Here is a 144,179-nt window from a genome sequence, read left to right on the forward strand (position 1 = left end):
CTTCACCACGGCCAAACCACTTGAGATAGGATGATGAAATTTTGACAGGTATTAGTTTGAAATCTTAGCTTTGCAGTGCCACAAACCGCGATTCCATATCTGCCCTACTTTGGAAGCACTGAGCGTTTTAGTTTTGTCCATGAAAAACCGGATTTTTTGGCACTTTTCCGCAAAAAAAAAAAGTGCTCAGAATTCACTTTTATGCACATTGGGGGAGAGCTAGAGAAGCACCGAGTCCAAAAAACCGGGTTACATCGATTTCCGAGACCCAAAAAATTCGACCCAAATATGGATTTTGGTACCACAGGTAGCTACCTGTTGAAATTTGCCAATTTTGCCTTTTTGAAAATCGAAACTTTGCAGTTTCACCACGGCCAAACCACTTGAGATAGGATGATGAAATTTTGACAGGTATTAGTTTGAAATCTTAGCTTTGCAGTGCCACAAACCGCGATTCCATATCTGCCCTACTTTGGAAGCACTGAGCGTTTTAGTTTTGTCCATGAAAAACCGGATTTTTTGGCACTTTTCCGCAAAAAAAAAAAGTGCTCAGAATTCACTTTTATGCACATTGGGGGAGAGCTAGAGAAGCACCGAGTCCAAAAAACCGGGTTACATCGATTTCCGAGACCAAAAAAATTCGACCCAAAAATGGATTTTGGTACCACAGGTAGCTACCTGTTGAAATTTGCCAATTTTGCCTTTTTTGAAAATCGAAACTTTGCAGCTTCACCACGGCCAAACCACTTGAGATAGGATGATGAAATTTTGACAGGTATTAGTTTGAAAACTTAGCTTTGCAGCGCCACAAACCGCGATTCCATATCTGCCCTACTTTGGAAGCACTGAGCGTTTTAGTTTTGTCCATGAAAAACCGGATTTTTTGGCACTTTTCCGCAAAAAAAAAAGTGCTCAGAATTCACTTTTATGCACATTGGGGGAGAGCTAGAGAAGCACCGAGTCCAAAAAACCGGGTTACATCGATTTCCGAGACCAAAAAAATTCGACCCAAAAATGGATTTTGGTACCACAGGTAGCTACCTGTTGAAATTTGCCAATTTTGCCTTTTTTGAAAATCGAAACTTTGCAGCTTCACCACGGCCAAACCACTTGAGATAGGATGATGAAATTTTGACAGGTATTAGTTTGAAATCTTACCTTTAATGCACATTGGTTGGGGATATTCTCCTTTTGAGTTATTGTTTGGAAGGAAGCCAAACCTTGCTATTGATATCATCCTTGGTATCATCACTCCAGATGAAAGGAAATTATATGTTAAGTACGTAAGCGATTTAAGAAAGAAACTAGAAAGTGTTTACCATGCTGCTTTAGAAGAAATCTCTAGATCCCAAGACCAACAGAAGAAAACATACGACCAGAAAGCCAGAAACTCTGTTTTAGAGTCAGGTGGCCGAGTTCTTGTCAAACGCTAAGTTTTTAGGGATGGACGGCATAAGATTGCTGATCGTTGGGAAAACAACGTCTTTGTTATTGTAGACAAGCCGAATCCAGATGTCCCAGTTTGCGATCTGAAGTTGGAGAATGGTAAGGGAACCACTAGAAGATTACATCGTAATCATCTTTTGCCCATAGGAACTGTCCCCACAGCTCCTGTACCTAAACCAAGACGAAAAAGAAGACCTGAACCGGAACCAGAGATTCATGATAATGTCGAGGATATTAGTGATGATGATTTTGCAATTGCCTATGTGGAGAGGGATAGGTCTTTCGATCCTTCAGCTAGCCCCACAGTAGAGCTATCAGCAGATGAGGAATCACAGCAGGAGTTGGATCCAGTGGAGCCGCAGCTCCAAGAACCTGTTAGTGATAATAGTGAGGAATCATCCCCTGTGCCTCGAATATCAGGAAGACGACGTAAATTATCTTCAAAGTTTTCAAATTTTGTCATGCAACAATCAGCTACACCTTCAGTTAGTTTTAGTATTGTTGAGGTTTTTGATTATTTACAGATTGAAGAGTTTCATGGTTTGTCACGTAAGAATAGGAAATTAGTTAGTGAGGCTTTAAAGCTTGCTCATAGTTTTTAATTTGGTTTGTTTCATATATTTTTTTTTAGTTTAGTTTCATGTCGAGACGACATTTTTTCCCGTAGGGAGGGAGTATGTGGCAGGGTGCATTTTTAAAGAAACTTGGTTGTTTTATTTAATTGTTGTCTTATCTTAATGCACCACTACGGTTTTAATAAGCACATAATTACTTTACACTGACCTAATACTAATGTTCTTATTATTGCCATCTCTTATTTTCTTAACTGAACTGACCTCACTGGACTTTGTCACCTTCTGTCATTGGTCAGCTTAGTGAGTTGTCAGTGAGTTTCATCACCTATCCAGTCAGAAACTTTACTTTTATCTTGGTCTTTGAAGTAGAAGGAAACTTTATTTCAACCTTTGTGAAATAACTAATCTGGCTAATTCATCATAGTTATTTCCTTCAAATAACTTCACAGGTATGTGTGTTTTGGGTATTTTATAGGGTAATTGTCTTTCTGGTTAACTATATTTTGTAAGAGAGTTGTGCAAAAGTAACTATGGTATTTTGATGTCTAGAAACGGCAGTGCTGCAACTGGGACTTAAGTTTTTTTTTCGAGATGAATCCTTGCTCTTGTGTAACCATAATAATTATGAATGTTTAAAGAGATTGAAACGAGGTTTTCTAAAACTAATAAGTGTACCGCGGACACTGATAGCATCAACTTGCACCATTCCAATTTTTAGTCAGACGTCTGTTTTTCTTGCAATTCCACTTAAACTATGCGTTTTATGACGTTACTGTTGCCAATGTCCTTATAATTATATCAATAACAGCTTTTCCTATAGTAATCGCAAGAACCACGGACCTCTGATTAAAAATTGGAATGTGGCAAATTGATGACACATAAAACCTCTTTACAATCCCTTTAAGGACCATTGTTTTAATTTTTGAACAATTTTGAAAAAAGTCAAGCTATGACGACGAGGTTTTCAAAATGATGCTGACGATACTTGTTGTGTAAATTGATTGCGCAAAATATTCAGTTTAATTCCGTCTGTTATTTCATCAACACGAAGACATTACTCCGCCACCTCCCCCAAAGGCCATCAAATCCCTCTGTTGGAGTTTTTTGTAGCTAGATTCATAGGAGCAGCAGCCCATACTTTAAGGGTGATCTAGGAATCATGCAAATGCAGATCTATCCATGCAAAAAATGGTGAAAGAGTGCTCAGGCAAATGCAGAACTGTGCGGACGGTCACAAATTCAGAAATAGTGATATTTACTTGATACCTATGTATCCTCCTTTATTTATGACAAAATTAAACAAACAGATAATTGCAACATGAATATATAATTTATTGGAATGTTGATTTTAACAAAAAAATGAGTAAATCATGAGAAAAAGTTTATAAATTATTAAAACATGCTCAAAAATATAGAAATGTTGAATCCTGAATGAATTGGTTGCTTTTGATTGCTACTAATTGACTAATTGTATGTAATATAATCCATAATTAATGAAATCAAATATGTTGAGCTTTACATTTCATTGTTGCTTAATTTTTCAGTTAAAATGCAGAAAGTTAACAAATACCGTACATGGTGAAAGTAAACTGAACAAAGTTAACATCTAAAAGAAAATGAACAAAGTCATTAAATACATATCTAAAGTAAAACGAACAAATTAACATATCTAAAGTAAAATGAACAAAGTGAACATAATTGAACAAGTTAACAAATACATATCTAAAGTAAAATGAACAAAGTTGACAAAAGTGAACAAGAAAAATGAACAAAAACGTAACAAATTTTTCCTATCTATTTCAAATTTGGACTCTGTGATTTTGTAAAATTTCTTCTCCATTCTCCAGGTATCCATTCAAAATATAGAATTGTGACTAAAATGCAATTGCAAAAATTAATATCGATCCAATTCTGTCCAGCAGAAAAGAACATGAAATACAGAATAGCACTATGAAATAAATAAATGAACATTCCAAAAAATTAACATAAAATCTTAGTTATAAAAATAAGTGCAAAAATGTAACAAATAGTGTGGAAATTCTCGGTTAGTATTGTATACCTGTATAAAAATATGAATATATTTACAAAAAAAGTTGTATATGAATATATAATATTTCAAAGGGACATAAAAGTTATTGTTATCAAAGATTTAAGATAAATTGAATTTTGAATCCATGAATGAAGTTTTCATTTATTTTTTTAATGGATATTTAGTCTCAAATTTGATTGAATTACAAATCATTGCTTTTTTGTCCCTTTTATCATTAATGTATTGCCATTGTTATAAGGTTCCACCTAGATATTCTCTTGGTCGCAGAGTTAAGGTGTTTTCGGTCCGTAAACCATGGAAACCATCATAGACTCGACTTCCATTGTTGTATATGCCATCATCTGAGCCTGAATAGGATGGTATTTTTCTTTCTTTTCTTAACATATGTCTCCTACAAATAAAAAAAAAACATGATCTTATATATATTATTTGTATTCATTAAAAAGATATATTACCTCTTGTAATGCACATACAATTTAACTTTGTCAATAAGAGTATATATTCATCAGTGAACTTAACAACAGTATCTCTGTATAATCCGTAAAAGAATGTAATTATTACTTAGTTTTATGGATTTATTGGATTATAGAGGGATTCTGCTCTACAATTATAGCACTGAGTGGGTCCAAAGAAGAATATAATATATAGATACCATAATTGTCCAAGGCCAATCTTATGTTTATTCTATGAGGTAGTATTCCTTTAAAGGCATATGACTATTATCAACGATTTGATCTTACAGGGCTGATATACCTGTCATATATTTGATTGAAAAAGATTACGTTCTTGGCCAATTTGGTTCAATGAAACAAAATGGGATATCAATTTGGGATGTTTGCCCCGACTTCAATTCATGCAAAAAAATGGCTAATGGGGCAAATTGAAAGAGGATGCAGGTTTCACAACTTAAGTTATTGGTTAGATAAAATGACATGAATATTTGCCCTGCATATCAAGGGTTTCGAGGTGTATGTTTCTTTACATGCAATAGTGATAAATCAAAATGCCAAATATTAAAATACCAAAGCATTGGGAAACCATCTAAGAAATTGCACTTTCAAATGAACAATTTGTGAACATTCTAACCTTGCCCTTGCAAATTGATAAATATACCGAAAATGTGAGAGACCTACCTATAAAAGACTACAGACACTAGTATGATAACTACCAATATAGTACTAGCTATGGTACCAGATACAATAATAGCTGTACGTGTATCATTATCGGTCATATCTATCTTTGGTTTACTCGTAGTTGGTGATTTTGTTGGTGGTGGTGGTGATGGGCAACCAGATGCTGAAACAAACAATCCAAAAATTATTTACACACCGTTTTACAACTTTGGAAACTTTTCCTGATATCATTTGTGGTGGTCGTGTGTTTATAATCTAAGTCGGCATGCGAAAGTCTGGTAACCTTTCCTCATTATTCTAGTTGGCCCAGCTGTAAATGGGTTATATGGAAAATCTGTGAAAGATCAATGCCAAGAGGTTTAGCCATGGACCAGCTTGTAGAAAGGATCCTCGTTGACCATGGACCAGCTGGTAGAAAGGATCCTTGTTGAACATGGACTGGCTGGTAGAAAGGATCCTTATAAACCTAAGTTATTATTCTTTGTAAAAAAATGGTTCATTTTGCTATATACTAATGACCTACTTTATTTACTTACCTCCTGTGCTGGACCAAGAAGTTGTAGATATTGGAGGATTACATATATAGCATGGTTCACCGGTTTTAATACTATTTGGTTGAATACATTTTTTTTCAATATGACATACATCACTCTGAAAATGAGAACATAAAAACTTACAAGTATTGTATGATAGAGGCTTCGCAAACAGGCATAGAAATTGGATTTGATAAAGGTTTACAATTTCGATACCAAAATGGATATGTGTATTGTTGAAATCTTGGACAATGATACATAAAAAATCCTATGTCTTAGGAGTGGAATTTTGTATTAAAAAATATGCACTGGCTATTTAGACCGTAACGATGCATGTTCTCTATTGCTGCTAACAACGGTAAGGATAAGATAGGACACAATAGGCGTGCTAGTTTTTGGGTTTTTTTTTTTAAAGAGTGAAGCCATTTTGATTGTCAAGATTGATATTAAGTGACTTTGTTAGGGTTAAGTAGGGATGGTCATATGTTTTTAATGACCATTTTTGTACCATCGCAGTGCGAATAGCCACGGCCTGAAAAATAATCAGAAGATTTTTCTCGGAGAGGGCAGTGTCGACACTCGAGACTGGGAGTACAAGAATGGGGAAGACTGAGATTTAATGGGGAGACGAGTGTCGAGGATGAGAATAAAAATATGACAGCTCTGTCGAAGTGCATAGACAAGAGCCTGTAACTGAACATCCAAATTTATCATAAAATAGGTCCTTGATCTTCATTTTCAAACTTGGTCATGAACTAAGATTTAAAAAAAAACAATGATGTCAATTAGCAAAAGACTTACCCTTCTCGGACAGGTTCCAGTTGAATCCTTAGAGCTGACTGTACAAGCTAAACATTTTGGATCATAGACACTGAATAATGCCTCAGCAAATGACTTATCACCTGCATTATTGCTGATACGTATGGCATAGCTTCTCTTAACATCATTAGGCATAGGACATGATACTTCATATGTACTTCTATATTTTGCAGCAATCAAAAACACTTCCCCTCTTGATTTAATACCAGATTCGTCGATCTAGAAAGAAAACAAAATGGTATTAGAATAAGGATGTTAGGCAAAAACTCACACTCTACCAATAGCTGAAGCTTCTGATATTTGTTTCAATCTGTAAGCATACGACTAGCTGCCTTTCGAAATTACTGGCACAGGCATCAGAATTTTTCGTACCATGAGGAGGATTTAAAACAAGGGCACCTAATCGCCTAGCAGACAATAATCCAACTCCCTACTGCATAAGAATTTACCATGATGCTATCTAACATTTTTGAATGTACCAACAATGAAAAAATGGTACTGAAAAGTTGCAAGTAGTTTCAAATGTCAGGGTGTAAGGATTGTTATATTCTTCATCAGTGGATACCCCAAAATATAATACAAAATCGCTGAATTTTATTTTGGGTTACAGCACCAGGTATGTCCATTGATGAATGTGCTTTTATTTTTGCACAATCTTACCTCAATCTCTTCCATATGACAATTAGAAGACTGGTGGAAGTTATCTCCTCTGATTACGATCTGGTCACAAGCTGTAGATTGATCACATAAAGCGTTGCTGGAGCCAGGTAGGACTGTAGGGGCTACAGTAGTAGTTGATGAACAATCTATACCAGCATAGCCAGTATTGCAGTCACATGATCCTAAAATATATTAAGATTAACCCACTAAATATTCACGTGGTTCATGGTTCCAGCCATTTGGTCTTGATTGAATGACTGATTGTAAATAAAGACCAAATGGGTGTTGCTACTAGCAACGTACTTAACATCAACACAATTTCCACTTCCATTAAAGGGATTGTGAAGAGGTTTTCTTAATTTGTATGTGTATCAGCATCAATTTGTAAAATATCAATTTGCAATCCAATGTCTGCAATTCCACTAAAACTAAGTGTTTGATGACATTACTAATTGTGAAATATGCCTCTATCACATACAGCCTTCAGGATTAGTGACATCATCAAACACTTAGTTTTAGTGGTAGTTCAGGAAACAAAGACGTCAGATTGAAAATTGAAATGTTGCAAATTGATGCTATCAGTGTCCCTGATCCACAAAAATTTCAGAGAACCTCTTTACATTCCCTTTAGGACAAAGTGTGTTGCCACTGGAAACATACTGGCCAGAAACAAATGTTCCACTTCCACTACAATCATGAAGACAATGTATATTGCTACTAGAAAGGTACTTACCATCAACACATGTTCCATTTCCACTGCAATCATTTAGACAAAGTGATGTAGTTATAGTTGTTGGTAGAGCTGGAATACCATTAGACTGATTGACCCAATTTTCAGGATTTTTCAATACATCAATTTCACACTGTTCTTGTATGTCTGCTAATGTAGCATCTGCCCAGGATATATCATCAGTTAGCTACAAATACAAACCAAATATATCTTTATTATCAACTATATCATTATCAGGCATCATTCTTCATCAACTCCATACAGTGTGCAATGGGAGAATTTTGTCTAGTAAGATGCATTAGCCTGCTGTTTCTGGTTTTTTTTTTTGGAACTATCACGGTTTAATCTTGGTTTAATCAGTGATGGAGCCAAATGAGGGGTGAGAGGGGGGAGAGGGGGCAGTCGACCCTCATCGCAGCCCCGAAAGCATGTTTTTCGGTTAGATTAGAAATTCGGGCAATCACAGATCCCCTGCTCCCTCGGACGTAGTCAGTCTCCATGAATCTGCATTCCGTCAAATGGAAAACAAGGGATTATCTTCACTTACGTCAAAATTGAACTCTAGACCTTCAGGCTTGTGAGCAGGCGTTTAACTCACTGAGCCATTGGCTGCAATTAGTAACAGAAGTGAACAATCTATTCCTACCTTAACATCTGTAACACAGTTGTTGATTTCAGTGGCATAGTTTGTTGCTGAGAAATTAGAACAGGCTTTAAAGGCTTTAGAAACCTGAATCCTGCTAGTACATAATTCTCTAGCTTTAGCTTCAGTTATACCAGATGCTGTAGGCCAGGTAGCAGACTGAAAGAAAGTGGTACTAATATAAAATCTAGCAGTTGTCAAATTCAATTTTAACAGATATTTTACCTGACTGTATGCATTGAATTCTTTTGGATCATTCTACGAAAGAATAAGCATCTGTGTAGGCACTTTGAATTTGTTAAACCAACAAATTGACTAAGATAAAATTGTCACTTCAAAGAAGACCCAAGCAAAAATAGCATAAAAATTTATGTCTTTTTCATTAGAAATTGCAGGTTTCAGGGGGTTATTTGATTATTCCAAATGGCAGAGAAGGAAATTTTTAATGTGACATATCCATTTTCATATCGTTTGATTGAGGCCAGAAGTGGAACAGACGAAACTTGTTCAGAATTCTTCAATCGAGCCCCACCTTGTTGTACAATAGAATCCAAAGAATTGACTGATACTTACAGCTGCTGCATTAAAGTCAGGATTATATTGAAATGAGTTGGTGGCTCTCTTTCTTCTGGTAACTGCTTGTTGTTCAGCTTGTGCTTTTGCATCATCTAATAATCTTTGAGTGATTTCCTCACCTAAAATAAATCATAATGACACATGTATATCTCCCTGTCGGGCAAGCAAAAATATTATGTATGCATCCTGTAACAGTTCAAAACACAACCAACAACAGTTCACTTACTTTTTTAAGAACTAAATGATCAAAATGGAAGATTGGCATGTTGGCTAGATATGGAAGATGACTCCTGATCCAAGCAGGCTCAAGTTAGAAATTGTAATCATTACTGAATATTGGTCTGATCAAAGGAAGTAAATAAGCACCACTTACCTGATGTGGTCACTCCACAGTCATCAATATTATTAAAATAACCACAAACTGGATCTTCCCCATCATAACAAGTGCAATATATAGGAGTCGGCATATTCAATGTTCCTACATATCCTGAATATTGACTAGCACTATCTTCAATCCTAAAATAAACCAGCAATTGTTAAGACCACGTTTGACCCTCCAAATTAGGCTTAAAGACACAGGTTCAACATCTGTTTGTCCGATCGTACTTAAGTCTCAGATACGTAAATTTCTTATCTAAGCTAATCAGTAATAACGATCACAAGTCACTGTAGAATTTTAGCCTTCAAATCCATGTGCATTCAGAAATATCCTTGTTTGAAACTTCAAAAGGTACCACATCATTTCTTGAGACTGTTTCATATATAGAAGAGACAACCAGAAATTCCTTGTTTGAGGAATTATATGTGATTTTCGTACATTTCTAGTACTTCTGAAGACTATTTACATATATATATTCAAGACCCAGTTCAACCCCCGAAAAGGCAACCCTTTTCCTTTGAAGTTGGTTAATACATCTCAAAAGATAAGCTAGTGCCATTCTACACCAACACGAACTGAAACTTACCTCCATGATAAGAGGAAAGCATCATCAACAGTAGCATCATCAACAGTATAATCAGTACCATCTTTGCTCCTAACATCATCAGTATCATCATCATTATAATTACCACATAAACCTAAAATAACATAATGTTTATGATATAAAACTTCAAAACTTTCAGCTTTGAAAAAGCTTGGACCTAATTGTATCCCAAACAAAACCTTTTGAAGCTATAGTCTTAAATGGCCTTGGTAACAACTTTTTGTGCCACATAGACAAAAATTTCAAACCATGGTACATGTACCTTAAAAAAAAAACAAATAGATGAAAATATTTGCCAAGAGCTCATCTCATTATCTCCTGATATGTGTTGTGCATATAAAAATCAAATAGGCCCTTATACACATAAATGTGTAATTTTCAGACAAATGCCTCAGATTTTGTTGAAAGTCTTACCAGTTGTCTTGCCAAAATCTTCTCCAGATGGAACAATCCAAACATTTGTTGCTCTTTTAACATCATTTCGTACTACAATTTGAGTTCCTGAGGGCAACAGAATCTGGAAACAGGCAAAATACACCTTAAGACATGCACAATTTATAATTTGACAAAACACATATGTAAGTATGATGTAGGCAAAAAAGGAGTAAGCATATCCTTCATTGAAGACCAAAACTGAGTTTGATCACTTTATGCCCATACATTTGACAAAAAAAAAATACAAGGTACATGAATGCTGTTCATCATACTGCTTAATTTGCCTATTTTAAAAGTGTATCATTGATGGAGATTTTCTAAATAGACGTCAAGTATTAAGTTTGAAATTGCTGAAACAGGGTTACTTCTTGATAAATATAATAAATCTGCTTTTTGGATTTTGGCTGATTTGTTTGGTCAGATATGAACTGATCTGGTTGTATCTCATGATTTGGACCATTATAGTAATGGTGGGTGCTGTGCCCGAAGCTAACTATGCTTACTATTTTCCAAACACCTGATGGTAGTTCTCTCTCCACTACTAAACAATTCTTACTCCCGATTTTACCATTCTTTGGACAAGATTTTTAATTAATTGTCTTGCTTGTATGGATATTTATTCTGCAAGTAGTTATTACCTTGTATTTATTGCCACCATTTTCTTGGAAAATTTTGGTATTTGGTGTCAATTCATCCTTCAGTAGCAATTCTGGTATCAGAGGGAAGGCTTCCGAATTCTCTTCAAGTTCACATTTACTAAGTTTAATGATATCATCTCCCGATCTGACTAAAAATCCACAACTACTACTGCCACTACCAGTCTCCGTAAACAAACCTCGTACCTTGAAAAACAATACAAACTTGCTGTATCTGTCCATAAAAGATCAATGACACTGGGAGCATATAAAGATAAGCCAGAAACTTTTCCTGGAGAGCTTCAATTTCAATTCAAACTTGAATTTCTCAGATGCTACAAAAGTTCAAAACTTGGCCAAAATGGGTCTTTGTTCATCAGTGAACTTACCTTAACTATACGACAGAATTCGTCTATAATTCAATAAATCCATAAAACTAAGTAATTTTGAAACCACTTGTAAGCTAATAATTTCTTTGTTTAATTCAAATATAGTCTTATGCATGTATAGAGATTCTATTCTTTTGTCATGGCACCTGGTAAGTCCAACAAATGAATATATACAATTGTTAACCAAGTTTGAGACTTTAAATATTATGTCCATTCTAAGAGGTAGTTTGCCTTTAAAGCCCAATGAACCAAAATTTCAATTCAAATAACCACTAACACTTTGGTGGATGCTTACCTCAACTTCCATTTCAGTATTTTTATAAATGGTAAATTCACCAGTTCTCAAATTATCAAATGTTTGCCCATCAAAAGTTCTGATGTGAGGATCTCCTACAGTTTTACAATAGGCTCCTCGGACATCTACACTCTTAACTTTGACCTGCAAATGATGAAAAACAGTTTCCCTGAACTCCAATATATGGTTTATTTATTGGTATTTGAGGCAAAATTGGAAACAGTTAAAAAAAATCTTATCTTATGCACAACAGGTAATAAATCATTAACTCCATTTAAATATGAATCATCAATTTTTTTTAATTAAAATATCAAAATAGGATATATGTTTCAATTTCTTAAAGATGGGTTTCCTTATTTTGTTTGAGTCAAATTATGCAAACTATTTGATTAATTGGTGTTTCTAATGAATTATCATGTATTTTTAATCTTTTGAGGAGTTTTAACCAATCATAAATGTCTATGTATGTACAGTCTGGATAAACAAAAAAGACTTTTTCACCTTTCTTGATTGGCCACTCACTTTAATTCTACTGGTAATTCTCTAACAATTTAACTAATTATTGACATGTAAGACAAACTGGTATTTTCCAAGTCATTCTATTCATATAAGTCTTAGCATTTTCATTTTCATAAATGAAAATAAGGGAACCCATCTTTAAATTTAAAGATGAATGCAACTGTGCAAATATTGCCATCCAATTTGAATTTTTTTTTTTTTTGGTATTTAGTATTTCCCATACCTTAAACTCTCCAAGAGTTTCTGATTTGGTTTGTTCTCCATAAGAAACATGTTCTATGATCTGTACAGTTGATTCCACATCTGTTCTCATGACCTTCCTATCTGACACTGCTGATAATGATATGGTATGTTCTTGACCTGTCATTGGAGCTTTACAAGATGCTGTAGCTAGTTCTCCAGTGTAATCAACAGCTATACCATTAATGAGTTTTCCATTGATACATTTGTTTGGTTTGTCAGCTCGTATAGCTTTAGCTTCAAAGGAGATTTCACAAGTTTGTTTGAATTTCAGCAAACAGTAATATTGTTGGGACTGACTCAATGTTACTTTGACTGATTTTGAGGCTGCTCCTTCGACTAATTCCATGTTCTCTGCATCAACAACCTGAAAAGGATGAAATGCTGGTAATAAAGATTGCACTTTTGTAGCTTCATCTCAAATTCATCAGAATACTCTCAATTCATTCAATAATAATAAAATTATAATAATAACTTTATTTTGACAACTCATTTAGACAGAAGTCAAATTTTCAATAGGTCCCACTAAACAAATTATATACAAGATTACAGAAAGAAAGATAGTAGACCATAGCCATATACGCCCGCCACGGCATGTGGATGGTAAATATTCAAGATTTTGGGGCAAGGGCAATAACTCTGCTTCTAACTGTCGAAAATATCTCAAATTCGAACTTGATCTTCGTTTTATGAATATGTATACACATACCGAATTTCATTTGATTCCATCAAAAAATCTAGTTTTTAGAGCGTTTACAAGAAAATGTTGACGGACGGACCGACGGACGGGGGTGCCAACAATATACGTCCACATAGAGAGATGTGGGCGTATAATAAAATCACAAAAGTAACATAAAACATATATACATTTACAACGTAACATGGATGAGGAAAGAAATATGAAAATGTAACCACTATGTTTCCCCACCAAACTAATTTATATACTAAATATATAATAAAAATACAGAAAGTTTTATAAAACATATATACATTTACAATGCATCATGTTTAAACACTATGTTTCTTATATGATACATATGATGGTATAAGTTTTCTAAGTAAAATGAAATAGTGAGAAAAACAAAAGGAATGGTTATAAATGCTATTGAAATAATCATTATTGTCAGTAAGAACAAACATCTTCAATGGAAGTCAACATACATTCACATTCCGTATTCATAACCAAAAGTTTATAATGCTTAAAGAAATTTTTTACAAAGTACATGAAAACCACCTTTTTCTAGTTCTAAAGCTCCAAGCTCACATAAAAGTTTAGGCTACATTCAAATTAGTCGTTTGCTTAATTTTGAATTTATTTTCTCACATAACTGGCACCAAAAGAATTTGTGTGAATTTGTGGGATATCCAAATCTTCAAATTTCTTGGTACAAAATGACAACCCTTTGTTAAGATCCATTGTGACTTTCGATGTGATTTTTTTAAAATATATTTATGGGCATTGTACTATCTTGATATTTTATGAATAAAATAAGTAATTATCAGTGACAGGGTAACATTAATTTACTATTGACGTGGTTGATGGAATGTGGGGTATATTTTTGTCGATGTGTAAACAATGTTACTTTATTTCATTGAGTGATATCAGTATTCTGATCTATCTTTCGATTGGTTAATAAGTCTGATTCTGTACACCGACTGGTTGAAAAAATGATCACCTTTAATAAAAAGTGGTCTTCGCTGAACTATCATTACATTGGTCAATATCCCTAATATTGCCCATCTATTGGCTAAAAAGTATCTCACGCGTTGCTATCTACTTGAGTTGTATACCTAAGATAAGCAACACAGTTTGGATTCGTTCATTTAAGTCAGTACAAACTATGACAATTTGATATTAGGCATCTATTGAAAAACAAATTAATGTAAATAGTCAAACCTGTCTAGTGAATGCTGGGAGAGGTATACTGGATATGGCTGGACTGGTCTCCACAACACATCTTCTAGGATTTCTAGCAGTTACTTTACATGATATCTAAAATATCCAAACAACGATTAAAGTTTGTCTTGAGCTTGAACAAAAAGATTGAGAAAAATGTTTCCCCATCTTAAGCTATCAGAATAATTAGTATAGTAATAATGAGTATTTCTTGCATTTATGGAAATACTAAAATTATGCACTTGATGTTATCTGAAAGTTCAAAAAAAATGTAGACCTTATCTATTAAGAAGTAAATATATTACAGTAACTATTCCTTTAAACAATCTAAATAAATCATAATGGAATAAAAATATTTAATATATTCCAAAAACCTCATGGAATAAACAAACCAAGTACTAACAATCAGAACCGCAAAACGAAAACCGAAATCCAAACAACATACTGGCAAAATATTTGTAGCTGCTAATGAAATTATCACATGAGCAAGTATATCAAACATAAGGGAGTAAGTAATTCATATTGAAAAGTGGTATCAGGTTGTCTTGAAGAACCAAGAAGATAGAAGATTTAACTAATTTCAACTTACTCCACTATCTAAAACAGCTTCAGAGTTGGTGATATCCTGGTAACTGAGAATGTGAGATTCCTCTGTAGCGATGTCACCAGTACCAACATCTATAGCATTCACCACCCATGTAACAGTGTAAACCACACCATCTTCACTAGTGACCTTCTGTGGTGTACAGGTGAAAGACAGCTTATCATCAACTTGTTCAAAGGTTAAATCTGGAGCTCCAGGCATCTTGGGGTAGCTATCAGCAGAGTCTGGAAGAAAAGCAGTCCCATATTCATGTTTTCCTAATATAAATTTTTCCAAAGAACTCAATAAGATGCCAGAAATGAGAAAAAAATGTTTGCTCTAATTCAGATAAATCATCATCTATATAACTAGGCTGTAATTTAATAATAAACAAGTAGTTGCCTAGCAAGATACGCCCACTTTCCTGATACATTTTCAGTATATCGAGGGCAGTCACCTACTTGTGTCAATTCCTACCAAAAATCTAATTTGTGCAAGATACTGTTGATTTAAACAAAGACACATTATTTAATAAAATTCTGACATAAACTGTCACCTCTATCGCCAATTCTGTTGATCGAAAATTCGGACGGACGGACGAACGAACCGATAGACGGACGGACATGCGTGACGACAATATACGTCTGCTTTGCATGTGACACCCGTCACTACCACAATGGTAAAAATCATGATATACAACCACACTAAACAATCAATGAAAAATATATTTCTTTCAGTAGCAAGAACAAGTCAGATGATTACCTGGTAAGAAAAGTAATTTGGTTAAATACATGTATATTCATTTACCTATGCATTTAGTAGAAGTTGTTGAATCCGTGGTGCTTTCTGTTGCTGTATCTGTAGTACTTTCTGTTGCTGTATCTGTAGTACTTTCTGTTGCTGTATCTGTAGTACTTTCTGTTGCTGTATCTGTAGTACTTTCTGTTGCTGTATCTGTAGTACTTTCTGTTGCTGTATCTGTAGTACTTTCTGTTGCTGTATCTGTAGTACTTTCTGTTGCTGTATCAGTAGTACTTTCAGTTGCTCCATCAGTAGTACTTTCTGTTGCTCCATCAGTAGTACTTTCAGTTGCTCCATCAGTAGTACTTTCTGTTGTTCCATCAGTCGTAATTTCAGTTGCACTTTCAGTGGTACTTTCGGTTACTCCATCTGTTGTGCTTTCAGTTGTACTTTCGGTTACTCCATCTGTTGTGCTTTCAGACGTACTTTCGGTTACTCCATCAGTAGTACTTTCAGTTATTCCATCTGTAGTGCTTTCAGTTGCACTTTCAGTAGTACTTTCACTTACTCCATCAGTAGTACTTTCGGTTCTTCCATCTGTGGTATCTGTTGTACTATTAGTCGATGTCTCTGTTGTTTGAGGGGCTTCCGTTGTCTCTAAAATGTGAAAAGGAATTTTCATAATTTTTCAAACTTAAATATTAATGATTTTACTGGGTACTTTTTAATATAAAACTATCAATTTTCTATTAGTTTTCTAGGAAGGGAGTGTTTGATTTAATTCATTTAACTGAGCAGTTTAAATTTTAGGATTGATCGAGAATCATCCCTGATTGAAAGTTAAAAAGATTCATCTTTTCTTGCGACTCCACCATATATGGAAAAGACATATATTATAGAAAAATGGAATGTGAAGGGATTATGCAATTTTCGTGCAATTTAAGTTCTTTTGAAGACTATTTATATATATTCAAAACACAAAGCAACTCTTTGAAAATGTTGACTGTTCCACTTAAAATAGTTGTTTAATTATATGAAGAGAACAAACCTTCAACATCTACATTTAAGGCATCAGCAGTTTCCTGCACAGCATCAATGACTTGAACGTGTTCGATGTCCATATCAGCAAAGGCTTCTTTCTCGGCAGCTTTTCCAACAATGAACCTGTCAGTCTCTGTTGCAGTCACATTTCTTGGAATGAATGTCTTTGCAGTGGCCTTTTCTTCACCATCCAAATACAATTTTAAACCAATTTGAACGCTCCATGAAATTTTGACAGAGACAAAAACATTGAGTTGTATATCTTGAGTGAGGATTGACCATTCTTGAGTGTCAGTGCTGATTACTAGCAGGAAGCTGTTTGTTTTTCTGATCAAAGCTAACCCATAACCATCTTCCTTATCAGCTCCACTGGTAAGCAAGACAACATTCTCCTCGAATTTGCGAACACGAATATTAAATGAAATAGTCAGCCCTAATTTACAATTCATGGGATTGAGAATACAGGCCACGTTATCTGATATTGTCATGTATTGTTTTTGTTCACTGTTCAACTGAATTGCTTTGTTGCCTTTCATACCATCTGTGAACGAGGGGTTATTAAACAAGTCAAAATTACCAGATAATGTAACTAATTTGTTCTGTTCAATACGAAGGAAAAAGAATTTGAAGACCTTGATTTCTTCCTCTGGAAAAAAAACAATATGAATTAAATAAATGACAATTCTCTGTATCTTTTTAAATTCATTTGACATTGAAATGTAAGAAACTAATTTGAAATAATTTTGCTAACAAATTGAAAGACTGTAGACTATAGAGTGCATAATGCTGAAACTGAACCATAGACACATTGGCAGGAAAATAAATATCCAACTCACTGAGCCACCATCTTTGATTTTGGGAGATTTCACAGACTGAAGTCATACTTACTGGTTATATCAGTCCATGTTGTCTTTCCAGGTGAACATTTCTGTACGTAATTTTCCAGATTAACAAATCCTTCACCATAACATTCATTGTTAATATCACAGACATCCGACTACAAACAAATTATATAAAGACTTGATTCCAATCACTCAAGTGTGCAATTGAGGGAAATATTTGATTTACACATTACATTTCATTTCACAAATGCACAGACCTCGTATTTTTTTTCCATAAATACTAACAGCATGTATAATGTAACTTTGTTACCAAAAAAACGACTTATGTGTTCAATAGGTTTCAGGGAAAATTGCATATGAGTATAGCAGGGTCCAATTTAAGCAGCATTGCATTGCAGTTTGCGATGACCCCTTTTGCAATCCAATATTTCCTTTGATAAGCCAAAATTAAAATTTATCATGTTGATCTGCAAAAAAAAATCTAATTGTATATTTGAATGTTTCCTACTGGAATATTTTAAATTACTTCCAAATTCTAAAGAAATGCGAATCAAAATTTAACTTGATTAGCCAAAATTAAATTTCGACATAAATTGCTAATCAAATTTCAAATCTAAATTAAACTCTGGTGTATTGCACTATTGTCTAATTTACTTACTATTAGAGTAGATGATATCCCATAAAAGTAGTGCATATGATCCATGCAGACGACTTACCTTTAAGGTGCAACCATCTTTGGTACAAGAGTAGCAGGCGGAATCGTATGATACAAACAATGCCTTAGTAGTACTGTCTAGTTTTCCACCATCATTACTAACAGCAACACGATACGTATTAGCTGTATCTACTTCACATCTGACTTGTTCATCACTAATAAAGGTAGCATTGACAGTTAAAGTATCACCAGTTGCTGTGAAAGTGACGTCTGTTCTCTGGAATCATGAATAATATATAAGTGTAATCTGTTTATTGTGGAGTAGCTTAGAATCTAGATCAAGTCCCTGGGTACAACATCATATCCATGGTCAGGGGTGGGGCACATGGTGGCTTGGCCCAGGCAAGTGAGAATTAAGCCCAGGCAACTGATCTCTTTCAAAACATTCTTCAATTCAGCAGTTATTGATAAATTTGTAGTTTAATCATCAGGTCTTCATTTTGATGGGATTTTAAGGCTTCAGAATCCTCAGAAATGCATTCTTTGGGCTTTAAAAGGTTCCAAAATTGCCTTAATCACTTAGCATTGGACACAAAAGCCGGGCCCAAGAACCATTCACTTCTGGTGATATGGTATGTAAAATTCTGCATTAAATGTAAAGCAATAAATCTTGCATGCACATTATTTAATAAGTGTTTTTTTTAGTTCATTGCATAATGCACAGATTTCTTTTCCAACTTATTGAATCAGGCCAAAAATGATATGGATATTACATAAGAAGAGACTTTTTCAATCAAACCAATTTCATTGGTGTTTCAGGTGTGATGAATTATGAATCCAGCTCTCAGTCAAAACTTACCTGCATTTTTTCCAGTTTACAAACTAAATTTTCAGACTGGATGAAAGAAGCACCAAAGACAGCGATCTGTTTGCAATTAGAAAGTCTGGTGTCACAGATTGGTTTCAAGACTTCATAAAGTACTGGTGGTTCTTGTTTATTGAGTGAGCAATCATCTCCAGTATAATTCTCTTCACATTCACATTCACCTAATGAAAATAAACACAAAGATGTAGGTAACGCATCAGCAGCTTCAGTTGATACTACCAGACTGAAAGGCTCCCTAATAGTATCCCTTAAAATCATTTCACACCAAAAGAAGCAAGCATTAAAATATCTTAAAGATGGGTTCCCATTTTCATTTATAAAAATGACTTGAAAAAATAACAGTTTGTTTTACATGTCCATAATTTATTCATAATCAGCTAAATTAGAAGAGAATTACGAGCAGAATTTCAATGAGTGACCGATCAAGAAAGATCAAAAAGTCTTTTTTTGTTTATCCAGACTCTACATACATGGACATTTATCATTGGTTAAAACTCTTAATTAGATGCAATAAGAACATAACGATATGATTGAGAATACATGATAATTCATTAGAAACACCAATTAATCAAATAATGTGCTTAATTTGACACTAAAAAGATAAGGAAACCCATCTTTAAAGGTAGGCTCAATGGATCTTTAATCCCACTTGATAATCTTTGGATGTGCATTCTGGTATTGTGGCAAAGATATTTGACATTTTACAAACAGACATTTTAAGGTTCATTCAGACTTGAATGGATAATCACAAAGTTCCTTACCCTCTACACAGGTACCATGTCCACTACAATCACCATCACATATTTTATCCACAATATCTGGTGGTGGTATGATTTCTTCTGTACCATTGATATTCTTTGTTTCCCACAGTTCAACATTGTTCTCAATGGTATTGGTACACTCTTCAATAAAGTTATTGAAGGCTGATTCAGCCCATTCTACAAGATCAGTAATCTGAAAAAAAGGCAGTAAGAATATCAAAAATTCTTGTATGAAGACCATTCAAAATAAAGAAAACATCTTAATTGTAGGCCTGCACATACTTGTGTACAGGTCTGGAAAAAAAAATATTGAGATTTGCCTTGAAAAATCTGGAGATTGGGTGAAAAGTTAAGAGATTTTTTCAAGACACTTAAATTTTAAACTCCAAATTGATTTTTTTTAAAAAAATAAATCTTGTAAATTTATTAATTAAATTGATCATAGGCCTACATAACACAGTAAAAATTAACAAATCTATAATTAGGGATAGGCCTCCCCTCTATCCAGGCAAAATAATTCTAGAAATAGTACCTGATATTTCATATTTAGGAGCCCAAAAAGATTTAATATTGTCATTTTTCAGTATGGATTGATTCAAAACGAATGTCAAGGTGAAATGAAATGTAGGCTGCCTGCATGAACAGAAGAATTCAAGTTTGAGTGAAATTGAAAAAAAAGATATGTTTGGCTTGAGGAAGTATACCTTTATATCTTCAATACAAGTAGCCAAACTCTCAGTTACTGCAACACCAGCTACTTTTTTACAGGCTGCTCCTGATACTGATTCTTCAATAACTCGTTTACATTCTGCTGCTGCTTGTACTTCTGTTCTACCACTTGCAGTCGGCCATGACACTTCCTGTAATGTTATATGTGATTCTTCAAGTTCAATAATGTTTTAATAACTTATATCAGAATTGAATGAAACTATCTGCTTTACTCAGATGAATTCACCTTTAGGGGATATATTGATCAGAATCATGAAGACAAAGTTTGTAAGGCATCCAACTTGATAATGAGGAAATTATGACCTTGAAGTTAAAACAGTCGGAATCAAAAAAAAAATTGTACAACAAAACTACAACTAATCTTACTTACTGGGAAAACATAGTTGATGTCAAACTCAAAGAAAACTAAAATCTGTTGAGTCAGACATTTTTTAGGTGGATTCTGGGTATCAAGAGATGTCATTAGTTTCTCAGTGATGTCTTCTCCTCTCCTTCCACGCCTGCCTCTTTGTTTTGTGCTCACTGAGGAACAGGAAGTGTCTTTGGTTAAGAGTCCACAGACTTCTGTTTCACCTTGACAGCTACAGAATATTGGTTCCTTTTCAACCTTTTTCTCCTCTAGTACACATGATCCAGTATAAAGTGATTCTTCTTTTGTGACTCTAAAAACAAAACAAAAATACTTCCTTGATTGGCATTTAGTAACTGGGGTATGAATAACTGGACACTTTACTTTAATAAATAACTTTTGACGTTTCGACGATAATGCTTTCGTCTTTATCAAACAATGATAGAGGAAAGCATCATCATTGTAACGTTGCATGTTATTCATTAAAGTAATTGTTATCCATATAATTGTGTCCAGTTATTAAAGCAAAAACAGTTAATTCATAGAAGTCTTAATGCATCTTTCTCTTATTTTTATAGCTTATTTTATCATAAAACCTGGGAAATATAAAAAAATGACTTGGCAATGTTCCCCATCTTCATTGAACTAATATCAAAAGCATACCTCCAACTCTTTGAGAATTCTGTGGGTTGTTTGGTTCTCTTTGTGAACAAGACACCAGTTTGTCGTATGATCAAATCATTAGTATTATCACCATCAAAATTACCACATAAACCTATAGCATTGTCTCTGTCTACTGTAGCTGGTTTAATCCAGGCATCCAGATATCTTCCTCCAACAGCCTTTGACTTCCTGACTTTGACCATAGCACCAGTTGGTAATATCACCTATGTTAAAAATGCTAAGTAATGTCTTCTTCTTTATAGTAATTTGCATTTGTGATGCCTTATAGACAAATTGAACCTGGCTGTATATTCTTAGCATTAAGATGTTCTTGGTCTTAACTTCTAACTTGGTTTCTAAGATATCCTAACGCTAAGATAGTTTTGAAATGAAATGAAATGAATGGAGTTTTACGTCCTACTTTTCTGCACCATGTGGGCTAATGAAGACGGGCAACGCCATGCAGGGTGCAATGAGGGAAATTTTGCCAGGACAGCGGCATAAGCCTGCTTTTTTCGATTTCCAACTGTCGATGGATCTTTAACGTGCACAGCCTGTAGCACACAGGGCCTCAGTTTATTGTCCCATCCGAACGTCTAGACACTTTTTCCATGTCAGCCCCTCTCACCTGTATCACTGACAGGGGGAAACCGAAAAATTATCTCGACCTATGCAGGGATTGAACCCTGGACCTTCAGGTTAGCGAGCAAGCATCTAACTCACTGAGCCACCGCGGCTTCCTAAGATAGTTTTGAGAATACATGGCCATTGTTACGTAATTTAAGATCAATCATATCAAAAAACTAACCCTGAATTCTTTTCCATTTCTGTATCTTAAGATCCTGGTACCAGGAGTCAATTCACCATTCAAATATAAATTGATTGTAAGTGGTGTACGGCGGTTTGGTTTACCACGCATAGAACCACATCTATCAATGACTACCACATCATCACCAGATCTAACAGCAACAGCACAAGTACATGCTGCTTTATTCAAACAACTTCTATAGAAGCCCTGTACTTCGTATGGTAGAGTTTTGTGTTTATACATCAGGAATTCACCTTCCAAGAAATTGTTATACTTTCTACAAAAGAAAGAGGCCGATACAATTGAAATAGATTCTTTTTCTGCATCTTAAAATCTGTTGAAGGTGGCAAAATTATTAGGAAATCTTGGCTACATTAGCACTTTCAACTTTGAACTGACAAAGGATCTTCAAATCCCATTCAAATAATAATAATAATAATAAACTCTTAATTTTACATGGGTCAGAATTAGGCCCAATACACAAGGAAATGGTCCTGTCTAACATTCACTCCATGGGTACAATATAATAAATGAATGGAAAAAATAATAATAGCTCATGCTGCTGCGGTCTGCATGAAAATATAGATAATTAATAGTTATACCAACCTTCCATCAAATGTTTTCATATGAGGATCACCTGTACTACTACATAATCTGATTCTATCTTGATCTATTATAGTTACCTGTAATACAAACATGGCAATAGTTTTAACATAAAAGAAGCAACAAATAGTCAAAAATGGAATTGTAGACTATTTATATCAGGGATCATGATGTGCCCATATATGCTGGACACGACCGACTGTCCTGCCAAAAATGTCCAACTGCATTTAGCCTCTGTCGGACATCAAGTATATGTCAAAAAAAAAAAAATGTTATTTTATTTTCCGTTATAATAATAGTATTTGTAAATGTCTGTAAATGTCTGGCAATATTTCGCAACATGGCAATATCTGTCAATGTAAAACAGCAGTTTGTCAATGGAAAATAATAATTTGTCAATGTGAAACCGTATTTTTTTCAAAATACACAAATATTTTGTCTATGTAAAAACAACATTTTGATAAAAGATAAATTTTTGTCAATGCCAAACTATATTTGTCAATGTCAACCAAAATTTATGAATTCAAACCAAAATTCGTCAATGTCAACCAAAATTTGTCAATGCAAAACTATATTTGTCAATGCCAACAAAAATTTGTCAATGTCAACCAAAATTTGTCAATGTCAACCAAAATTTGTCAATGTCAACCAAAATTTGTCAATGTCAACCAATATTTGTCAAAGTAAAAAAAGGAAAGAGATAAAGGTGAAGAGAATACTTACAACAATAATATGCTGGAAATTCAAACTTTCAACCACAGTGTTCCTAATCAGTTGAACTGAAATTTGGATTTTACGAGTCTGATCTTTGTCTTTCAAGGAATCAATGGAGGCCTTTACTGGAATCTTGAGAACAGTTTCCCAATTAGTCTGAGTGATATCAGCTCCACAGAATGCTGTTTCCTCTTTACCACCCATCCATCCAATCAGAGCCTGGGGTATTTCACGTCTGTCAGCACACTTTATTTCCTTTTTGACACTCAGGAATGATGGTTTGATTCTGAAGCGACAATCCTCATTGGCAGCACAGAATAGTCTTGGAGGGAATAATGTTGATACCATTATGTATTCTTCAACTCCACCTTCGTATACTGTGATTTCTTTTGTCAAGACCTGAAGAAGAAAGTTCAAAAACTTCAACTCTATGCTTATATTTCAGATTGATGCAATCCCATTTTTATCAACTATTATGCAGGAGGGCTGAGTACGGGACCAAAGAAGTGGCATAGGGGTCATTTCTGTGTATACGTAAAAAGAAGGAGAGTTTCAGCTCTCAGAGGCATTGCTATGTTATCATGTCACAAAATACAAAACAACATTTTCAGTTTCAAACAAGAAAGCATGACTCCCCACTAGCTATTATTTAAAGAAATAACAAATATTGCATTTTAAATGATTATATGATTCTTTAACATCACAAGCTTCAAAGCGCTATTTTGAAAATTCAAACCTAAGACTTTGATGAGAATCAATTAGTGCTGGCACGATATATAGGTGAATTGATGTATTGCGATATAAAATGCGACGATGTATCGTATTGTGACGTCGTGTATAGATACTTGGCGATTCCATTTATTCCATCAAAAAAGTGCGGATTTTTGTTGTTATAACAGTTGTTATTAGATATAATAATTTTTTTCACTGAAACAGTGGACGCTTACACTTTTATCAACTCAATTAATTCAATTAATTAATTAATATATAAAGAAACTTTGAAGTATCGTATCGTGGCATGATTGAGGATATCCAGCACTAGAATCAATATCTTACCTGAATGGATGTTTGGATAACTTCACTCATTCTTTCTGGACCACTAGTTTCAAAACAATCATTGGTAAAACATGCTGATACACCACATTTAAGCTGAAATAATGAAAATTACATTCAATATGTATTGAAGAGAACAAATTATCACTTCTCTACATATCAATTAGATAAGTCCCTTTTATGACAAATTTATGTTGTTACATTAGGTAACAAAATCTATAGTATCCAGCAAAACAAGCACTTCAATTCTAATTTTCTTTCTGTGATTTGTCTGCCCAAAGTCAATAATAAGCAATTAAGAATTTTTCTCATGAAGTAGCAAAAGGTTTTATTGTACAAACCACTTGATTGGCGCCATATTTCAATGGCATAGAACATAAGTTGCATAAAAAATTAATCAGATCATGGATGATAAGTGAAGTAAACTGGGGAGAAAACTTAAGAAATCATCTAGATCTATATTTCAAGCAGAGTTGATCCAATTGAAATAAAAGTGAAAATAACTCAACATTTAAAAAAAAACCAAAATACTTACGGAGCCACCAAATGTCAATTTTCCAAGTTTGCTTTCATCAATAGTGGTTGAGTTTCCGTCTGTTACTGTAACTGTTTCAATGACAGTTTCCCCAGAATAAAATTTCACAGTGTATTTTTCATTTTCTACCTCAGTTAACTTCTCAAAACTACACTCTAATGATATCAGTTTGTCGACCACTACTTTCAATTTTGGTGCCATTTCAAAGACAGGTAGCTCTAAAACATAGTATTAAGTGTGATATACAAAGAACAGTAAAAAAATGAAATGAATTACTTTTCTGCACCTATTTAGTCAGATGAAGACAGACAAGGCCATAAAGTGTTCAATGAGGAAAATTTTGACAAAATGGCATGACTTTTCATTTTATTTGTTCAAATTGAAATGAAATGAATGAAGTTTTACGTTCTACTTTTCTGCACCATGTGGGCTTATGAACACAGACAATGCCATGCAGGGTGCAATGAGGAACATTTTGCCAGGACAGCGGCATTAGCCTGCTCTTTTTCGATGTCCAACTGTCAAGGGATCTTTAACGTGCACAGCCTGTATCACTTGGGGCCTCGGTTTATTGTCCCATCCTTTATTTGTTCAAGGGATCTTGATATGTAAATCCACTCCTCCAGGAAAATGTTCAACAGCCATCATAGTTTATTTCTGCTATAACACTATGCCAACTTACATGTATTTCTGCACAAAATTGTGGCAGACGTCAAATTTCAAAATCAAAATCTTACCTGTGATGACTTTCAATTTTTCAGTTGTTTCTTCAATAGCTTCGACAATCTTCAAACTTTGAATGGTAAAATTAGCAAATCTTTCCTGTTCTACACCACAACCAATGTGAAATTTGGTTGATCGTGCAACAGTAGCAGCAGTTCTTGCTATGAACTTTTTGTTGTTTACTTCCAATTTTTCATCCAAATAGAACCTCAAGCCAATCTGTCGGCTCCAAGAAAATTTGAATTTCACAAATTTATTAAGAGACACTTTACTGACAGACACAGACCATTCCTTGGTCTTGGTGCTGACTTTAAGATTGATGCGTCCATTTTCGTACCACATGACCATACCATATTTGTCACGTTTCTCAGCCCCACTACTCAAGATAATTCCACCTTCAATTAGAGACTTAAATTTCAGCTTGAATGAGATGGTCAGACCAAGTGGACATTTTTCAATATCTCCCAGACATTCGCCGACCCTATCACCAAGAACAATGTACTGTCCTAAACCATTTAGAACTATGGCCAATCCTCCCAATGGTCCAACGTCTGTGACTGGTGATCCAACAAGAGTTAAGTTATAAGCCTTCGTAACCAAGATGTTGCCTACTATCTTCAAGAAAATCCAAGCGTATCACTTTAACATTTTTGGCTGAAAAAAAAAACCCAGAAAATATTTACAAGTTAGTAACGAATTGTATTTTGCTGTTTACATTTGAGCCATATGATACTATACCATATTGAGAATGCTGTAAAATAGATAACTTTGCAAGTCAAGCACTGACATTCATGTAGTTATGACCAACTTTATCTTATACTGTTATACATCGCATCATCTGGACATCAGAATGGTGTTTTTCAGATTAATGCTAATGGAATTAAATTTATGAGAATTATAATTGTTACCTTCAAGTTTTGTCCACACTGTACTACTCTTAGCTGTTTCACAAACCTCACTTTCATCTTCTTCATTGACAAATCCATTTTCATAACATTTACCTTCAATCTTGCAGACGTCATTCTATAAATAACAATAAAGGGAATTTAGTGCTGATTTTTTCCTATCTGACCAATTCTGTGGTCTGAATCCATTCATATTTAACAAGATATGTTCATTTAATATATGGGGAGCCACGGTGGCTCAGTGACTAAGATGTTTGCTTGCTAACCTGAAAGTCCAGGGTTCAATCCCAGCATAAGTCTGGATAATACATTTGGATTTTTCAACCCGGTTTCCCCCTGTCAGTGATGCAGGTAAGAGGGGCTGACATGGAAAAAGCGTCTAGTTGTTCGGATGGAACAATAAACCAAGGCCCCATGGCCTACATGCTGTGAACGTTAAAGATCCCTTGACAGTTAGAAATCAAAACAGAGCTGGCTTATGCCGCTGTCCTGGCAAAATTTCCCTCATTGCATTCTGCAAGGCTTTGTCCGTCTTCATTAGCCCACATGGTGCAGAAAAAAGGACGTAAAACCTTTCATTTCATTTCATTTAATATATAAATATCAGATTAGCATTAAAAATCTCTGATTTCTCAAAAGAAAAAAAACCTGAACTCACCCTCTCTGTACAACCAGTATCAGTACAGGTCATACAAGTTGAGCTATAGACCACAATCTTTAGAGTAGCACTGAATTCTATTTGATCATTACTGATACTAACAAAGTAGCTACTTGATGGATCAGGTACCATACACTGTATCTGTTCTTCACTTTGATAAATACCAACATTGATTTCAGCAGCTTTACCAGTATCTATTTGGAATGTTGTCATCTGAAAATCAAATCAGTTGAAATTTAAGGAAAGTATGAATGGGTTTGTAAGCCAGCACCAGGATAACTTTCGGAAGCACTTACCCAGGATTGCTGGTAAATATTGGCATACAAATGTCTTAATGAAAACAGTTAAAGCCTTTCAAACTAATTTGTGGGATTTTGCAGACGTCACTAGTGAAAGATCACACTAACTGAACGTTAAATTGCCAAGGTCTCTATCAAAAAAAAAATTACATTTAGTTTACTTACTGTTAATTTTTGGAATTTACACCAAATGGTTTCAGCAAACTGAAGGCCATAAATATTGATAATGGAACAGTTGTTTTGAAGAGTATCACACAATGGACCTTCAGATATAGAAACAACATCAGGTGGTCGAGCAATAGCTATGGAACAATCATCTCCCTTAAAACCTTCATTACATTCACATTCTCCTACAAGTAAAGTTAATAACAATTAGATACCTCTAGATCAAATAAGAAGTGGAGAGTTTCTCAAAAGGAGCTAGCGAAGAATTATTATTGGAAGCTGCAATTCCCAGTGAGCAGCACTGGTAGGTTGTGAGCATTATGACGTAACCATTTGACAACACACAACCAATCAGAGTGATGAAACCCAATAAACACATTGGTAACACATCTGGTTCTGTTATCCATTGGTCCACTTACCTTCCTTACAAGTACCCTTTCCACTACATTCATTGGGACAGATATCATCAATTGCTGGTGGTAACAAAGGAGTGTTATCTGGTACTGTTATCCATTGGTCCACTTACCTTCCTTACAAGTACCCTTTCCACTACATTTATTGGGACAGATATCATCAATTGCTGGTGGTAACAAAGGAGTGTTATCTGGTACTGTTATCCATTGGTCCACTTACCTTCCTTACAAGTACCCTTTCCACTACATTTATTGGGACAGATATTATCAATTACTGGTGGTAAGAGAGGAATGTTATCTGGTTCTGTTATCCATTGATCAACTTACCTTCCTTACAAGTACCATTTCCACTACATTCATTGGGACAGATATTATCAATTGCTGGTGGTAAGAGAGGAATGTTATCTGGTCCTGTTATCCATTTGTCTACATTAACCTCAACATTCAATATACATTGTTCTTTGACATTGTCCAACAATACATTGACCCATGTGTAGTCTCCAGTTAGCTGAAATTAGATACAAAATTTGGTAAAAAACCAGACACATTTACAACAAATCCAGAAGGTCATGCCAACACTTGGTAGGTTATTCTTCTTGGGTGCATAATCATATTGGGTGCAGGTACATATTTGCACAGTGGCGTCAAAATACGTGTCAGAATGCATTAAATCAATTCAATGTTTTGAAAATTTTCTTGGGAGAACCATGACAGACACCGCATAAGAGATTTTTGACTATAATGTTTCCGCACAGTTGCTGCATTTTGAATTCAGCCTTGAAAGTTGTTCCCACTTTGTGTCTGTCTGTCCCCTATTCGTACTGCTACACGTCTGCATCTATTTTGATTTCAATATAACTTAAACCTATTTTCAAATGAAATATGACAAATTGTAAACATCCAGATTCAATAGCATAGATATACTGAACCAAGTAATGAGCTGTCATGGCAGCCAAATTGAACCAAATCAACAGCCCCGATTGGAACCCACAATTCATATCAATTGTATATCTGTAATTTGAACACAGAATTTGAAATTCATCTGAATTTGACAAGGACAAGCCCACGTAAACATGTTCTCAAATCTTTTAGTCTTACCATGATATCATTAACACAGAATTCTAATGAAGCCTGTACATTGTCAACACCAATTATATCTTTAATGTCTTTAACTGCTGGTAATGATCCCAGTTTGTTATTACAATGTCCTTCTGCTTCATCAAATTTAATACCATAATTTACAACCTAATATAGAATAATCATTTATGAATAATGGAATACAGTTTAATGGTATACTTCTCCTGAGTTTTACTGTACACAATGTAATCTTTATCCCTAAATAGCACTTAAAGATTGATCATTCATGAGTGTTCTTAGAAATAGATGAGTTGAGTCAAGGTGGAAAAAACCAAGACTGTAGAAAAGAAGTGCAGGCTTTCTACAGCTCAATACCATACATGTCTAATGTATAGCCTCATCATCTATCTTAGAACTCATCACCCTGGTTCTTTAACCTAAAAGTGGAGTTTGTGGTCATCTTCGACAACCAAAGGACGAGCAAGAATTAACATGGGCCCCCAAAAATTTACCTTATGAATATAAGTAATATTATATTCAAATGTTACTCTTGGTTCTGTTGAGACACATTTCAGTGGTCGGACTGAGTCTTCTGATAGCCTATTAGTGATATCTTTTACTGTAATATAAATTATATAAATCAGGACATGAGCAACTGTTAATCTCATTTCCAATTCTCCTTGTTGCATCAAATTTTTATTCCATCGTAATCTAACAAGATTTATACCAAGGTTGTGTACTGTTGAAGTTCATTTCAACCAATCACAGTCATCAAGCAGAATTTGTGTCTAAATATCAACTATGAATAGTGGGATAGTGAAACCCAAATTAGACTATTTGATTGTAAGAGTGAATCTGATTGTCTGCTATGCATAGCTTGAAACGTCACCAATAAGTGACCTTGGTATAAATCTTGTTAGATTACAATGGAGACCAAAATAATAATAAGGAAACGAACTTATAATCTAATTTTAAATGCATTGGGTTACATGCTGTCTGTCTCTAATTATCTGATAAAGAAAGCTTATAATGATGTACCTCTACTTCTAGGTTTCTTAGATTTCTTTCTACAATCAAAGACATCAAGACCAGGTGAACATACGGCCTCTTCTCCAAACATACAATCACAGTATACTGCAGACTTCTCTTTCAATGTTGTTTTACCACAATAACCATCATACAGTGATTCTTCTTTACTTACTCTACAAAACATAAACAAAATACAGTAGTGTTTCTACTGGGGCCAGGGATCAGAAAAGAGGTTGGTCCAGTTTGAAGTCCTGGCCATGTATTCTTGAAACGATCTTAGCGCTAGGATGTCCTGATGATCTAGAAAGTACTCTTTAATTTTGAAAACAAATAAAGACCTACTTACCTCCATGTTTTTGAGAAAGCATCTGGGAATTTGTCCTTCTCGGTTGAAATTTGTCCATTTCTCATTTTCAAATCATTGGACTTATCTCCATCCAAAACACCACACAGACCTAAAAGATGTCAAAAGTAAAGAAGTCAGGTTTCTCTTTGATAACTCTTGTGTCTTGACGCAATCAATCAAGCATCTGGATATTTCTGTCTCTGTGGACACATGGTTTGAATAGTGATTCCTTATCAGGGCAGATGGTTTAGAAAGTGACCTAACTGACATTCAAAGAACAACCCAAAAACTTACCTTCAGTTTGTCCGACATCAGTGGAAGATGAAGTTACCCAGATGTTCATCAAACTCTTCATTCGTTGGGTTTTGACAACAACTTTGACACCGTTTGGTAGATAAATCTGTAAAAGACAGAAATGGCATCATTGTATCACAAATCTTCTACGCATACTAATCACCTGAATTTATTTTTAACAATGTCCATCTTGTGAATTTCAGGCAAATTTCCACAAATAACAAATTTTCTCCTCAATGAATGAATCGTCTGCACCTAGCTTTATAATCTATCACTTTGAATATTTGTGATACAAACTTCAATCATAAACTACATGGGTTTGACCATATTCAGGTAACAAGAAAGGAACATACTTACCCTGTACTTTCTAGACCTTTCCTGTGTGATAATAAAACCTTCTGTCAGCTCCTCATTTTGATACAGTGTGATCTTCATTGGGTATGGTCTATAGGTTCTCTTAGCCCCACATTTATCTAAGACTAGAACATCATCATCAACTCTAATGGCCACAGCACAATTACAGGAAGCTGTAGAATATTTGCTATCACTACAAGCTCGGTAGAAAGCATGAACCTAAAAGAAAAAACAACATCTTCTAATGCACAACTCAGTAACAAAATAACCATCATTTAAATGCCCAGTGCCCTGATGAAAGATCATATTTCCAAAACGTGTCAAAAAATATAGTGCTGCTGTTGAATCAAATTTACAGTTTTGTATGATCTTGATCCTATCAATGTTCCTTTTTCAAATAATTGGCTCCATTAGTCATTTTTGGATTTATCAAATTTTCAGTAAGCCATCAATGAAAGTTTAAATTTATATTACTGCAGATTACTTACAGCATAAGGTAAAGTTTCATGTCTATAAAGGACAAACTCTCCTTCAAAGAAATTGTCATAACGTCTGAAAAATAAAATACGAAAAATGATGTCAAAAGTGATCTATTTTACACCTGGTGACATGCAGAATTCAAGTAGTGTATTTTGACCATTACTGGAAGCTACTTTTCTGAACTGAAAGCAACAGTTTTGCGACTACTGCAACATAAGCCTTCTTTTTCAGGATTTGTACAAGTTACAGGACCACGTGCTGTGGGTTCAAATCCACTTTAAGGTAAGAAAAATTCTGATGCCCATGCCTGTGCTTTCAAGAGTCAGCCCCGTGTCGGCTTTCATCTCCTAAGACCAATATCTAGTGATAGTGGAATAGCTCAGTCGGTAGCGATTTTGATTATCTTCTACTAGGCTGTGGGTTTGAATACTCCTCGAGGTAAGAAAAATTCTGATGCCTGAGCCTTCGAAAGTCAGCCTGGAGTCAGATTTCACCCACATTCTTTGAGCAAGAAGAAATAGAGGTAATATTTTGGAAATAATATTCAGGAGAGTAAAATTTTACCTTCCATCGAATGTTGTAATATGTGGATCATTTACTGATTTACATATCGAGGCTTTATCGCCATCTTTGATTTTAAGCTGCAAGAAAAATCATAGCTTGGTTAACCCCTTAAAAACATCAGTCAGTCATGTTGCATTTTAGGCAGTTGTACAATATATATCAGTTATGTCGTTAGAAAGAGTCATTTTGAATATAGCTTGGAGTCTGTTTTCATTATTTACCCTAGTTTTGTAACTTTTGTGTAAACAAATTAAATCAAGACACACTCACCTTGACCTGTCCTAGTTCAATCTTGATGGTTTTGACTTTAGTGATGACAGACACCCAAACTTCAACAACTCTATTTTTATCTCCATCTTTTAGAGAGTCTACCACACCTTTGACAGCAATCAAATGATACTCATTCCATTTCGCTTTGCTGAGTGTCACCCCACAGAATGGTGCTTGGTCAACATCTCCAGTCCATGCTATCACAGCTTGAGGTATGACTCGCTTATCGGGACATTTCTGTTCTTTGGCAGCTCGAATACCAGCCATAATTCTCACTTCGCAGTCTTCATCATCACCACAGAAGAAAGATGGTGGTACATTACTCTTGATCTTAATCATTTCATTGATTGAGCCTTCAATAACAGTCAAACTCTTGGTAATAATCTGAATAAAAAAATATACTTTAATACAATCAAGTCAAAATCTTGTCCAAACTAAGCAATCATCTACTAGAAACATATTGGCGTCATCAGATCCAATTTTATGATGCAGCGACCATTTTGTTCGAGACAACAATCTCTATTTAACACATCTTTGGATCAACAATGTGTTACTTGACCAATTCGCTCAAGATGCACTCATCGTTTTTTTGTGTAAACTTAAAAATATTAGACCAGGCTCTACCAGATGCAGAAATTCACTCCCTTTTGAATCTTGAGATTGATAATGCCTGTATTTTACATGTTAAGCAGATGTAGTCTTACCTGAATACCAGGACTGACTCCAGGACCTACAGATGGTGGTCCTTGACTTCCTTCACAATTATCTTTAAAGCATGCCACCACACTACATTTAATCTAAAATATATTTTTGTTGAAGTATATCATTCATGTGAAACTGCTAAAACTGCTAAAGACTTTCATGTAGGAAAGACCTAGAGCTCCACTCCATAGGTACCGTCACGTGTTACAACAGGAAGGGCATGCCTGTACCCTCTAACATCTTTATGCTCTTGGTTTGTTACTCAGGCAACCATTTCAGATAGTTCACATTCAAGTGAAACTGCTAAGACTGCTAAGAACTTTCATGTAGGAAAGACCTTGAGCTCCACTCCATAGGTACTGTCATGTGTTACAACAGGAAGGGCATGCCTGTACCCTCTAACATCTTTATGCTCTTGGTTTGTTACTCAGGCAACCATTTCAGATAGTTCACATTCAAGTGAAACTGCTAAGACTGCTAAGAACTTTCATGTAGGAAAGACCTTGAGCTCCACTCCATAGGTACCGTCACGTGTTACAACAGGAAGGGCATGCCTGTACCCTCTAACATCTTTATGCTCTTGTTTGTTAATCAGGCAACCATTTCAGAGAGTTCACATAGCAAATAAAATTTTTTTGGCAACAAAACTGTCCATGCTTTCTTCAGATTTCTTTACCAAATTTGATAGGAATGTGGATCTTTTATCAGACCTACCTGCATATTTGAAGTAATTTTGGTGATCTTATTACTAGCTAATCTAGGTATAATTCCATCTTTTAATCTATCTTTAAATAATGATGTTTCACCTAGATAATATTCTATCTCATACTCTACATCATAACCTTTAATCAGTTCAAATTCACACACAAAATTGACTTTTCTACTTTCTAAGATTTCAACCTTTACTTCTGGCAATTTGGGCAATTTTGGATAGCCTGAAAAAATACCAATAAAACTATGATGCAATATCTTTAACCTTGACATGATAAACTTATTGTGATATATAAACATTATATTTTGTTTAAAATCCACGACCGAACGTGCTTATATATACTTCTTAGGTCATACAAATCTACCTAACTTGAACCTTGGCCAAACCTCTTGATATTGATCTTTCCTGGATTATCCATACCATACCCATTTACAGCTGGGTTGACTGGAATTAGACTTTCAGACTTGCACACGCCAAGCGAGCTGCTCAACCTAACCAAGCGAATGACATCATGTAAAAAAACAACGCACTAACCGACTATGCTATAGAAAATGCAGATAGAATTTTAAAAAGTTATAACTTACCAACAACTACATCCAACTTCTGAACGACTTCTTTCACAGCATATACAGCCTGCCATAGCTCGATTTCAAATTCATTCATAATATTCTGTGAACCTGGTTTAGCTTTCTTACCAAGGAACAGGTTACATTGTAATGGCGTCTGCACATCTCTGTCAAAATATTTGGTAGTTTTAGCATTGCTCTTTTTATCTACATACAATTGTAAACCCGTCTGTTTGCTCCAAGAAACTTCATAATCAAAATATTTGTTGAGTTTGATATTTTTACTGATCAGTATCCATTGCCGTTTTCTGGAACTGACAGTGATATACATTCGCTTTCGTTTGTAATAAATTGACATTCCAATACCGTCTGTTTCCTCAGCACAGCTTGACAACAGGTACGAGTCATCTTTTATTGTTTTCAATTTCAGTGAAAATGAGAAGGTCAGTCCGAGGGTACATTTATCAGGATCACTAAAACATGGATGGTTGACAGACGTCAAATCTAGGAAAGCACCAACTCCACATTTAATAGCTTTCTTATTACGTTCGTTGATTTCTAGTCTAACGTTTCCAGTAAATGTGATGTTAACACTGTTTGTTATAATAATTCTATCAATAATTTCTTTAAATGTGATTCTTTTTTCCTTTATTTCATCAACTGAAAAAACAACCATATTGTTAAGATGGATATTTGAAAAATCATTGAATATTGGAATTTCTCACAAAACCACACCCTTAATGAGTTAATGAAATCATGGCGCTTTGAATGAAATGAAATGTTTTATGTCCTACTTTTCTGCACCATGCAGGGTGCAATGAGGGAAATTTAGCCAGGGCAGTGGCATAAGCCACATCAGTTGATCAATGAAATCTTACTTACTGCTAATGACAGTCCAATCAGTCTTTGATAATTTAACTGAACAATATTTAGAAGCATCTTCTGGATCGAAGAAACCATCAGCAAGACATTTTCCATTGATTCTGCATACATCATCCTGTAACATAAAGAGACCATAGACTGAAAATAGCTCAAAGGGAAAAAAATTTAATTGTACATTCTGCTTGTGTTACAGATGAGCCTTTAGTAAGATTTTCAATCTGAAAAGTGTTACAGGCACTTGTAGCTAAAATTGTAATAATCATTTTCTAGGGACATAAATACAAAGCAATCCACAAACTAGTTGCATTCAATTGGCAAGCGAAAAATTTTGTTCTTCCAATAAAAAGGAAAAATTTTAAAAAAATCATAGTATATCTTATGAAGCATATTCTTACCCGTTCATTGCAGCCATCTTTGTTACAGACTTGACACACTGAGTTGTAAATAGTATATTCTAGTTTAATAATACTAAATGTTATACCATCATTACAAACTGAAATAGTTACTTTACCATACCATGTTGTTGGTATCTTACATATGACATTCTCTGGGCTGTGAAATTCTGCTGGTACAACAATTGTTTCCTGAAGAAAATAATGGAAAAATTTAGATGTATGTGTAGAACACAGAGCTACGCGTTAGCTTCTTGAAAGAATCCATTGCCATTAATAACAAGACAACGCAGAGCAGAATTACTCTTTCAGCTGGGGGATTTACAAACTCAAAGTTGCAGAGGAGCATCATGTATTCAAGATGGCTGAGAATTTCTGCTTCCATAGCAACATCATATCTTATTTGGTACCACACGTGTAGCAATGTGTGATTTTTGTATATAGATATTGTATACATGTATTCAATATGAAATCGTATTCATGCATCTGTTATGATGGACATGTATTTGATATGATACACATGTATCTGATATGATATTAATGTATCTGATATGATATAAATGTATCTGATATGATATTAATGTATCTGATATGATATTAATGTATCTGATATGATATTAATGTATCTGATATATTATAAATGTATCTGATATGATATAAATGTATCTGATATGATATTAATGTATCTGATATGATATAAATGTTTGTGATATGATATAAATGTATCTTATATGATATTATGCATAATAACATAGCAATAAAACATAAGCAATGAAATATATGTTTTTTATAAACTTACCCCATCTTTAACTAACTGACATTTCAATGTGTCCACCTCAGCAAAGTCTAGACCAAAGACAGTTACAGAGAAACAGTTGAATCTTTGGTTATCACAGAATTCATTACCGGAGATAGATATCAATGTTGGTGGTTCTTTAGCATTGACATCACATGCTGTACCTAGCCAATCTTTATCACATTTACATACACCTAGAAATTACATCAAGTACATGTTATTGATAATTGTTTATCTTACTAAAATGGTTACCTACAGTGTCAAAATGTACAATAATAAAATATTTTCATTGTTAAAATAGTGCTCAATACATCAATTGTTGATATATCTTTTAGCAGAGTGACAAAAATGACTTAAATACTTTTACTTTCATATAACATTTCTGTGGGTCTGCTGATACATGAATTTCATTGCAGACAAACAAGAGGCAAGATTTTGAAAATACAATGGCAGACAGGAACTCAGCTCCATTTGCTGGAAAGGCATAATTTCGGGCAACTTTACCAACAAATCATAGCATAAGTGTATGAAGGTATGGACCTCATATTTACCTATGACTTCTCCAATATTCTTCTCCAAAGAATTAATGAACATATTGACTATATACTACAAATTTTTTAAATTCCTGCTAGGGCTGCATGAATAATTCAACATCAAGAATTTCAAAGATTACCTTGATCACATTTGCCATGTCCATTACAGTCATCAGGGCACAGTTTATCAGTAATGGCTGGAGGTGGAATAATCAACCCTCCTTCAACTGTAATCCACAGAGAAACATCAATTTCTACAGAAGTCATACAAGTCAAGAAGACATCATCAAATAATGTTCCAGTCACTTCCTTTTTATCATCCAAAATCTGAAATAAACAAGAAGTAGATACATAAAAAAAACTTTGTTTCTGAACTAATTTTCAATTACCAGTACATAGTCACAAGCCATAAGTTAAAGTCACCCGGTCAATTTGTGAGGTAGATATGAAATGATGATTATATGTCCTCATGCCTCTGTTCATGAGATGATCCTCATGCCTCTGTTCATCAGCTCATACTTGTGCCTCTGTTCATGAGCTCATCCTTATGCCTCTGTTCATGAGATCATCCTCATGCCTCTGATCATGAGATCATCCTCATGCCTCTGTTCATCAGCTCATCCTTATGCCTCTGTTCATGAGATCATCCTCATGCCTCTGTGCATGAGATCATCCTTATGCCTCTGTTCATGAGATCATCCTCATGCCTCTGTTCATGAGATCATCCTCGTGCCTCTGTTCATCAGCTCATCTTTATGCCTCTGTTCATGAGATCATCCTCATGCCTCTGTTCATCAGCTCATCCTTATGCCTCTGTTCATGAGATCATCCTCATGCCTCTGTTCATGAGATCATCCTTATGCCTCTGTTCCTGAGATCATCCTCATGCCCCTGATCATAAGCTCATCCTCTTGTCCCTGTTCATGAGATAATCCTCATGCCTCTTCTCTCCACTAAGATGTTTTGCATCCATCTTTGTGCATCTTCTCATGACTCATGCCCACAGTATGCACTATATTCAAATTTTGTTTTGCGCATTTTATTCATATGTAAAAGACAAATTTAGAGTCCATTTTTTGAGAAATTGAGCTGCAAAACATTCCCTATTTTAAAATCAAATGCCCCTCAAACTAGTCTTTGTATATAATGCCATAGATGTCAACAGTTCTGAACTATGTAAAAAAATGTAGCAAAGCCTACCTGAATGTCTTCAACACATGATAATAAGGCAGCATCAAGATCTATAAAGTTCTTACACTTTTCGTAAATACCAGTATTAATAATGAAATTTCTACAGATAGATACTGCTATATCTAATGTTATACCACTTGGTGTTGGCCACGATATCACCTTAAAAACAAATTTAAGAAAATTTACAATACAATGGAGGAAAAATATTTTTCAGCAGTGCAAGCTCAGATGCAGGTGTATTTTCTTTTTTATGGGATCTATACTGTACTCATTTCAAAAAACCTTTTTAAGAAATTTTTTTGAAACATAGCAGTTGAAATTTTTATCAAATTGAGTTATTTCATCATTCTGTCATCTTCGAAAATTATTCAGATATATTTTTTCCTTCTTAAAATTACAATAACAAATGTCCAAATTTGTTAATTTTCTGCTGAGCTATTTTAAAGCATAAATGGTTAACTTACTATAGCTGTGTAGGTTAATGTAAATTCCCATTCTATTTGATTGATTCTCAGACAATGTTGAACATCTCTAGCAGAAACAACCAATGAATTAGTTATATCAGTTGCTGACAAAAAAAAAATAGTAACAATTATTCTATTTTTAGACATTCTGAGTTTCAAATTAAAGCATTTTTATCATTAAAGGAACACTACCTCTTAGAATTTAAAAGTCTCAATCTTGGTCAACAAGTGTTTATATTCATCTGTTACACTTACCAGGTGCCATGACTAAAGAATAGAATCTCAATATAAGACGATATAACCATTAAACTAAATAATCAAAAATACTCTAGTCCTATTTTAGAAAGTTAATCCAAATTAATAAAACTATCTGTATTTATGAGAATTGAAATGAATGGAGTATTACATCCTACTTTTCTACACTGTATTTATGAGGATTGTGTATCCAAAACATGTGTGAGCATTATGAGATGGAGTCTAGTTAATTGGTTTGTGAGCAAATGTGAAAATCTTGTTCAAATTTCCAAATGTGTTCCATACATACCTCTCCTTCGGGATGTTTTAGCAGTACACGGTCCAATGTCCAAACCAGCATCACAAACAGCTTCAGAATCTTCCAAACATTGACAATATTTAGTTTCATCCACAATTGCATCAACTTCCTCTTCTGGACAAGTACCATAGTATAAACTCTCAGATTTTGAAACTCTGAAACAAAAATGGCTAGTTGCAAAAGGGAAGCAAAAAAAGAGAGAAACAACCATATCTAAATAACGATAAGGTTCCAAGGGCCAACAATTCTTCAATTATGCTCACTTACGCAATATTCTTTCCAGAAATATCCTTACCATAATTTTACCATAATTAAGATGATACAGAAATTTAGGCCCAGCTCTGCATCAATTAAAGATGGAGTGCATTTTGTGACGATAGTGCAAGTGCCTGTATGCTTTCTTGATGAAAACTACATATATTTTAAAGCATTGAGTTTTCCAATGTCAGCCATTCAAACCTACATCCGGGAGATTAATCTCAGCAGAAGATCAAACCTACCTCCAACTGACAATAAATGAATCAGGATGCTTGGATCTACCAGGATATAAAGTACCATCAGCTAACATCAAATCATTACTCTTGTCATCATCAAATGGACCACAGAATCCTGTACAAATATAATCAACATCAAAACACTATTATATTGTATACATAATGGACACATCGCAAAATCTTTAATGCATGTAATTTTAATTTAGGAGAAGATACTTTGATAGAAAACGTAAAAAACAAAGTAGAAAAAATAATAAAATGGACCATACCTTCAACGTTCATGTAGTCTATGGATGAAGCCTTGACATAGATTCTAAGATAAGCAGAAAAACCACTTTTTCCGTGGACAACTTTTACTCGCGTTCCTGTTGGTAACACAACCTGAAAAACCCAAATACATGGTCAAACTTTAATGAAGGGTTCCCTTATTTTCATTTATGAAAATAAAAATGCTATTCTTAAGAAAGTAGAGGTGTTCTAATGTCTAAGAAAAATACCAGTTTTTCTTTTTTAATCAGCTAAATTAGAAGAGAATTTCCAGCAGAATTCCAATTAGTGACCGATCAAGAAAGGTCAAAAAGTCTTTTTTTGTTTATCCAGACTGTCATACATGGACATTTATGATTGGTTAAACTCTTAATTACATACAATATAAGAAAAATAATGATATGATAAAGAATTCATGATAATTCACATTAGGATCACCAGTGAATCAAATAGTTAGCTTAATTTGATACTAAAAAATAAGGAAACCCATCTTTAATAACAATGTAATAATTTATACAGGAAATCATGGCTTTTCCTTCAATCACAGAGTAGAAAGACTACTAAAAAGCTTATATCCACTGGCGATTGATAACCAGTTCACCTTTACTGATGAGTATCTTATATCCAAAACACATGTTTGTCCCATGAGATGAGCTCTTGCCAATTAGATGAAATGTACATGTAATGTCTGTGGTATGTTCTTTTCGTATCTTGCTCTTGTTGACTGATTTTGCTTGCTTAGCTCTTAGTCCAAACATCAGAAAGTAACACCCATTGCAAAAACCAACTGTTCTGATAAAGATTTTGTGGCCATGTGAGATGAACTCTAGTACATACATAAATCACTCCAGGATCTTACCTCAAATTTACGTCCACCTCTGTATCTGAATATCTTGGTACCTGGTGTCAATTCTCCATTAAGGTAAATTCTAGGTTCTAGTGGTATAAACCTGCCTCGACCTTGGCGTTTGGGTCCACACCTATCCATAACAATGACATCATCACCTGATTTGATAGCTACAGCACAATTACATGATACCTTCACTCTGCCTCCACAATCTCTTTGGAATGTATGAACCTTAAAAGGAAAACCAATCAAAGATATTGATATAAGACCAATTAAATTCTTCCTTTCCACCATTGAACACAACAATAACAAGAGGGTGTTTTGAGGCTTTCCACCATTGAAAACAACAAAGGTACCCTAAAGATGATGTTTTGAGGCTTTTCACAATATTTGTCTAACCATTCACTGTCACATTCAAAATGAACGAAATATTACCAGATTATCAGCCTTAGTACTTGTTTGTATAGCACACCAGGCCGCAGTTTATTGTCCCATCCACATGCCCACACGCTCTCATCCTACATCACAGATGGGAAATAAGGTTCAGCGCATTCTATTTTCAAAATACATGTACAAAGGTAAATTCAACCTCTGATATAAGATACTAAGTTAACCGGCCTCAGTCTTGGGCCTACATCTTACCTCGTATGGTAGAGTCTTATGTTTGTACATCAAAAATTCACCTTCATAGAAATTATTGTGCCTTCTGCAAGACAACAAATTAGGATATTTCATTGTAATAAGCAAACATACATATAAATAAACTTTTCAAAATCAAAGGGAATGTAAAGATTTTTTTCTGAATTTTCTATGTGTAAAAGTTCACTGATAGCATCAATTTGCATCATTCCAATTTGATTAAGCGTCTGTGATTCCTGTAATTCTACTAAAACAAAGTGTTTGATGAGGTCACTAATTGCTAAATATACTTCATCACATAAGTGATGTCATCAAATACTTAGTTTTAGTGGAATCGCAGTTTCCACAGAAATCGATGTTACTGGTGTTCCAGATACACATACAAAATTCAGAAAACCTCTTTACAATCCCTTTAAGTTCCCTAATCAAAAAATAATGATTTACTTTCGGAATACTTGAATGTGTTACTCATTATATTACAAAAAAGCTGTTATTGGGATGATCTTATTTGTTGTTCTCAGAATAAACAAGAAAACCAAACACCAATGTCTGCATTTTGACCACATTGCTAAAATTGTTGTCAGTTGTAAACAAGAACAGTGACATCATGGACCAATTAGCTAATAACTACATACGTATTATCAAAACTGTAAATATGTGGATCACCATAGGTTTTACACATAGATGTTCTGTCTCTATCTTTTATTGTAAGCTGAAATTAAAATTTCATTTCATTATCTACTCAACATTTCAATTTTATAAAATTAATTTCTAATGATATTGTTATGGTGAGAAACATATACTGATAAAAATGATTATACTTAATATAACTGTGTGAACTCCCTTAAAGAAATGAAGAGTTCACAAGCCAAGTGTTACTAGGTGTACAAGCAATGACTGAGCTAGGTTTATGTCAGAGGGGCGTGAGAAATATCTGAGATTGCCCAGGTTTCGAGGCTGCGAGGGGGGGAGGGGCAACTGACCCCTTTGCCACTTATTTGGCTCCGCCACTGTGTACAAGAAGAGGGAGTATGGACTGACTTACTAGCAACATTACTGTACTTATCATAATGGAGGTCAACTTCAAAGTTTTGCCAGGATCTTAATGCAAACTCTACTTTCATATTGACAAATGTTGGCCAGCTAGAGTCAGAATTATGAGATTAACTCTTCGGAAAACTTTGCCTTGATACTAACCTCTACTTCCCCTATAATAACGCTTTGGAAGATCAGTTCTGATGCATAAACGTCCACAGTAATCTTGACTTCTCTCTTCTGGTCTCGGTCTTTAAGTTGATCAATGGTACCTTTTATTGGTATACGTAGATTTGTCATCCAGTTGTCCATAGTTATAGAATATGCACATGGTGGCATTTTATCATCAACATGAGCAACACCAAAAACAGCCTGGACAATTTCTTCACCAGTCTGACATTTCACTTCTCTTCTTTCCCTAGACAGGAGAGTTCTAACAAGCAGACGACAAGATCTTTCTCTATCTTGTGCCAAACAGAAAAGTCTGGGAGGAACAGTTGCAGTAATTTCAATGTAGTTGAACATACTTCCTTCATAAACTGTAACCTTTTCTGTTAAAATCTGAAAAAAAGTCAATTATTTCAAAGATATTTCCACCAGACTTTTATCCAAGGTGAGAAGTCTCAGAGTTTTCAGTTTTGTTCCAAAGCTAGTATTTCAAGGATTCTTACCAAAACTAGTCATCTCAAGGATTCTTACCAAAGCTAGTATTTCAAGGATTCTTAACCAAGCTAGTATTTCAAGGATTCTTAACAAAGCTAGTATTTCAAGGATTCTTAACAAAGCTAGTATTTCAAGGATTCTTACCAAGGATAGTATTTCAAGGATTCTTACCAAGGTTAGTATTTCAAGGTCCTTACCAAAAGTAATAGTATTTCAAGGATTCTTACCAAAGCTAGTATTTCAAGGATTCTTACCAAGGCTAGTATTGCAAGGATTCTTACCAAAGCTAGTATTTCAAGGATTCTTAACAAAGCTAGTATTTCAATGATTCTTAACCAAGCTAGTATTTCAAGGATTCTTAACAAAGCTAGTATTTCAAGGATTCTGAACAAAGCTAGTATTTCAAGGATTCTTACCAAGGATAGTATTTCAAGGATTCTTACCAAGGTTAGTATTTCAAGGTCCTTACCAAAAGTAATAGTATTTCAAGGATTCTTACCAAAGCTAGTATTTCAAGGATTCTTACCAAAGCTAGTATTTCAAGGATTCTTACCAAGGCTAGTATTTCAAGGATTCTTACCAAGGCTAGTATTTCAAGGATTCTTACCAAGTCTAGTATTTCAAGGATTCTTACCAAGGATAGTATTTCAAGAATTCTTGCCAAGGCTAGTATTTCAAGGATTCTTACCAAGGCTAGTATTTCAAGAATTCTTGCTAAGGCTAGTATTTCAAGGATTCTTACCAAGGCTAGTATTTCAAGGATTCTTACCAAGGCTAGTATTTCAAGGATTCTTTCAACCAGGTTTGCCACAACTTACCTTGACGTGAGCTATGATGGGTAAGCTGTTTCTTTCAGGACCTTTTGTTTCCTCACAATTATTTTCTACACAAGCTGATACAGCACAATAGATCTAGAACACAATAAATATTACAATTTGCACTTAGAAATATATGAAATATCGAAACAGAACCTGAAACATGTTTCTCAGAGCTTCACGCTGTGTGATCTTCAAACAACTGTTTCAGCATTTATTATGATTATTGATAGTCATTAAAGTCTAGTTTACCTGTGAAAAAATGATAAAGTCATAAAACCCAGAACAAGTACCTGATCATTCAATTCCAGATTTTCAAACTGATCTTCGGTCAATTGACTGGTGCCAAAACCATCGACAATATTGACGGTTTCCTCTGACAATACCTTAGTATTCAAATACCATTTTATACTATACTTCAGATTACTCTTGGTGAGTTCTTTAAATTTACAATCAAAACTGACTTGTTTAGTTTCATTGTGAACAGTCATTTCTACAATGGGTCTAGTTTCAAATTTAGGTAATTCTGAAAAATATGATAAAATTCTTTAAAAACCTGATTAAAACCTGTGAACTCAATGACAGATAGCTTAAAAACCGAAAAGTTATTTTGAATATTTATGTAATAAGAGAAAAAATTCAATTGATGCTCACTGTAGACAGAGAATAATAAAGACTAACAATGTATCTAGATGATCGCCTTAACATACAGAGACACTGTTCATTATCCAATCAACGAGATAAAGCTGTCAATGGTAACAGCCCTCTTCCCCCTAAACTGTAAGGGATCAAATATCGCTATAAAATGAAAAGGGAGATAATCCATATACATCTTCTATTGAACTTACCAACATTGATATCAAACTTCTGTATAATTTCATCAACAGCAAATATAACACTCCAATCAGCCAAATAGAAGGAACCAAATCTTTTGCCATCGACAGAACGGCCAATCAGGAACTTCTTGAAAATCTTTGGTAATTTTCTTAATCTTTTGTATTTTTTACTATAAGCCACGTTTTTACCATCAAAGAATATTTTGATACCCTGCTGGAAACTCCATGAGAATTTGATATTTACATAGGATGTTATACGTTTGTGGAATTTAGGTTTGACTGTCCAGACGCGATTTTCCAGTCTGACTTGAAGATAGAGTCTATTTCCTTCCCACCACATGTTAATGGCATCATTGTTCAGTATCTGCATTTTGTTGACAAATTTCCTTATTTGGAGATTGAAGGAAATTGACAAACCATATCTACATTGCCCAAGATCAAACAAACACGTGTTTTGGTAATCACCAAAATCAAGATACTGTTTGATTCCATCCAAAACTAAGGCGTTACCACCCTGTGGTCCTGGTAAAAAGTTTGGATTACCAAATACAGTAAAGTTGAACTGTGAAGTAATGAGGATGTTGCCAATGATACGAATAAATCTGAATCTTTGGATTGTTACGTCTGTCACTGAAATCAAAATTCAATACTTAGTAAACATTTGTTCAGACCTCGATTTACAAAATGGAACAATCAAATTTATTGTAAGTTGAATTTTAAACATGCAATGTGGCTTCAATTTGGAAAGAAAAAAAATTGATTGGCAATTTAGCACACCGAATTTGAGTTTTGGCTAGTCAAGTTAAAGATTGATACACGCTTTTTAATTGAGTAGCCATTTCAAATATTCCAGTTGTAGATCTTTTCGATGACGTTAGATCCTTAAGGCTGCAGAGACTGCTGAAGGTTGTGTAATTTGGCAGAAATTCTGAAGAAAAATATACATTTTGTTTTGATTCGCAAATCTTTTCAATAAATTTCTTGCCTGTACATATCACATTGAGTCAAATGTACTTATTTTCTGCCATGTACTAACTATAACTTGTTTTGATTGGATTTTGTGGTATACACATATATTTTTTTTTAAACTAGATGATATTTGACTTACCTTTCAGGAGTTGCCAATCATTGACAGATTTTTTCGGCTGACAGACTTGGCTGCGATCAGTTGGATTTGTGAAGCCATCTTTGTAACATTTCCCATCAATCACACAAATATCATCCTACAAATAAAATTAGGAAATTTTCATACATTTTCATGTGATTACATATTTCAGTATTACTTTTCAGATAGAAAATTTGGAATTTGGTTAGTCTACACTACAATTCCTTAAAATGTTATAAAAGGGTTTTCATTTAGAAAGTTGCAACTTACATTGACATAACATCCTTTATTATTGCACAGCATGCAAATTGGATCATAGGCTATGTAGTATATGCTTTTACTGAGTTTCGTGCCATCATTGCTAACACTGATGATGAAAGCTTCGTTTCTTGGTGAACGACAGACCACAGATTGACTACTGATAAAGACAGCTTTTGTTGTGAAGACATCATTTGTCTCTTCAAACCTCTTTTTTACCAAATTCATCTGAAATTAAAACAGAAAATCTTCTCTGTTACACCAGTAAATCCTCTTTAACACTGCCAGCAGTGGTGAACTTTGCACAAAAACCATAGATCCCAAATGTTTGTATCAAATGTACTACTTATTTCATTCAAGAGAGATTTTCCATTTTCTTAAATCTGCTTTTTGCCAAATATCCATCCATTGAAAATTTGTTTTCCTTCAAAATGATAAGTTTGGGAAATTTTACCAGAACATCAGCATTTGTCTGTAGCAAACAGTGCCTCAGTTTAAAGTCCCATTTGAATGACGCTTTTTCCATGTCAGTCGGTCTGACCTGCATCACTGACAGAGGGAAACCACGAGTCAAATTCATGCTTTGCACAAATTTTACAGTTTTGTAATCCAAAACAAAAATGGATTACAGCAAACTTACATCTAATGCAGTATAATGACAGGTCAAGTCATTTCCTTTGATGAAGCCCTTTCCAAATATAGTTACTTCTGAACAATCATTTGCACCAAAATCACAGGCCAAGCCACCTTTAATTCCTGTTAACTCTGGTGGTTTGTTGGTGTCAATAGAACAGGCCTTACCACTGAAACCATCCTTACACACACAAATGCCTGAAAGAACAAATCATTAGGAATTAGGATGAAGAATCAATACAACTCCAGGTAAGAAAATTTCATGCCTCTGCAAGTGCTTTTGAAAGTCAACCTGGTGTCTGCTTTCAAACATATCATTCCAAAAACAGAGTCTGCTCAACAGGCAACCAAGTAGCCAAACTCACCTCTGACACAATAATTACCACACAAGTAAATACAAACTTCCAAACTCACCTCTGACGCAATTACCATTACCAGAACAATCTTTAGGACAGATGTTAGCAAAGATATCTGGTATAGTAATGGTACCAGTTATAGTTATCCAGATGGATATCTTAATGGTAATTCTATGTCGACATTCTTCTTTTACATTAACAACCAAAATGTCAGCCCAAATTTTATTATCAGTTGGCTGAAAAACATAAATTAAAAGAAGTTGATTTCTCGTGTCACAATCTCACTGAACTATAATAATGGCTTTTGATTTAAACATATAAATCATCATAAATTATTGTTGTCCATGATCACAAGGGTGGGGATTGATTGGTGAGTTCTAAACAAGTAATAGAACCATATTATGTCACAGTCAAAATTTTCCCTTATTTCTTTCTCCGCCATTTTGAATTCTGTCTACATCTACTATTTTTTCATCACAGTAATTAGGGTTGGGCGATATACCGGTATCATGATAAATACCGGTATAGGAATTTATATTGTTAATAATATCGCCTGATTAGAAAATACCGAAATATCGCTATATCATTATATTTTTGTCGAGATCATCTACATATTTTTAACAAGTGACTTAATATTTGAAACAGCTGTTTTTTTTTCATGATATTCAAGACTGGGGTGTTTTTAGAGATATTTATTGTTTTATGTTACATTTAAAATTTCTAGATCATAATTTTCTTTCAAAAACCAGTAAAAACAAACTTAAAAAATATCGCGCCATATTGTGATATATTAATGCTTAATATCCTGATATCAACTTGAACCATCTCCTTGCCCTATCACGGTTGGAACACATTCTGAACTCTCTTCCAAATTGTTTTATTGAATGCCCAGTTGATTCCATGAATTCCTTATATGCCAAATATGTGACTTATTCTACATGAATAATGGGAAGAGGTTTTCCAGGTCAGATATTTATCATGCATAGGTTAATACACAAAATATCTTAAATATTGGTCTAAGGTGACTTCACGGAGCACTATTTATCCCTCATGCACCAAAGCCAGTGAAGTTAATGAAAAATGTCATCTACCGTTAAATTTGACCATGTACTTACTTGAATATCAGCTATACACCACTCCAATAACTTTTTAATATTAAAACCTGGTAATGATATACAGCCTTGAGATGCTTGATTAATGTTGATGGCCTGTTGACAGATCTTCCTGACATCCTCATATTCTAGTCCTCCAGGTGTTGGCCATTCAGGTACCTTCAAAAGAAGAGATTGACAATATATTATATAACTTGTTTTATATTTGAAAGGAAAAAAAATGGACTTTTGTGTCTGAAAATTAAGCTCACAAGACAGGCAATGCCATGCAGTGTGCAATAAGAGAAAAATTTTCGTCATGGCAAAACAACTTCTTTAACTTTATATAGTTTAATAAACTGAACTTTAATATGTATGATCTCAAAAGTCTGTAAAACCTCTTCATACTTCAGACATATTTTCAGATTTAGCTGAGGAAAAGAATGGATGTGCATTATACTCGCAATTATACAGTACATGTACTTAGATTTGAATAAATATTTTGATCACCTTAGCCATAAAGTTATCATCATAATCTATTTCCTTTTCTTCTCCTGGTGTCACACATTTAACAGGTTCAATAGATAATTTGACTAATTCCTCTGTTATATCAGCATCTACAAAGAAAACCCTTATTAGCATCTTTTTATTTTTTAATAGATAACATTGCTGGATATTAACTGATATTTGTATTAAAAAGTGAATCTTGTTAGTATATATATTCAAAATAAAAACATTAAAACCAAATCAAAATATTTCAGTTATAATGACAATGTCTTTGAATTTTAATTCTTTGCTCGAAAAATCTATATATATGTAACCTTTAGCAGATAAAATTATCTAATATAAACTGACAAAACCTGTAGGGGCTGTCAGTTTGTTTCTGTTGTTAACAAAGCATCGTAATAGAAAATTCAGTGGAAAGCCCTACACAAAATCCTTGTCATAAACAGGAATAGTCTGGAAGTTAGAGACTAATTAGCCATAAGCTATAAAGAAAAGAACCAGTCTTAAAGGTACTTACAAGTGATAACCTCATTTACAGTTTTAGGTGGTCGACAATTGATATTGAAGGTATCAGTTTCACAAGGTTTATCTGTGTTTTGACAACTACAATACTTTACTATCTCAGTTTCAACTGTCTCTTCTGGGCAATAACCATTATATAATCTCATTTCTTTTGTTACTCTGTAAAATATTGGATCAAAAAGACACTTATTTAAAATTCAAATTCATATCTCAGTAGCTGTGCCATTATGTTATAAATATAGTATGCATGCATGTAGAGTAGTGCAGAGTAGGACAAATGGCAGGAAATTTATTTTACTATATATAGAAACAATGGTAAGAGTTTGTGCAATTATGTAATGGACAATTTTCAAATCAACAATATTCTTTGCTAAAATGATTGCAAAATGCTAAATAAATAATTTAAAGTTGAATGATAATTGATTTGTTTAATGCGACTGTGTTATTTTAAGTACAATGCCTTTTTTTTTATTACTGAGTAGATTTTTTTTATCGTTTAACTGAGTAGTTTCAAATACAACTGACTATTAATTTTCTGCTATTTTTGGGTTTGATTACTGAGTAGTGCTGTTTAATCAAATCATTAAACTGATCAGTTTCTATACAACTCCCAATTTTCAAACATCTGATGACTGAGTAGTGTTCTTTTTTCATATTGTTTACTTGAGATGTTTTCATTACAACTCACTATTAATTTTCTACTTTTATTATATCTGACTACTGAGTAGTGTTCTTTAATCAAATCATTAAACTGATCAGTTTATATACAACTCACCATCAATTTCAATTTTCACTGATTACTGAGCATTGTCCATTAATCAAATCATTAAATCGAGTAGTTTTAAATACAACTCACTATCAATTTTCTACCATTGTCAGGTCTGACCACTGAGTAGAGTTCTTTTATCAAATCATTAAACTAAGTAGTTTTGAAATAAGACTCACAATCAATCTCTACTTTTATTTGGTCTGATTACTGAGTAGTGTTCTCTAATTAAATTGTTTTAAACACAAATCAGTATCAATGTTCTACTACCATTATATCTGATTACTGAGTTTTGTTCTTAAATAAAATAATTAAACTGAGTTGTTTTTTAAAACAATTTATTATCAATTTTCTATAAGTATTTGATTACTGAGTAGAATTCTTAAATCATTCATTAAACTGAGTAGTTTTAATTCAATTCATTATCATTTTCTGCTATTATTGATTACTGAGTAAAGTTCTTTAATCAAATCATTAAACTCAGTAGTTTTAAATATGACTTACTATCACTTTTCTAGTATTATTTGGTCTGATTACTGAGTAGTGTTATTCAATCAAATCATTAATCTCAGTAATTTTCTACTATCATTATGTTTGATTACTGAGTAGAGTTCTTTTATCAAATCATTAGGTTTGATTACTGAACAGTGTTGTTTAATCAAAGTATTAAACTGAGTAGTTTTAAATACAACTCACTATCACTTTTCTACTATTATTAGGTCTGATTACTGAATAGTGTTCTTAATTCAAATCAGTTTTAACTATAACTCACTATCAATTTTATACTATTACTGAGTTTGAGAGTAGCGAGTAGTGTTCTTCAATCAAATGATTGAATTGAGTAGTTAAAAAAGATTAATCATGTTCTGAATCTTAAGACCACGAAACCCCTTAAACTAGTGAACAAGTTGAATAACCACCAAGACTCTGAGTTAAGTTTAAACTGCCAGTGATATCTAAATCTTAGTTACATACCTCCAAGCAACTGTAAAAAGGTTGATATTACGTTGTGTAAAATATTTGCCATCTGGTAGTTTCAAAGTCTCTTCATTCTCTTTTTTAACAGGAGAATAAACACCACATAAACCTGCAATTAACACAATGCAAAATGTTAAGAACCACAAAAAATGTAAAGGCCATAAGAAAAATTTGAACATACAGTTTTTAAAGGGACAGATTAGCCATCTGTTGGACCGATCATATCTTAGTCTCAGAATCTAATCAGTAATATTGTTCACAGCTCATCATTCAAATTCACCTGTGTTTGAATTAGCAAGACTTTTCCTGAGACTCTGCCATAGATAGAAATAGACAGTGAAATATCATAGTTTAAGGTATAATTGAAGGAATTATGCATTTTTCGTACATTTCTAGTACTTCTGAAAACTATTTACCATTTGATTCACGACTTAAATCAACCCCCCAAAATGGAGCAACTGTCGCTTTAATTGAAGAACCACAAATATCTGAAATTATGAACTAATAATTAAATTCCCATAACCTATAAAAGATTAGATTACCTTCTGTTTGTTGAATGTCTAATGGTGATGGTTTGATCCAAACATTGAGATAGTTTGGTAGGACAGGATTTGATTCTACTCGGACTGTAACCGTGGTTCCTGATGGTAACACAATCTACAAAACACAATTATTAACTTTATTTTGTTTATTTCATTTCATATTCGATGTCAATTTGACTGGCAGAAGCATTTGCCAAATTGCAGTATATTAAAAAATGAAAATGGCAACCCTATGCGACGCAGTGTAAATGCATCTGTTAGCATGTGCCAATCCGTAGGCGTCATACCAACTACATATATAGTTAACCAGGCCTAATGACATAATCCGGTAAAATGACTGTCGGGAAATACTTTTCTTGGATCACCCTGACGACATTCTTGCTATTTCAAGATCTGTACAGCATCGATGAGTGCCAAAAATTGTTCAATATTCTATTAGTCCTATCAGTTCTCAGGCTCTAGCGTAAAAATAAAAGGAGTGCTTGCGCAACTACAGACAAAAGGAGTCTGGGCCTTAAAGTGACTCTTACCTCTAATTTAGCACCATCTTCATATCTTAAGACTAAGAATCCTGGAGTGAGTTCCTCGTTTTTGTACAGGGTTACCAGAGCTGGAAGACCTTTTTCTGGTGTACAGTTGTCCACCACCAGAACATCATCATCCACTTTGACTGTTACACCACAATTGCAAGATGCAAATGCATTACATTTTTTATATAAACCATGTACCTAAATTCAAGTTGTAAAAGTTGTACATAATAAAATTGTACATATCGCAATTATAAAGGTTGTACATTTAAAAGTTAAAAGTTAAAGGTTGTGCCTTAATTGTCAAGTAAAGGATGTACGTATTAAAATTGAAATTGTCAAGTATTAAAATTGTCAAGTGAAGGCTGTACATATTAAAATTGTCAAGTATTAAAAATGTCAAGTAAAGGATGTACGTATTAAAATTGTCAAGTAAAGGTTGTACGTATTAAAATTGTCAAGCAAAGGTTGCACATACTAAAATTGTCAAGTAAAGGTTGTATGTATTTGAAATTGTCAAGTAAAGGTTGTACACATTAAAATTGTCAAGTAAAGGTTGTACATATTAAAATTGTCAAGGAAAGATTGTATGTATTAAAATTGTCAAGAAAAGTGTTTAAAGTGAAAATTGTGCATATCAAAATTGTCAAGTAAAATCTAACTAAAAATCGATCATACCTCATAAGGCATCTTGGTATGTTTATATAACACAAACTCTCCTTCAAAGAAGTTGTTAAAAGTACTGAAATGTAAAAAAATGGAACGCTGCAAAAATTCATCTTTGCATAAACTATGTATTTTCCATAAAAAGAATTGTATTAGGGCGCCTACATTGTAAATAAAGAATGGTAGTAGAACTGGTCTAACAACATGTTTCAGTTTCTATTTTAATATTTCTATTTAATTTTCTACATATTTTCTGCTGGTATATTCTAGATTATATGTTTTTAAATCCTTCTGGAAAAATTAACTTTGTAGGCCTATATACAGAGTCACATGAAATCAGTACTTACATTCCACTAAAGGTATTAATATGAGGTCCATTAATAGATTCACATAATAACTCACTATCATTGTCTTCAATCTTAATCTAGAAAATTCAAAGCCTATATTAGTCTGGCATATATTGCATGGAATGGTTTGAAAAATGATTCACTGAAGGTCTTCCGCATATTATTCATACTACAAGAAGCTAACATCCAAATCATTAAAGGGATTGTAAAGAGGTTTTCTACATTTTTTATGTGTATCGTGGACACTGATAGCATCAATTTGCACCATTCCAGTTTACTGCAATTTCTGTTTGATGATATCACTAATCACAAAGAGCCTTATGTGAAAAAGTATATTTAGCGATTAGCCACTCTACTGCCCAAAAAATTATGTGCAAACTCAAGTAGCCTGTTAACCAGCCACATGACTTTGCTTAAAGGTACATGTGTATGGCCTTAAATAATAGACACAATACTTCTCCTCGAGTAAGTATGACAGTAATATCGGAAAATAATAATGTTTATGACTTGGAATTCAGGATAAGATGGTTCAAAAGGTCAAAGAATCAGACAAATGTCTGTTAATTTGATAAAAATACCTGAATTGGCTTGAAATCCTTTTCAATTTTGTCTGTCATTCCGTCACAGTTAATGACTGTTGAAATCTTTAACATACCATTTACAGCACCATCAAGAACACCATCAACAGTGGCTCGTACTGGAATCTAAACAAACAAAATTTATACATGTACTCTTATATACTCTAGTATATAACTTTAAGGGATCACTTTGGACAAAATGCATGTACATGCCAGAATTTCAAGAAAGAGGAGTTGTCATTATAACCTTCAGGGTAATTTTGGACACATATGGATTTGAAGGCTTAAATTTCGACAGTCTGCTGTGAACACTATTACTGATTACTTAGCTAAATAATTCCTGTTTCTGACATGGCAGCTTCATTCCTTGCAGGAATCTTGTAATTTCAGTCACTAACCTCTAATGGCTTATTCCAATTACTATCTGTTATTTGGTATCTACATGGTGAGTCATTTTGTGTGTATCCAAGAACAGCTTGAATCAGAGGGTTGTCTCCTGGACAGATCTGCTGTTTGCCATCAAATTCACCAAGTTGACTATTGACTGTAGCTGTTCCTTTAGCTACATCTGGTCTACCAACAGGACACAACATATGTGGTGGTACCGTAGAATGGACATGAACCATAACAGACTGACCTTCACTCAATTCAAGTTTTTCTTCTTTCACCTACAAAAATAAAATCTCGACATAGAATCACTTAGAAATGCACTTTTGACAAAGAGTCTTAAAACAATTGAAATGAATCTATGTATGCAATATGCAAACACAATTTCGTGCTCTTCCAAAAATACTTACTTGTTTTCTCACAACAATGAAAATAAATTTAGAATAAGTGCGTTATTTCGAAACAAGTGCAACAAAAGTCTGCTTACCAATATTTCAGCTGTGATGACATTACTGGCTTGAGCTGGACCTTCATATTTCTTACAATCAAATTTATAACATGGTGTCACCATACAATATGTCTGAAATAAGATAAGTATTTTGGGATATGAAAAAGAAAGAAATAATCATATTGAACAAGGATAACAACAAACATCTGGTCCTTGTCCAAACCTTTTGATATAATCCATACCCACTCAGACCCGTTGTTAGGTTGGGGTCTGTGGAGGCTGGGCCCCAGCATTGTTAAAATTAAGCCCCAGCAAAACCTTCTGTCTCTTAAGCAGAGATTGATTCATTTACAGTGTCTTTGTACAAAATCAAAAAGATATAGATTTTGATACGTTTTTGGCACCTCAAAATTGTCAGAAATGAGTTCTCTAGGCCTTTATTTCTTCAAAATCTGAGGCAAAGGACCAGTTCATTCCTGACGGGGCTGTACCCGCTTGCAGCTGGGTCAACTTGAATTATGAGGAAAGATGACTTATTCAAGGTCACTAAACTTGCACATGATGGCTAAGATTAGAGCCCACGACCATCATTTGATGGCTGATATCAAGCAAATAATGCCATGGAAGGTTACCTTCCGAAGGTATCCAATGCCCTTTTGTGCTATAAAACTTTTCAATATTAAGTTAATACAGAATTTGTTTTCAAAATAATAACTTAGAGTATATCATATTGAAATCATAATATTTTGGTAATAAGTTGATCTGGTCGTAAAAACAGCATTAGAAAATCAAAATTTACAAACATTACCTTAATCCCATAGGTCCATTTCTTGTAAGAAGATTCCATCATATAATCTTCAGATTCCTTGGTTAAAGAAACATTTTTCACTTCTTCATCATCTATATACCATTTGACCGTATATTCTACATCAGACCTTTCTAGACGTTCAAATTCACATTTAAATTTGGCTTCCAGAGTCTCTATATCTCCACCATCCATGATGTCATCAAAACTAATGCTTAGAGTTGGTTTTTGAAGTAAAACAGGAACATCTGAAGATAGGAACTCAAAGCCATGAAATACATAGATAAGCTCTACATTAAACACCATGACAGTTGGCTACTACCAAGACAGTGCAGAATTTCCAAAGAGTCGGTGAAAGAGAAGGCTGACATACTCGTATATTTTTCAAAAGTTCACAGACATAAAAATGGCTACATGACATCTTGTGATTGGGTGATTCGAACATTATGTAATATCATAAATATTTATCATTTTTGGTTTGCCTTCCAATAGACACAGTAGGCCATCATGTATATAACAGGTTTTGGTTGCGATAAGGAGATGATTTCGATACACAAGCATTCTAAAAATTTGTGATAAAAATGTTAACTACCAATTCTGAAATATTTGCTTTCTTTACATTTCTGTATGTAAGTTTCAGACTCACCTGTTATAATGTCCATGGCATCCAAAACGAGTATTGGAACATTAGAAATTTCTAATCCTCCAAAAACAAAATGGCCGTTACATTTTTCTGGAGCAGACATCAAGCCACCAATGGTTAGAGGACCCTTTGTTAAACCTGATGTTTTACGTTTACAATGTTCTCTCATCATCCACACCGTATCCATGGCCTTGAGTTCCATTCCCCAGCCTTTCTCCCAGTTCAGTTCAAATTCAACAAATTTGTCAATAAGCTTGAAAGAAGAAGCAATGGTCCATTCTTTGTCCTCTGTGGTGACAGTAAAATAGAGTTGACCCCATCTGTAGGAAACAGACATTCCCATTCCATTTGCAGCACCTCCATCGGTATGGAGAATAAGGGTATCTTCACAGAACGACTCGAATTTGAGATAAAATTTCAATCTGAATCCAAGTGAACAGTTTTGTAAGTCGGATAAGACTGGATGGTTGTCTTTCATTGTCAATTTGTCGTCTGCAATATTGACTCGAATAGCCTTTCCACCACCAAATCCTTCTACCAAAGTTGGTTTTCCTTTGATATCAAAATTTCCAGATAATGTGCTTAAAGTATCAGCATCAATGTTGTCCACTTGGTATCTTTGTATGTCTATGTCCTCTTCTACAAATTAAAATATGCTCATTTAGAATTTGACTTTTTATATCTGCTTTATTCTTGTGTGATAAAGAAATTTACAAATGTTATATAAATAATTTAACAAATATTCAAACAACACTGAAGCATTAAAGCAGATTAAATAGTAAACAAGGCTGAATGATAGATGGAGATTTAAGATTAATGAAGTCGGCAATGCCATGCAGTGTGCAATGCTTGTCCCTCAGATTTAGAAATCTGATCGAAAGTTTTAAGGTATCATTACAATTGCGCTATGGCCTTCAACATTCAAGTGCATTTTAGAGACACAAACCTTTGATAGCTGTCCATTCTGTGTTGTTTAGACTTGGTCGACAAACTTTGGTAGGATCATCTCTAAATATTTGACCACATTCATAACACTTCTCTCTGATGGTACAAATGTCATCCTGCAAATGAAATTAAATCGATGGAATCTTCTGCACCTAATTTGGCACATGATGACCAGCAACACAATGCAGTGTGCAATGACAGATATTTTGCACAACATTAGTCTACTCTTTTTTTGATTTCCAACTGTTGAGGGGTTATTTAACATGCACAGCTTTTAGCACAGAAAGACCCAGATTTATTGTCCCATCCAAATGACTTGACACTTTTTCCATGTCAACCCCACCCACCTGCATCAATGACAGACCTAAGACCTATTAATCCATTTTTCGTGGGAGGATATACTTCAAGAGCGTCTTATTATAATATATGATGCCAGTGAGTAACTCAAACTCACTTTCCCAACTTTTCTTGAATAGGGTATTCCACACATCTGCTCAAGTGACCTAAAATGGCTGCCTTACTCTGCTTCTTACTTACCCTTGGTGTACAGACTGTAGTATTACACATCTCACATGTTGGGTTATATATGATGTAATCCACAGCATTCTCACTCATCAGAACACCATTATTACTGATAGATATATTGACATTGGACATGGCTGGTAGCTCACATTTCACCATTTCTCCACTGATAAACTTAGCTGGCATTTCTGTTTGGTTTAGTTCCTTGTCATATTGGCCATTGACCTAGAATGGAAAGGTTTACTTTGCACTGTTCTTCACCTTATTAGAAGAGAGCTCATTGAAGTAACAATTTGGCTGAGCATCATTTTTGTGCCATTAAGTGGGATTTGAACATAAGACACTTATTCATGTAGCAGACGACAATTTAAACCACTACATTATTGGGGTATGTAAGGACTAAGTGGTCTAATCTAATTATAGCTATAGATAGAATTTGTACATGTAGCAGATGACAAACTTGCAAAGTACCTTGCTGGAGAAGCAGATACATTCAACTATGTAAGGAAAACCTAAATATAGCTTAAAGTGGAATTTACACAAGCAGTCGGCAACAAACCAACCCATTACCTTTCTAATGATAATGATAATGATAATCAAGGCAAGGACCAGCAAAATGGATCCCCAAGAACTGATTTTGTGTTATCTTAATAAAATATACGTGCTCTTCAAACCATACCTGTATTGCTTGAATATGACAAGTAAGAGTTCCATTGTCAATAAATCCACTACCAGTAATATATACTGACTGACAATCTTTATTGGTAGCAGCATCACATAGAGATCCTGATAGTACGTCAGTTACTGTTGGCGGTTGACTGGTATCTATAGAACAATCCACGCCACCATACTCTTTTTCACAGACACAAACTCCTAAAAATAAAGAGTAAAGCAGTATTGAAAGCTTATGTTCACATGCAAAGCAGTTGAAGCACCGAGTCCAAAAAAGGAAAATGTGCCAAAAGTTCACGATCGTCAGTCTCTGTCAAAATATGACAACAGCTCTTCATGCTATGGATTGGATTTATTTGTCAGCATCAAACGAATTAAATAGGGATCACATGAAATTCAGTTTTCAAAATCTTTAAATATACAAGTAAGTTAATGGCTCAAACAGCCATTTTTATGCCAAAATCAAGAGGACCAATTTTCATTGAGGCATCAAACTAACTGCTTAGGTAGTTTTTGGGTGAATGGACCGACACTCAGAAGCATTGGCTGTAGCATCAGAATTTTTTCTTCCTTGAATAGGATGTGAAACTATCGCGTCTGCACCTAATCACTTAGCAGAAGGCAATACAGGGGTTAAAGGCTAATTTGTTTTAAAAGAAATTTACCTTCAACACATGTTCCCTTCATGTTACAATTGTTTGGACAAACAATATTTAAAATAATGGCTGGTGGTTTAGAGTTTACCCATAATTCAACATTGGTTGTAACTTCATACAAACACTCATATATAACATTGAATTGAACATGTGAACACCATGGCAACGATTTCTCATACCCAAACATCTGAAATATTCAATTGAATACTTGAAAAAGAGTATAATTAAAATAATGAGAATGCAACATTTCATTCTGTGTCACATAAGATTTTCGTGAAAATCAATTGGAAACTTTAAAAAACGAAAACATCAAATTGTAAAAGAAACTCTTCAAAATTGTGGTAATTGGTGAAGACTAGTTGAGCTATAAAAAAAGCAAGGGCAATAACTGTGTTTCTTATCATCTGAGAGCACTCAAATTCAAACTTGATTGATGATCATGCATACACAATACACACTGTTAATCAAAATCAGTTAAACCTGCAAAATCTTTTTGATGTCTATGAAGAAAAGGTGGTCAGCCAAAGGACTGCCAAAGGACTGCCAAAGGACTGCCAAAGGACTGCCAGATTAAAAAAAAAGTATAGACATATAGAAAGCCATACCTTTATACGTTCTATACAAGATTCAAAGGCTGTTTTATAATTCAATTGTATTCCTGTAACTTTCATACATTGTTTATAGACTGTAGTATTGAATAATGTTTCTTTAAAACTTGGCTTCCTGACATCTGCTTCAGTTATTGGAGCATCAGTTGGCCATCCAGCATCCTATCAAAAATAGAAACAACGTTCTTGTATTTTCAATAATTATTTCAAACGTCTAGTGGCATACAAAACAAAAACAGGAAGCAAATGAACTGACGAAACCAAAAATTTATTGAGCAAAATTACCTATGTTTGAAAATGCCAAGCTATACAATCAAGGCATGTTATAACCTACAAAGATTTTTATCGAATAGCCCAGGGGAATGAATTAAGGCACAAAATGAAACTTTGAAATTTAAAAAAAATGCAGATATAAACCCATCATCTTTTTAGAAACGAATGCCTGGAAAGTTTATTATACAAATCTTTACTTACAATATAGACATAATCCACATCATATTTGAACATCAATGGAGGCTCTCGTAGGTTACAAGAACACTGTTTTGGTTTCATAGACAGTTTTACATACTGATCAGTTACATCATCACCTGTAAAAAATCAAATCAGGTTTCAGATTTCAGAAGAACAGAAACAGAAAAAGAAAAAAAAATGATGGAAATAAAATGTTGCAAATTATAACTTCTTTTGTACATTTAATGGTGGTCATGGGTTTTAATCTCAGTCAACATGTGAATAAGTCATTTTTATCTCACAATTCAAGTTGACTCGACTGTAAATGAGAATGGATAATTTGGGAAAGATCAATGCCAAGAGGTTGGGACCAGTTAGTTCAAGGAAATTTAAATTTTATGTTTATTCCAAGAGGTTGTTTACCTCAAAGTTGTAGATGGAAATAAATTTATAAATTTGAAAGGAATAAATATATAATTAAAACTAAATTTACCCCTTAGAATACCAGTTAGACTCTTATCATCACTTCCTGTACATCTCGTTACATCTAACTGAGCTTGACAGATTTCATTCTGATTCTCATTACATTTACAGTACACTGGCATCTCCATCATCATCTTCTTATCTTCACCATTGGGACAATATCCATAATACAGAGACATGTCAGTTCTGTTGAAAAAAGTGTAAAGGGAGAATTGAATCAAATGAAGTCTTATAATTGGCTTTCTGGTCATGAATATAACACCATACAGTGTGCTATGAGGGAAATTTATCTTGAAAACAGGAAACAGACTATCATTCTTTTTCTATTTTCAATTATGTAACCTTAATTCATGCTTCATTTTTTGGGGAATCAAATATTCTTGTTATCTTCTGGGTTTAGGCACAATATCTATCTTACCTCCAGCTTCGTGAGAATTTTCTAGGTGTACCACTAGTATCTGTTGTCTGGGTGTTGTCTGCTAACATCAAATCATTGGAGTTCTCGTTGTCATAGCTACCACATAGACCTGTTAAACAAAAAAGAGCAAATGATAAACAGCACTTCTGTAGACAATATTCAAGATCTATTTCAACCTCCGAAAATAGCGAAACATGGCCTCGTCAGCTTGGTAGTTATACACTACTATACAGTACTTATCTAGTTTGTACTGATGCATTTTAGTACCGATCTTTAATTCAAACCATAGATGAAAGATCAATTTTTGCACTCAGTCAAAAGGGTCATACAAATTTCGAACTTACCCATCGTTTGTTGGTAATCATAGGTAGAAGCTTGAATCCAGTAACTAATGTGTTGTTTTTCAGCTATCACTGTGACTGTAGTACCAGTTGGTAGGAATACCTTCAATACAACATAAACAATGAATTGGTCAAGTTAATGTATTTACCTTTTACATTTACAAGCTCTCTATGTATACATGACATTTTAACAAGATTTTTGGGATATTATTGGGATAATGAAAATAATGCTATAGAAATTTTGCCATAAATGAAGCATTAGCTCACTGTTTTTTTCAACTCTTTGGAAATTTCAGGAAAATGTTGGCAAAAACAGTAGGCCAATCCAAAAAATCCAAAAGGAAAGAGTTATTTCTGAGCTCGACCTAAATAATAAGCCTAAAGCTGGGTCCATTTTCTCCCATTCTGGGTCTGCCAATTTTGCATAAAACAGCCCAAAGTTTGCTTTGTAAATGAAAAATTAACTGACCTTGTACTTGTGGCCAGAAGAGTAACGCACAATCTTGGTACCTTCAGCGAAATCACCATTCTTATACACCTGAACTGATAGTGGTCTGTGTCCTGCGTCTGCCATTTTACATTTGTCCAAAACAATGACATCATCATGTGATTTAATTACTACACCACAACTACATGGTAAATTTTCTTTACATTGACTAAACAGACCATGTACCTAAAGAAGAAAAAATACAAAACAATTTATTCCGATGAATACACTAGGTAGGCATACAAGGACTTTTCCTTGAGGGTAGCCCTCGACTGGAGATTTTTGAACAAGTTCTGTCCAATCCTAACCTCAATCGGAAGCGGACATAATGTGTCAATATCCAAATTTTCCCATTTCTTAAATATTTTTTTTTCAGCACACTTATAACACATTTCAACTTTTTTATTGAATGTCTGTCTAATTTCATGAATCCCAAACGTGCCGAATTCATCAATCGAGTGACCCCTTTTTGTAAAAAAAAAAATCAATCTCACCTCAAATGGCATTGTTTTATGTTTATACACAATAAATTCTCCCTCCATAAAATGCTTGTATGACCTAGAAAACAAATATCAACGATTTAGGCTTTATCCATAAACTTAATCATACATATTTCATAGTTAAACAGGGCTGTTGATTTGGCTGGATGTGCCAGTCATGTCTGACTGTAGATGCAATATGTCTATGACTTTGGAGCTTGGTCTTCAGAACAATTCAATTCAGTTTTGAATGAAAACAATAGATCAGTTGATTATAGTCCAAATAACTAATACTGGAACAATTGTCAGTATATTTAGCATACATTAGTACAGGTCAGGAAAAAAAATCTGGAGATTTGCCTTGAAAAATATGGAGATTGGGTGAAAAGTCAGGAGATTTTTCCAAAGCGCGTGAATTCGTGATTTGAAACTCCAAATTGATTGTTTTTTTCTTTTTTTTTTTTTCAAATAAGCTTTAAGCCTTTTAAATTAATTAAATTGATCATAGGCCTACATGACACAGTTATAATTAACCATCTATAATTATGGATAATTCTAGAAATAGTGCCTAAATATTATTTAGTCAAGTGCTAGCTGATAGACAGGATCCTCAAGAACTGGGTTGTTATCCATGTAAAAATTGGATATTTCTTTTCCACTCGTAGGGAGAAAGTGTAAGGAAATTTTGAAGAGATAAATAATACCCATTACTTACGTGCCATCAAAAGTTGTAATATAAGGATAGTTTGCAATATTACATAATGCTTTCTTGTCATTGTCTTTTATAGTCAACTGTAAATAAATAAAATATTATTTACATGAGTCACATTGTTGGCCAGTTTTGAAAAAAGTAGAACCCTGTTTATCCACACATTTCAGTTCCTGACAATATTGTGCCATTAAATGAATGTTTGGTTTGTTGGAACTTGACAAATTCCAAAAAAAGACAAAGCCTATGCCCAAACCCAGCAAATGACAAAACTGATCATACCTCAACAGATTCCAATGTAACTTCTTCCAAAACCTCCTCATCTTTATGAAGTTTAACTGAAATTTTAAGCTTTCTAGTTTGGTCACCATCACGTAAGGAATCAACTGTAGCTTTAACTGGTATGGCAAGTGGTTCTTTGTAGTTCTGCCACGTAATTCCTAAACTGCAGGGCACCTTGTCAATGGACTCGCCAAAAACAGCTTGATTGACAACCATATTACCACATATCAGTTCTTCAGCAATTTCTATCTTAGTTGTTAAAACATACCGACATGACTTCCATGCAGACATGTTACCACAGAAGAAGCCTGGTGAAAATGGGCTGTGAACATGAACCATTTGGGCCTTCTGACCTTCTATGATAGTGATGTTTGTTTCTTTCACCTGAAAATGTATGTACATAAATAAACCCAGTACCAACGATCCAACGATCCAAACTGCAAAACGAAACCCAACCACATATTGGCGAAACATTGGTAGCAGCTAATGAACTTTTCTTATGAGGAAGTATATCATGTGAAAACAAAATAGCAAAAATATCAGAAAACAAAATTGTACTCTAGTTTTAAAGGGACAGATGCCCCATTCTTTTTGACCAATCGTACTTTAGTCTCAATAGCCAATCAGTAATAGTGTTCTTAGCTCACCATCCAAATTTGAGCCTTCAAATCCATGTGTGTCCAGAATAATCTGCATTTGAAAAATGCATGTTAGAATGACGACTCCTCAAGACTCAAGTAAACCCCCCAAAATGGTGCACTTGTCCCTTTAATTAAGCTCTTTTCAGGTTAAAAAAAAGTGTGCATTGTACACACAAATATACGGTACCTGTACTGTAGCAGTTATAATGGTACTATTTACTACTGGAGAGCGTGTATTGTCACAATCTAATGTATAACATACTGTCACACCACAATGTACCTAGAATATACATTTTTTACATCAGTATAGGTATAAAGATATCATAATATTGAAATGAAAAATATTGAGTTTTACATCTTTCTTTTCAGAGATAAGCAAATCCAGGCAGCAGTAGGTGAAATCTTAATTTTCCTGTAATTGTAAAACTTTCAAAGCTTTTGGCATATGATCCATCTTTCGTCCCATGGGAATCATTGCTAGATATTATTTTTCGAAGTTGTTGCCAGCAACCTAAATTACTGACAATGGGAATCATGGTATTGGAGTCTTACAGATCTAAAGAGCAAGAACATTAATCAGTTTGCATGTCCACAATCATATCTTATTAAGAAGTGGCAACAATCATGGAATATTCAGTATAAAAGTTTTTTGAAACTTACCATTTCACCATAGTTAAAGGATGTAAAAGATTCAGCAGTAGTAGTACTTATATTTTTGACACTAGTAAAAGGACCGTTATCTACTATGGTCTCACTACTTGTATACCAATATACTAAATATTGAAGATCTCTACTATCAACTCGGTCAAATTCACACAGTAGTTGTTGGTATGGACTCTCTTCTAGGTCTACTATTTTCAGGGTTGGTTTTTTAACACTTGGGTAATCTAAAAATAGATCAATGGATAAAAAGATTTGCTTTATTATATTCCAAGGCACACATGACTATTTTCCAAGACAAAACAAAATAGTATGTATCATAAATATGCACTTATATTTTTCTAGGCATCTGATGCCACTATGGGATTGAATGTGTCAACTTTTTCAGAGAGTCTACAAAGCTAAAAATGATTTCCTGTACATTTGAAATTAGCGATCATCACTTCTGAGAGATATGTTTGCTTTGACACTCCCAGAAATATCAAACAGTATCTATATGAATTAGCAACTTCAATAATCAAATGGGTCACGATGACCAGAGAACCGGCAAATAGTCACATTTCTCTTAAGATTTTCATAGATCTGACCACTAAAGAGAAGTCCTACATCTATCCAAAAATCAAAGTAAAAAAGATGCCTGGTCACACTTACCTGGTTTTGGTGAAAAAGCCATCTGTGTTTTGGAAGGTATACAGAACATGTTGACATCCTTTTCTGATACACCATCAATATTATAACATTTACCATTAATATAACACATATCAGGCTGAAATATATTCATATTTACATCATATATGTATGAACATTTACATCACGCATTAATGAAAATTTACATCACGCATTAATGAAAATTTACATCACACATTAATGAAAATTTACATCACACATCAATGAAAATTTACATCACACATTAATGAAAATTTACATCATACATGCCGTATGAACATTAAAATCCTCTAAGTGTGAAAATTTACATCAAGCATGTATGAAAATTAACATCACACATGTACGAAAAGTTACATCACACTGTATGAAAATTTACATCTTTCTAGAATTTTATGGCCAGAGTCAGTACTATGGTAATGTGACATATGATATTGAATATTCTTAAGGGAAATCAAAGTTGTAGACTTTTCAAGAAGAATGAATCAAAATGTTTAAGAGATTCTGACATTAAACAATAGAATCCATGTATGATTTATGTTACATTAAAATGGTGGGTTTGGACAGAAACATTTTCTGATATCCTTAACATTCCAAATAAATGTATGTGCAGAAACCTGACTTTTCTCCTGCAATTTGATCCTTCAAACAGCATTGTATCATACAAGTATTCTACTCATAAATTACATTTCTTACCATGATTCTGCAGGAGTCCAGTGAGTCACATTTGACACAATCAGTATTGATCATCAGTATGTTGACATCATCACTAAAAGTGACACCATCGTTACTTATCTTGACAGCGTAACTTATCAGTGAGGGGAGTTCACATTGTATAGTGTTCAGGTTGATAAATGTAGCTTTCACTGAGACAGAACTTTTAGAAATTGTTAACTCTGTAGAGGAGATCTGAAATGAGATAATATATTTTCTAGCCTACATTTCTGCTCCTAATTAGGCTAATGCACGAAATGAGGAAAGTTTTGCAAGAACAGCAACATTAAGCCTTCCCAAATTCAGTTTCGAACAGTCCATACATATTAAATGGTGGCACATGTGGCCTCTGTTTATAGATCTCCGTTTTGTGAATAACACAATTACATTTTTTGGACATACAGTTAGTAAGGAGGCTCCAATAACATCCAAAACATAACTTAGGCCATACAAAATAAATAGTCTGTTTTTACAGGCCCAAAAATGCCTGATTGTTGCCTTAATATTAAATGTACATTAAACTTGTGGTAATAAATAATAAATGCTTTCGCTCGCTCCAATTTATTCCAGTTGAAAATCTAACAAAAACCATATAAATAATAAATAATAAATTCGCCCTATCACCCTGATTTTTTTTAAAAAAGGCCTGTAAAACAGACTATTTATTTGCATGGCCTTACAAGACAAATATAACAATGACATGGTTTTCATACAAATATGGCATCTGATATTTCTGAACATAATATTGGAAAATCATTATTACTGCCATTTTGAATAAACACGCGTGTCAATGCAAAGGATATTTAGAAAAGAAGCAATACCTGTATTTGTCTAATCTGACACACTAAATCATTGGAATCATAGAAATTTTCACCATAAATCAAGACCTGTGTGGTACAAGGTTTGTTGGCGGTATTACAGTAAATTGGTGAGAGTGGTATAAACACAGATGGTGGTATATTTAAATCTATTGAACAATCATCACCAACAAATCCTCTGTTACATTCACATTCTCCTACAAAAAAAATATTGGCATAGAAGGGTCACAAAAATATTGGCATAGAAGGGTCACAAAAATATTGGCATAGAAAGGTCACAAAATTATTGGCATAGAAGGGTCACAAAAATATTGGCATAGAAGGGTTACAAAAATATTGGCAAAGAAAGTTGAAGAATATATGGCATTGAAAGTCAATAAAAAATATTGGCATTGAAAGTCAATAAAAACATTGGCAAAGAAAGTCACAAAAATATTGGCAAAGTAAGTTAAAAAATATTGGCAAAGAAAGTCACAAAAATATTGGCAAAGTAAGTTGAAGAATATTGGCATAGAAGGGTCACAAAAATATTGGCAAAGTAAGTTAAGGAATATTGGCATAGAAAGTCACAAAAATATTGGCAAAGTAAGTTGAAGAATATTGGCATTGAAAGTCATTAAAAATATTGGCAAAGAAAGTCACAAAAATATTGGCAAAGTAAGTTGAAGAATATTGGTATAGAAAGTCACAAAAATATTGGCAAAGTAAGTTAAGGAATATTGGCATAGAAAGTCACAAAAATATTGGCAAAGTAAGTTGAAGAATATTGGCATTGAAAGTCATTAAAAATATTGGCAAAGAAAGTCACAAAAATATTGGCAAAGTAAGTTGAAGAATATTGGCATAGGAAGTCACAAAAATATTGGCAAAGTAAGTTGAAGAATATTGGCATTGAAAGTCATTAAAAAATATTGGCATAGAAAGTCACAAAAATATTGGCAAAGTCAGTTGAAGAATATTGACATAGAAGGGTCACAAAAATATTGGCAAAGTAAGTTGAAGAATATTGGCATTGAAAGTCATTAAAAAATATTAACATAGAAAGTCACAAAATATTGGCAAAGTCAGTTGAAGAATATTGACATAGAAGGGTCACAAATATATTGGCAAAAGTAAGTTGAAGAATATTAACATAGAAAGTCACAAAAATATTGGCAAAGTAAGTTGAAGAATATTGACATAGAAGGGTGACAAAAATATTGGCAAAGTAAGTTGAAGAATATTAGCATAGAAAGTCACAAACATATTGGCAAAGTAAGTTTAAAGATATTGGCATAGAAAGTCACAAAGTTTGGCAAAGTAAATAAAATACAAAATTAGCCCATTCTTTATCAGTTTCAATATGTCAACAATTTTGGAACTTTTCATGCACAGTTTGTAATATAATGGCTTAATTTTTCAGCCCATTCGACCGGACACATTTTTCAGCTGCTCTGACTAGCACCACTTTCAAAATGAGACTATGTTAAAAATTCACAAATACTAACAGAATAGCCAGAATTAGTGACTGCTAAACTTCTGTCATACTTGTGGGCACGGTAATATTTTGACATTTTGTGGAAGTGCATGCACATGAAAAAGCAAATGGTCATTGGCATATGGTCTCATGTACAGTACACAGTAATGAGCAGTTGGACATAAAACTTCATTGAATAATGGTTTATGAATATTTATTTTCTTACCCTTTTTACAAGTTCCTTGTCCATTACAGTCAAAAGGACAGATAATGTCATCTATTTCTGGGTCTATTGTTATTACACCATTGATGGTAATCCAGAATTCAATATTGATCTCTATTACTATGGTACATTGTAATTTCAAACTTTCCAAAGCTGTTTGAGCGAATGATGTATCACCAAATACCTGAAAATTAGCAATTGATGCAACACATTATATCTACATACATATTAATTATGTTCATCAAAAGTATAGTTTGTCCATTAGGTACCCATAAGCTTATATAATTATGGTTGACTGGGGGAAGAGTTCAAACAAAAATGTCTATTGACATCAATTTCATGATTACATCATTGCACACTGAACAGCATTGCCCATCTTCATTAGCCCTATCAAGTGCAGACAATTAGAACGTAAAACTACTGTATTAATGCTGTAGAATATAGTATAGTGACACAACAACAAGTAACAGATATATCTTATCAAGCTTGCAGCATACATTGACTCTTACTCTACTAATGACGTCTGCTGATGGCCATACAAGCTTGTGCAAGAAACAACTAACAATTGCTCGAATAAAACAAAACAAAACATGAAGAAATGTACCTGAATGTCTTCGATACAAGCTTGTACTGAAGAGAATGTATTTAAGGCAGGTATTTTACTAGTACAAACGTTACCAACTTGACTTTGTAAAACATATTTCTGACAGAATTCAGTTGCTGTTTCTAGAGTATATTCACCAGACGGCCATGTTGGAATCTAGGAAAAAGAAAATGTATGAAAACAATTAATGTTCAAGGCTATGGTTTATCAATCGTACCTTGGTCTTCGAAACAGGAATTGCTAAGTAGATCACTTCAGTTCGGGTCTAAAGACGGGCCTCATCAGTTTGATAATACCCAGCCAATCAAATTTCTGCCCTCTCCAATGATGAGATTTTGTGACGCCAACAAAAGGTCTAATGCTCTCTGAATACATCCTTGCATTCCTTTCGGAAATGTTTTGGTACATTACTTTACAAATTTTGATTTCATGCCAAAAGCCATCTAAGTTAAATAAATGGTGAACTTACTTTATGTATATAGGTTTCATCATATTCAAATATTGTATCTGGTTGTGTATCACAGTTTGTAGTTCTTGTATATGATTGTGATATCAGATAATCTGTTACATCAGTACCTACAATACAAATTTATAATATCGTGTATCATATAGTCGAATACATTGGTTGTGTATCACAGTTTGTAGTTCTGGTATATGATTGTGATATCAGATAGTCTGTTTCATCAATACCTACAATACAAATTTATAATATCATGTATCATATAGTCGAATACAAATATTGTATTTGGTTGTGTATCACAGTTTGTAGTTCTGGTATATGATTGTGATATCAGATAATCTGTTACATCAGTACCTACAATACAAATATATAATATCATGTATCATATAGTCGAATACAAATATTGTATTTGGTTGTGTATCACAGTTTGTAGTTCTGGTATATGATTGTGATATCAGATAGTCTGTTTCATCAATACCTACAATACAAATATATAATATCATGTATCATACAGTCGAATACAAATATTGTATTTGGTTGTGTATCACAGTTTGTAGTTCTTGTATATGATTGTGATATCAGATAATCTGTTACATCTGTACCTACAATACAAATTTATAATAGCATGTATCATATAGTCAAATACAAATATTGTATTTGGTTGTATATCATAGTTTGTAGTTCTTGTATATGATTGTGATATCAGATAGTCGGTTACATCAATACCTACAATACAAATTTATAACATCATGTATCATATAGTCGAATACAAATATTGTATCTGGTTGTGTATCACAGTTTGTAGTTCTGGTATATGATTGTGATATCAAATAGTCTGTTACATCAGTACCTACAATACAAATTTATAATATCATGTATCATATAGTCGAATACAAATATTGTATTTGGTTGTGTATCACAGTTTGTAGTTTTAGTATATGATTGTGATATCAGATAGTCTGTTGCATCAGTACCTACAATCCAAATTCGAAATATCATGTATTATATATAGTTGGATACTGATAAGGAATTTTGTCTTATACTGACCTCGTTTTCGTTTCTTCAAACTATCAAAACAGCCACGTACAAAACCATTTCCAGCACAACTGATATCTCCACCTTGTCCACATGTGCAATATGTGGTGGCAGTTTGTCTTGATAGTTCAGTACTAGCACATACACCACCATATATACTGTCCTTTTTGTTTACTCTGAAAACATTTATTGTAGCAATTTTTTATATGATGAATAACACATCTCCACCTCCTCTTTCAAGTGAAAAGCATCTCGTTGTTCAGAAGGGACAATAAATCAAGGCCTAATTGCTGCAGGCTGTCCATGTTAATGATTCTTCAACACAGTGGTTCCCAATCTATTTCAGCCTTCACACCCCCGGAGCAATCATGTGGACCTTTCACACCCTTTCACATGTGAGGTTCTCTCTCAACTGAAAATAAATTTTTCTCCTACACCAGTTGGCCAAACCTCTAACAACCTAGTCCCACAACCTCAGGGGGTGAAAACACTCCAGGTTAGGAACCAGGACTTTAACAGCTGCTAATTGAATAAATGTTAGTCACTGGAGCTTTCCTGACAAACCACAAAGTAGCCTATGTATAGATGTACCCATCTTCATTAGCTGGAGTAGAAAATTATTATGTTAATTTAATGAAATAAGTAAATAAGTCAAACTTACCTCCAAAGTTTTGAGAAGTCATCTGGGAATTTACCCTTGAGAGACAGATATTTTCCATCTGGTGTCAGATAGTCATTGTCTTTATCATTATCATAGGTACCACATAAACCTGAAATCAACAATCAGATGTAACTGGTAGAAATACTAACTCACGACAACAGTGAAATCAAGCTGAAGGTTAAATAAATTGATCAAGTTAGCATATCAGCAACGCTACAAAATCGTTCATTATAAAGTGTTTGTAAAGAGGTTTTCAAAACAAATTGTATATGTATCGGGTCACTGATAGCATCAATTTGCATCATTCTAATTTTCAATCAGATGCTTGTGGTTCATGCAATTTCATTAAAACTAAAGACAAAATATGCTTGTATCACATTAATGATGTTATCAAACACTTGGTTCGTGTGGAATTTCAGGAACTTCTGGTTGAAAATTGCAATGGTGTAAATTGATACCATCAGTGTTCCCAACACACATACAAAATTTTAGAAAACCTCCTTACTCCTTTAAATTTAATTATAGTTAATTGGTATTATAGATTCCCATTTCATTCAATTGCATATATAACCAAAGCAAAGAAAAACACTCTACCTTCTGTTTGCTTGAAATCCACAGAGGAGGCTTGAACAAACAGGTTGATATTACGTCCGTTAACTTTAACAGAGACAATCATACCACTTGGTAACATAATCTAAAATAATGTTATATTTGGTCTACTCTGATGTATAGAACACTTGTTTCTAATCCATATCAATTGAAAAAAATAATTTGTAATTCTATCAGAAATTAGATAACACTAAATCAGACATCTTGAAAAATTACAGGAAAAACATAAGTTTGTAAATAAATAACTAAAGTTATTAAATAAATGTAGATAGACAAACTTCTTTTCAAAAATAAATTGATATACGAAACTGCGATCTTCAGACCAAACTTACAGTGTATTTTCTGCCCTTGTTATATTGTATGACTTGGAAACCAGGTGTCACCTCGCCATTTTTATACAAAGTGACAGTGACTGGATGCTTTCTATTATAATCTTTCTTAGGCCCACATTTATCTATGATAACTACATCATCATCTACTTTAACAGCTACAGCACAATTACATGATGCTCCTTTTCTCTTGTTATTACTAGAGCACGGTCTGTAGAAGGCATGAACCTAGATGTACCAAAATTAAAGAAATAAACAAAATTTGTTAATACGGGGGAGCAAGGCCAATGTCATAATCTGTCGTGCCTTCTCGAGTATTTACAAGCTAAAACTTGGATGTGCTTTGAAGAACAAAGGAAGGTAGAAAAAAAATAGAACCAATCCCAAACGCTGCAGAATGAGAGAATCGATCAGATCATCTCATACTACACTGAATGTCAAGATAGTTCTCGTGCTCCGTAGCAGAACCCAAACCCCTCACCCTGCAGACTTCTGCTTTTCTATCAGACACACTAAATATTAAGCCTACTTACAGCGTAACTGAATTTAACATGTCTGTATAAAATAAACTCTCCCAGGAAGAAGTTGTTATAGTATCTACCATCAAATGTTGTAATATGAGGATCATTGACAGAAGAACAAGTTGAACCCTTGTCGTTATCTTCTATTTCTAACTGTAAGCAAAAATAACCTTACAATTATTAATATTATTAATATCATTATTAATATTATTAATATCATTATTAATATTATTAATATTATTAATATTATTAATATTATTAATATTATTAATATTATTAATATTATTAATATTATTAATATTTATATAAATATAAACTTTTACATAGAGAAATACCAGACTTGAGACAATAAATATTGATTTTGAAATTTATTGCGACACAAGACCCAGAATTTCATGAAACCACCCAGAAAAACATTTGATTTCAATGCCACCACCATTTGAAAATGAAGAAAAGAATAAATGTGTATGTTTTATTTCAAAAGTTTCATGCAATGCCATAACTTGCAATGTTTTCATACCCTCCAGTTTCACTGTATACTTCAGTTCTTAAATACTGAATACAGTTTAAGCGAAATAAGTTGCACCAAAAGCTAAAGCATGAGATATTATTTCCCAAACTAACTATTAGGTCCTTAAGTACGGTTTTTGAAAAATAAAGCAACTTACGTTAATTTGACCAATTTGATAAGTAACAAAGGTCACTGTAGAATTTCTGGAGGGAATTTCAGTGCTAATCATAACTTTGCGTTTCTGGTTCTTGTCTTTTTTCAGATCAACTGTTGCTCGGACAGAAATAGTAAACTGCGTCATCCAATTCTCTTCTGTTAGGAAAATACCACAGGCTGGTACAGTAGAGTTATCCCCCTTGACTTGTTCAATTACAGCTTGCGGCATGATTTGTTTGGAACTCGGACAATAGATGTCTTTTGCATCAGACGGGATATGGTATTTCAGTTGAATGGAACAATCTGGTTTGGTTTCTGGACACAGAATAGATGGTGGAAATGTTGATTTGACTCTGAAAACTTTACCATCTTCACCCTCTTTAATTTTTAAGGTAGATTTAGTTATGACCTACCAGAAAGAAACACAATCTCAATAGAACATTTTTAATTATGGAAATAAATTACCAAAAATAACAAAACTAAGATGGAGCACAGTTGCATGGTGTCAGAAGATGAGTATGTTCTGCTTTGCGTCTAATTAGTGAATGAGAGTAGGCATCTTTTGAACTTTAACAGAGTAGCAGAAATCTTATGGTTTCACAATGGCCTTTTTCACAAGCATTGTTCTGATCCAATGTATTCTGCTGAAAATCTGAAATCTGAAATCCTTGTATGTCCATAAGGTAATGAAACTGAAATGATTGGCTATATTAATAGACCAAAACACCCACTAACCTGAATTTCCACAATAAAATCCTCAGATTTGACTAATGGACTTCTGGTATTGTTACAATCTGTTGTTATACATGCAACTAAACCACAGAAAACCTGCAATAAAAATATGTAATGACCCCTTTTGTACGAAAAGGATATTTTAGATTGGTTAAAATTCAATGCCTCCTATGAAGTCATTTGGATAAAGTCTCATTATTTATTGAAGAGGTTTAACGGCATATGCTATGGTAACCCCATACTTATAAAATATTGACGAAAAAGTTGACGAAGACATATATAAAAAAATGAGAGCCAATAATTAAGGGATCTTGAACATTCACAGTTGGTAACTGAAATAACCACAAGTATATCTGACCTTCTTGGTAGGTGTCTAACTCAATGAGTCACCATAAAACATAATGTAGGAAAGAAAGCAAAATGAGTTAAAATTGGCAAAACTTACCTTAGTACCATAATCCAAACTATCAATGGAGGATCGTGGTAAAGTATCCATGGTGACATTTCTTTCTATTTCTACTTCAGTAATTTGGACATCATCCACAAACCATTGTGTAAAGATAGTGAGAGTAGTATCATTATCAACGTAACTAGACCAGTCACAGACAAAGTTAAACATTGGCTCTGTTTTATTATAGCTGGTTTTTAAGGTAGGGATCACTCCTATATCAGTAAAGGCTGAAAAACAAAATGGCAGACATGTACTAAATAGTCAGAAATTTGGCCTGTCAGATGTGAAATGAAATGAGTATTTACATTCTACTTTTCAAAAGACAAGTATGCAATTCTGGAACTGTTTCTATGACAACTGCAGGCATGGCTGCATCAAACACTAATTAGTGTTTGATGCAGAAGTGAAAAGTGACAACTTACATTGACGATTTGTCCAGCTAGTAATGTTACGTTGAGGATCACATAATAAATTATCATTCTCATCAGATGTATCTCCTATTTTATAACATGTATCATCTATATAACAATATTTGTCCTGAAATAAACCATTGGTAATACATATTTACATAATGGATAGCTAGGTTCAAACAGCCATTTTGCTAAAAGCTGATGATACATGTAGATCAAGATAATGTGATTATGAAACAGTTTAAGATGCTTCTTTTTTCCTTATGGGTTTACATCTATTTTGCTCAAGAATCTGAACAAATTTAATGAACAAAATGTTAATGATCAAGAAAATATTCAACCAACCATATGCTCAAACCACAGTAATCTGGAAGCAGACTTCTGCTGAATTGAGTTGGAATAAGATATTTACTATCTCAAAGTGTGGACAAGGTTCTGTTTTCAGCTATTGTTAGTAACTAATTGTCAAATTGCATAGCAACCAGAATTAGAGATCCAGCCATGTTTCATGGTGAGCATATATCTTTGATATACTCTGTAAATCTATGGCTGCCTCAGTAACAATATTACTGATGACTAACTGTTTTTGACAAATGTCATTACCTTCAGCTTGCATCCATCAGCAGAACATTCAAAACATCTTGTATCGTAGACTTTGTAAGTCTGGACTGTACTGACCAGTAAACCATTATTAGTAACACTAATTTCATACGAGCCTTTAGATGGCAGTTTACATTGGATATATTCATAGGTAAAAAATATAGTTTGTGTAGTAACTGTAACACCAGTTGATACGTAGTTGTATTCGCCATCATACTGAAAGGAAAATGTCAACAATTAGATCCTTGGTTACCAGCCTCGGATACCAATATCCTCTAGAGGTTCTTACGTACAACACAGGGGATACCAAGCACATGTCTTTTTCAACTGTACCTATCCATGGTAAAGATTTTTTTATGATGGGCAATGCAGAAGTACAAGATAGCTTTAAAAGGTTTAAGTGGAATAGCAGGAACCACATACATCTGATTGAAAATTGGTAAGTTTGTTTTCATGAATTACCTGTAATTTGGTGACAATACACGTAAGGTTGTCAGAGATGATAAACGGTCCACCCAATATACCAATACTTTTACATTCATTCACTTTCAAATCACACTGGTTTCCAGTAGTAAATTTGATAGAGGGCGCTACTGTTTTATTGACAGAACAATCAGCTCCTATATATCCTTCATTACATTTACACGCACCTAGAAAACAAAGTACATCAATAATTCATTACATTTACACGCAACTAGAAAACAAAGTACATCAATAATTCATTACATTTACATGCACCTAGAGAACAAAGTACAACAATAATTCATTACATTTACATGCATCTAGAAAACAAAGTACATCAATAATTCATTACATTTACACGCATCTAGAAAACAAAGTACATCAATAATTCATTACATTTACACGCATCTAGAAAACAAAGTACATCAATAATTCATTACATTTACACGCAACTAGAAAACAAAGTACATCAATAATTCATTACATTTACACGCAACTAGAGAACAAAGTACAACAATAATTCATTACACTTACATGCATCTAGAAAACAAAGTACAACAATAATTCATTACATTTACACGCACCTAGAAAACAAAGTACATCAATAATTCATTACATTTACATGCACCTAGGAAACAAAGTACATCAATAATTCATTACATTTACATGCACCTAGAGAACACAGGACAACAATAATTCATTACATGTACACCCACCTAGAAAACAAAGTACAACAATAATTCATTACATTTACATGCACCTAGAAAACAAAGTACAACAATAATTCATTACATTTACACCCACCTAGAAAACAAAGTACAACAATAATTCATTACATTTACATGCACCTAGAAAACAAAGTACAACAATAATTCATTACATTTACACGCACCTAAAGAACACAGTACAACAATAATTCATTACATCTACACGCACCTAGAAAACAAAGTACAACAATAATTCATTACATTTACACCTACCTAGAAAACAAAGTACAACAAAAATTCATTACATTTACACGCACCTAAAGAACACAGTACAACAATAATTCATTTCATTTACACCCACCTAGAAAACAAAGTACAACAATATTTCATTACATTTGCATGCACCTAGAAAACAAAGTACAACAATAATTCATTACATTTACACCCACCTAAAGAACACAGTACAACAATTCATTACATCTACACGCACCTAGAAAACAAAGTACAACAATAATTCATTATATTTACATGCACCTAGAAAACAAAGTACAACAATAATTCATTACATTTACACCCACCTAAAGAACACAGTACAACAATAATTCATACTAAATCAACATGTTCTCCGCCAAACATTTCAATGGTGGGTGTCACACGAAGCAGATCATGCTAACTCTTTTCAAAAAACACCTGATGGTACTTCTCTTTGGAGGAGTCACCTATTATGCAACTTTTACACTCAATTTTGCCATACTTTGGACAAGATTTTGATCGATGGATTTGTCTTGCTTGTACAAATTTTTATTATCCATATTTTAGAGTTTTCATCCATGAATAGTAAGAAGTTAAAATATTTCATACCTTGAGAACAATAACCATTTCCACTGCACAGATTAGGGCAAATTTCAGTGACGATAAAATCTACTCTTCCTCTACTCCATAAGGTGACATCTCTACTGTATAGTGATAAACATTGCTCAACAAAGTTGGTTAAAGCATTTTCTGCCCATGTCAAATCATCTGTGATCTAAAACAAAAAATCCCAAATTTTTCATTAGAAGTGGCACACCTTATGTAAAACGCTTCCATGCACAAGGTTTGGTCTAACATAGGAAAAACTGCAATCAAGACATAAAATAGCGCAAATTGCAGAAATATTGTTTAGACGGTTATCAGAAGGCAGTTGTGTGACCACAAAAACTGACCAAAATTCAGAATGAACAAAGTAGTAATATCAATAGTAAAGCTTACAAATGCAGAATAGCTTAGAGGTAATAGTTCAAAGAATATCAAAGGCCAGAGTTATCTGCTTGGGAGAGATCAATTTGGCCAAGGACCAGCAGGTAGAGAGGATCCTTAACTGTGAACCTAAGTTGTTATCCTTGTATAACATAGTTGTTTCTTTCTTTCTAATGGTGTGTAAATAAAAAATAAGTTATGTATCTTGTCATACATAAATCAAATGAATAAGAAAAAACTTTCAGAAGATGAAACTACCTTAATATCAATGATACAGGATTGTAAGGTTCTCTCGATCTCAGCATCGAGTAATCCAATTTCATAACATGATCCACCAATACTTGTACTAACAATATAATTAAAACAATACTCGCGTGCATCATCTTCTGTTTTACCAAGTGGAGTTGGGAATGTCGATACCTAAAATCAGTAAACATTGTCAATCATAAGAAAACAACAAACATTGCCAGTGTCCAGAAATAAGCATACAGCAATTTTTAACAGTGCTCAAAAATCAGCAAACATTGAAGACTAAGAAATCAGTGAGCAAACATTGTAAGAGTTTAAAAAATCAGCAAACATTATCAGTTCATAAATCAACAAACATTGCCAGTATCCAGAAATCAGCATACTGCAATTTTTAACAGTGCTCTGAAATCAGCAAACATTGTCAGACTAAGAAATCAGTAAGCAAACATTGTCAGAGTTTAAAAATCAGTAAACAATGTCAGTTTTTGGAATAATCAAACATTGTCATTGTTCAGAAATCAGCAACCATTACCAGTGTAACAATAACTGCAAACATTGTCAATGTCCAGATATACCAGCAAACATTGTCATTGTTTAAAAATCAGTAAACATTGTCACATAATTCACTAGAATTTTACATAAATCTTTAAAAATCCGACAAATACTTGCCTTTGATATGTAGTCTACTTCATATTCGAAGATAACTTTTTTAGTATCTACTGTACAGCCTAATGGTGATATAGCTTCTTGTAAAAACAACTTGGTTACATCAGTTCCTATTACAATAAAGACAGTAAGACCATGAGGTGTGCAATGAGGGAAATATTAAGTTTTAAAAGATGACCAAACCTAATCACATAGCATAAGCTTTTTTTTTCAGAGTCTCAAAAATTTGAAAAATAACTATATTTCATTAATAGAAATTTTCATTTTTAAACCAAATAATTGAACGTATGTCGGCTTCAAGAGGAACAAGGATTATTGCATCTTGGGAAAGGACCAACATACCATCTGTAATGGAGAGCTCTATATCATCATCCTGATAACAAGATACTATATCATTATAAGGTGAACACTCTGGTCCTGATGGTAAACATTTACAGTAAACTAGTTGTTTATTGTTACTCTCTAGTTCTTCACATATACCAGAATAATGACTTTCTGCTTCTTTAACTCTGTAAAGGCAATAACATTTGTCCATTACAGCTGACCAGTGAGTAAGTATTTCATGTTAAAAACTGGTATCAGGTGTCTTGAAGAGTAAGCATACCCTGACATTATTAGACATCAATATCTTTAAAACATATATATCAAGATGTGTCTAGCCCATATTTTTAAGGTGTGTCAAGCCTACTTTGTATTTTAATCATTTGATTTGTCAGAGTATTTTATTTGTCACACAGTGATTGTACATTTCATAGCATTTAGATGCCTAAAACATATTGCTTGCAGGAACTAAGCGGCACCCCATCTTGTCTATATCAAACTAGATCATAAAAACTTGCCTCCATTGAAGAGAGAAAGCATCAGGTTCTCTTTCCTGACCAGCATAGACTTGACCATCAGGTTGTTGGAGATCATTATCAACATCTTCATCAAATGTTCCACATAAACCCTGTGTTCTTTCATAGTCTGTTGGAGAGGCTTGAATCCATACATTAAGATAGCCTTTCTCATGCCTCTTCTTGCCTGGTTGTATAAATACTAGCGTTCCAGTAGGTAGTTGGATCTATTCAAGATACATCAAATATGTCATCAATAAAATGAAAATTAGGTTCATTCAATACCTATCATGACTACCAATGTTACAAGGTGACTGTTTTGAATTCATTTCAATATTGGGTTTCTCTCACATTTACTACTTTAGAAAGTCATGAAAATAGTGAAAATTTTCGTTCCGATTTGAGCAACTTTTATGACCTTCACCTTGACCCCATTCAAAAATTGCAGGAACTTCAAATGTGATTCTTCTTTGTTGATGAAGTTCAAAGATGTTCACAAAAATTGATTAAGAGCTTTGAATTGGAATATACTTCATCCACCTAAGTTATAAAGTTGTGGACTGAATAATAAAACGAAGTATTGTCAAAATCCAGCAACAATCATGCCTTTTAGTGTTTTAAAGCTAAATTTGAAAGCGTTTTCAAGAACAAGGGCAATAACTCATACTAAATATTTTTCGATTCTTCTGATTTACCCCATTTCATGTGGGCGTATAAAAAGGTGTGATGATAGATATTTCATCTTACTGTTGTACGCATCATTAAATTCATAATCTAATAAATAATGAACCTGTAGTCAAAGTTTGATTCAGAAAAGTGATATGGATGAAATTAAATCGGCTAGTAGTCTGCTAAGAGGTTATAATGATAATGATGTCGATAAAACTCTACCTTGTATTTCTTGCCTTCTGAGTATCTATAAATTCTAGTGCCTGGTGTTAGGTCACCATTTTTATAAATTGTGACAGTGGTGGGTTGTTTTTCTTGGTTTGTCCTGCTTGCTCCACATCTATCCACTATGATGACATCATCACCTGATTTTACACTGACAGCACAGTTACATGATACTTTACCATCACATTGTCGGAAAAAGGCTCGCACCTAAAAATAGTCCAATCAAACATCATCACATGCAAAAGCATGCAGCATCATTTAATTTAAGCTTAGAATTTTCTTGTTCTTGATTTCTCCCTTCTGTTCAATGAGTCTGCCTAATTCGCTTGAACACCTGGAGTTCCATCAATGGTTGTTCAGTTGTTCTGATAAAGATTTTGGATTCCAAAATACGTGTTTGCAAAATGAGATGAACTCTGGTCAATAAGATTTTAGTTGAAAGTAATTCTACTGTAATATAATATAACGTTCAATTCTATGAACACACCAGTTGCCCTGATTAGGATCATATGTCCAAAACAGCTGTCAGTAGCAAAAGATGAACAATTTCTGCCAAGCAAAGATTTCAACAGGGAGCAATGTCATGTGGATAATTAGGCACATATACTAAAATGAGTCTCCTTTGATAAAGTACTGGTAATGAAGAGGCCAAAGAAATTAGACAGGGGATTTCCTTATTGTTAGCCTAAGCTTTAATATATAGCCAGGCCAAAAGCTGGCATAGGAATGTATGAATTCCATTAAACTAAGTCCAATATTACTTACTTCATAAGGCATGGTAGTATGTTTATATAAAACAAATTCCCCTTCTCTAAATACATTATATGTTGTGCCATCAAACGTTGTCATATGAGGATGGATCAATGAGCCACAAAGAGCAATGGTATCTCTATCTTTAATACTGATCTAAAAAATACGATATATTCTAGAAAATTCTTTACGTGTTAGCCTATAACCTTACAAACAAACAAAAAACTTAACAAAAAAGCTGATATCCAAACGAAAAAAATTCTTTTAACAATCATGCTCACTATTGTGAGAAACCTGATGCCACTATTCAACTGGATTTGTCGACTCAACATGCCACAGATACCTATTAAAAAGCATAACCAAAAATGTATCTAGAAAATTTAAATTCTGCTTTAACAGTCTTTTCCCAAAATAAGTGTTACACTTACTGAAGTGGAACCAATTGTATCATTATAGACCACTTCTTCTCCAGCAGTCACTCTAGCACCAATCATCACTTGACTTCTTGTAGTCCCATCAACCAGACCATCAATACTTGCTTTCAATTCTAATTTCAAAGTGTCTGGATAATCTGAGATCTTTTTCAGACAAGTTTGTGTCTCATCAGTTGATAAAAAGACCGTCTGGTAATAATATTGAGAGTCCGAGCACTGGAGCTCATCTTCCTCTGGCAAGATGACGCCAACTTGTATCTGACATTCCTGGTCTTGGCTACACATATACTTCAGTGGTACGGACAGTTGTGTTTCTATAAAGCCTGGATCTTGACCTTCTATTAAACTCAGTTTTGTTGTCAGAAGCTGTAAAATATAAAGAGAGAATGATGTAATGGACTCTGATTATTCTGTTAAAGGATTTTTCTTAAAAAGAAAAAGCGTTTTTGAATAATTACTTGGATTTACCTGATTGTACACAGATTCTGTTGTATTATTCATTCTAAGAGGTAATAATAATAATATCTTTATTCAAATCTCATTGAGACACATGAATATAATATATACATAATATTTACAGTTAGTGACAGTATGGATTAATAATATCTACAGTTAGTGTAATCTGACACCTTATAACATCTATAACTCTCAGTGTTAATTTAAATTTATGTACAATAATAGAGATGAATTTACATAGATTCTCCAACTCTGTACCTTGGCTATTTAGATAAGTTATACATATTAATAACTGAAAGATGCTTGAGGTAATAACTTTTCACAAATTTAGTGCGTTCGTTCTTGAGGATTTGGCATTTGAAAATGTAATGGAATTCATCACCTACTTCATCTTCATTGCAGAGAGAGCAAATACGATTTTCTACTGGGATATTTATGAAAACCCCGGCTTCAATTGGAAGTCTATGACTTCGACATCTAAATTTACTAAAGTATTGTCTGTACTTCAGAGGTAAATCAATTAGGTAATGTTCAAAATTGAATATCGATTTAAACAGCCGGTAGAAAATTTCTAAATAACAGTACAAAATAATTTTGATGGCAATTATATGGCACAATTTGCCTACCCTGAAAGAAAATCTATAAGCATTTTTTTTTTGTCCACACCAAAAGTTATTCTACTAAAACTAATATACCTAGAGCGTTTTCTCTAAAATTCATGCAGGTGATGAAATGATCTACCATAAAAATTTATATTTACCTTAATTTCGGCCATGAATGATATGATAGTCTTTTTTGGTGGACTGTAGGTTGACTCGCAACTAGCAGCATAACAAGCTAATACTCCACATTCAATCTACAAACAGAATATACATACTACAAGTCAAGAAGTGTCAAATGAGGGAAATTTTGCCAGGAAACATCAAAATCACCTTCTTTTCTTTTCCTACTGTTTGGTATCTTTCCCTTACACAACTTGCATCTCAAAGGTCTAAAGAAATCAATTTTTCGAAGTCAAGACTATCCATCCTGTATCAAATTCTTTGATAACACCATGAAATAATGGTGATGCTCGATTGGTGACTTCCGAACATGTTCTGTCTGTTCTAATTCTATGTGTCAAATGTCCCATTTCTGATTCCATGGTGGAACACATACTGAGAATTGTTAGAGCTGAAGTGACCAATCAAGCACCACCACAGATTTTAAAGAAAGGTACAACTTAACAAAGGCAACAAAAGCTTAAATTCTCAATTTGCTTTTCTTTCAGACAGATGATGCACTTCAAAATTTATTTGGATTATTCCTGATTGCAGATTACCTTTTAAGAACAATAACGATTGTTATCAGTCTTACCTTGGAACCAAATTTAAAACCAGTCACATATTTAATGTCTATTTCGGCCATTGTATCTTCTAGATTCAGATCCAACATCTTAATTTCAGCATCATCATGGAACCATTTCAAAAACAGTTTCAAATCAGATCTTTGGGGAAGTTGAAATTCACAGACAAATTTAAAGTTCTCGCCATCTTGTTCAGCTTTAACAGTTGGAGTTAGTTCAAGATATGGGAAATCTGAAACCAGAATTGTGGGAAATCAGCATTCTTCACATTAATCATATTGTGTACGGCTGAGCCCCGTCCTTGCCTGGCCCAAGCAAGTTAGAATTAAGCCTCAGCAAAATCTTCTTCAGTTCAGCAGACATTGATTCATCTACAGTGTCTTTGTGCAAAATCAAAAAGATATAGATTTTGATACGTTTTTGGCAACTCAAAATTGTCAGAAATGAGCTCTCTGGGCCTGTCAGATTTTCTGTGTATAAAATCTGAGCCATGGCATCAATTCATTCCTGGCGACGGGGCTGGTACAGATGGACAAAAGCTTTGTTTGCTGACCATTTCAACATTAACAAGCAGTTTATTTCGAGTACCCATGATACCAGGCGTGAAACTTTGCAAGCCAATCGTATAACCATATTCATCATCACCAATCAAAACAAAGTCACTTAATCTTGCTTATATTTGGGCTATGCTAATTGCCCTAACAAGCAAATCATTTGTGTGCAGTGAAGACATTTTTACCAGACAGGGGGAGCAGTACTGTTCTACCCCAATCCAGTTCCAAGAAATCTTCCTACTGACAGGAGGATACAGGGTTAGAAAATCTGAAGATACTATCTCCATTTCAGAGATTGAATCCTGCACATCTGGATTGCTGACAATCAGCTTAGATTCTGAGCCAATGTGTGGTTTTAATGTAACAGAAGAACAAAAACATGCTACATGTACAAATGATTGAGCAAAATTTATCCTCAATGCATAAGATAATCAACTTACCTTTTACTGTTGACCAATCATAATAATTTTCAAAAGGATCACAAATCAATGTGTCATTTTCTGGATTTTTTTCACCAAATTTGTGACATTCCAAACCAAAGAAACAAGTTTCAGGCTGAAAAAAAGATATCATATGAAATACAAAATTCAACCATTACATTTTTTCCAATCTTTGATGACAAGAATATTGGTTATTTCAGGGCTAGATAGTCAACACATACCCTTGAAAGACCATATTGAGGACTGCAGATAAGTATTATTATTATTTAATTAATATTTTTAAAGTATCAACAAGTAAAAAATTTACAAGGCCATAACAATTTATTTCAAATATTATGTCAATATATCTTTGGCTTGGGCCTCAAAACAGAAAATGTAAGAGGAGACCAGAAGAGAAGGTTCCAAGATGAAGGAAAATAGAACCACTATATTTTACAAGGATAACAACTCAGCTGGTCTTTGGCTAAACCTCTTGACATTGATTTTTCCAAGAATATCCATACCAATTTACCCAAACTGCCCTTTCTTTGACATAACCAAGCAAATGACATCATGTAAAGAACTACCCTCTAAATCCCTGGTTCCAAACCTGGGTTGTTTTCACCCCCTGGGGCTGTGGGACTAGGGTGTTAGGGGTATGGCCAACTGGTGTAGGAGAGGTATTTATTTTCAGATAGAGAGCACCTGACATCATCACATGCTGAAAATGTGGATGAAACAAATATTTGGGGGTGTGAAAGATTCATGTGATTGCTCCAAGGGTGTGAAGGCTGCAAAAGATTGGGAACCACTGAGCTAAAAAGGGTTAAGGGGTAAAGAAATATGAATTATGAAACTAACCTTAATGGAACAGAATCCAGCTGTATCACAATCATGACAGTTAGGATGTATGACACTGAATACAGTCTCAGTACTATATAGTACTTCATTATTACTGATACTAATCAAATAACTATAAACAGTTGGTAGTTTACATACTATATGACTAAAACTAACAAACATGGCTGCAACTTCTACAGTGTTTTCATCAGCAATAACAGTGTAATTCATGTCTTGGATCTAAATAAAAAATTACACCGCTGACAATCTTCAAAAACTAAGAAAGAAGACAATTTTTCACAGGCATTATTTTTGGTGCTTTATTTCTTTGGATTTGTAATGTCCACAGCAAGTAACAGATGGACCTTAGTTTATCATCCCATTTGAAAGACCAGAATCTTCAACCTGCTACATAACAGGGGAACATTGGTTTTAAAGCCCACAAATAGTAATTCAACCATAATGTATGCAGAAATAGCATTAAAACTCACCAAGATCCTTTGGAATTTACAGGTCAAGTTGTCTGATTTGACAAATTTGTTACCATATACAGTCACTTGATCACAGGCTGCTTGAGATATATCACAGATTCCATCATTAACCAGACGGTAGATCTCAGGAGGTTCATTGTCTTCAACAGAACAATCTGGTCCGATAAAACCTTCATTACATACACAGGTTGCTGAAATATGGAATAGGCTACTGTAATATATATTAGAGGGTGAAATCCAACGCCAGGCCAACTCTGAAAGCGATAGCTGTGGCATAAGAATTTGGCTCGGATAATATTTTGACAAGGGCAATAACTTATTGATATATGAGTACTTGACATTTATTCTGTGTTCTATACCTGCTGAGAAAATATTGTCTTCAAAACTCATTAGCAAAAGTAAAGAGCAATATTGAGCTATATTCACGACTTGTAACTATGGTGGACGAAGATGTTGAATAAGCAGTGTTTATATATTTTTATACTCCTATTCCAAGCTCTTAATCAACTTTTGATGAATGTCTTTGAATATCATCAACAAAGAAGAACAACATTTGAAGTTCTTGCTATATTTGTATGGGGTCAAGGTGAAGGTCGTAAATGTTGTGAAAATCATTGCAGACAACTTTCCAAAGTTCCAAAAAACCCAATATCAAACAGAAATTCACAGCATTGACCCTGTGAACACAGTAATTACGAGAGGTATTGAACAAGGTCTTGTACAACATATTTACCTAAAACATATGACTGATTTGAATAGACAAAACTACACAGTTTTTGACCCAACACAAGTTGAAAAGACCGCACAGATTTTAAAGTCATTATCCATAATATAGTAACACTAACAGAACAACACATTATAGAATTCTTTGCGGCCATTAAAACCCTCCTATTTTCAAATTGTTTCAAATCAGTGTTGATGGAGTCAAATCCAACTTTCTATTGATTTGATTTTCTTGAGAAAGTAGGTATATTTTTTTCCCATATCAAGTATAAACTTGCAAAATGGGAATAACAAAGTTTAGAGCTGATCTTTAATTAGCTGCATTATTTTACAAATACAAAGATTAAAACTATACGCAGATTAAAGAATTAAAGGATTAACTTATCCTAATCTGAATCAAATATAAAACAATGCAATGACTACAAGTACTTCTTGGGACAAAACATGCTTTTATCAGGGTACAAAGGTCAAGTTTTACATTTTACTTCTGCTCCAATATGAGTGAATCAAGTTGGACAATCCAAGCAGTATTCAATGGGGGACTTTTTACTTTAGCAGCAGCATTAACCTACTCTTATTCACTGTAGAGATATCGTTGTGAACAGTACAATATCAGTAAAGATAACAATTCTCATATTGGAAGCCTAAACTTCAAGTTTCATAATTGAAAAGGACTGCATCATAAGAAAAAATCCTGAAGGTGGCACTCGATTGGAGAGTTCTGAACAGGTTCCGCCATTTTGAATTCTGTCTTCACGTGGAACGCGTTCTGAACTCTGTTCCAACTTGTTGAACGTTCTGTTGTTTCCATAAATCCTGAACAAGCAGAACTCACCAATCAAGCAGCCAATGAGAATGCGCCCATTATGATTCGGAGAACTTACATTGAACACATGTTCCATTGCCAGAACAATCATTAAGACAGATAATATCATATAGGCTCTGATTAACCTCTGTTCTGTTTCTACCACCATCATCTTCCTTTCCAGCGTCTGCTCCCTGTAACTTTAATTCTATCACACAAGCTTGCAGAAGTGAGTTGACTGTTGTTCCTAACCACTTCCTATTGTTGTTCATCTGTAAAGTCAAAGGAAACAAAATGAAGTTTAGCTTCCACTTTTTGCAAACACTATTGTCTGGCAGAAGTACTTATTTGCCCTGCCAATTGACTTGAATCAATGTCAAAGTGCGACATATACTTACAAACAAATAAAGAGAAAAGCCATGCAGTGTGCAATAGGACAAAATCTTTTATGCTCTTTTTTCTATATTTCCAAATGTCAAGGAATAATTTACGAGCGCACCATGAAGCTAAGGCGGCTCGATCATTTTGTTCTATTGCTATGAAATTGCTCTATACCTCTATGGCAGAAGTTGCGAAAATTCATAAATTATTCAAATAATAAAGAATTTGCTCAAAATGCCATTGAGTTGCATTTCAATCAGGTTGAATTTGAAAATTCTCTAATAAAAATACTTACCTTAATATCTGAGAGACAAGATTTCATGATGAAATCAGCGTGGATATTATCTATAGCTAGACACATATTCGCTGGTTTGGAGTTACTGATAACTTCATCACAGTAAGCTGTAGCATTACCTTCAGTTATACCAGATAACGTAGGCCAATCATATTCCTGAAACCAAAATATTCAAATTATTTAGAGCATTTGGTTGGTTAAACAGATGGTGCTCATTGGTTCTAATCTCAGTTGGCATGGTGATCTTGAATAAGTCATATTCTAGCTGTAACTCTACAACATGGAAAAGTCTCAAGATAAGGCAAGGTGTTATAAATACACACGGATTTTGAATGTAAGCTGTGAACACTATTAGGTTACTGATCAGCTTAGCTGAACAATTCCTGTTTCTGAGACCAAGATACGATTGGTCAGAAACCATGGAATGGACGGTGAACGTGCTACTTTAAACTAAATATAGCAATTTCAGGAAAAAGCAAATATAAAGATTTGGAATATATAAATGAACACTATATTTTTTTAAAATTTATGACAGTACCTGAAGTTTATAGTCAGCAGAATATTGAAACTCTGGTGTTTTAGAACAAGTTGATTTCTCTGCTATTTTCACAAATAATTGAGTTACATCTTCACCTGAAATCAAATTATTTTCCACACAAGTTGTTATAAACGAGGTGCACAGGTTCCTAGATTGATTTTAATGCCCCACTTTTCTGTACCTTATTTGACTGAGAAAGTTCCAACAATATGCACCAAGCTAACAAGACGATTTTGTCTAAACAACTGCATCAATATGTATCTCATTTTCCATTTTGAACTTTCAAATCATCTTCAGTACATAACCTGGAGGTTTCTAATAATATATTTTCTTTTTCAGCCTCTCAAACCTGCAGGGAAAACTGGCTGAAAATGTGAATATGCCATCTTGCCCAAAGCTGACATCTCAGTTGAAGCTCTGACTGCAATAGCCTCATTTTGGAGGTGATGTCTGCTGCGAAAAAGGAAGTTGTACTGCATTCTAAATCAATTAGTTTACCTTCAGAGAATGTGAGTCTATTTTGATGTGGGCATGGTTTGATGTCTCCATTAGAGGTACATGGTGATGTGTTATTATTAATACAATCACAATAGATCATATCTTCTATCTGTATATCAGAATCTGTTTTACAATATCCATTATATAGACTTGAATCTTTAGCTGACCTAAAATGAAATGAATGGAGTTTTACATCTGACTTTTCCACAAAGTCAATACCTTGCAATGAGGGAAATTTTGGACAGCATCCAAAAGACTAAGCGATTTCAGGTTAGCAAGTAAGCATCACTGCTCACCTGTCCTGAAGTGACAAAATATTTGGATCTATTTGAAAGCTTTTGATGCATTTCTTTTTCAAAATAAGACTGAATCATATTAATTTTTTGAGGATGTTCCTGAAAACTAAAAAATTCTAAATTCTGGGTCACTGTTATAAAATATTGTTCAAACCAGTCTCTTGAATTGAAAAATATGTACAGTTGTTGAAAATATTTTGATGTATCAAATATACATTTTTGTGATCCGATATAGCATTTACCTCCATGATGCTGTGAATGCATTTGGTGACATAACAACTGGACTTTTACCATCAAAATTATTGATAAGATCATTTGTATTATCACCATCAAAATCACCACATAAACCTAGATAAATATCATTATCATGAAATGCAGGAAATAAACAAGTTTCTTGGGCATGCTTACTCTTTCAGAAATCACCCTGTGGTCAGGTCTGTCACTCTTATGACTAGGGTTCTGAGAACTGTAATAATTCAGAGAGCTCCCATACATGTAGGTAGGCCTAATATTGTAATTTATTGCGTTTTATTGTTCAATAACACAAGATATTTTCACTTCTCAAAAGTTTGTGACCCAACTTTAACTGTGCATACATACGTCAACACCATCTTCAAAAAACACAAAATTCAGCAATCAATAGAAAATTGAGCTGATTTAAGGTTAACTTATGCTCATTGTCACCACATAAAATGATGTTTTCAATTGAGATGAAATGAAAAATTGAAGCCTACCTTGTGTTTTCATCCAGTCTTGAGTTGAAGGTACAATCCATACATTAAGATAGGCTGATAGATGTTGATTATCCAGACCTACAATAACTACAGTACCAGTGGGAAGTGTGATCTAAAATACAAATAAAAACAAGTAAAACAAAACGTCATAACAAAAATTTCCAAGTTAACCTTATGAGACGTCACTTGGTTACCACTGTCTCATTGGCCTATTTATTTAAACTGATGCCTAATGATGGAAACAATTCTAAAATTCTGTTGAATCAAAAGTGCAAGACTATTGTTTTCCTTATAGGCTATGTAGCACTTAGACCTCAATCAATACAACCAAAAGCTTAAATCAAACCTTATATTTCATGCCAGCACCAATCTGATCAATGTAAACACCAGGAGTGAGGTCATCATTGAGAATTATCTTGGCTATCATTGGTTGTTTGTCTGAGGTTTTCAGGTCTGCTCCACATCTATCTATTAATATGACATCATCTCCCGCCTTTACAGTTACAGCACAGTTACACATTCCATTCTTAAAACAGGCTCGGTAGTATGTTCTCACCTAAATTTGGATCAGATACAAAAAACCATGCACAATATTATTGATTTGGGACATTTAACACTTCTATAAGGGGGTCATTAAGCCAAAATTTGACGTGACAGTAGACAGAGTTAAGATTCAATACAAAAACAAAAAAATGTTGACTTTCAGAAGTATGTTTCTTCATCTATGCTCCTGGTTCCCAAACTAGTGCCCCCAGGGTGTAGCCTATGAGTTACCACCCACAAGGGATATCTGGGGTCATGTATTTGAGAGGGTAATAGACACTAACCTCTAGGGGTAAAGTTGTATGTTTATACATTACAAACTCTCCTGAAGATAAAATGTCGTAATATCTGAAAGAAAACAAAGAAATAAACTTCAATCAATTTTCAAATTGAACACGTCTGCTATCGTAATAAAATGCTGATGATTCTTTACCAGTATCTTTTGAAATAATTCAGATAAAAGTTCAGATTCGTCCATTTTGAAACTCCACTAAAACTAACGTGTTTTATGTCGTCACTAGAGTGGAATTACATATATATAGTAGCTTCTGCTAGCTCCCCTCTAGTGACATCATAAAACATGTTAGTTTTAGTGGAATTGCAAGAACCACAGATGTGGAAATTGGAATGGTGCCAATTGATGCGATCAATATACACATAGAAAGTTTAGAAAACCTCTTTACAATCCCTTTAATATCTGAACAGCATCTGACTGTTCATTTATATTTTAATAGCAACATCTAGTTCCAAAATACATATATACCAACCTTCCATCAAATGTAATAAGATGAGCTCCACTCATGGAAGAACAAACAGCACTTCTATCCTTGTCAATAATGGAGAGCTGAAACATATAAAAGTTCCTATATATTTTTCAAGTCATTTTAGGGGAGTAATTAAACCTTATCAGAGATTAACATTTTAAAAGTTTCCTACAACTTAATTTGGTATGTGAACAGAAGCGGTCTTTAATGGGGGAAAGTTGTCAATAGATGTGGTCTGATCCAATCCATTCCAGTGATCTTTAACATTTTATGCATGTGGAACATTTAGCTAGTACACATCTTTGGCTCAAAATTTGCAGTTTCAAAACAAAGATATTCTATACCACTTTTAATGTAAAAGTAACTTCAGTGGACCTTTATAGCCATATAAATAGGTTAAATCATGAACAAATGTTAGATTTGGTCATAAATTGGTCTAGTTGGTGATCATTCGCATGTGCTTATGTCCATAAGTCTTAGGAACATTTTCCTTTAAGCTTGTTGTTACCTTGAATGTATTAAGATCTGTTTTAAACACTGACATATCTTCGTTCATGACATCTAACCAGAAGTTCAGGTGTCTGTCTTTGTTGCCATCTTTCAAAGAATCAACTTTAGCTTTCAGAGGAATTTCATGCTTGTCTTGCCAATTTTGAGAATCTATTTTAATTCCACACATGGACTTGAAACCAAGTACAGCTTGACTCATCACCTCACCACCAAAACAGAGTGTGTCATTTTCATCTTCTTGTAGTTTTCCATAGACCATAAAGGAACAATCTTCTGTAGATTGACAGACAAAAGATGGTGGCATATTACTTCTGATGACAATGCTTTTACTTGGCTGTCCTTCGACTAATTCCATTTCATCTTGGTTCTCAAACTGGAAAAGTTACACTTATATCATATAAAGGACGTTGACCACAGAATTTAACGAAAATCCACAGGGTTACCGGTACCAATGAAAGAAATTCACCTTGGAATGATTCATGGCTTAGATACAGAATACAGGCACTTGTGCCATATTCACACAAAACTGGTGTATCTGGACCTACCTCTATTTTCAGTTCAATATTATTACTGCTTCTTAAAGCTCCGAGCATACAGCTACCATCTTTTTCTTGTAAACAGGTCTGTACAGCACATGAGAGCTAGAGAATAAATCATAATGACCATTGAAATTTGTTGCCAATTCGCATATCAATACCATAACACTTTCTCTACAGTTTCTGTAGACATAAAATAAAGCCAAACATGCCAGACAAATAGAACCCAGTTCAAACACTAAGTCTTATGCTGTTCACATGAAACCATTGGTATCCCACCCCAAATCCCTTAAAACCTGCAACATCGATTTGAAATAGCAGAAGAGAACAAAAAAAAGCACAACATAACAGATCATCTCAAATCTAATTTATCAAAGATAAACAATAGGCCATCATGGTTGTTCTGAAACAATGTTTGGTTGTTCTGAAACAATGTTTGGTTGTTCTGAAACAATGTTTGGTTGTTCTGAAACAATGTTTGGTTGTTCTGAAACAATGTTTCTGCACCAATCAATGGTGTTAGACAACCAGAAATAACTTACCTTGGTTCCATACTCATGACCTCTAGCTTGTTCTGGATTCAAGAAGACCTTACCAGTATCAGCACTTTCCTCCAGGCTGACATTGGTCATCTGGATAACATGTTGTCTATCTAGCCAAAATTCCACCAGATACTTAAAGGTCTTGTTAACTCTATTTTCAATGGCAGGGAATTCACAAGATAATGTGTAGTTTGAATTCATATCAGTTTCTATTTTAGCTGTTGGATTTTTAGAGGCTATTGGTAGATCATTTCCTAGAAGAACAACCATTGAAACAAAAATTCACTCACACAATCTTTAGCCTAAATTCTGTTGATGTTCTACCAACAAACTTAAATTCCTTTGATGCAAGATATTGTTAAACCAAAACGTTTTTTGGTGATTAGGTCATTTTTTCGATGATCCCTCATGGTGATAACAACATGAAACTTGTTGAGGATGAGTTACTTGATGGGAAAGGTTTGATGGATTAACTTGAACAAAAAATATTTGGTTTGAATGCATGTCTACTACAAGGAGCATGGACATCTTACAATTGGACACACTATACCCTTCCTAGTCCAAGATCCTTCTAGACTTACCAGATTTACATGTCCATTCTTCAAATATATAACCAGGCCATCTAACAAAGTCATTATTTGCATCAGCACTTGATGCAGCAGAAAGAGAGCAGGTCTTGGCCTCCACCAATAATTGGTAGGCACGACATACAAAATCTTTTTCACGTAAACAAAGATTTCTGCATGCACTTAAAGATGATACACCTGATATTTCTTTCAAGATCTTCTCTCCTAATATAGCAAATCCAGCATGTCTGATCCAAGTTATTCCTCTAGTGGCACATGGATCTGAAATTAAAGTCAAATTCAATGATACAATTTAAGCTCTATGTGCTTGCCAGGTGGACATAGAATTTGCAAAAGGTTTGTTAAACTTTTTGTGTGTACTGATGGCATCCCTTTGCACCATTCCAATTTCAATCAGCCAATAAACTGAGACTTTGTGTTTTACAGACTGTGCATGTTTAAGATCCCTTGACAGTTAAAAATTAAAAAGTCTATGTTGTCCCGTCTAAATTTTCCTCATTGCAAATTGCATTGAATTGTCACCAATTACACCAATCAGGTGCATAAAGGCACAACATATGAATTAATTCAAATTTCAATTCAAGAACAAATCAGAACTTACTGTTGTCACAAATCCATTCACTATAATAAGTTTCCTGGTTATCATCTTGAACAAACAGTTCAAACGCTGTGGATCTGGATTGAGCATTCAGAGAACATTTGTTGGTGGTCATGTTATGTTGGAAGGATAAGCAGCCATTATTGTCTTCGGCCAAGCATAAGTTTTGACAATCAGAATAGTTTGATGTAGAGCTAGATAATACTGTACTGTTGATATAATATTTATCTTTGGTCTGTAGCCACAGAAGATCTAAGGTTTCACACGAATCTGAAAAGTAAAAAGATTAAATGATGGCATCTTTTCACAAGAGAAAGTATATCAATCATAAGTGAGTAAGTATTTCATAATGAAAAGTGGTATATGTGAGTTCAAACTATGGAGCCTACTGAAACTGTCAGAGTTTACAGAATTCTCATGATTTTGGGGAAGGGAGGGTTTGATTCTCTGAAATGTACTGAGATATTTAATAGCTGTATTTCAATGAATGCAAAATGCAAATACATTCAATGATTGTATATATAGACCAATGTAAACTTACCATTTGCTACTTGCCAACCAGTTGTATTCAACATTGGATCACAGAATTCTCTAGAATTGTCAGGATTGTATTCTCCAGTTTCAAAGCAAGTGCCATCAATCAAACAGGCTGAATCCTAAAAATAAAAAGATCAGAAACATTTTACTTCCTTCTCATCACAAGAAAATCTATTCATCACAAGAAAACATATTTATCACAAGAAAATTCATTATCACAAGAAAATTCATTATCACAAGAAAATCCATTATCACAAGAAAATCTATTTATCATAAGAAAACCTATTTATCACCAAAAAAAACTATTTAAGAAGAAAATCCATTATCACAAGAAAATCTATTTATCAAAAAAGACCTAAAGAAAAACAATCAATTTTCATTTATGATTAATGATTTGATTAAAGAACATCAAACTTAATAATAATAGATATTGTTAAGAACACTACTCAGGAATCAAATCTAATAAAAGTAGAAAACTGCTAGTGAGTTGTATTCAAAGATACTCAGTTATCAAACCAATTAATAGTAGAAAATTGATAGTGATTAAAAACTACTCATTTTAATTATTTGATTAAAGAACACTACTTAGTAATCAACCTAACAATAGAAGAACACTGCTTGTCCAAGTGAGTTGTGTTCAGATATATTCAGTTATCAAACCTATTAATAGTAGAAAATTGATAGTGAGTTGTATTCAAAACTACTCAGATGAATGATTTGATTAAAGAACACTACTCAGTAATCAAATGTAATAATAGTAGCAAATTGATAGTGAGATGTATTTAAAACTACTCAGATTTGATTGAAGAATACTACTCAGTAATCAAACAGTAGCAAATTGATAATGAGTTGAATTTAAAACTAATCTAATTAATGATTTGATTAAAGAACTTTACACATTATCAAACTGAATAATAATTACTTTGTAATCAGTACTAACAGCAGTAGAAAAATGGTAGTGAGTTGTATTTAAAACTACTCAGATTAATGATTTGATTAAAGAAAACTACTCTGTAATCAAATGTAATAGTAGAAAATTGATAGTGAGTTGTACTTAAAACTACTCAGTTTAATGATTTGATTAAAGAACAATACTCAATAATCAAATCTAAGAAAATTGACAGTGAGTTGTATTTATAACTACTCAGTTAATGATTGTATTAAAGAACACTACTCAGTAATCAAACTACATTATTTAAGAATGTGAGTTGTATTTGAATACTACCCATCACAATTACTTGATTATTGAATACAGAACAGTTGACTTATCACTACATGCTGACCAACTCATGGGAAATAAATGAGTCCTAAAAAAGACATACCTTAATCATACAGGCTCCACTGTTCAAGCTACAGTTATAACATAAAGAATCATACACCAAGAGCAATGCAGGAGAACTGTATACTGTTCTATTATTACTGATTTTAATAACATAGGAACTCTTCTCTGGTAGAGGACAGATTAGTTCATTGACAGATATGTATTCTGCTTGTCTGGTTTCTTCTTCCCCAATAATATTATACGTTGTTTCATTACTCTGGAAAATAAATTTATAAACATGATTGGATAAGCTGATGTAGGCAGCAATGTATTGAGCGTCTAAAATGCTTTTGGATTCCATTTTTATGGAATTATGAATACAGCTACATGTAACAAGAAAATATAAGTGTTTCAGGAATATATTATATGCAGTATTCAAATTCAGAATTCAATTTATGAACCAATTATAATGACAAACATACTAACCTCTACTTTATAATAATGACAGAACAGAGCTTTATTATCTATTGTATTATTATTAAATACATGTACTCTATCACAGGTATTACAATATACTAACCTCTACTTTATAAAAATGACAGAACAGAGCTTCATTATCTATTGTATTATTATTAAATACATGTACTCTATCACAGGTATTACAATATACTAACCTCTACTTTATAATAATGACAGAACAGAGCTTCATTATCTATTGTATTATTATTAAATACATGTACTCTATCACAGGTATTACAATATACTAACCTCTACTTTATAATAATGACAGAACAGAGCTTCATTATCTATTGTATTATTATTAAATACATGTACTATTTATAATAACAGAGCTATTATCTATTGTATTATTATTAACTACATGTACTCTATCACAGGTATTACAATATACTAACCTCTACTTTATAATAATGACAGAACAGAGCTTTATTATCTATTGTATTATTATTAAATACATGTACTCTATCACAGGTATAATAATATACTAACCTCTACTTTATAATAATGACAGAACAGAGCTTCATTATCTATTGTATTATTATTAAATACATGTACTCTATCACATGGATCTTTCTGTAAATCACACAGTCCTTTATTTCCCAAATAGAACAAATTTGGAGCTTCGTTCTCATCTAGAAAACAATCTGGTCCACTGAATCCTTCCTTACATTCACAAACACCTGAAATATCAATTATTATGCTTTTAATATGCTTGAGATTTACCATTATTCTCCTTGAGCTTTACCATTATTTGCCTGGAGCTTTTCCATTATTCTCCTGGAGTTTTACCATTATTCACCTTGAGCTGTACCATTTTTCGCATTGAGCTACACCATTATTCGCCTTGAACTATACCATTATTCTCCTGGAGCTATACCATTATTCGCATGGAGCCGTACCATTATTCGCATTGAGCTATACCATTATTTGCATTCAGCTTTACCATTATTCGCCACAAACTTTACCATTATTCGCTTGGAGCTATATCATTATTCGCATTGAGCTATACCATTATTCGCATTCAGCTTTACCAATATTCGCCACAAGCTTTACCATTATTCACCTGGAGCTTTACTATTAATCGCATGGAGCTATACCATAATTCGCATTGAGCTATACCATTATTTGCCTGGAGTTTTACCATTATTTGCAATTTAATTTCCTTGGTCATTAAATAGAAATTTTCCAATCAGCCTCAGCTAGTAAAGATTGCTATTATTTAACTCCTTTCAGATGAAATAATTATCGTGATAATTTATAAAAACAACCAACCTTTGACACATTTTCCAGCACCACCACAAGCTGCTATACAAAGATGATCAGTAATGGAAGTAGGAGGAGCAAGAGCACCATCAGCATTAGTTGTCCATAAACTAACATTAGAGGCTAATTGTATTTCACATTGGACTTTTATATTCTCAAAGGCAGCCTTATTCCATGCCAGTTCACCAGTGATCTGCAAATATTCACACAAAATAATGTTGATCACTTCACATAAAACTGCATGAGTCATCTCATCCATGGATGTTTTGGACACTTTACTACAAAATTACGCTTGCTCACAACTATGTCTCAGTAAAGCAGAATCTTTTGTATGAAGGATAGAGGGTACATATGAAATAAACAACATGTATGTAACCCTGAAAACTTATACATGGTTGCCAGCAGTTCTTTTTCTACTCCAGAAGTGAGTCAGAAAAAGTATGTTGGATTGCTTGAAAAAAAAATCTGAATCAAACCAGCCACCAGAGGCTAAGTGAAAAAAGAAAATCGGGGGTAGACGACTATTGTGTTTTTAAAATATGCATATCTTTTAGTGAAAATAAACCTCTTAATTCCATTAACTTTCTTTTCATGGTATTAAATTAATTGGAAAGGTCGAGGAACCCAAAAAGAATTTGGCAATGCAACAAAATCCTTTTTGTTCAAGACCCTAAACAAAGTCAGATTCTACTGAAAATAAATCAAAATATGACAAAGATTTGGTTGCTTACCTTGATATCTTCCACACACGATTTAAAACTGTAATCATACAGAACATTAGGTACATCTTTACAATTACTATCAGAATCTAAGAACTCCAAGGAGAACTTACAAATACCATTAACATAGTCTTCTGACATTCCACTCTTGGTAGGGAAATTGTACTCCTGAAAAATATAATTTACAATTGATAATCTTTTTGTAACAGGATATAATGAAAATCTCAAAGAAAAAAATGACAACCGATTTTATGGACCTCCTTTTTCATGGGCTTACGAAGATGGGCACACTATGCAGTGTGAAATTAGGGAAATTTACGATTTCCAGCTTTCCAGTCAATGCATATCAGTAATTAATGAAACAAACAATCCCTTGTCCAAAACACCATATTCCATTTTCATAAATAAAAAATAACCAAGCAAAATTCAATAACTCTCAAGGTGACCTGCTCTCTATCAATAAATAGTATATATGTAAAATCTTACCCCAGGAACAGCATTGATATCATATTCAAATTCTGGATAACTGAAGCCTGTATTTTCTTTTCTACATTTAGTAGGGAATAGGGATTCTTTCTGCAGACGTAATGTTATATCAGATCCTACAAAAATATAAATACATATATATAATGTTAAGTTGTTTTAAAGGAGAATGCCATATTGATAAAAAGTATGCAGGTTTGGAAGGGTCTATCAAAAAGTTTGGGACTGCAACACTATAATAAGCCTGACAATCCTATTGGCTAAATGCACATGCAAAGGTGGAGCTAAATATGTCAATCACAACACAAGAAGAACTTGAGAAATAAGCAGTGTGCCACTTTCCCGCACAACTAATACTGCAAGAAAAGTAGTAGCACATCAGACGTGAAATATCTAATGGAATTCTTTTTAAAAAAATTGTGCTTAATACAGCATCAGATAAAAAAAAATCTATACCTTTGTTTTCAAATGGACATATTTGAAGATGGTTGCCAGGGTTACAAGAGTCTGAGTCATCATGACAGTAACAATATGTTTCTCTCACTTTAGGGGTTGGCTTAGCATTCTCTTCAGGACAAGCTCCTGTATATAATGTATCTTTCTTGTCCACCCTAAAAAAATAATTTAAATCCTAACCAATGAAACGATCTAAATACAAAATTACCACGTCAAAAAGCTGTACTTATTTGGGAGAGTGATGGATACACAGTATTTAGTTTTGACCCCCATCTTTCAAATTTTTTATCATATTACATTGTAAAGCAATGGCCCCTTGGGAAAATATTGTGGCCCCTGCTCAGTCCACTGCTTCTTCCAATTTAATTTGCATCAAGTAAACTTTGGACATTTAAGTTAAAGCAAAACACTGGAGAATTGGTCATATAACAAGCCATATGTGGGCAATCAGACAGAAGGGAGACTATGACAAAAATTTCAATGAAAACAAACCTCCAACTTAAAGAGAAATCATCAGGTGTTTCTGAAGTATCAGTTGATAAAGTGCCATCTCTTTTCATCAAATCATTATCTACATCATCGTCATAGCTACCACATAAACCTACAACAATCACAAAAACATGAGTTAATGGAGCAAATAATACTTTTGAGAGGTCAGAAATGAAAATGAAATGGTGTTTTACGTCCTTTTCTGCACCTAATTGGGCTAATGAAGATGAGCAACACCATGCAGTGAAATTTTGCATGGACAGCAGGGCAGACAGCCCCTCTGACCTGCATCACTGACAAGGGTAAATCTGGTTAAAAAATTTCAAAGGTATTATCTAGACCTATGCTGCGAACCCAGGACCTTCAGATTAGCGAGCAAACATTCTACCCGCTTATGCACCTCTCTTATAAAGTGGTCAGAGGGAACCAGGAGAGTCAAATGTTTACATCATAATTGTATACAGTAGTAAAATTTAGCTCAATATAATGAAAAGGTTCATTTTCTCATACCTTTGGTGTGGTTGAAATCAGATGCTGAGGCCTTAATCCAAACATTGACATAGTTATATCCCCGAATAACACTTCTACTAACATATACTACTGTACCAGTTGGTAACACCACCTACAATTAAAAAAAATATATCTTTCAGCCTGAGCAGACATTCAGTTTCTGAATAGCAAACGACTGATTATTCCCATAGATGTCAATACAATAAAGACAATTGTTGGACAGATAGGTCGCTGGGACACGTAGCATATGTACGAAGCAGCAGTAAGAAATCTTTTGGTTTTGGTATTAGCAGACGTTATATCTGTGCAGATAATCCACATCCATGAGGAACCATTGCCATATGATTTGAGAGTTTAGATCATTGAAACCAAACTTACTCTTATAGACCATGGATGGATGTTATTTTTTTTGCTTAAATACCATGTACATCATAAATTTTAATTGATAAAAGATGACAGACTTTAACTAAGCATCATGACCATGACATAAATGTACAATACAGTTCTGGAACTACAGCTCTTGCATGTAATCAAGTCATATTAGTTGCCATGGTGGTGCTCCATTTGAGAATTCTGCAGGTTCTGTTTGTTCTAATTCTGCCCTCAATCAACCGTTATGAAAGCGGATTTGTCACATTCAAAATTTTTCCATTATTTCCTTGTCTGCCATTTTAAATTCTGTCTATTTTCTGTCTATTTTTTGGCACACATGGAACGCTTCCTGAACTTTGTTCCAAGTTGTTTCATAATTGAACATTCTGTTGATTCCGTAAATCCTGAACGAGCAGAACTCACCAACCAAGAAGCCCCTAAATTACCTAAGAAGACAAAGCTCAATGTAAAAACATACCCTGTATTCCCGACCACCATATTCACTGAAAATCTGGAAACCAGGCGTCAGTAAACCATTACGGAATAGTTTAACACTGATTGGAGTAAAACCATAGATATTGTCAGCAGACTCACCACATTTATCAATAATAACCACATCATCATCTACTTTAATAGCTACAGCACAGGTACACGATACTCGACCATTACAACTTCTATAGAAAGCATGTACCTGAAGCAATAATTGAAATAAAGTGAGGTCATTTATTGCTTAAAAAAAGACAGCAAATGCTTTGTAGAGTATCACAAGGAAATTCTACTATAAAACTAGCCTCAGCTTATAGCACAGAGCAGTGGCGGAGCCAGGTTTACGTCCCGAGGGGAGGTGAAATATCTGAGATAGCCCGAATTTCTGGCCTAGTTATGAGATATTTGCCCAAAGCACTTGCTTTCAGGGCTGGGAGGGGGGGGAGGCTGACCCTTCTGCTCCCCCCTTTGGCTCCGCCACTGGCACAGAGGACCTTAACTCTGATCAATATAGATCAATATATCTAAATGACTTCATCTCTTTAATTTGGCGGTACTTACCGAATGAGGTAATTCGGAATGTTTATATAAAACATACTCTCCTTGATGGTAGTTATTGTAATATCTATAAAAATAAAAAGTGACGTAAACATTTTAAACATAAATCATTAAAGGGGAAGTGTGTATCAACTTCATAAAAACAGAAATTATCACGAAATATTTTCATTTCTACTATAACTCCCTTCAATGAACCAATTACGCAAACTGGCATTTATTTTTGGATAAACTGTAGTTTGTCACGTGATACTATGATGTCGTCAATGTAAAACATTGACGTAATCTAAGATTTGTGGCAAATTCATGGATCATATAAAAAGGTGAAAATTGTGTTAATAAAAGTATCTGAATATAAATATAAGAATTAAACGTTGGTCTTACTAGCATTATTTGTGTGTTAATGTAGTTGACCACGCCACAAACATACATAAATTACTCCATCATTTATTCAGTTTGTCACGTGATAATTCTTAAGTACCATCTCCAAATGGTCATAATATATCGATATCAATAGTGGGAAAGTGGGTAGCGAATTTGGGTTTTTAAATTAATGTAATGTATTTAAGATTTTAATTGGTGTATTACTTTTTTTTCTTAATATACCAAGTAAAATGGTACATACTCTCACTTTAAGCATTTATATATATCAGTATATTAATAGTTCTTGATATAATACATATAGATGTTAATGATGTTATCCTCACCTACTATCAAAAGTTGTCATATGAGGATCATTCACAGAGAAACATACAGCACTTCTGTCTACATCCACAATGGTTAACTAAAAATTAAGATACTTTGTGAAAAACTAAATGAACAGTTTCAATGCAAATGCTTTGCTTAATCCATCCCAGCTTGATTGAACATGTCATCAGCTATTTCTATATTTCCCTTCAATTGCAACAGATCACAACTTGAGAACACTAGCCCTGATGTCCAAAATCATTTGTATTGCAGAGTTTCAGGATGTCAATATGTAAAATTAAAATATTTTTGACTGATTGATGCCTCAAGGACCATCTGTAGTGAAAGTTTCTTCATGACATTTTCAAACAAATATGTGCATTTTTAGCGTCAATTAACCTTCATTATATGCAAAGTCTAAACGGACCAGCTCTCAAAAAATCTGAATGCATCAAAGATATACAAATGTAGAATTTAAGAATAAGCAAAAAATATATCTCACTTTGCTTTCGATAAGTGCTTCAGTGACTTCTGATTTCTCTTCCACCATATAATGAGCACTAATATTCAAACTACCAATAGCATCACCATCATATTTATTGTCTGTTGCTGCTTTGATGTTGATGTTATACATGTTCTGCCAGTCAGAATTGGTCAGTTCCATGTTGCAGACAGACATTTCTTCATCTTTATCATTGGTTATTCTGATGGCAGTTTGCGCTACTTTGTAACCTCCAGGACAATCCAGTTTTCCATTGTCTTCTGCTTTAATAGTCAGTTTAACTTTGCAGACGGTCATATTACTGACTCCTTTCTCTCGACATAGAATATATGGTGGAGCTGTAGCATGAAGTTGAATATTCTCTCCTTCTTCTCCTTCCCGTAAGACAAGATCTTCATTTGTGGACACCTGAAGTGTAGAACATATTCAAGATCAATGATATAGCAATCGTGGATCATTAACCATGAAAATGAAGGACAAAGCCAAATGTTCCTAGAAACACTTTTTGCTTTGCCCATATTATTCTGGAACGTGATGATTCATCTAGTTTTTTCTGATATTCCGATAAAGAAGAAATGGTTATCAACATCAGTTTCCTTACCAATATTCCAATTTCATATGCATCTGATACAGCTAGTGTACTTCTGGTATCTTCACAGTTGTCATAGTAACACACACTGACAGCACACATTATCTGAAGAAAGAAATATTATCAGTTTTATGGGGAATCGAAAGGAAAGCCAAGACGATTAAGTGTTCAAGAAAAGTGACATGGCTGCAATATCACAAAAACACCCCATTCAGAACATTTTGCGGGAATGCTAATCTACTTGTTTTTTCACCAACTGGAGTCTTTTTAAGAGTTTCACAGACCGGCTCAGGGCACACAAGGAGACAAAAATCTCCAGTCGTAGTTTCCACATATTTTTTTTCTTGCAATTGAAAGAAAATTGAATCTGATTGGATGTTGACGCTGTCTTGCAGACAATAAAATAATCGTTCACAATTATCAGACATGTTTTGAGATAATCTTGTCGTGGAAGTGCAGGCACATGCGAGATTTTTCTCAAGATTCAAGTCAGTGACAAAAATTGGCAACCAAGATTGTTCCTGTGTCTGCACATTAGCAGATTTGTGGTCATCTGGTAACCATTAATAGGTAGAGGACAGCTTCACAGCAAATAGATCTTAACGAGTATGTTATTGAAAGAAGAATCTTCAAAGCAAGAAATGTTAATAAAACCACAAACATACCTTGGTGCCATATACCACTTTGTCAATATATTTTTCAGGTAAATATGATTCAGTAACATTATCCTCTTTAGTGTTCTCATAGATCCATTGTCCATTGAAATTCCATAAAATATCAAATCGAACAAAGCGTTTATTATTACTGACCACTTCACTATATTGACATTCATACTGATCTTTATTACCAACACCATTGAACGTTGGTATAATTTTAGCAGACGATACTGAAGGTCCTTCTCTATCACTAGGTGAACCTGAAACATTTTTTGACATGGTTTTGGGTATACAATTTCAAGGACGCAACTAGAGAGAATATTATTTTTATCAATTCCAATTAAATTTGAGTGACATTAATTCAACCATATTGTGTACAAGAACTTTTGGGAGAGTTTTCTGCAATGTCATCCTTATGGGTTTTAATTTTAAACAAATGAACATTATAAGTATATACTATGCTAATGAATTAGGTAATATTTAGGTTTTCTATCGAGCGTAGGTATCAAAAAACCATTATAATTATTTATTAAGTATTTTCAAGATACGTGATTGGTTGATATAAATAGCTTCAATAAATTGATCAAATCGGGTTCAGCTCTAGACCATTAAATTTAAATGATTATCTAAGAGAAACAACACTTCTGCCTACAAATCATAATTTGTTAAGATAGCTATTGGACAACTGGAAATCTTACCAGGTTTACATTCTATCAGATGGTAACTCCATCCTGGTGCTGAAACCATTTCCTGGTCTTCACTGATCTCATCTGTAGACCATAAACAAAGTCCTCTCATAGCATTATGTATCACATAGGTGCATGTTTCCATGGCAAGACATCTTAATCGGCATACATCATAGGACCATACATCAGCTATTTCCGTAAAATTAGACTTCTTTGGCACTAAAGCAGATTTCATCTTCCATTCCACTTTCAAGCCAGAACAATGTTCTGAAAAGGGAAAGGTAAGCAAATATAAAGAAAATTCTACTTAACTAGCTGATGAAGCTCAAGGTCCTCACACCATAGCAATTATCATTTGCGTGTGGTTACCAATAATCAAAGTGGTCATTATGACCAATATTTTCTTTGCAACCATGTGCATATTCACTTATATTTTGAAAAAAGATCACAATGATGAAAGGTCAAATTCTTATCTTTATATCCCACGTAGTTTCAGAGGAAACAATACAGTCTTGATATTTCTAGTCTAGAAAGACAATTTCTCACTAAGACTTGAGTTTATGATATGGGTTCAAGCTATTTACAGTTACCTTTTTCACAATTCCATTCAGAGTTTGTTATATTTGAGCCAAAGTTTGAGTAATATGATTGTACGTCTGTTCTTCTATATTTAGAAAGATGACAACTCTGGTTTTCTGTATTGTAGTCCACAGACCTACATGAAAACTCCAGTTCTCCAGCACAAAGTTTCTGACAAGCTTCAAGATCAACGACATTGTTATAGGTTTTATGGTTATGGAAACCAATGGCCCGAGATTCTGTTGTATTCCATGTTGCGGTACTCTCTATGCATGGTGCTGAAATCAAAAAGAATATGATTATCAAACAATCTATATTCTAACCCAATGGCTAAGTGAGTTAGACCCTTGCTTGCTAACCTGAAGGTCCATTTGTTTAGATAGTACCTTTGGATTTTTCTACTGGGTTTCCGTTGTCAGTGATGCAGTTCAGTGGCGCTGACATGGAAAAGGTCTCTAGCCGTTTGGATGGAGCAATAAACCGAAGCCCTGTGTGCTACAGGCTGTGTACGTTAAAGAACCCTGTACGTTTGGAAATCTTTTTTTTTCCGTCATTGCACACTGCTTGGCAATGGCCATCTTCAATTAGCTCAACCAGGTGCAGAAGAGTAGGATGTAAAAACTCAAAATGACCATACATGGAGCTAAAGCAAACTGATGAATTAACTTACAATCTGTGTATGTCCAACCATCTGCGTCTTTATCAGGTTTACATATCAATGTATGATTCCTATCATTAAATACATTCTCAAAATAACACTTTCCATCAATAATACATACATTATCCTACAATAACAAACACAATATATCATAATATCATGATATCCTGAACCACAAACACAAAATAACACTTTCCACCTATAATACATCCTACAACAAACACAAATATTATATGTTATCCTAAACAACAAACACAAAATGACACTTTTCATCAATGATACATTTATTATCCTACAACAAACACAAATATTATATGTTATCCTAAACAACAAACACAAAATAACACTTTCCATCTATGATACATTCATTATCATACAACAAACACAAATATTATATGTTATCCTAAACAACAAACACAAAATGACACTTTTCATCAATGATACATTCATTATCCTAAAATGACAAACACAATATATGATATCATATGTTATTGTTATCCTAAATACAAAATTCATAGAGATATCACATCATACATTATCCTAAATAACCAACACATGATATCACATCATACATTATCCTAAATAACCAACACAAGATATCCATCATACATTATCCTAAATAACCAACACAAGATATCCCACCATACATTATCCTAAATAACCAACACAAGATATCACATCATACATTATCCTAAATAACCAACACAAAATTCATATTTAACATTCTGTGGGATGTTAAAATTCACATACTGCATACAAACATAAATACACCCAACATAATTATCATTTTACAACTAACCCCAGTTACTTCAAAGTAGGCCATAATTAATGTCCAGCAAAAACCAACATATTATTAATTTGTTAAGCAAAAAATATGAAAGTTGTATTTACCCTTTGAGCACAAGTTCCTTCGGTGGTATTACAATTGTAACAATCTCTATCATTGGCGAAGTAGAAAACTTCATTACTGTAGTCCAGTCCATTATTGGAGGCACGTATCATATAGTAACCAGCTTTAGGTAATGAACAGGATACCAAACCAATATTAATATATTCTATATCGGTACTATCTATCCATTCACCAATACTACTATAATGTGTGGCATTCACCTATTTTAGAAAAAAGAATATTTAAAGATACAGTTTTTTGGAAATTTGAATGAATTTGTAATATAACTAATCATTTATGAGATCATTAAGTCAGGCTGTAACAGAAAAGTGCTAAGGTTTCAAAATATAACAATGTAAAGGATCTGTCTACCAAAGATACCTTGTCAAAAATGCTTTCCTGAATCGTTCGCATCTATGTACAGCTATTTCAACAAGGAAAGATGACTAAAAGTGACAAGTTCCGATTTGTTTGATGCAATCCAGAGAAATAAAGTAAATGAAATCAAACTTCATTATCTAATTTACCTCAATTTTCTTGAATTGACATTTAAAGTTGGTACCCTTAACAAAATGGTAGCCTTCTACGACAACAGAATCACATGGTTGGTTTCTAGTGTTACAAAGTCCATCATTGTTCAATCTTGTTATTACAGGTTTGTCCTTGGCTTTCACAGAACAATCATCACCAATAAAACCAGCACAATAACAAATTCCTGAAAAAAATAAACCAAGCAGTTCGAAAATATTCAAAATATTTTTAGGGGGAAAAAAATGCAAATAACTTGTTAAAACTTATTATTTGTCAAGGAGTAGGGAGGGTATATAAACAGGGCCCAGCCATTTTAACTCTATTATTACTTACATTGTTATCTTTGATTACTGAGTAGAGTTCTTTAATCAAATCATTAAACTGAGTAGTTTTGAATACAACTCCCCAGCAATTGTCTTCCATTATCAGGTTTGATTACTGAATAGTGTTCATTAATCAAATCATTAAATTGAGTAGTTTTATATACAACTCACTCTCAATTTTCTATTATTATTAGGTATAATTACTGAGTAGTACTCATTAATCAAATCATTGAATTGAGTAGTTTTAAATACAACTCACTATTACTATTCTACTATTGAGTTTGATTACTGAGTAGTGTTCTTTAATCAAATCATTAAATTGGGTAGTTTTAAATTCAACTCACCATCAATTTTCTACTATTATTATGTTTGATTACTGAGTAGTGTTCATTAATCAAATAATTATACTGAGTAGTTTTAAATACAACTCACTATCAATTTTCTACTATTATAAGGTCTGATTACTGAGTAATGTGTTTTAATAAAATCATTAAACTAAGTATTTCCAAATATTTTTGGAAGATGCTTCCTCAAGGATAAATTTACGCATCAACCAAACCTAAAGCTTAAATAAGATATCAAATTCTTACCATTTATGCAATTTCCATTATTACTACAACTGTTCGGGCAGAGTGAATTAATGGTAGAGTCTGGCACTAAATTGGTCAGATTTTTATAGATTTGTTTTGAACATCTTTCTTCCAAACCATCTTCTAATAATCTAAAGAATGTCCTGTCACCTGTATACTAAAATAGAAATAATAATAACATTACCAAGAGAAAACCAAGATTTTATAATAGAAATCCAAAAGTCCACACACTGAAAAAAATACAAGCTACATCAATGCACAGTGTAGAAGAGTGGAAATTTTCAAAAAGTCAAATCGTAAATTTGGACATTTTTGCATTACTTCCAAAAAGAGATGTTCAATACAAAGGACCACAATATTTTTTTCCCATTTGAATAAACTGAATACAAGAAGTTTCCAATTAAGAAAAATTACATTGGAGAGCTTTTCCTTATTGATTACAAATCTGCACCTTAGACACTTAAACAAGAAAAGGCCATTTAGGAAAATGAAAGAGTAGGCCTACCTTAATGTTGTTGATACAGTTAGTCAATTCATCATCTGTATAATTTTGAACCACACTGTTACAAATTGTGGAAATCTTAGAATTGCTGATTGTCTGACAAAATTCTGTAGCATTAGCTTCATTCCATCCATTTCTCCAGACTGGTACCTAGAAAGAAAAATAGACAGCACTTGCAGAAGCATACAAAATACTAATATTCAGCAATCATTATAGTTTGATATATGGAGTCTAGTTGTAAGATTTGAAGAAATACATAATTTAGGAGAGCAAAGACATCCAACTTTAAGATTTTGAACCAAGTTCAGGTCATGTGTTTTAACATATTTTGAGCTGATAACAAAAATTCCAGTCAAATTCAAAAGAGCTTATAGTACTTACATTAACAGGGTCAGGTTTCTGTATATATTCATCAATAACTTGTACCCCCATCAGACAATTTACAGGAGCAGACGCAGTATATTTTACAAGATCAGACGTTACTTCATAATCTGGAATACAACAACAATTTGATGCAATGCTATCAAAATTATTACAAAATTGCTATATATGGAATAAACTTTCAGGCTTTACAGATCATACGTTAGACAGGACATTGGCACCTTGGTGTATTGGACTTCATTCTGACCCATGTAAAATAAATATTTATTATACTATTATCTTAAATGCATGTACATGTACTTGAAAAAACATCACATTTTCAATCGTAAAAGTGCTATGAACAGCTGTAATTGAGCTCTATCATATTTGAATGAAATATTTAGATAACTATATTCTATTGTTGAAGATGTTTCTGACAGCAAGCCTTGAAATGCAAAGGTGGTAATTAAAATATAACCAAACACCACTTACCCGGAAAATAGGCTTTTAATGCAGGACATGTTAAAACATGAGATGAATGACATCGTGTACTATCTGCTGATCTACATTCACAACTCTCTCTTACATCTTTAGGAGCAGACGTCATTTGATCAGGACAAATACCATAAAATATAGTATCCTTACGATCAACTCTGTTAAAATGATAAGAACAATTTTTACAATTTTTATCACAAAAAAGCATGGGTTTCAACTCCTACTGATTGGACAGTCAGGTCTGTTTAGAAATCTGTAATTTTGGTCTTAAAAGAAATTTTGTCATTTATTGTTACCAGTGACACATAAACAAATAAAAATATTTCTCAATTACTTATGGACACATGGTGAATCATTTTCTCTCAATAGATTTATCAATATAAAAATAAACTTACCTCCATGTTTTAGAGAAGTCATTGTTGACATTGTCATTGACCATTACACCATCTTGTTTAATATACTCATTACTATCAGAATTATCATATAATCCACATAAACCTACAAAAATATAGTACAAATGAAATGAGATGGAGTACTACAGTCTATGGCTTTGCAATTTATTGCAAATCATATCATGGAGTGCGCAATTGGGTAACATTTCTCCTGTAGAGCACGGTCAACACATTTACTCTTATTTAACTCATTCAATTTGTTGTAGATCAATGTGTAGCTTCATATTAAGTGCAGTTTATTTTCTGATTCAAGTAAAAGACCAAAATGTGCTTTTGGCATCAAATCCATAAGGCCAGTTTCAGACACCATAGAGATTAGGTTTTCAATAGCTATATACCATATACATATCAAAACAGTAAGGCCATACAAAATAAATAGTCTGTTTTACAGGCCTTTTTTAAAAAATCAGGGCGAAAGGGCAAATTTATTATTTCTAAGCGCGTTTTTAGATTTTCAACTGGAATAAATCGGAGTGAGCAAAAGCAGTTATTATCTATTACCACAAATTTAATGTGCATTTAATATTAAGGCAACAATCAGGCATTTTTGGGCCTGTAAAACAGACTATTTATTTTGTATGGCCTAATGTATTATTGTATACAATATTTAAAAGAAGCTCACCTAGTGTGTTGTTGAAATCTAATGGAGAAGAGTAAATCCACACACTGATGAAATCATTGAATTGTTTAACACTAACTTCTGTTCCAGTTGGTAAATATACCTGAAAATATCATTTTAATTCTCTGTCAAAAATATTGCTTTGCTCCAAATATTGAAAGTTACTCAAATCTCTATACTAGCCAAATCCATGAAGATTTTTCATCGAAAGATCCTCTCCAAAACATAAGATGAGCTCTCCTCAACAAAAAAACATGCATTTAGTGTAGAAAACTCATCATCACAGCAGCAGAGTTGGATATTTAGCTGACACATTTTATTCTTAACCCAATAAGAAAAGTCACTGACAAGAGGGCCATGCATCGGAAGATCAGACTCCATGATGTTTTTGGTCCTTGTACAATTTCAGTCTTTTTTTTCAAGTCAAGCATAGTTGTTTTCATTTTAAAGGGATTGTAAAAAGATTTTCTAGATTCTTATGTGTATCAGGGACACTGATAGCTTCAATTTGCACCATTCCATGTAGCTTCTGGCAGCTCCCCTTTAGTGACGTCATAAAGCACGTTAGTTTTAGTGAAATTGCAAGAACACAGACGTCAGAATGATAATTGGAAGGGTGAAAGTTGATAGTATCAGTGTCCCCGATACACATAAAAAGTTTATAAAACCTCTTTACTATCCCTTTAACATTTGTTGCAACAATTGGTTAAAAAGCTAAATGTATGTTCAGAAATGTCCATATGTGGTGGTAAGAGTTTTTCTTACCTCATATTCTCTGCCACTGTTAAAACTATAAATAGTGGTATCTGGTTCAAGATCACCATTCAAATACATGTCAACTTCTAAATGGTCATTACCCTTGCAGCCACTGATAACTACAACATCATCATTTGATCTGATGGCAACAGCACAACTACACACAGCATCAGCAACACCATCACATTCTGTATTAAACACATGAACCTGAAAGAAGAAAACATCAATTGATCTAACAACAATTACACAACTACACATAACATTAACAACACCACCACATTCTGTATGAAAAACACATGAACCTGAAAGAAGAAAATTGTGATAAGAACAGCAACAACAGCACAACAGCACAAAAGCACAACAGCACACAGCAGCATCATCAACATCATCACATTCTGTATTTAACACAAGATCCTAAAAGAACAAAGCATCATTTTTTCCTAACCACAACACAAAGCATCAACGAAAGCACAACATCATCACCACTTTCGGTCATTAAGCACATGAAAATAAGTACTCACTGAATATGGCATCTCTTTACTCTGGTATAAAATTTGTTCACCATTTAACTGACTGGTGTAAACCCTTTAAAACAGATTCCAAGTCAAAATCATATTGGTTGCATATGTAATTGATTTAAAGGGACAGGTGGGCCATTTTTTGACCAATCAAACTTAGTCTCAGAAACTGGAATTTTTTAGCTGAGCTAATCAGTAATAGTGTGCACAGCTCACCGTCGAAATTTGAGCCTTCAAATCCATGGGTGTCCAGAATTATCTGCGTTTGAATGTTAAAATGACGACTTGTCAATTTAAGATACTCTGTGATATATAGAATTACATATATAGAAATAGAAAGTGAAACTCCTATTTTGATACATTTCTAGTTCTACTGAAGACTATTTACATATATATTCAAGACTAAAATCAACCCAAATAATGGTGCACCTGTCCCTTTAACTATTCCTCAAACATAAGTCATTTGTTCAGTATAAGATACTACTTTGAATAAATTCTACTGCAGATGTAACATTATATATCAAATTTGCATAGATATTAGGCTAACATATTCCATGGACATAAGGGTGACTGGGATATAAGATTTTCTTCTTTAATTATTCCTTAATGCTTAGATAGGCCATCGATGGAAAAGAAATATAACACACGGTTATATTTAAGTCAAATATTAGATATTGCTTGGATATCATGTATTAAAAACTTACACATTATCGAAAGTTGTAATATGTCCAGTAGGTAATGATTTACATACAGATATTTCATCTTTATCACAAGTTTCCACCTGTAAATAAAATTTTCATACAAGTCCACTTATCTTTCAAAGCAGAGAATAGGCTCACCTGGTCCTTGGTCAAACCTTTTTGAATTGATCTTTCACAGATAATCCATTTACTTACAAATGAATTATTTAAGGGCACCACCAGACTTTCACATGTTAACCAAGATTAGAATCCACAACCAGCATTTGTTTGACGTAATTAACCAAGCAAATGACGTTATGTAATGTTTCAATGCTCTAAACTACTGTGCTCCAGGGCTTTTGAAGAGAGCAAAGTTCTAATTTGTATTCCTGTTAGCTGAGATGGACACTGGTGTCCTCACTTTTAATTTAATACCCACTTTCATGATAGCTGTTTTGAAGTTGGCTCTTGTAATCCAAGTGCATTATGACAGCAAGAGATAAGCTCTTGAATTGTGAAAAAGGCTGCCATTCTGATGTATGAGCGTTACTGAATTTGAGCTTTAAAAACACCTTCACTTACCTTGATCATTTGAGCTGATTTAGACATGCATGACAGACATTCTCCAGGAACTACAGTCACAGTGATAGAGCTCATTCTGGTACCATCAATTAACAAATCTTGATTGGCCATGACAGGTATTTCTATTGGGCTCATCCAATTTTCGTTGCTGTAGGTCCATTTGCATTGAGATTGGGATGAAGCAGATGGAACAGTGATTTGAGGTAGAATTCTATCATTGGTACATCTGACGGGATTGTCGTCTGCTACAGTTGTCTGCAGGTAAATCTGACAATCTTCCTTCAAGTTATTGATGAGACATATGAAACTTGGTGGTGCATTTCCCACAACCTTAAAGCTGCCCTGTTCTCCTTCACAAATTTGCAGACTGTCTTCAGTTTCCAACTACAACACAATGATAAAATGTCAAATTTTGTCCTTCTACATGACAAATCAATGGAAGGACCATCAAAATAAAACATAAATTTGAAAATTGGACACTTTTTCTACCACTGCTATTTTTGTCAGATTTGATTTTGGAAAAGGGAGGGTTTGATTCTCCCAAATGTACACGCTGGGGATGGAACACATTAAGAAATTGGAGCCAGTTGTCCTGGCTTGATAGTTCGAATGTGCACGACTACATTATTACAATTAATTTTGGTTACATTAATATTGAATTAAGAATTAAACTTTGGTGATAACGTTGGTTGATAATGTGATGTGATGTATGTTTGTGGTGTGATCAACTGTGTTTACACACAAATAATGCTAGTGAAACCAATGTTTAATTCTTATATTTATATTCAGATACTTTTATTAACACAATTTTCACCTTTTTATATGATCCGTTCCATGAATTTGCCACAAATCTTAGATTACATCATTGTGCTTTTATGACATCATAGTATCACGTGACAACAGTTTATCGAAAAAAAAAACACCAGTTTGCGTAAATGGTTCATTGAAATATTTCCAGATACAAGAGAGAAAAACAACTCACTGTAACACCAGGCATAAATACATCGCTTTCAACCTTGTCTGTAAATATATCCTTACTGCAGTCTAATGAATGACAGGCTTTAATGGAACACTGATGCTGAAATTTGAAAAAAAAATATTTTTTCTCAATGACTTCTGAAAAAATTTTACATAAAGACCAATTCAAAATCCTTATTGACAAATTAATGCTGACCCTTAGGAATCACCTGATGTTTTTCTGTGATTGAGCTTCTCAACTTTCCATCCCCCTAATCCCCTTAAGGAAATTCAGTCCATTAAATCCCTAGTCAGTTTTTCATTTAATTTAAGGCAAACATAGAGTCAAAACTTACGATATAAGTGATATATTTCCCTAAATCATGTTTTATGTTTAATATTCAGGACAGGGGATGCTTTTTCAACACTGTACCTCTCTGAGATTGAGGAGCTCAATATTAATCACAATTTTTATAACTTTATTCTTGAGAACATCTTCACAAACTTTTCAAAAAATTGATTCAATGAAATAACCCACATAATATGAATGAAACAAAATATTGAAAGATCTAATTTAATCCAAGTTGAAGGGTTGAATGAACCCATGATATTTTTACAAGCTTTATTATGTAATAGGAAACATGTAAAAACACAGGTGTTCAAAAATAATAATCACTTCCGTTATAAGATATTACACTAAGTGAACTTACAGATTTTTGATTTTTGAAATCCTGGATGGTAACTTGTAAAGTTTGTGATGTAGACAGTGATGGTAGTAGTGATGTTTGTATAGCGATATTATCACGAAACCACGTCACTTGATATTGTATGCTTAATGACGGTAGATCTGTAGTCTCACATACCAATTTTATATCATCCTCAGAAATGTAATCTAATCTCAATTTAGGTTCTTTTATACCCACTGGTACAACAGTCTCTATTAAAAGAAAAGGGGCAGAAATTTTAACAATATGAACATCAAAAATTTAAAAGATGATTGTACAAGTTTCCTTATCTTGAAGTTAAAAGCATATTAAATACCACACCTTAAGTTATCTTTTGCACAGTGGCGGAGCCAGGTTTAAGTCCGAGGGGGTGGCGGGGCGAAGTATCTGAGGTTACCTGAATTTCTACCTAGTTATGATATTTTTGCCAAAAAAACATTCCTTTGGGTTATGAGGCGGGCGAGTGACTGCTCCGCCACTGCTTTTGAATAAAGCTAACTTAGAAAACTTAGAACAGTCCTCCGTTTTAGTGCATAAATTAAGATTTGTTACAATTTTTGTAAAGAATTAATTCAAAAATTTGGTCATGGCACTTTTTTAATGGTAATGATATGAAAAACAGTTCTAATAGTAGTAGAATGACATTGAATTGATGAATATATAAAGTGTATACTTAAACACTCTTCAGCTATAAGACATTTCAATAGCAGATGTACCCAATTGTGATTAAAAATTCTGCAAACTTTAAAATGATAATAGGTTTAAACTGGTGAAAACCATTCTCATCGTATTTTTGGACAGTTAAATTTGCCAGTAATAAAAGGGTCATACCAGTTGAACTGCATCCCAAAACTTCCAGTCTAAAACATGGATTAACATTGAATTCTTCAACAACTATTCTAATCTTCCGTATCAGTACACTGGGAAATGTTAGATTACTCTTAGATTCTGTATCCAAATGACTCTCAAATACAGTCTGAAAAATAGTGATTTTCAAATATTTTGAACAATTCATCAACATTTGTTGCAATGTATGAATAAATAGATGATAGGGATTGAAAATTGACACCAGGTAAATTTTAGGAAGCACTCACCAAGACATTGTTATTCATTTCACCTTAGAAGGATGTGACCCCACAACATAGTTGCATAGCAGACGGCAATCAAACTTGCTATCGACCGAGCTATTCCACTGCCACAAAAAAGAAGTGTTTAAATCCAGCATTAATCGTGGCATTTCCATCAGGAGCCAGGGGGACCATTGCCCAAAATTTTAAAAATTATATCTTTGAACACAGTGGAAGAAATTTCTGATAGCCTCCCTTGACAATTATGTGGCCAATAAAGGACACCTTCAACCTTGCCCTCTAATTATTCATACTTGCTTAGAGCAGCCCACAGACCCCTGAAGCTCATGATACTTCAGCTCGTCAAGACATCTCTCGTCTTTGGCCCACCCCTAAGGCATTTTCAAGATACACTCCTGATTATGAACAGCAGTCTTTACCTGGTTGTTGTCATCAATGTATGTTGTCAGGACACCTGGTGGTGAGGTTGCCAGCTCAAATTGCACACTAAATTTAGTCAGATTGCTGGTGACTTCCTCAATTGACTGTGGTGCTTGTAATTTAATGCCAGAAACCAATGTTGGGCCATAGAAACTCACTTCCACCCATTCACCATTTTGATTTTCGGCAGGGCACCATGCCGCAAATGATTCTCCTGAAATAAAAGATTCAGGTTAATGTTATTCTATAATAAGTTTTAGAATTTAAGGGAAAAGAAAGGGTAACTAAAAGAATCAGCAAAAGTTGAAATAGAACAGAAGGTAACATTTGAAAACAATAGCTGAAATTGAGCTGTATTAGCAAATGTTTCAGTGGTGGCACCAGTGGATGTACAGTACAAGGTAGGAATTTTCACTCCCAGAAAACTATTTTGTACCCCCACTTTTAATTTTAAGCAATTTTAAGAAATTTCAATACATAATTTTGATACTTTTGACCCCAAATTTTTCAGAATGCACCAAATCAATGCTAATTTTGATAATTTCCTTTGTGAGAATACATAGTATAGGACTAAAGTTGTCTTGTAGATTTTTAAGTTGCAATATTGTGATTGGCCAATAGTCCTTTATACATGTAGGCCCTATATGTAGCTTGAATGCATCAATTGGGGACAAATTACATAAAATAACTGTTTGAAACACGAAAATGTTGGTGATTGAGTGATGGTGCATTTCAGAGACACCGGAAATAAATGGATCATGACAGAGATTCTCAGACCAAATTCAGATTAAATGTAGTCTAAAATGCTTATCCATTTAATTAAAAAAAAAAATATCCCGGTCTGTCTAAACAATTAAAGGAATTACATATTTGTTAAAGGTGACCTTGAAACCAAAATGGCGGGAACTTGGACTCTACAGGCAGTTAGTCAGCCGAACAGAACCAAAGTGGTTCCTGGTAAAGTTAGAGATATAAACTAAGAGTATATACATTAATGTGACAATTTTCATTGAAATTTCTCAAAATCTTGATCAAGAAATCTGTGAATTCAAAATTCATAAATTATCGCTAAGTAATTGCCCATTTTAGTGTTATATAAAATTGTGAACTTATTGTAAAAGAGTTTAAATTTTGTAGAGGCCTGGCTGTAGCCTATCGTCATTGGTATTGGGTTCAACTCTTTGTTACGGTTGAATTGTTGAACGAAATAAAATATGTCGTAACTGTTCTCTCTGTAGACAACAAACAAAAACTAGGGTGGAAATTGTAAAGGGGCAAAACACCATGGTGGAAATAGAAAAGGGGGGGGGGGGGCCAAATGAATAAAATACCAATGATTTACAGCCGAAAATACATGGCGTGATACTTGTTGCAATGTAACTGGTGGTAATAAAAAGAAATATAAAACGGGCTTACCATCACAGCATCCATATCTTAATTTGGAAAGAGATTGGTCTAAACTCAATGAGGAGGCTTTAATCTGTTCATTTTTTATAGATTCACTTTCTAACCCTAAAGGTGCATTGCAGTCTGAAAAAAAGAACACATCTTCATTGAGTATGGTGGCTAATTGCGGTCATTATGACACAGCTATGTTTTAAAGATGGGTTACCTTTTTAGTGTGAAATTAGGCAAACTATTTGATTGATTGGCGGTTGTAATGAATTATCATGTATTCTTAATCATATCATTATGTTCTTATTGCATATAACTAAGAGTTTTAACCAATCACAAATGTCCATGTATGTACGCCTGGATAAACCAAAAAATATGTGAGACAAACTGGTATTTTTCCAAGTCATTAGAACACCTCTACTTCCTATTCAAGTATTAGTATTTTCATTTATATGAAAATAAGGAAACCCATCTTTAAGTCTATTTTATTATTTCACGGGACAAGTCGGTACCACCTGAGAATTTGCATCTTATATTCTTCTTTTTATTCTAAAATTTATCTTTATTTTACTGAGCTAAACAGTGTGAAATTATTAGTATTAGCAACGTACCCAAATCCGTGCTTTTTATAAGTTAAAGGTCCTATTTTGATTTCATTGATTACGATTTGAAAAACTGTCTGGACAAGTTAAATTTCAGGGGTTTTACATATTTTATTGAAATGACAAGTTCCCTTGGTGTGGGATCTTGATTCTGAAAAGTGATGTGGGTGGTTGAGTTCCATCAGCTGGAAAGCATGAAAAGATGGTCAAGCACCTTTAAAGTGCAGGGTTATTCCCTTTAAATTACTCTCTTGAGTCAAGTCACACCTTCAAGAGGTCGATAACTGATCTATGCATTTCTGTCATTACAATTACATAATATATTCATTAATACATGTACAAACATATATAGAGAATACGCCCAAGCTGCAAGCAGACAATAGGATTACCCCACCAGGCGCAAAACACGTAACACGAACAGAAAAGAGTCCGATACTCGTTCTAGTAATCCGAAACATGGTGACTCTGTACTCACTAACGAATCCTTGTTTTGCACAGGTGTTACTAAGATAGAGCCAGAAAAATACTGTTTGAATGGGACATCATTTTTCTCTAAAGTATTCATCCCAGATGAATTTGATTCAAATTAAATTGGAAAGGTCATTTATATTCTAAACCATTTAAAAAATACATTCAGATATATGTAGTCTGGATTGTCCAGTCGCTTAAAAACTTAAAAGCAATCTGATTGATAACAAGTTATATTTGATTTGCTTGATAATTGTGTCTTAAAATATTTCAATAATCTTTACCCCAAATGACTGAAAAAAATCAAAATCAAAAGTCTTTAGGTTTCGGATTACCTAGGGCAAAGGGTCTCTAAGTTTCGGACTACCTATATCTGTAATTTATCGCTTAAAAAGCTAACAGTACGAAAGAGTGTATTAAAAAACTGTTATAAAGAAACTTTTAATTGGATTTAATTTGAATCTTGTACACGTCACTAACTTATGACCGGTGTATAGATAATTTGGCGACTTATTACTCAGCATATAAAATAGAGGTAAAAACAGGTAGGCGTCAAAGAAATCCTTTATATAACCACTTAATAGGGACCAAGAATGTCAAGGTCATATGCTTTTGAATGAGACTTTGTAAATAAAAAGTGTTACTTGATACGTTGCCTTTCATAATACCCAATATCATCACGCCCTTAAATTCATAAAGGAATGTTTAGAAAATTGTCAATGGGTTAGAGTTCGCAAGACCTTAAAAAAATCGATCAAGTTCTCGAAGCCATTAGAAAATTCTTAAGATTATTATAAGTTTTAATTAATTGATAATTTCTTCCACTTAAATAATGATAAACCCTTAAAGGGTATCTTCACAATGTCAAGCTCTTCTTATACCTTGACCTCAATAGCCATCTTTCTTGTATCCTGGAAATTTGTAAACGCAGCGATTTGATTGGATTGTACGCTAGCGTATACAGTCAATTAGCGCTCTTGACATCAACAGTCTGTAAACAATAAGCCATAATATTTAAAGTATTTCTGTCGAGGGCTCTGATTGGTTGTATTCCCGGTCGTAAAATCCAATCGAATCGCCTCAACCATGATACAAGAATACTGGCTATTACGAAGTTCGTAATAGCTTGACATTGTAATTGCTTTCCATGAGGAAACTGAAACTTTCTTTTATTTTGCAGAAAAAAACGGAAGTCATGTAAATGAACTAGACCAAATGAGGTGTGGTTACACTTAAATATTGCTTATAAAAGCAGTCTCATTTTGCAATAAAAAATACTGTAACATGAAAAATGAGCTTAGTAGATCATGAGGTTCATTTTTGGGTTTTCTTTTTTGTTTCATCCAAAATCGTTCCTTGGTTTAAATGGTGCGAGAAAACAGGCGTATTATGTGCATCGTAGGCTGTATCGTTTGATAATGAAAATACAAAAACCCTACAAAGACATCACACTGTGTCCAACTATCGAGCAGCTATAGGGACAGTGTTCAGAATGGTCGCTGACCTCTCCAAACGGATGCTCTTTTATGATAACAGGATAGCTAATCTATATAGTATCCAGCTGATAAAAGTAAAATTGGTGTATTGACTTTACCGTACCCCATAAATACCTATTATTGTGATCGATGCCCATGAGTAGCCTTTATTATAATTGGGTATTTACACCAACGCACTAACCATATCAAGCCAATATCTATTCAATATTCAAGCATTGATTGTGCTCTTTGAAGAGTCATTCATTCACTCAGATATAAGGTAAATCAAAACGTATCTTAGACTGTTACTTTACAGCCTTTCTAATACAACATTTCATTCAGAGGCAACCTCAAAAGAGCCTTTATTAATAAACAGAGACGCTCAAATGTAAAACTAGCGAGATATTTTTTTTAAAACAATATTTTATTTATATAAATATGGAAAGAAAGGGGAACAGACAGAACCCCCCTCCTGATACAAAATTTGTATATGTACAGTACATAATATTTAAATGATACAAATAATATAATTGTAACATAAATAATGGGGGGAGAGGCGAAATATCTGAGGTTGCGAGGGGGGCGGCTGCCCCGCCCCCGCCCCTCCCACCAGCTTTGGCTCCGCCACTGATCACGGAAGATTGTAAATGCAGCGATTCTTATGATGTCAAGGTATTAGACGGAGTTCGTAATAGCCTGACATTGGGGAAATGTACTTCACGTTATGTATGATAATACATAATGTATAGTATATACATAATGCACCTTTTCAAATAGCACAATAACTCGGCCACTATGCACTTATTTGCTTAAACTTAAAAGTAAAATGGCATTCAATCACGTAGCTGTATTGCATATATTAAGGACTTTGCATTCAAGTGATCTTATATGAATTTACATGATTTACGTGTACGTTATAAAAATCTGGTATATTTGCTTTAAAGGGATATGTTCGCCATCTGTTTGACCAATATTGTATCTTAGTTTCTTGAAAGGAAATTCATTAGCTAAGCTAACCCGTAATAGTATTCACAGTACACCGTCGAAACACCTTTGTCCATGTATCTAAATGCTTCATCAAAGTGTACATGTAGATTTTTCATTTCGCGTTTTTGTTGTTGCTGATTTCTCATCTATGATGTGACAAAATTAATAAACAACACGTTCTAGGTCATTTAAATATCAAAATCAAAATAGAACTGAATTATAGATAAAGAAGGAATTTGCCAGATTTACCTATGAGATGGACTCAAACGATAGATCTTAAAACCTCATGCTGACTGGATTTGTTAACGTTCAAAATAACCGGGGCAGCGTCTTGCCAGTTGGATTTGTACAATAAGTAGACGCAACATGATCTTTAGTCAATAATGGTATCTGATATCGGTCAGCATGTAAAAGGACCGACGCCCTTACAAATTGATTGTAATCCAACACTCTCGCGACGTTTTTCGAGTAATTTTTGATTATATTATCTCTGAATATAATAATTTTATCAAGTGGGGCAGTGTTATTATATTTGCTTTAAATGTTTAATAGGTTTCTATAAAAACATTTAAACTGCATGGTTAATTCAGTATACTTATCTACAATAAACTAGTATGTTCTTAGTATGCCATTTTTGTTTTTAGAAAAGTATGTAACTGGTGGTCCTATATTACAATGAGCAATAAAGTACTTCATGGATTGTTCGGAATCTCTCCCGCAGTGGTGTTCTGAAGGCGTATAATTACGACGGTATCGGTTGTTGCTGCGTGGGAGAGTGTTGTCATATTCAGTGTGGATAGGCTATCTTGTTACCAACAGAAAATAAATATTATGACCCAATCACCCGATTTTATCATTGTTATCTGATATACCATGAGAGAATTGTTAGCAAGTTTTACCTATTCACATTACAAATAAAGGCTTATAAAATATTCAGCACACCCACTGCGTATAAGAAAATAAAATGACATGAAATGAAATGAATGGAGTAAAACTTCGGACTTTTCTGCACTAGATTGGGTTAATGAAAACGGAGAACGCCAACGCCATGTTGTGTGCAATGAGTGAAATTTTGCCAGTACAGCCGTATTAGTGTACTCTTTTTCAATTTGTAACTACCGACGTATCTTTAACGAGCACAGACTGTTGAAAACGGGGACTCTCTTAATTTCCCCATCCAAACGACTAGATGCTTTTTGCATGTCAACCCCTCCGACCTGCATTACTGACAGGTGAAACCGGGTTATTATCGCGACATTATGCCAGAATTGATCTCCAAAGGCTACCTTCAAGTTAGTGAGCAAGCGTCAAACTCACTGAGCCACTGCAGCTCTCATTATACTTTGACTGTAATAGCTGCCTTTCTTTTATGATGGATTTGATTGGATTGTACTCCAGTCAATACAGCTATTCAGAGCGCTCAACAGAATGACTGGCTAAAATACAAACCAACCAAATCGCTTCATTAACAAACTTTCGTGATACAAGAAAGATGGCTAATGCAGTCAAGATATACTTGATAAGACGAAGTCTGTAATAGTTTGACATTGTGAAGATGGTTTTGTAGCTCTACATTCTCTCAAAATTAAATTGAATGAGTTTTACTCCTCTGTTCTGTATTGGACTAATGAAGACCGGCAACAATACGCAGGGTGCAACGACGGTACATAGAGACAATATCGTACTTCTTTTGGTTTCAAACTATCGAGATACTGTGGAATGAACCTAAATGAAAGCGAAAAACCACCAGTCTTCAAAAATATATTGCTATATTCATGTATGAGAGCTTTTTCATTCACACCTTTAGTGCCCGTTTACCTTTTGTAAGTGCATACAACCTAATTATACCGGCCAATAACAGGTCAAGTGAGTAAAGCTATCGAGTCAAAGTAAAAATATTTTTCTAAGGGACTATCGATAAGGACTTATCGAATATTGATATTTGGGCTATTAATTTTTATGATAATCGTGTAATTTGTCAACAATTCAAGATCAGACGTTTTGATATGAAGTACCAACATAATATTGAACGCCCTTAATCCCGTATTCGATTAGCATTAAAATGTTATCGGGTTCAATATTATGTAATCATATATCTTGTCTCGAGTATTTAAAAGGCTATCTTGTCTAAAATTACGTTTTTCTATGGTGATCTTTTGTCCTTAAAAAAAGAATTCTCCATTGATATTTTCATTACAATTATGTTTTTCTTTTTGTGATCTTTTGTTCTTAATTTTCAAAATCTTTCCATTGATATTTTCATGCATTCATATCGATTGACGATGGAAGCACATCAACGGTAGCGAAGAAAATCGACACTTCTAGCAACTTCGATCAATTGGATGCCCGCAGATTCCGTTTGCTTGTCAGAAAGTGAATCATCACCAACACACGGTTACTCCGATTTTCAGTCGTTTGTGTATTCAGGACGAATGCAGAAACTATGCCCAAGCAATTCATCTCAGCATTCGCAGAATGAAGCATATGAAGAAATTGACAACTGCAATAAACTGGATGGTCGTAGATTCCGACTGTTTGTCGACTAAGTTCATTTTTTTTCCAGAAAGTACAAATTGGGTAACAGATGGTAACAGATGACAACTGCAATTTTCAGTCGTATCCAGACTGATTAGATTCTACTCGATAGCACCAGTTGCAACTATTTAAAGGCGAACATACAACCTATTTAGAGAAAAGTTCTTGATTATTCAATAGAACTGAATGTCAGTTTTTCGAGAATGTATCCCTTTAAAAAAAAAATTCCGTTCATTGTATTGGTAAGCCTTAGTGCCATTTGCATATATGTGGGAGCCCCTAGATAAACATCCCGAATGAACCAGGATCTTGAACTTCAGTCTTGCCACGCCCGAATTCGCTCCAGCCAATCCTTTTCACATGCGAATTTTTAACCGTCGATTTGATAATATCCTTTATCGTATGTATATAAATTGCTAAGAAATGGAGAAGGATACATTGCAAAAATAAAAAAGTTTTAACAAAAGCTGCTTAAAAATTATTTCAAGCTGCTTAAAAATTATTTCAAGCTACTACACAAAAGATATTGTTATTTGAACTGTACAAAAACACCTTTTTACACAAAACGTATAGACTTGTGAAAAAGGCTAGAGAAACATGAGAGAAGAGCGCCATTTACAAAAATTAATTGCGTATTTATCAATTTTAATGTACGTATATTATATAAGCTTATTGTATCTTTGCAAATGAAGTTAAAATAGAATTGCAATTATATGACACAGAAAATGATTCGTCGAGTTAAACCTTAACCAATAGATCCAGATTGACATCATAAATGGTTGAAATATGACCAAAAAGGGTTATCTCTTCCGACTCTTTGGTAACAAAAATCGATAAGATTTCAAAATTTATTGATATTTAGCAATAGTTGAGAATTTATTACCTGTTTTAAACCTTCAAAACACCTATTATGACAGATTTTTCACCAGCAATTTTCATAGTTTATGCCTCATGTTATGTTTCGGATTGAAAACAAGGTGAAAATATGAGTGACTTTTATATATAAATTTCAATGATCATCAGATTTTTATGCAAATATTTAGATAAATAAATATAGAAAGCACCAATGTATTAAAGGATTAAATCGTTGTATAAAAAATCGGGTACTTATATACATTTTGATCCATAGTCGTAAAACATAAGCTTCTAAGCATTGTTATAAAAATTTGGCGTAGGATGTCGGTGTCAGTTTTCCGTGGGATGTGGATGTCGCAATCGTGATCTGATGACCGGGCGTTAGTTGAAAGCCACTACAGCAAATCACTACCGTTACAAGACTATCGCAACACGAGGCATAGTTAGATTAAGAATAAGAAAAGGTGGTCACGGCCTTGTAAGCAAAAAAAAGACAGTTATCTATCTATTGACGGTCAAATTTCATCTTTTATAAAACTTAAAAGTTTATATTTGGGTTAGAAAATAGGACTTACTATATTTTAATCCGAAACTTGCTGTCCTTTAAATATTTAATTTAAATATTGACATCAATCGGTAATTAGAAGCATACAAAGCATATTTCCAAAGTCGTTCTCGATATTCACAATCAGACGCACGGTTTAGACTGATCACAGCATGATATCGGCTATATCTGCACGTGAGAACGTTCAAAAGGTCTTAAGTGTGCGGACAATCAAAATTTAGGCAGCTGAATTGCAGATGATCAATACGCCAGACATGGAAATTTTAAAATAAGCTCTATCAGCTGGTAGAGCACATATTTTACAGTCTGTCTGTCTACAGTATGATTGGCTATATTCGCTGGAGTATAATCCAATCAAATCGCTGCATTCCGTGATATAAGAAAGGTGGCTATTGCTGTCAAGGTATAAGTTCGTAATAGCTCATCATTGTGAAGATGTGATTACCATTGACAAAATGGTTTATTAAATTCCAACGTACTTTCTTACGTTCAATTGAAATTGTTACAAGAATATAACACCAACAAAATAGCCAAATACATAACGGACCCATGTTAATGAGCTAAAATTGTAATCATTATATAATACATCAATTATATACATAGTCATCAAACATATTTTACACTGCTAGCCTAATAACACAATAAAACACATATTTTACACCCCAAAGGCAAATTGTTTTATTTTAGATTTAATGATATTATTGTTTATGTCTCATTATATTCGATTGTACGATTCGAATTTAAATTATATTTTGTTTTCGTTTATGGGTGAAGTGTTGACTTGATTTCATTTTCGACATAGATTGTTTCAGACAAAGTTGATATTGAGATCACTGATAGCATCGATTTTCAGTAAAAGGTCCGTGAGTCTTGCAATTCCACGAAACCAGGCGTTTTATGATGTAGCTATCGCAAAGGTCTGATACATTATCTGCGACTTTCGCAATAGTGTCATCATATACATGATTTGGTTAAGCATTTCTTGAATTACAGGAACCAGCAACATCTGATGGCTAAACCGATAATGCAGATAGAAGCTATAATCATGGATGTGCTATAACCCGCAGACAAGAAATGAAACAAAACGTCTAGATATGCATTTCAATGAAGAAAAGTTCAAGTGCACATAAAAAAGCTAGAAAACCACTTTACAACCCTTTAAATGTTCATCGGAGTAATGCATTAAAAAGTTTAAAAGACACACTTTTTTTACAATACAATTTTACAGTTAACTGATTTTCTTTCAAAATAAAGATTTGATTTTAACTTTTATTCAGGTTTTAACAAGATCCGTTAGGGTAAATCTACAGGTAGGGCCATAATTGAGATTTCATGTTCAGCTTTAATTATTACCTAATTGTTATGTGTTACACTTCAGTGAGAGATTTTATCGCATCTCTGTTCAAATGTATGCATTTTGAAGGCTACCATGTATCAAAAACATTATGATAACTCTTTTAGTTGAAGAATTCGTTGTTAGAAACAATAGCCAATTATCCATTCATCAATTTTGTCATTCATTGTTTTTTTTTTTGGCAAAACAATGTGAACATATAATGCATATTAAATATGAATAAATTTCAGCTAGAAGCCACAATATTATATTATTACAATTATTTATTTCTTATTGACCATAAGGTGAGCCGCACATTTTGGTTTTCATAAATGAACAGGTTACAGTTATAAAATGAATTATTCTAGCAATTTGTTTCATACAAGGTATTTTCAATTGTAGTGTTTTGAAAAAAAAATTAAAGTTAATTAATACACTATAAAGGAAATGGCAATGGTAAACTTCTACAGATGGCATGTAATCGAACAATGTCAGAGTCTATCGTGAACCGCTCTGGATTTCGATTGCGGAATCCTTCAAAACCAATAGAACTTCTATAAGAACGAAATCAAACAGATTCCAAAGAAAGAAGCAAGTACTACATACCTAGAATTTCTGTCCTGCAAGTAGAAAGTAGATGCAAAAGCACCCAAATAAAAAGTTTATATTTCATACCACAGTTACCACATCACAATTCAGAGAACGAAAAACACAGTTCATGTATTATCACTGAGAAAAAGTGTGGATATAAGTATACTCCTTGTCTTACCCCGTTATTATATAGAAGGGAATTGGACTACCGTTACGCCCCAGATTAAGATCCACGCATTTCGATAACAAACGTCAATTTGGGCCAAACAACTAGCGGGCGTGACGATTACAAAAGGCTTGTCACTGTCGCATTGAACAATCATCCAGTCTACCTCTCGTTATATTAATATATAGTAAACAACATTTATATTGAGAATTTCCTATTCCGTTTCGATAGTATGATCTTTCAATCATAATCAGTACTTGCAGGTACTTTTAGTTGGTTTTCAATTTTCTTTTAGGAGTCATCTATGAATGCTTAGATTGAATTGAAGTGCCTCAATGTGCAAATCTCAGATGGATATAAATCTATAATCCATAACATAATCTTGCACCTAGTTCCCTAAAGTTTAAAAGACACTTTATATGACGCATTTTGCTTGTTGGTTAACATCCTAGCAGTGGTCAAGGTATTTTACGTATTCGTCTTTTACCTTGACTGCAATGATCAATTTTTTTGTTTCATGATTGAGAGTTTGTGAATGCAGCAATTTAATTGGATTATACGCTAGCGAATACAGCTAATGTAAACCTTCGACAGAAATACTGAAAAAGTAAATTAAATTAAGGGCTCTGATGGGCTGTATTGGCGACATCCCAAACAAATCTCTGACCTACGGATTTTAGATGGCCTAAGATGAAATATGAGGTTGAAGAGGGCTAAATTTTCACTTCTCAATAATACCTTTAACAGACCTGAAGAGGGTGTGGCCTAAATACCCCTAAATAGAAATGGAATGGCGGTTCCGATTCCTGTAGTTGACAGTTGAAAATATTATACATTCAATCTCACATATTAAAACAACAGTCAATAAATTATAGTATGTTAAAATGTTGGTAAATATATTTTGTTCTGTTGAAAAAAAGACAGCATGAACATTTTTGTTGTTGATATTATTGCAAAAAATATGTCAGTCAGTTTTCTTACGATTATGGTGAATTGTTGTAGGTGTACATTGTCCAGCTTGCAAAGGGGAGGGGGACATATATGACACTTCCCTTTAACATACATTGTACCGGTACATGTAATTACTGATGTCCAAAATTATGCCCAAAAAAAATCAAAAATAGCCGATAGATTTTGATAAGAGTACATAATTATGATCGCAGCAGACCATGAAGGTGTAAAGTCTAATCTTACATTTACAAAAGATTGCTCATGCAGTATGCACCCATTAAGAAATATATAGGCTCTACAAGATTGTAATAGGTATCTTCTGTCCGATGAGGCTGTATAATCCTGCTCCAACCTGACATGTTTTTCAGTAAGGAAGTCTCCGCCCGAGTAGCCGTACAGAATGACCTGTGCGAAAGAATCTGAGAAATGTTTCACTTCTACTCCAGGGGTGTGATGAAACTTTTTACTGTGTAATATACATCCAAAATGAAATTACTGAGGCGGCTGGGCACTTTGCGGTTGTCCCGTCGAAGAGGTTCTGGAGTCGGTGGCCATGGCAGGACTGCAGCTTGAGTAATTACGTCATCCATATCTGCTTGAAGAACTTCTCGTACGCGGTCAAAATGTTGTCATTGTTTTTCACGAAAGCTTTAACATCTATGTTTGTTACAGACGACAAACTAAGCACCATTTGAACTGAATGGTATTCTACTGTCACATACAATAATACAAACCCATACATCGACGTAAGCAGGCGCAAGGACACTGATCTTCCATTGCCAAGAACATTTTCTTGCACGAAGTCTCTGAGGATGTTCAGATTGTCTGTGTCCGACTGGTCTTCTTTGTCAATATCATCCCCAGGAGCTCTTCGATTGAGTGACTTTCCTCTTTCCTTCGTGTAATCACGAAAACATTTACGATGCATCTGGAACCCTCTCGCTACAAGGTCTTGGTCCCGGATTTTCGTGAGCATCTCTTCGTCGACGGATGCCACTGCCGCTTCCCAAATAGAGTTGCATGCATCCTTCGTAAAGAGTTGAGTAGGAAACTGCTTTTCAGCGCGATGTTTTATTGGTTTTTCTGACAAGCAGTTTGGACAGTGTTTTGCGTTAAACTTTCGCGTCGTTTCTTTCTATCGGATGGAGTATACGACCGCGACTTCCGTGTGACATTCGATTTCTTCTTAGCCATAGAGATAGCCATTGTGTACCTCTTGTAACATGATTGGTGGCATGTATAAATATCATTTTGGAATGTGGAAAGTATAGTCTCATTTTGGGAACGATGGACATTATCTCCTCCAAGCTGTAAACGGGCCTCTTTCGCTTCAAGTTGTACTTATGATCTGTCAGTGGTAATGAGTTTTAATCACTAGGTCCAGTTCCCTTGTAATGCACCACACAATTCGAAGCACTCATCACAGGAATATTTTGAAAGAATGAACAAGTCTATACCTCATAACTGTATGACAGAAGGGAAGTTACTGAACAGGGATCATTTACAGTGAAACCTCGTTAAGTTAGCAGGACCAAATACTTTGACTTAAACAGTAGGCCTACATTAAGATTGTTTATATTTTTCCCGCCTTTTTTAAATCTCTTAATTGGAGTTACCTCCCTTGAAAAATATTTGTAAGTCAGTGTTTTCAATTAAGTTATAAACAGAGCCATAGGCTCTGGTATGATGCGCCACTAGATATTGCTTATGACATGATTATTGAGATGCATCTTTCCATTTTGACCTTTGACCTCGATTACCTAAACAAATTGGGACTTATAGATACTGCCGATTCAAACTAATGGGCTTTCACCGATTTCTAGATGATATCAATGAATTTGTACACATTTTATAGTTATATTCTCAATTTCAAACAGTTTTTGTGTTATTTGACCTTTCGTGACCTTTGACCTTGATTAACTTAAAAAAAAGTCTTTTCTAGCCTCTTTTACTTCGATTTAAACATTAACCCAGTGGAGGTCGTCACAATCATTTGGTTGACCTAAAGATCATTCTCAGGTAGAACGAAATGGATATTCTTAAAGGTGGCTTGGAAACGTCTTCTACATTGTGTTAATAATTTTGGCAACTTTGGTAAACAACTCTGAAATTCAGGTCACATGATGCAGAGGAGGGTATTGTTGGTTTACTAATGCTGTTGATTGACAGTCAGACCTCGGCAGTGAATTTATCCAGGATATCTGCGGAAAGAGTTCGAAATATAGCCCAAAACACTATATCATAGATAGATAGATATTTATTGTATTGTTCGTCCATTTTTTTTGGACAGCATACAGCATGATACAAGATACAAAATAATACATGGCAACAAATATATCGCACTTTTTGACATCAATTAATATATACTTTAAATTAACAAAATGAAGCTATCGAGTTCATTTTTTAGAAGTAAACTGACCATGACGGTTATACCACGCCCAACTAAAAGAAGTCGTTATGTAACTTTTAGAACAATTTTGGATAATGTCTCGAAAGTCGGTCGACCTTGCTTTGAATGGAAAACATAACCGTATATTATTTTCAGATTAAAAAATTGGTCATTTATGTATACAAATTCATCGCATTCAATACCCTTTTTTTGAAAAGGTTTGACAGCACGGGATACGCATCGAATCACGTTCATTATATACTCGGGAAAAACATTTTTCTGAATGCCTTGAACTAATAATCATTATAAAAGAACATATTTAAATTGAAGAAACTTCAATCTAGCTAGCAGGCTGAGACACGAATGCAATGAGCCTTCATTCTTTTTTATGTCGGAGAAAATAGCCTAACTTATCTGAATAGAACGACGTAACTAAATCGTATGCTAGACTACAAAGCGTCCTATTACCCCCAAAATTTTCAAATTTACCCCCCCTGGGTGATAATAACTCCCAGGTTCAAAGCCCGTGCCATAGTAGATTAGATTTTTAAAGAAAAATAACAAAGGGAAGCACCGAATGCATGACAGTCGTCATTTTAACAGTCAAACGCAAATAACTCTGGACGCACGTGGGTTTGAAGGTTGTAAACACTATTACCGATTAGCTTAGCTATAAATATTCCTGTTTCTGAGACTAAAATATTATTGGTTAACAAAAAAAATGGCGCACCAGCCCCTGTAGACTGCAAAATACAAATATTGACAGGACTGAAAACTACTGAGAAATGCTTGTTTATTTTCAATGCATGTCACGTTTACGTAAACAAAACCCTGCTCCAGCCCTAACCCACACTCGAAATTAATGTTCATAGCTGCAAAGAACTTATATAGCACAGTGGCAGTTTTAAACATTTAGAATTGGAAATTTGCTAATGTACGGAAGCGTAATAGTGCCTGCCACACATATTTTTTTTTTCAAATCCGACTTAGTAACTCGGAAATAAAACTTATTAACTCGAAAATGGGTCACAAATATTTTTTTTTTCAAATCCGACTTAGTAACTCGGAAATCCAACTAAGTAACTCGTAAATACGACTTACTAACCTTGAAAATCCGACTTACCAACTCGAAAATACGACTTAGTAACTCAAAAATCCGACTTACTAGCTCAAAAATCTGACTTACTAACTCGAAAATCAGTCTTAATAACTCGAACAATCAGTCTTAATAACTCGAACAATCATACTTAATAACTCGGAAATCCGACTTAGTAACTCATCTTTATGATTCACTCTCATCACCTTACTGATTCACTCTCATCACCTTACTGATTCACTCTCATCATCTCACTAATTCACTCTCATCATCTTACTAATTTACTCTCATCATCTTACTGATTCACTCTCCTCATCTTACTGATTCACTCTCCTCATCTTCCTGATTCACTCTCCTCATCATCCTGATTTATTCTCCTCATCTTCCTGATTCACTGTTCTCATCATCCTGAGCCACTCTCATCCTCCTGATCACTCTCCTCATCATCCTGATTCACTCTCATCATCTTACTGATTCACTCTCCTCATCTTCCCAATTCACCCTCCTCATCTTCCCGATTCACTCTCCTCATCATCCTGATTCACTCTCATCATCTTACTAATTCACTCTCATCATCTTACTAATTCACTCTACTCATCTTACTGATTCCCTCTCCTCATCATCTTACTGATTCACTCTCCTCATCTTCCCGATTCACTCTCCTCATCATCCTGATTCACTCTCATCATCTTACTAATTCACTCTCCTCATCTTACTGATTCACTATCCTCATCTTCCTGATTCCCTCTACTCTTCATCCTGATTTATTCTCCTCATCATCCTGATTCCCTCTCCTTATCATCCTGATATATTCTCCTAATCTTCCTTATTCACTCTCCTCACCCTCCTGATTCACTTTCATCATACTCCTGATTAACCCTCCTCATCTTCCTAATTCACCCTCCTCATCTCCCTGATTAACACTTCGCGGAATATTATGACGCCAAGTCGACATATTTTTAAGTCGATATGATACGATATATTGGTGTATATTATTAGTAGATGGTGTATATTGGTTTATATTAATGGTAGATTGGTGTATATTATTAGTAGATAGTGTATATTGGTGTATATTAATTGTAGATGGTGTATATTGGTATATATTGATGGTAGATGGTGTAGATTGGTGTATATTAAAGGTAGTGGTGTAGATTGGTGTATATTATTAGTAGATGGTGTATATTGGTTTATATTAATGGCAGATGGTGTATATTGGTTTATATTAATAGTAGATGGTGTAGATTGGTGTATATTAAAGGTAGTGGTGTAGATTGGTGTATATTATTAGTAGATGGTGTATATTGGTTTATATTAAAGGTAGATGGTGTATATTGGTTTATTTTAATTTTAAATGGTGTATATTGGTGTATATTAATGGTAGATGGTGTATATTGGTGTATATTAATAATAGATGTTGTAGAGTGGTGTTTATTAATAGAAGATGATGTTGAGTGGTGTATATTAATATGACTTTACAAAAAAAGAAGCCCAAAATACAGAAAAAACTATTTTAATACATAAACTAGTAAATAAGTAGCAAATAGCTAGCACCATAAATGTAACTTCTAAGACCGGAAAAGGCATCATCATGTTCATTCCGAAAAAGAAGTAGTTGTTTAATAACACTGTTTTCTGTACCCTCGTCTGATCGGATTTTCGGATTTTCGAGTCAGTATGTCGGATTTTCGAGTTAGTAAGTCAGATTTTCGGATTTTCGAGTTAGTAAGTCGGATGTTCGAGTTACTAAGTCGGATTTTCGAGTTACTAAGTCGGATTTGAAAAGAAAAATATGTGTGGCCCATTTTCGTGTTACTAAGTCGGATTTTCGAGTTACTAAGTCGTGGCACTATTACGCTTCCGTACTAATGCGTGGGCGATTATAGAAAACCCTGAATAACCTTGACTAAAGATTATGGCATTCTAATTTATTCTAGAATAAAATCGACAACGCCCTTCAATTTTTTTTCTATATGAATTACAACAAGGTATGAATAGTTAGATTTATATCAATTTAAGTTAAGAAAAAAAGAAATGGATAAAGTCGTCTAAACAAAACAGCTACCAATTCAACTTTTGAAAGTTAAAATCAGATTATGGGTTCGTCTGTAATCTAATGAATCAACTCATTCAATAATATTGACATATTGAGTACATGTAATGAAAATATATTTTCATTGGAGAATATTGACCCAGACCCAAATCTGTTGTCGCTAAAGCATTTCGCAGAGCAGAGCTAGAGCAAAGAAGGCCTAAAGCAAAGAAGGCCTAAAGCAAAGAAAATAAAATAAAAGAAAATAAAAGAAAATAAAAGGGAAAGGCAAGGTAAGGTAAGGAAAGGAAAGGAAAGGAAAGAGGAAAAAGCAAAGCAAAGCAAAGCAAAGAAGAGAGTATAACAGCTTGTATTATTTAGATGGCCAAATCCCTTTATGTACCTTATAGCCAAACTGTTATTAACGTAACGCAGTGAATAAAAAAGAAATTCGGTCAGTTGTTTGTGTTAGTTATAATCTTCAGTTAATTCATGAAAGATTTTCTCATGAACCAACACACGTCCACAATACCACGCACGGAGGTTCTCATATACAATTTAAAAAAATCAAAAAATTAAAATTGAATAAAATATTGAAATACGTCACTTTCCAGATTAGAAGAAAAAACATAAAGGATGGAAAGAAATTGAATAAATAAACTCCCTAAACTGAAATCATCCAAGATAAATTTTTCAATCTTTTTCCAAAATATCTATTTAGAATGCCATTCGGATCAGAGAGTTAGTCTTTATGTCGAATATATAAACCTTTTGTCGAGTAGCAATTGAGTTATATAAACCATTTATCGAGTAGGAATTGAGTAATATAAACCATTTACCGAGTAACAATTAAGGTTATATAAACCATTTACCGAGTAACAATTAAGGTTATATAAACCATTTACCGAGTAGGAATTGAGTCTTATACGCCATTTATCGAGTAGGAATTGAGTTATATAAACCATTTATCGAGTAGGAATTGAGTTATATAAACCATTTGCCGAGTAAGAATCGAGTTATATAAACCATTTGTCGAGTAGCAATTGTACAGTTATATAAACTATTTGCAGAGTAGGGTTATATAAACTATCTAACGAGTAAGAGTTGAGTTAGTTGAGTTGAGTTAGAAGCCATATGCCAATAAAAAAATGAGCTATATAAAACATTTGCTGAGTTGCAATTGAGTTATATAAACCATTTGCTGAGTAGCAATTGAGTTAAATAAACCATTTGCTGAGTAGCAATTGAGTTACATAAACCATTTGCTGGGTAGAAATTGAGTTATATAAAACATTTGCTGAGTAGGAATTGAGTTCTATAAAACATTTGCTGTGTAGGAATTGAGTTATATAAAACATTTGCTGAGTAGGAATTGAGTTATATAAACCATCTAACGAGTAAGAGTTGAGTTAGTTGAGTTGGCTTAAAAACCATATGCCAATAAAAAAAAATGAGCTATATAAACCCATTTGCTGAAGAGGATTTGTACAGTTATGTGAACCCTTTGCTGAGTAGGAATTGTACAGTTATATAAACTACTCCCCGAGTAGAAATTGAGTTTTATAAACCACTTGCCGAGTATAAATTGAGTTATATAAACCACGTGCCGAGTAGGAATTGTGTTATATAAACCACCTGCTGAGTATAAATTGAGTTATATAAACTACTTGCCGAGTAGAAATTGAGTTATATCAACCACTTGCCGAGTAGAAAATGGGTTACATAATCCTCTTGTAGAGTAGAAATTGAGTTATATAAACTACTTGCCGAGTAGAAATTGAGTTATATCAACCACTTGCCGAGTAGAAAATGGGTTACATAATCCACTTGTAGAGTAGAAATTGAGTTATATAAACTACTTGCCGAGTAGAAATTGAGTTATATAAACGACTTGCCGAGTAGAAATTGAGTCATATAAACCACATACCGAGTAGAAATTTAGTTATATAAAGCACATACCAAGTAGAAATTGGGTTATATAAACTACTTGCCGAGTAGGAATTGTACAGTTATATAAACCACTTGCCGAGTAGCAATTGAGTTATATATAAACCACTTGCCGAGTAGAAATTGAGTTATATAAACCATTTGTCGAATAGGAATTGAGTAATATAAACCATTTACCGAGTATGAATTGAGTTATGTAAACTACTTTCCGAGTAGAAACTGAGTTATATAAACCACTTGCCGAGTAGCAATTGAATTATATAAACTACTTGATGAGTAGAAATTGAGTTATATAAACTACTTGCCAAGTAGAAATTGAGTTATGTAAACCTCTTGTCAAGTAGAAATTGAGTTATATAAACCATTTATCGAGTAAGAATTAAAGTTATATAAACCATTTGTCGAGAAAGAATTCGGTTATAAAAACGATTTGACGAGAATTGAGTTACATAAACCATTTGCCGAGTATTGAGTTACATTAACCGTATGAGTAAGATTGAGTTACATAAACTATTTGCAGAGTAGGAATTGAGTTAAAAAAAAACCATTCCCGAGTAGGAATTGCACAGTTATATAAACTATTTGCCGAATAGAAACTGAGTTATATAAACCATTTGCCGAGCAGGAATTGATTTATATAAACCATTTGCTTTTTCTGACTCTACTCCAGCTGATAACTGTCAAAATATCTTTCAGAGGCTGGAATAGATAAAACCAGAAAACCATGCAGCGTGCAGTGTGAAAAAAGTGAAAAAGTGAAATCCTGAATCAACCAAGAAGAGGTCCTGGATACTCTTTAACAATTCATTGTCCATCCAGACTTTCTTGAAAAATTTGAGAAATTAGTATGTGGTTGATATGTTTATTACGAATTTAATTTAAAACAAAATCTAGAAAGGCATTTCAAAACAACAAATAAACAATAACAAAACAACTTTCAACTGAAATCATAAACACACAAACCTTCTAAAATAATTTTTTTTTTATAAACAATATTTTATTAATACATTAAATGAATTGGGGAAATATTGTTTATTGAAAAAAAATAAAATCTAAAATAATCACATAATCATTACTAAAAAGGAACATATCTCTACAAATTGTCAATATGATAATTCTAAAACTCTTCATCTGGAATGCCTAAAATTAAAATCGCAGTCATTTTGAATCACAAACATAACAAAACTATATAATATTTGGTTTGGTTTCTCTATTAGTAAACATGTTTATGTTAATAATATCTATTTGTAAAACCATAAAAAAAAATCATTAAAAGATTATTATATACTAGAAATTTAATCCTAAATTTTTTAACTGTTGACAAGTTTGAATCTACATAACCTATGCAAATGGAATAGCTACAAACTGAAAAATTTTTTTTTTATGTTCAAATTGAATTATTCAAATGTTAATAACTTATGCACATTTAACTGAAAAGCTACAATCTTCTTGCAATAAAAGAGTATATTGAAATTGCATAAAGAAAGTGTAAAAGAATGTTCTTATTAACTTAAAAATGTTGAATTAAAATGCAAAATTTCTTTTTAAAAAGTCATTAAGTACTGAATTTGGGACATTACCAAATTGAATAGCAAAATCAACAAACATAACATCTTCACAATGTCAAGCTATTACAAACTGTGTCAAATAACTTGACTTCATAGGGCTCTTTTCTTGTATCACAGAACGTGATTTGAGTGGATTGTAGGCTAGACTAGCGGATATAGCTAATCAGAGCTCTTCACATAAAAACTGTAATCATTAGGGCTTATGGTAAACAACCTTTCTATTGGGCTCTGTTTTAGTCATATTTGCTAGTGTACAATCCAATAAAATCTCTGCAATTTTAAACTTTCATGATACAAAAAAGGTGGCTATTACAATTACAGGCAAGATATCAGACGAAGTTTGTAATAACTTGACATTGTGAAGATGCACATATAGTAACCTAGAACTTTGTGATATCATGTATTCAATCAAGAGTATTTAGTTGTCCTTGTGGACTAATGAATTAATTTTGCTTATAAAAAAGTAATCTGGCTTATAAAAGATTAATTTTGCTTATAAAAGTTTATCACTGTTCTTTAAGACAATTTCCAAATTTATAAAATCAATTGGATTCAATTTCTTGACTAAAGATTTTGGACAAGTTAATCCAACTTTAAAACATAAATATTAACAAATTATTATCATTAACAATTTTTTTCAAAATCAATCAAAATTCATACTATATTTTTATACATAATTTTGATTTTTTACATAACATAAAATTACATAACATAATAAACAAGAACTGACTTAGTTTTCATGTAGCCTTAGAGAAACTTAACTGATTTAGAATATTTGAAGCACACAATTAGTAAACAATAACAAATAATAACCAAGAATAATTAATTATATTTTACATCTGACTAGTTTCTGGAGTTTAAAGATGGGTTCCCTTTTTTTCATTTATGAAATTGAAAATGCTAAAACTGATATGAATAGAAAGTAGAGATGTTCTAATGACTTGAAAAAATACCAATTTGTCTCACATGTCCATAATTACTTCATAATTAGCTAAATTAGAAGAGAATTACCATCAGAATTCCAATGAGTGACCCATCAAGAAAGATCAAAGAGTTTTTATTTGTTATCCAGACAGTACATACATGGACATTTATGATTGGTTAAAACTCTTAATTACTTACAACAAGAATATAATGATATGATTAAGAATACATGATAATTCATGAAGACCAATTAATCAAATAGTTTGCTTAATTTGACACTAAAAAATAAGGAAACCCATCTTTAAGGAATCATTGAATTTGTCTTTCGAATGCAGTGTTTATATATTGTTCAGATCAAAATTTAATAACTACCTTTTGTGTGATGCAATTCAGAACATACAGAAAGATACTGCTACTTTTGCCAGAAGTTCAAGACCGTTGAAAGTTAAAGTTGCTAAACAAATACAATTTGTTTTGGCACAGTCTTTTAATCATATACACAATCAAAGACATTTGAAAGCGCTAGGGAAAGTATTTGATCTATGAGAATTTTTTCTGATAGATGCCTGAAAATCTCAAGCACCATAGGGTCAATCACTCTCTTATGCTTACTAAAAAAAAAAAGAAAAAAAAAAAAAAATTTAAAACATAGCACTACAGACATACTTTGGCTTACACCAATAAGAACAATAGAAACAATATAATTTACTATAAACATGTAGTAAGATAACATAAAATAAAACCTCATCTTTGTTTATCTAGCGAGGGTGGTTTGTAAACAGGGGCTGAGGACTTGGGTAAAGGTGCTTTATCCAGAATTCTATCAGCAATCTTTTCAGCAATCATAATTGTTGGTGAGTTCAGGTTACCACTAGCAATACTAGGCATAATTGATGCATCAACTACTCGTAAACCTTTCAAACCATGGACCCGACCTTGGTTATCTACAACTGCCATTCTATCCCATTCTCCACCCATTTTACAAGTGCATGATGGGTGGTAAGCACTGTCGGCCATGTTTCTTAGGAATTCGTCAATTTCTTTGTCAGACTTGACACCTTCACCAGGTGCTAATTCTGGTCCCCTGAATTCATCAAAAGCCTTCTGGGCAAAAATTTCTCTCGACAGATGGACACTGTTTCTCATGTCAACAATATCATCTGGATCTGAGAAATAATTGGCAACTATTTTGGGATGATCTTTTGGATTTCTAGATCTTAATTTTAGGTGACCACGGCTACCGGCTCTCAGGGTGCCAACATGAAGTTGGTAGGCATGACAAGGTCCGATTTTTCTGCCATGATCATTGACAGTGGATGGTAAGAAATGGTACTGAATATCAGGATGTGTGATTCCAGGTTTGCTGCGAATAAAGCCTCCAGATTCTAAATGACTAGTAGCACCATATCCTGTGTTCATGGTAAACCATTCCAATCCAATTCTGATCATATTATGTGGAAATTTCCATTGAGCAGAATACAAGGTGTTATTCTTCAAGGATTTCTGCTGAATATACACTTCCAAATGGTCTTGTAGATTTTCACCCACACCAGGAAGGTGCTGTTTGAGTGGTATATCCAGTGCCTTGAGTTCATCAGCATTACCTATACCAGACAGCTGGAGTAACTGGGGTGAATTAATGGAACCACCACTCAAAATAACTTCCTTCCTTGCCAAAATAGTTTTAGGTTGACCATTGTGTTCATATTCTAATCCAATGGCTCTGTCTCCATCAAAGATGATTTTGGTAGCTAAGGCATTGTTCTCAGTGGTAAGGTTGGGACGAAAAAGAACAGGTCTCAAATAGGCTGATGCAGTACTCCATCTCTTTCCCTTGTGTACTGTCATATCCATCCAACCAACACCCTCCTGCTGATAACCATTCATATCTGATGTGAAAGGGTAACCGGCCTGTTGACCAGCCTCAACAAAAGCATGATGTAATGGATGTTCAGTTTTACCTCGAGAAACATGTAGGGGACCATCTCCACCTCGATATTTGTCTGCTCCTAATTCATGAGCTTGTGCTTTTTTAAAGTAAGGGAGACAATCAGCATATGACCATCCTTCAGCTCCCTCAGTCTCCCATCTGTCATAATCATGGGCATGGCCTCTGATATACACCATGGCATTCAAAGAAGATGACCCACCCCAAACTCTACCCCTTGGCCAATACATGACTCTGTTGTTCATATGTTTTTCAGGCTCAGTATGATAAAACCAATTATAATCATCATCACACAGATTGTACATCAGTGCAGCTGGCATGTGGATGGTCCACGCATCATCCTTAGGGCCTGCCTCCAACAACGCTACATCATTCTTTTCATTCTCAGTCAGGCGGTTGGCCAAGACACAACCAGCAGACCCTGCTCCAAGAATGACATAGTCATATGTTGGATTAGAGGCAAATTCTTTATCAGATCTTAATTTTGATGGGATACTAGAAAAGGTTCTTTGATTAATCAACAATGGATTGTGACATCTAGAAAGAGTATGATATCCTTTCAAACCACAAGATTCAGTCACATTTGCAAATGGTCTGGAACTCTCCCTTGGCGAAATTTTGGTATCAGGATTAGTTTTAGGAAGACTTTTAGGCACTGCATCAGTTAGACAATATTTCAAAACCTGACTAACTTTTGGCACTACATGATCAGCATATTTTCCAAGATCAGCCTCAGATCCTAAACCGGTTAGAACACCAATTCTGGTTTTAATATTTGCCTTTTTTCCCATAGTTAAGTCAGCCAAAGTGTCCCCAACACTAACAGCATTACTAGGATCTATTTTGAGTTCTTTACAAATAAGTCCTGCATTGTGACCGGTCAATTTGGGTTGACTTAAAGGATCATCACCACATACCATCATATCGACATACTTCATTATTTTTAACGTCATCAAATCACGCACAGCTATGTCACGATTGGAGCCTGTACAAATAGCAATTTTGACGCCAGACTTTTTTAAAGTACGAAAGAGTGCCTTGACATCGGAGTCTACAGTTTGAGCAGCACTATCAAGAGTATCTTCACAATCTGCCCAAACTTGATTAACCTGCATAATGGCATCCTCATAATAAAAGCCTTCATCCATTAGAATTCCAACAATGGCCGCTTTCAGCTTTCTTTCATCCCCGTCATCACCTAGTAGTCCACTGAGAACTCTGTTTGACACCTGACAAACATCTAAAGCATGGTAAACCTTTTTAGCTAACTCTAAACCAGTAGCTTCCTCTAACCTAGAAAATAAGAAATATCATTAGTCATATTTTCATAATGAAATGGAGTTTTACATCCTACTTCTGTGTATCTGTTTGAGCTAACGAAGACAAAAAATGCCATGCAATGTACAATGAGGGAAATTTTTCCTGGACATCACCATTAACCTATTTTTTAGATCGCACAGCCTGTGGAACTTTGGTCCTCGGTTTATTGTCCAATACAGAGCTATCAACACAAACCAAACTTAGCATCTCTTACCTTTCTGACAATTTTTCCATCCATTTACTGTATCTACTGTGGGTACACATCAGAGTGCCATGAATATCAAATATAACAAGATCAACCATCTTGGAATATTGCTTGTTTTCATGCAGCTGTGTTGTCTCTAACGATTCTTCTAAACCATCATAGGGTTCCAGTAACACCCGATCATTGGCAGAATAAGCATAGTACTCCCTCCAATCTTTATGGGGTAATATCAAAGGCAAAATATCTTTGACATCTCGAATAATATGATCAGCTTCTGCCTTTAAGTCATCAGTCCCTCCAATTCCACTGAGAACACCAATACTTAATCCCAGCTTGGCTGATCTGCCCATTCCTACGTCTGCTTGAGTGTCACCAACCATTACAGCATGTTCTGGCTCAATCTCCAATTTACCGCAAATTTTCCAAGCGTTGTGTGGTTTAGGTTTAGGTTGAGTGTTAGTATCATCTCCACAAACAATCATATCTATGTACTGATCCAGACCTAAGGTCTTTAAGGTGGTCAAAGTGCCTTTTCTGGAATCTGAGGTACAAACTGCTATTTTGATGTCATTACGTCGAAGTATTTTAAACAGTGTCTGTAAGTCAGTGATAGCTTTCAACAAGGCTGGATCATCATCATCTCCTTCATTCCAGGAGGCCTTTATAATCTCCCAAGCTCTCTCAGTTGACAATCCCTCAGCACTCAGTAACTTGACCAGCTCAGTCTGAATGATGAAACTAGTGGCCTCAGCTAATAGTCCAGGATAAATTCTCTGTGTGGTTGTACAGTACCCTAGCAAATCAAATACCTTCTCTTCAATATCCAATTCACTTGCCTTAGCAATACTGAAATATACAAAATAGAATTACAAAACATTTATAGCATGTATTATTTAACCATGAAATGCAAAATACTACATTATGTGTAAAGGGACATAACTCCATGGAGACTAATCATAATGTCACCTGCACCCTTAAATAATTAAATTTCAACCTCACTGTATTATTAATTTCACACAGGAAATAGAAATTCTTATATAAATAAATTTTTTTAATCTCATTTGACTGTTATTTTTCATATTAATTGAAATATCATCTTCAAAATAGTAATGATGGTTTTAATTACTCTTTGTGGATACAAGTAAAAATGATTATTTCTAAATTTGTTCTTGAAAATAGTAATTTGAACAAAATTTGTAACAATTTCACGAATTTTCAAGGCAGAAGTGTGTTTAATATTTCAAATGTAATGTTTTATATAAAGCATCTAATTTATATGAAAGCAAAGTCAATATTAGCTGATATTTCCATTCACATGAATAAAAAAATCATTTATTTCATTAACCAATAAGCGAATTCCACTCTGCTATCTTTCCTTAGAGAGAACGATTTTTTTTCACTCACCTTTCAGCAACTGTTTTAGCCCATGGAGCCCACATAGTATGAAAACAAATAAGAGTTCCATCTTTATCAAAAATAACCAATTTACACTTCTTTCTTTCTTGGCCATGTGAAGTCGATTTGATAGTTTCACTGATAATGTCTTTAGGTCTTTCAGACTTCTCTGAGGTAACTTTACTACGAAATATGGTTTGTGAAGGTATAGATGTACCTAAAAATTATACAAAAAAGATTAATTGTTCAACCGCAATTATTATTGATAGTATATTTGATTTTACATAAAGATTCATTTT

General features: G+C 33.8%; 5 protein-coding genes across 5 annotated transcripts; 1 reads left to right on the top strand and 4 right to left on the bottom strand.

Moving 5' to 3' along the window:
• Positions 1 to 4,302: 4,302 nt before the first annotated feature.
• LOTGIDRAFT_234824 (hypothetical protein) lies at positions 4,303 to 79,808 on the bottom strand (the record flags this gene model as incomplete). The annotated part of the gene is made up of 123 exons (XM_009063153.1): positions 4,303 to 4,462; positions 5,205 to 5,367; positions 5,741 to 5,855; positions 6,539 to 6,775; positions 7,217 to 7,398; positions 7,950 to 8,133; positions 8,593 to 8,748; positions 9,163 to 9,284; positions 9,539 to 9,681; positions 10,131 to 10,242; positions 10,563 to 10,665; positions 11,222 to 11,425; positions 11,903 to 12,046; positions 12,645 to 13,028; positions 14,559 to 14,654; positions 15,148 to 15,386; positions 15,949 to 16,539; positions 16,931 to 17,569; positions 17,812 to 17,920; positions 18,482 to 18,697; positions 19,280 to 19,467; positions 20,068 to 20,260; positions 20,772 to 20,927; positions 21,167 to 21,458; positions 21,809 to 22,032; positions 22,617 to 22,893; positions 23,223 to 23,299; positions 23,943 to 24,332; positions 24,990 to 25,082; positions 25,522 to 25,739; positions 26,259 to 26,859; positions 27,199 to 27,267; positions 27,808 to 28,020; positions 28,272 to 28,456; positions 28,691 to 28,744; positions 28,798 to 28,851; positions 28,905 to 28,958; positions 29,012 to 29,192; positions 29,783 to 29,929; positions 30,274 to 30,380; positions 30,800 to 30,963; positions 31,137 to 31,245; positions 31,431 to 31,536; positions 31,788 to 32,003; positions 32,273 to 32,336; positions 32,829 to 32,905; positions 33,099 to 33,482; positions 33,803 to 33,895; positions 34,515 to 34,735; positions 35,097 to 35,738; positions 35,961 to 36,075; positions 36,356 to 36,544; positions 37,152 to 37,342; positions 37,822 to 38,008; positions 38,882 to 39,031; positions 39,337 to 39,440; positions 39,881 to 40,044; positions 40,390 to 40,498; positions 40,653 to 40,764; positions 41,510 to 41,728; positions 42,140 to 42,203; positions 42,772 to 42,848; positions 43,334 to 43,732; positions 44,653 to 44,745; positions 44,943 to 45,175; positions 45,498 to 46,115; positions 46,594 to 46,708; positions 46,861 to 47,076; positions 47,489 to 47,679; positions 47,896 to 48,073; positions 48,953 to 49,108; positions 49,439 to 49,545; positions 49,953 to 50,116; positions 51,699 to 51,810; positions 52,118 to 52,189; positions 52,244 to 52,358; positions 52,774 to 52,971; positions 53,449 to 53,512; positions 53,784 to 53,860; positions 54,362 to 54,487; positions 54,760 to 55,029; positions 55,236 to 55,328; positions 56,005 to 56,249; positions 56,648 to 57,283; positions 57,591 to 57,705; positions 58,127 to 58,336; positions 58,791 to 58,984; positions 59,449 to 59,626; positions 60,045 to 60,209; positions 60,522 to 60,634; positions 60,991 to 61,166; positions 61,399 to 61,507; positions 61,743 to 61,842; positions 62,209 to 62,412; positions 62,721 to 62,784; positions 63,421 to 63,497; positions 63,697 to 64,080; positions 64,525 to 64,617; positions 64,998 to 65,224; positions 65,649 to 65,763; positions 66,357 to 66,569; positions 67,196 to 67,389; positions 68,875 to 69,055; positions 69,476 to 69,631; positions 69,945 to 70,051; positions 70,170 to 70,289; positions 70,418 to 70,537; positions 70,666 to 70,785; positions 70,983 to 71,146; positions 71,632 to 71,740; positions 72,226 to 72,325; positions 72,573 to 72,797; positions 73,103 to 73,243; positions 73,759 to 74,166; positions 74,493 to 74,585; positions 74,935 to 75,167; positions 75,363 to 75,477; positions 75,954 to 76,166; positions 76,413 to 76,600; positions 77,981 to 78,146; positions 78,617 to 78,778; positions 79,295 to 79,383; positions 79,616 to 79,808. The coding sequence occupies 123 exons, from the start codon at positions 79,806 to 79,808 to the stop codon at positions 4,303 to 4,305; spliced, it is 22,641 nt and encodes a 7,546-aa protein (XP_009061401.1).
• A 285-nt stretch (positions 79,809 to 80,093) lies between these two features.
• On the bottom strand, positions 80,094 to 119,591 carry LOTGIDRAFT_166089 (hypothetical protein; the record flags this gene model as incomplete). The annotated part of the gene is made up of 59 exons (XM_009063154.1): positions 80,094 to 80,336; positions 81,001 to 81,210; positions 81,769 to 81,909; positions 82,182 to 82,553; positions 83,404 to 83,499; positions 84,000 to 84,220; positions 84,983 to 85,097; positions 85,823 to 86,041; positions 86,293 to 86,483; positions 87,900 to 88,092; positions 88,497 to 88,652; positions 89,035 to 89,129; positions 89,533 to 89,699; positions 90,071 to 90,176; positions 90,563 to 90,674; positions 90,909 to 91,118; positions 91,390 to 91,453; positions 91,873 to 91,949; positions 92,378 to 92,752; positions 92,925 to 93,020; positions 93,458 to 93,711; positions 94,039 to 94,305; positions 94,646 to 94,912; positions 95,184 to 95,298; positions 96,502 to 96,717; positions 97,449 to 97,639; positions 98,232 to 98,415; positions 98,954 to 99,109; positions 99,428 to 99,543; positions 99,881 to 100,035; positions 100,373 to 100,481; positions 100,880 to 100,991; positions 101,730 to 101,942; positions 102,299 to 102,362; positions 103,000 to 103,076; positions 103,482 to 103,889; positions 104,083 to 104,175; positions 104,736 to 104,986; positions 105,425 to 105,679; positions 106,003 to 106,269; positions 106,662 to 106,776; positions 107,541 to 107,759; positions 108,066 to 108,253; positions 108,983 to 109,139; positions 109,488 to 109,634; positions 109,866 to 109,975; positions 110,337 to 110,497; positions 110,735 to 110,837; positions 111,414 to 111,513; positions 112,176 to 112,373; positions 112,688 to 112,751; positions 113,389 to 113,465; positions 113,947 to 114,330; positions 114,929 to 115,024; positions 115,614 to 115,840; positions 116,460 to 116,604; positions 117,136 to 117,350; positions 118,553 to 118,666; positions 119,528 to 119,591. The coding sequence occupies 59 exons, from the start codon at positions 119,589 to 119,591 to the stop codon at positions 80,094 to 80,096; spliced, it is 10,113 nt and encodes a 3,370-aa protein (XP_009061402.1).
• A 14,108-nt stretch (positions 119,592 to 133,699) lies between these two features.
• Positions 133,700 to 134,014, top strand: LOTGIDRAFT_127132 (hypothetical protein; the record flags this gene model as incomplete). Its single annotated transcript, XM_009063155.1, has 1 exon — positions 133,700 to 134,014. A coding segment is annotated over one exon (315 nt), but the record flags the coding sequence as incomplete, so codon positions are not given.
• A 5,742-nt stretch (positions 134,015 to 139,756) lies between these two features.
• LOTGIDRAFT_179199 (hypothetical protein) lies at positions 139,757 to 142,396 on the bottom strand (the record flags this gene model as incomplete). Its single annotated transcript, XM_009063156.1, has 2 exons — positions 139,757 to 141,384; positions 142,366 to 142,396. 2 exons carry the CDS (start codon positions 142,394 to 142,396, stop codon positions 139,757 to 139,759), a joined length of 1,659 nt encoding a protein of 552 aa, XP_009061404.1.
• Positions 142,397 to 142,490: 94 nt separating this feature from the next.
• On the bottom strand, positions 142,491 to 143,972 carry LOTGIDRAFT_127086 (hypothetical protein; the record flags this gene model as incomplete). The annotated part of the gene is made up of 2 exons (XM_009063157.1): positions 142,491 to 143,331; positions 143,890 to 143,972. Coding segments are annotated over 2 exons (924 nt in total), but the record flags the coding sequence as incomplete, so codon positions are not given.
• Positions 143,973 to 144,179: the final 207 nt, after the last annotated feature.

The sequence above is a fragment of the Lottia gigantea genome, assembly GCF_000327385.1.
Source record: "Lottia gigantea unplaced genomic scaffold LOTGIsca_56, whole genome shotgun sequence".
Lineage (NCBI taxonomy): Eukaryota > Metazoa > Mollusca > Gastropoda > Lottiidae > Lottia > Lottia gigantea.